Source organism: Haliotis asinina, chromosome 2, assembly GCF_037392515.1.
Source record: "Haliotis asinina isolate JCU_RB_2024 chromosome 2, JCU_Hal_asi_v2, whole genome shotgun sequence".
Taxonomy (NCBI): domain Eukaryota; kingdom Metazoa; phylum Mollusca; class Gastropoda; order Lepetellida; family Haliotidae; genus Haliotis; species Haliotis asinina.
In genome coordinates this window covers 74032984-74177162 of record NC_090281.1, presented here as the reverse complement: position 1 = coordinate 74177162, position 144179 = coordinate 74032984, and the positions used below count along the sequence as shown (strand labels likewise).

Here is a 144179-nt window from a genome sequence, read left to right as displayed (position 1 = left end):
ATTTATAGTATCATGTGATTATTCGTGTGTGATCTGAGTAATTGCCAATCTTGGCAAACCAATAATGAGTTGTGAAATGTAAATGTGCTTATGTCTAGTTTGTTCTGTCTCTCACTTTGTTCTGTCACTGTTTCACGTACGATCTGCAATTGAGCTTATCCTTCTGGTAACCTGTCTGAGTGTACAATGTACATGTCTAAAAATAAGAGAAATGGTGTAGAGTTGATAGGTGCGTGTAGAAAATTAGAGCTCTGTAATTGACGGTAAACGATTGGATACGGACCCAGTCATCTTTATAACAACAATGTTGGTACTACACTGTTTTAGAAATGTAGGTGGTATTCAGTAAAACCTAGTGATTCCTTCATTGAGATACCCAGTTCAACAGTGTTATTAGGAAATTTGACAAGTTTCCATTAGCCCTTGAACGTATAGTCCGTTTGGCTCAAAAGCAGACCGACTAATTGCAGTCTAGCTCGAAAACTAATAAACATACTCAATACTCAATGAAACGCTGATCATAATCAACACATCATACCAACTCTGTGAGGTTTTTGCGGAATATTTTTCCTTAAAATAGAAAAGTTGTTTGACAAATTATCATTACAATACTAACACAGTTCATAATTTGTGGACAGAAAGGGACAACCAGGTGTGCGAGAAAGCATGGATATAGCACAGCACATGTTAATGAATAAATTACTTCCTCGGCACTTGTGCACGTGCTTCTGTTTAGATTATGATCAGCGTTTCATTGAGTATATTATGTTTACATTGAAATTCATCGGTCCGCTGTTGAGCCAAACAGACTATAACAGATTTTGTGAGCCGCCGTTTTGTTTAGTGCGGCGTTATAGAACAAACAGCGAAACAGATTTTGTGAGGAAGAGAGTTTTTCATGGTGTTACGGTTAAGAATTTGCCATGACAAACGATGTAAGAAACCCCCTGTGAACCAGCAAAACAGAACAAAGACAAGTCTAAAACACTCATATATTGTATTATTAATAAGCAACGAGAGCAAGGTATACAAAGTCACGAGTCAGTTTCACAATACTGATCTCAAATACAATTCAAGTGAGACAAAAGCTAAGGCAATGGGTCACAAAATATAATATGGCAAACATGGTATTCGAGCACGTCGCCCCTACCGTGGTGTGCACGGCACTCTTCAACACCGACGTTGTCGACTGAGATGGGCTAAGCGAGTTTTACGATGGCAGATGCGTGATTGGCAGCGTGTGATCTTTACGGCTGAGAGAAGTTTTCTCTGTATATTAATGACGGCCGGGCTCGTATTTACAGACGTGTCGGTGAACGTTTAGCACCAAACTGTGTTCAGGAAGCCAGACCGTTTGGAGCCGGTAGTGTGAGGGTGTGGGGAGGGATCTGCGGTGATCTCAAAACGCCACTTGGGACGATTCATGGCAACCTGAGTGCACGAAGATACAGAGACGAGGTTTTGCAACCAGTTGTGATTCCATTTGTCCGGCAACAGCCACGTGGTATTGTCTTCCAGCACGACAATGCAAGACCCCATACAGCAAGACTCACAAACGACTACGGAATGCCAACGTCGTTGTGTTGACATGGCCAGCGATGTCCCCGGACATGAATCCGATCGAGCACCTATGGGACTACCTGGATCGGCTTGTCAGAAGACGCCCATTGCCACCTACCACCGCTCAAGAACTGGAACAATGTCTTGGCGAGGAATGGCAACATATCACGCTTAAAGTCATTCGACGTCTTACGTCACCAATGCGTCGACGTGTTGTGGCCTGCATTGATGCCAATGGTGGTCACACTCGATATTGATTTCCTTTATTTGATGACTTTTTGCAAGAAATCTTGCCTTGTGAATATGTGCAAAAGTGCAGACCATGACCTCTCGTGTTTTCAAGGTCAATTCAGTGGTAACTGCGACTTTCGATGGCATGACATTGTGGACATTTGCAGTAGAATTGAATATTCTATTGAAATTGAATAGATGTTCATTTATCTTTGCTTTTGTTTTCTTTTCCCATTTGGTCAAACCAAGTGGGACGTTTCTTTTGAGCATTAGTTTATATTCAGTCATTTCGGGCACATACGACCATCGCCAATACTGTAGAAATCTCTAGTCTCCTGGAAGTAACAAGTAGAAAACCAAGGCTAGATAATTTCCGGACAGCCTGCTACCAAAATCTTAAAAATGCTGACCATCTATTATACGAAATGTGACCCATCATAATTATTATTCAAAACACTAATCGTTGTGGCCCAATGATAATTATTACTTAATTAGTAACAGAAAATACACACTCGCAGTTTCGCTGAAACTATCTGTTACAGTCATAGTAATAACAACATAATAACACGACATGTAATAATATGGGCAATATGAAGACTTCCTGCAGAATTACTCTGTCAAAATGCAGATAAATACATACAGCATCATCAAGCCATCATACATTTATACCCTGGTAAGTGCATCAGCATAAACATTGTCTTTGCCTTTAATGTGTTTGATTACAAGATTAAACCCTTGCAAGGTCAAACTCCACCTCATAAGTCTCTGATTCTTGTTCTTCATTTTGTGAAGAAAAGTCAAGGGATCGTGGTCAGTAAAAACTTCAGTTGGCAAAGTGGTGGTACCAAGGTACACTGCAAAATGCTGTAAAGCTAAAAGGAGACCTAATGTCTCTTTCTCAATGGCTGAATAATGTCTTTGGTGCTTGTCATATTTCTTTGAAAAATAACAAACTGGATGTTCAATTTCTGAATCATCCTTTTGAACAAGGACAGTACCTGCACCAGCATCACTTGCATCTATTTGCAACTTAAATGCTTTCTCAAAATGTGGTGCCTGCAATACTGGAGAATACATGAGTATGGCTTTGACTTTTTCAAATGCAGTCTGACAACTGCTATCCCACTGAAATTTTACTTTTCCCCAAAAAAGGTTGGTAAGTGGAGACACAACATCTGAGAAGTTTGACAAAACTTTCTGTAATAGCCAGTCATACCCAAGAATCTCATGAGTTCTCTCTTAGACTGAGGTACTGGAAAATACACAATTGCTTCAACTTTAGCATGAACTGGTTGCTCCTTGCCGTGCCCTAAAACCTGCCCTAAAAATTCAACTTGTGCCTTCCCGAATTCAAACTTGGCGAAATTCACAATTAACTTTGCCTCAGACAGTCTTTATCAATGTCATAATTGATGACATCGTCCATGTAAGCCTCGACACGATCAATGCCTGATGTGACATTGTCTCTGGAACGTCGCTGGTTCATTTTTCAGACCAAACGGCATAACCTTGTATTGATACAGTCCATCTGGTGTAGGGAATGCCGATATTTTTTTTGCACGTTCTGTAAGTGGAATCTGCCAGAAGCCCTTCAGTAAGTCAAACTTACTTATATACTTGGCTTGACCAATGCAATCGTCCACTCTTGGAATAGGATATGAGTCAGAGTGCATTGACAGCTTTCATGACAGCACAGCAGCGCCAAACACCTCCACTCTTCGCCACAAGAACACATGGTGAACTCCACAGACTCTCACTGGGTTCAATAATGTCATTGTCCAGCATGTATATCCCCTGAGTGGAACGTTCAGATGTCAGATTTGATTTATGAGTTCTCTCACATATTTCCTGATGTGCCTGGCAGAACTGATGTTGTTAGCCATGATATACATGTAGGTGATGCTGTGCCTGTGAAAGAACACCCTTGTCAGATGAATCCAATGAAGTGTGAAATTCTACAGATGACATAGTCTGTATCACTAACCTTTTTGTGAACAACATATGGACTTTGATATCATGCTCTGGCTATGTGGTTGACCAGGAATGGGAAGCAAAACTAACACTTTCTCACCACAAGTAAAATTTCTCTCTTTTGACTTTCTGTCATACTTTAGGTTCATTTTTTCTTGTGAAACTTTCAAGTTGTTTCTGGCCAACTCACTAGCCCTTGATAGTTTGTCCCTAAATACAGACACATAGTGTAAGCGATTGACCTCAGAGCCATTGTTCTTTTAAGTGTTTTAGTGGCCCACGCACACTGTGACCAAACACAAGCTCAAAGGGGCTAAACCCTAAACTTTCCTGAACTGACTCTCTCACAGCAAACAACAACAAATGCACACCCTCATCGCAATCTTTCTCTGTCTCAAAACAATAAGTCTTGATCATATTCTTCAAAGTTTGATGAAATCTCTCTAAAGCTCCCTTTGACTCTCGACGATAAGCACTAGACTTTACTTGCTTAATACCTAACAGGTACATAGCTTGTTGAAACATCTTAGACATAAAGTTTGAGCCCTGATCAGACTGAACAACATCTGGCAAACCAACTAAGGTGAAAAACTTGATCAAAGCCTTGACAATCACAAGAGTAACAATCCTACGAAGTGGAATTGCCTCAGGAAATCTGGTAGAAGCACACATGATTGTGGGTAAATACTGATTACCAGGCCTAGTCTTAAGTAGTGGACTAACACAATCAATAATAACTCTACTGAAAGGTTCCTCAAAAGCCGGTATAGGTTTCAAGGGAGTGGAAAGAATATTTCATTTGGTTTTCCAACAATTTGGCATGCACGACAGGTCTTACAAAATTCAGCCACATCATGTCTCAAACTGGGCCAAAAGAAATGTGCCAAAATTTTCTCACAAGTTTTGTTTATACCCAGATGACCTGGCATGGGACTTTCATGTGCCATTGAAAGTACATGTTCTCAAAATAGCTTCAGTACCACAGTTTGATGACACAATTTTCCATTCATCCTCCGCAGGAACATCGGGCGACTTATATTTTCTCATCAGAACACCATCCTTGTAGTAATAACAAACTGGAACCTTCCTAACCTCCTCAAGAGAAACGGCCTTACTAGCCAACTTCTGCACTTCAACACATCCTCTCCCTGTGCACTAATAAGCTGCTCTCTGTTAAGAATGTGTTCACCACCTGACAAACTATCTGACTTATCAAGAAGTCCTGAAGAGCTACTACTCTCTGAAGATAAGTCATCCATCTCTACCTCACACAAAGAATGATCCATGAACATACCCGACAAACATAAATGGTATCATTCGGCAAAGAAGTCTTGGAAGAAATGCCTTTTGGCATTGAACGAGTCACTGCACAAGAAGGCAAAATACCCGGAAATTCATTCTCCAACTTTTCTGTACTAACTGAACTCTCCAGCAAAACATTGACAATTGGATCAGCACCAATTTTGGCCCCCATAAGATCATTACCGATCAACAAATCGACACCCGGAACTGGGAAAGAGCCAAGAACACCAACTTTCACCTCACATGAAATCAGATCTGAAGTCAAATTCACAAAATGGAGAGGAGCAGAAGAATTGCCATCTGAAGCAAAACATTTGAGTTAGCTGAGCACACATCAGAAAAAGGCAAAATTTCCTTCAAAATCAGAGATTGAAGAACTCCAGTATCCCTCAAGATAATAACGGGCCGTGGAGTAGAATTATCTCCCATCAGTGACACAGAGCCCTTAGACACAAAGGGCAAAAACTCCTTCTGAACCACAGAATCTGGGGACTCACTCTCACAAACAAAACTCTCCTCAGAACCACATGGAAAGAACGGCTTAGGTGCGATGGACACAAAAACGTTTGGGGAATCTGTAGCCTGATTTCTAAACTGTAACATGTTTGTAACATGCAGACATCAAATAACCTGGCTTCTTACAATATGCACAAACTTGGACTGCTTGCCACTAGAATTTGAATCTGTTCTAACACCACTGTAACCTGCATGTCCTGAAGTCTTAACCGGGGGAAAACCCTTTTGGCCAGAAAACTTTCTATTACCCGGAGACTTAAAAGAAATGTTCTGAGTCAAACAATAATCATCTGCCAACATTGCTGCCTTATGTAAGTCATCAACCTTTTGTTCATCCAAATAAGTCTTAAGGTCAGCGTGAACACTCTGCTTGAAAATCTTCAGACTAACTGTCTGAAACCATCAAAATGTGTGACTTCCTTAGACCCACATCACCTATCAAACAATGTTTCCTTTTCTCTAGCAAACTCTACAAAAGTCTCATTGTCCCTTTTGTGAGCATTTGTGAATTTCTGACGATAAACCTCAGGCACTCATAAGCTTTCAAAAGTACTCTTTACAAGATCATAATTTGAGCTTTGCTGTACTGACAAAGCTGAATAAGCATCCTTAGCTTTACCCTTCAGAACAGTTTGCAATAGCATAGTCCATGACTCCCTGGGCCACTTTTCAGCAACTTGTCCTCCTCTTTCTAATTAAAAGGGGGCACAAGCAGCCTAGCATGCCTTGCAATGTCAAATGATGAAGAATCTGAGGGTTGAGAAAGGTTTTCAAGTTTTTTTCAGAGCAATTTCTTTGCCAGTTACCAATTTCTTCAATTCTAATTCCCTTCTGTCTCTGTCCCTTTCCCCTTCTCTTTCTATTTCCTTCTCCATCACAAACATTTTCATTACTTTTTCTTTTGCTATTTGAAACTATTTCATTTCCATCTCTTTTTCCATTTCCAACCTTTCCAGTTCTGTGTTTTTCATTTCCAACTGGTCTGAACATTCCCCTGGCACCATTTCCAAAACATCATCTTCAAAAATTCCCTCATCAATATAATGATTCAACACAATTTTCAAAATCTGAAATTTCCTCATTGCAGTTTTGGCAACTGACTAATTGTCTCAGAGTCAGGGGACAATACAAACTTCTCAAGTTCAAACACCTTTTTGCTGGTTCCACAAATAACTTGTTGCAAAATTGCGAAAAAAAAGAAAAAAGAAATACATTTCACAAATGGTGTCAAATCTCAAATGAATTCTATCCCGCATGAGCCCACAAGTTTGTTATGGAATTTGCTGTGACAAACGATGTAAGAAACCCCCTGTGAACCACCAAAACAGAACAAAGACAAGTCTAAAACATTCATATATTGTATTATTAATAAGCAACGAGAGCAAGGTATACAAAGTCACGAGTCAGTTTCACAATACTGATTTCAAATACAATTCAAGTGAGACAAAAGCTAAGGCAGTGGGTCACCAAATTTAATATAGCAAATGCACCAAGGTCTTAGTGCGAGAGAGAAACAGTCATGCAGAATGTAACACGGCGAGCAGCCTTACAGCAGTTTCAGGCGTTGACCGATGCAAGAAGATATTACTCCATTAATGTGTGTCAGTCTCAACAAGGCAAGTAGCCTTTATAACTGATACTAGTATTTCTTTTTTGGATATAGAAAGTTTGTTTTCGTTTCTATCATATCAAGTGAACACCTTTTTACCATTTTTTTCGTCCTTAAAGACGCATTGTCCCCTACTGTAAGAGGCAGAGAGCCGTCAAAGTCACTTATGTTTCATTTGGGAATAAACTTTCTCAGTAAAGCACAGATTCCAGTACGTTTTGTTTTGGTTCAGTCTCATCTGGGATTCGATCGAACACCCTAAGAATCAGCTATCCCAGCGCCAGCACACAAAATCAGGGGTCTACGAAGTATGGCCAGTCTACGACCTACGTGTTCAAGTACAAGGTAAATGAGAATGTCATCCTGAGCATGGTTCATAAAAAGGAGGCATGGATTTATGTACTGGCGAACGCGTATTACGACCCCCTGTCTGGTTAAAGCATCTACTTGTCACAACGAAGGAGTGGGTTCGATTCCTCTCATGGGTGCAAAGTCTGAAGCCCATTTCTAGCGTCCCCGAAGGTGATATTACTGATATTACTTACTACTCTAATGATGTCATCACACCGGAAGTGCATATAATGCAGTATATAGGCGATTCGATGCACATCACTGTCTGTCTGTTCTCTTCACTTTGCCGAAGGGGGTTAAAGTACCGTACAAGTATTGCCCTCTTGAGAGGGTGCGTAAGTCCCAAAACAGTTGAAGTCAGATTTACTCTTCCTCTTTTTTAGCCGTAGAATATGTGTCATTTTGAATTGTGGCTAATCTTGCATACAATCGCCAGGGGATGGTGTAAATCCAGCTGGGGACCATTCTGTAGTTGGCGATCTATGGCCTGTTTCGATGTTGTACAGTCCAAATAGTGATACTATTGTCTTTTTATGTTTCTACGCTGGGTTTAATACTAACTGTGATAGTCTAGTGGTTTTACTGTCCTTCGTCCACAGGTTCTTCATAATATATTTCTTTTTTTATGTCACATATGTTCTCGTCATGATATGGCTGCAATATTGCCGATGTGACGTCACTCACTCACTCACTCACTCACTTCGCCGAAACGGGCATGTGTGTTTTTTTCTTAAAATCGACCGTCATTCGATGTTCTGATTTCTTGTAGCAGGGAGATGTCATACGGTGGAGGAGATTAGGATATTTGGCAAGAGTATAGGTTATAATACTAGTGGTAATAAAATACGACTCACGTATAAAAAGAGGAGGAGTAAATCACTGACTGATGTCCACCTGTTGTGTAGGAAATTGTAGCTTTCAGAATAACCTGAAATGGTCATTGTTTTTTTTCAGCTTTCGCCTTTCATATTATTTTGTTTATTTTATGCAATGCTTTAATGGCATCAACACGTCTCAAATATCGTTACATAATGAGTGAGTGAGTTAATATTTAACGTCACATCGGCAATATAGCAGCCATATCGTGACGAGAACATTCTTGAAAAAAGGAATTTATGTATATGGTAAAAACACCTGTCAGCGACGGACAGTAAAACAACTAGAGTATCACGATAAGAATTAAAACTAGCGTGAAAAGTTAAAACTAATATCACTATTCGGACAATACAATATAAAAACAGGCTATAGATCACCAACAACTAAAGGAAGAACACCATACTAGGGGCCATGGGGACTTACAGTACTTCTGCTACCTGCATGGTCCCTAGTTGGATTTACACCGTCCCCTCAGCTGCTGGCGATTGTATGCAAGATTAGCCACAAATTAATATGACAGAAATACTACGGGTAAAAAACATGGAAGACTAAATTTGACTTCAAATGTTTTGGGACTTACGTTCCCTCTCAGGAGGACAATAATTTTACGGTACTTCAACCTCTCTCGAGGATACAGCCACTAACAATCTCAGTTACTAATTCAACTTCCAAACATAAAATACATATTTATTTACATGTCAGTCAACAAATCTAATTCTTTTAAAAATGCAATAATTAAATGAGAACTGACGTTACTAAAAAGGTCCTTCATAGTTCTTGATTTGAAATAATTGTTCCTTGTGATGGAATATTCAACACAGTCAAGCAAGACATGCTTGACCGTGATTATTTCATCACAAGGGATGCAGAACGGAGGATCCTCACCTTTTAGTAGATATTCGTGCGTGTACCTTGTGTGGCCAATGCGACATCGTCGCATGATGACCTCTTCATATCTGGACCAACAACCCAAGTAGGTGTAACCAACATACGGTTTTATGTCATGTAATTTATTGATACCTACCTGGGTGTCCCACTTCTTCTGCATCAGATCACGGATGTAAGATTTAATGGTAGCTTTATAATCAGTATAGTGAATAAGAAGTGGTGTCACAGATTTGTTGAGTGCTGCTTTAGCAGCAAGATCAGCCAAAGTGTTACCAGAAATTCCAACATGGCTGGGTACCAACAGAAGACGATGTCGTATTGGCCAGTCGCAAGATCGTTATAAAGTTGAATAATTTCTATTAAAAGTGGATGGTTACAAGAAATATTTCTAATTGCCTGAAGGCACGAAAGAGAGTCCCAAAAGATTATGTATTGTTTATGTTTAGGGTGTCTTTGAATATGTTTAAGAGCTGTGCTTCTGCAGTAAAAATAGAGCTGTTATCTGGTATTCTAGAAGATATTGTTCTGGATCCAATGACAATGACACAAGCTACTGCACCACCGTCCTTGGATCCATCTGTAAATAAGGATTTATAATTGCTATATTTATGTTTTAATTGATTATATTCTGTAATTCATTAGTTTCTGATTTTTTAAGTGAAGTTAATGTTAGGTCGACTTGTGGCCTAACGAACTGCCAAGGAGGAGAAGAAAGAATGTTTTCTATGTTTTCCAGCTCAATGCCGGCCAAGGAAAGTAAGGGTTTAATTCTGTGCCCAAGAGGTTCGAACAAGAGAAGACTTCTTGTCGTACAAATCCTCATAAAAAGGACTGAACACACAGTTATGTGCAGGGTTAGATTCATTAGAGTATAATTTTGTAATGTAGTGTAAGGATAATTTTGTACGACGTTGTGTAAGAGATGGTTCGTGAGCCTCAACATAGAGACTGGCAACAGGTGAGGTTCTGAAGGACCCAAGACAAAATCTTAGGCCTCGGTGGTGGACAGAATAAAAAAGTTTAAGGTTGCTTTTACAGGCTCCACCATATACAATGGAGCCATAATCAAGTTTGGAACGGACGGGTGATCGATATAGTTGGAGGAGGGTAGCTTGATCAGCTCCCCATTTAGAATTTGAAACAACGAGTGCCTTCAGACATTTAGTTTTAACGGATTTAATATGAGGCAGAAACGTTAAGTGTGAGTAAAAAATTAATCCCAAGAAGTTGGCCTCCTTGGCGGCTTTGATCGGAGTGCCATCAAGAGATAGTTCAGGGTCTTTATGTGGTTTGTATTTACGGCAAAAATGTATACAATTAGTATTCGATTTAGAAATTTTAAAGCCGTTTTCAAGACACCATACGTTTATTTTGTTTAAGCATAACTGGAGTTGCCGTTTAATATGTATTTTTACCACGACAAGCAATATTAAAATCATCCACAAACAACGACCCATCTATTGAATCGTTTAAAACTTTTGATAAACTGTTGATCTTGATACTAAATAGAGTGACAGATAAAATACTGCCTTGCAGAACACCCTGATCCTGACTGTAATGATCAGACAGGGTACACCCCACTCGGACTTGAAATTGTCTATCAGTTAAAAAGTTTGCTATGAATTGAGGCAAACGGCCTCGCAGTCCGAAGCCATGTAAATCTCTTAAAATACCATATTTCCACGTCGTGTCATATGCCTTTTCAAGATCAAAAAAGATAGACACTGCAAGTTGTTTATTAATTAGAGAGTTTTTACGGGTGCCCCGTTACATAATTAATGTACATGTATGGTCGAAGTGTAATAACATATGCGTGTTTGGCATCTTTACAGCTATACCATATTAAAGATTTAGAATCTGAAATTAATTTAAGAAGGAAATAGAGCAGATTATTGTTTAACCTTCAAACAAAAGACCACTAAGAACCAACGCAGGCTTGTCATTGGACCATATTTTTATATATAGCAGTTTAAAAAATTTAAAGCAGTTTCAAAGTCAGTCAAAGATGTTTAATCAGTTCTACGTGATTGTGCATAAGAGAGAATTTCCTCTTACAAAGATTTATTTACTAGGGATATTGTCCCCTATGTGATGAATATATTCCCGTTGTTTTGACGAAAACAAGTCAAAAAGTGTGATGAAAACACAATTTTCCAAAACAGGTGGTTAGTAGGTTCCTGATTATCAGTGCCACACTCGTTATATGTAGGCGGTCATGGTGTGCTCCAAACCTCGGCGTGAGAGTGTCCGTCTGGAATCGTAGGCTGTTTAGTACTGAGGGCGGACAGATAAGATAGGAGGTGTTCTATATAAGCCATGCACCAATACTGCACGCCAGTTCCAAGCACAGGGTCAAGCCAGCTGCACAAAACACGACAACGTCAACGAAGAAGATAAGAGACAAGTTGAAGTTATACAGGACAAATTCCTACAGCAAATGGGTATACCTGGCACACAGGGGACGTTAAATGATTATGACGATACTTTCAGTAAACATTTTCGGCAGCTGGTTTTTAAACATCTTTTTCTATGGTTTGTTTTGATTATCGATGTTTCCGTATTCAATTTTTGTTGTGGTTATACTACGCCAATTACAAAATGTTATATTCTTGTCTGTTGCATTTTAATTTGTCATGTTCATGTTACCATGAATTTTGATTTTGCAATATGGTTTGGGTGTTTTTATGGAAATGTTCCTCTCTTTTTTCCACTAATTTTCTGTACTTTTGTGGATATAAACAGTGATGCATGATATGTTGCGATGATTCTCCATGTTCCAGCAAATTGGTCAGTGTTTGGTCCAGCAAACACCTACATGTGGAGACTACTTCTTCTCGCATCAATCAGCATTGTTAATGCTAAAAAGTACGTTCTTTGATGACTCAATAACCATTGGTGTCCCCAATGTTGGGGTTACATATTTACGCTGCAAAAATAACACCAAGAATCATAACATGTGATGTTCCAGCAGGAAAACTCATCCAGTTAAATTGATCACTAGTACAATGTATAACGTTTGCTCTTCATCAGAGCTTATTGCTCTTTTGCAAGCTGATCTTTCACTTAAATTTGTGTCAGTATATAAACTCAGTTGTTTCATAATAGGACTGTGTTACCCGTCTTCTACGTATACATACATTTATGAAAAACACAGTATATTTTATGAACTGCGTCATATTGTTGAGATCACGACGCACAATCTATTTTGGGTTCTCAAGGGACCAATCTTATAGAATGCCTGAAAATCGGTGAAGTGTTTATCTTTTAGTACGTTCATAATTGGCCAGTTTTTGTCTGAAAATGTTGTTAGGGACATTCATTTACAATCACATCTTTCAGTTTGAATCGTAATGTCAGTGCGCTACTTCCAGCAATAGTCACTATGTCATCTGGGCAGATGTATGTGCGTCGTGATTGGGTGACTGTCTACAGTTCTGTCTGGTTGTCCGAGGTGATTCACCTTGGTGATCAACGCTCATATTATCAACCAATGTTTTGTCAGGGTGTGTTCTGATGAAACACCTGCACTGCATCATTAAAGTGAATACTACTGGAATATAATCATCGGAAATGTATAGTTTCTTTATCTGTGCATCTTGCAGCACCTTCCTGATCCTTGCCCCTAAGACCATCAGCCCTTCGACAACCCTGCGTCTGGGGGTCAACTCCCTGAACGCCAGTCAGGACCTGACTGTAACAGCACGTGTACAGACCCAGGAGTGGAACAACTATCCCTATGAACACTATGAACGTATCTACGTGGACCATGCCAATAACACAAACACAATCCTCGGAGGTAGGCCACGCCATGAATCATCGATAAATATTTCATGATTGGCAGTTTAGATTAGAAACTTAGATCATTAGTGGCTGTAGCGTCAAAAGGAGGTACCGTACCGTAAAATATTGCCTACCTGATAGGGTACGTAAGTCCCAAACAGGTAAGTCTCAATTAAAGAATACCACTGTCTTCAACTATAAGATATATGTTATTTGCATTTGTGACTAGATTCTCTAAACTTTGTAACAGCTGAAAGGATATTAGTGTAAATCCAGCTAGGGTCAATGCAGCATATACTTCTATTTGAAATATCTAGCACAATAGGCAACGTATGTATCATGCAGTGGAACACACACACACACACACACACACACACACACACACACACACACACACACACACACACACATACATACATACATACATACATACATACATACATACACACATGTTTGAATGTTTGATGTTGAATTTATCGCTGAATGTACACATTCAAAATGTCATTTTGCTTGTCTAAAGGTCAATTCAAGGTCAATACCAAGTGTATTGTCCATGTGATTGTATAAGAGCCAGCATTTCCCTCCTCAAACCCCCGGTCAACCTCCTGATCCTCTGGTCTATTACTCATGTAAAGCAGCTTCCCAGGTTATGCTCATGAAGATCCCTGATATGTACCCGATATGTCCCAAAGCCATAATATAGTGCTTGTCTTGTGAAGCTGACCTTCAGGTCATAGCATTGACATTTCTTAAATGAGTGAGTGAGTTCAGTTTTACGCCGCACTCAGCAATATTCCAGCTATATGGCGGCGGTCTCTAAATAATCGAGTTTGGACCAGACAATCAAGTGATGAACATGAGCATCGATCTGCGCAATTGGGAACCGATGACATGTGTCAACCAAGTCAGCGAGCCTGATCACCCGATCCCGTTAGTCGACAAGCATGGTCGACTTTTATGGCAAGCATGGGTTGCTGAAGGCCTATTCTATCCCGCGACCTTCACGGGTCATTTCTTAAATGATAAGCCTCAAATGATACGAGAGGAAAAAAGGACAGGCATCTGCAATGTCGTCATTGTGATCATATTATACCACAATTCTTCAAAATGATAACTATTTGTAATACATTATTTGATAGCATGGCCTATGTCTTATCTTGACGTTGTGGTTATTTCTTATTTACAAGGACTAATGCAACATGTGATGTGCCTCGTCACTCTGATATAAAAAATAGTAATAAATTTCCGGACGTTATTTCAGTTATCGAATCTGTATCACTGTAATTGTAATTGAGTTTATTCAGGTGATTGGACTGGATATATGTTTGAGCCAATATTCCAGCAATATGACTCCGGAGGACGCCATAAACGGGCTTCAGTCGCTGTACACATGTGGGGACTCGAACCCGGGTCTTCGACGTGATGAGTAGAGACTTTAACCACTACCCCGACTGTTGTAATGAAGCATTCACTTTGTATACTTTCAGGAGATGCCGGCTTCGTCAATGTCAAAGTGAGTTATTTATGAGTTGTCCGATAAAGGTTCTATTGATTGATATTGAAAGGTTATGTGGAGGAAATCTCACTATTCGACAAATCTGTGAGAAAACACTGTCCGTTGCAATTGTCTATTGCAACATGCTACATACGTTTCCGGAACTCGTGCATATATTTTTGACACCGGTGGACAGGATACGCTCACCTTGTCGAGCAGAACTAATAATGGCTATTATGATAGTCATTTATCAACACATGATAATGATATAGCCAGATTTCTTGTAGACGTGAAAAGGGATTTATCGTTTTCATTAATGGAGTGGTGCATGGAATTATCTTTTGAGGTTTCATCTGTGACATAAGCATACACATAAGCATGGTGTTTGTACAATAATGAACTCTGAGGTTGCTTTCGGGTATAATTTTTTTGCAACAGAGGCATTTACATTGCGTTGTTGATTAGAAAAGATTTGTGACTACACCTTGGTAGTTCACTACGCTTTCTACACTAGCATGAGCTGACACTAACTCAAATGATTGTACCACAGACTCCCCAGGATCTGAAGTATGACAACTATATCCTCAAGGTCCAGGTAGAAACCAGCACTGGAGAGGAATACAAAAAAACGTACAACCTGAAGTACTATAGCAAGTACCTTTCAGCCTTTATCCAGACAGACAGGGCCATGTACAAGCCCGGATCCACGGGTAAGCAGTTCGCGCTTCACCTCCTTGCTTTGAAATTGCCAGCAGAACCAGTCATTACGTCAACATATTGATATTCAAAACATATTCATCTGTATGGCCTTACGTCCTTCGACAGTGACCATATACTGGATCTCTGTCTCGGCCTGCGCTGAAATATCATGTTCATGACACATTTGATGTTTTGATACGATATTGAATGCTATGTTACGACCTGCCCAGATTTCTGCACAGTTGTACCTACATAGAGTTTTATCCACCCAATTCTATTTTACAGTCAACTTCCGTGTATTTGCTGTGTACTCTGATCTTCTTTCATACACTGGAAACATGACAATCGAGATGTTTGTGAGTGTTCACCCTTACCCATCCTACAGTCACAGATTTTCATTTGCATTACCCATGGTGTGTGTTCTGGTGGTATGGATACTACACTTACCATCAATAGAAACACAAGCTTTTAGTCAAGTTTTTAAATAGAAGACATAAACACGAACGCTTACCTTCATGAGATTTCATTTTTTTTTCTAAAAATTGCGATTTTTCTGTTGTTCAGTATATTTAAGAAAACAGATAAATCATTACAAATATAACTTACAACTGTCAGTTGTATTTGTCACTTCCGTTGTTACGTGCTAAGACACAATGTACAATTGTTTCCAATATAAATCACTGAAGGTTGATTTTGACTTTGGTTGGCTGCTTGTACGATATTGGTGCTCAAAGTACAAAGGGAAGCAAATGTACATTCAATGTACAAATGTAATCAGAATTACTTCATTATTTACTCGTCACTATAACTAAGCATAGTGTTTTGTGCATGTGATGCGACATGTATCCTGTCAATGCAGGATCCCAACAACAACAAACTGATGCTGCAGAAGGATGTGAGAGATCCTACTGGTGTCGTCACAAAGTCCTTCAAACTGAGCGCCATGCCCATTCTCGGAGATTGGAAGATCAGGGTCACAGTACCCAACGTAATTATTGGATAAAAGGCTTCAATGTTTTTTTAAATTTACAAAACTTGCTTCGATCAGTTTTAGAAGTTGACATCTTATAAACAAATATACACATGCTTTCACTACTGTCTCGTCAAATCTGTGGTCCTATTATGCAAATCACTTCTCATTTGCAATGTGTGGGTGTATTCAAAGAAGTTATACCTGTGTACTTATGTGAAATAATATGAATGTCTCTCGTAAACACATTTGATATATGTAACCAAGATCATTTTATGTTAATGCTTTCCTCGTGGGTTAATATATCTTTAAGTGCTTAAATCAGGGATGGTTTAACATCAACTAATGTGAGTCATACCACATTATGAGATAGGCCATGTTTAACAGCGAATGAAAACTTGAAAACTTACTGTCAAACATCACCTTAACAGAGCCAGATGGAAGAAAAGAAATTTGAAGTGTCCAACTATAGTGAGTATATGACTTTGGTTGAAATCTAAATAACTTTGATGTATCCTAAAAGGTTTGGTAATTAGGACGTCAAATGGCTTGGGGTTAAACTCTGTTGATGTTCTAAGTGTTAGCAGTGACGGCATTCCCCTAAACAACAACATGCTTAGTGAGACTGTCAAGTGTAATCTCTTTGTACACAAATCGTTTTTACTTTACATTCTTTCTTTCTAGATCTTCCACTCTTTGAGGTCACAGTGGATGTTCCCAGTTTTGCTCTGGTAACAGATCGAGCCATTAAGGGCAAAGTTAATGCAAAGTATGTGAATTTAGACACTATTTCTTTCACAGTAAGATCCACAGAAACATTTCCAAAAACGCAAGAAACATCTATTAAAGCAGAGCAGAGTCCATGGTATGAATAACACTCAGTCATGGCATATGTTTATGAATCACTGAAAACATGATGATGCTAGATGTTCAAGCAAAGGTGAGGGGGGCACCACTGAAACACGTGTAACCTCATCTGCAGAACAAGTGTCAATTTTGTTATCAGGAAAGTAGAAGCGAAAAAACCCTTTCCACATCCATAGGAATGCATGTCTCTCCAGGTATACATTCGGAGAAGGGGTGTCTGGTGTCGCAGAGATTCAAGCTACCATACCTGGAGATTATTCTGGACCTTGTTCCTCTGAGCAACCGAAGATCCTCATGACATTCCCAGTTTGTAGTCCGATGTAGTTTCTTTTTCAACAATTTCAATACTTATTTGTTTGTCTCAAGTAAGAATGAAATTTATAGTGTGTTGCTGTGATAATACTGGAAGAAGGTCAGTTTTGTTCAAGGCGTTACAAAACATAAAATATCCTTAAACGTCTTCAAAATATGGTGCACACAGTTGTAAGGAAGAATGCATCTTGTCTGCAGTGACGCATCCATAATATATTTTTATTGTTATCCAATTATTTTTACTCAGCTTGATGGAGAAAGTAGGTTCACAATCCCAATGGTAGAGGTTCAGCACCTTGAATCTTATCTCAATGGTCGGAAACTGGAGATACAAGCAACTGTGACAGAGACGCTGACAGGCAAGAGACTAAGTGGTTCCTCGACTGTGACTTTCTACACCAACGCAGTCAAGTTAACTTACCTCGACAACAGTGATAAAAACTTCAAACCCGGCCTCGACTACACTGGCACGGTAAATTGTCTCTGAAAATAACTCTGTTCACGGCATAAGCTTTGCTTTGGTTTGGGGTTAGACAAAATAAGTGGCGTACATTAATGAAAGGTAAATGAAACTGATCAATTATTATTCTCACACATATAACAAAAACACCCGTTACAAACATATGCGTCAACTATTCTCCTTCTTACCGAAGAAACCAGGACTTTGCATCTAACATTAGTTTTGTCGCTGCAACTTTTGAAACAAACTGCTGATTTTTTGAACAAACTTGTCTTGAGCAAAGTGTTCGACAATCTTTGAAAAAGGCCGTTCCGATCGATCTCACATCTGTTGTGGACACCAAACGCTAGACTGGAATGTCTGGAATGTGTATGGTCTAAATGTCCAAAATTGGAGGGTAAATTAATCCTTGACCCACCTGACTTGACTTATAGAGAGCTCTGTGCATTCTTCGAAACAAAAAGTATTTGTACAGCCACCATTGGCAGCAACTACTGCTCAGCAGAGTCAAGGCACGAACTGAATTAGTCGACGGGTCGCTCTTGCGGAATTCTTCCCACTCTTCTTGCAATGCGATCACCAGTTGTGTCTGATGAGTGTTTTGAAGTTTCATAATACCTGATTTTGATAAATGCCCTTTGTATAACCTCAGGTATCAACTTAAACTTGTGTATCTTCAATTAATCTGAAACTATTACGTCTGGTGTACAGGAAAGAAAAATGGCACAGCTTCGATTTATTTATACACTTGTCTTATTATTTTTAGGTAAAAATCTCCCTTCAAAACGATCTCCCACTTCCGACCCCTCGGCAGAATGTGACCATTTACCCATGTGTAACCTACCGTGTTAAAGTCCCGAATCAGAGCCGCTATCACAGCTGCGACTCCAACTTCCAGGGGACGTATGGACTTGAAGAACAGACATTCCCAGTTCCTGAAGATGGCCTTGTGGACGTCACTCTTACAATTCCAGAGGATGCTGTCTCAGTGACAATAACGGTGAAGGATAAAATACTGTACATTGGGTTTTCTAGCATTCATTAAGAAATCTCAAATTATACTGCAGCCAACAAATGAGAGAACACATGAAACTAATATTTTAATATTTTCCAGGCCTTTTTTTATTGCACTTGACTAACATTTGTGGTTTCCTCAATTGTCTCCCTTCATATGTATAATTGTGTACATTTTCTTTAAAAGTCTTATTGAAACAAACAGTGATTGCTTTTGAACATGTAGCAAAGAAAACAGCCTTCAAGGATGATTTTGGCTAAATGAAGTCCATAACAAAACGAACACTCTTTATCTCCAGTGTTGAGACCTCTTTAAATGTGTAAATACCTATATATAACTCATGGTTGGACTATTGTTCTTATTGTTTTTGAATAGAATACATTGCATCCCAGTAGCAGGTCTTCAATGGTGTTTCCTCTTGTTAATCCACAGGCTTTTTATGGTGAAACGTCAACGTCATGGACGATAAAGAAAGCCTACTCCCCATCTGATTCCTTCCTTCAGATCTACCTCCACGACACCAGAGTCACGGTAAAACTTCACATTTTGGTTTGAGGGACCAGTGAATAACGATTCCAAAATAGTTCAGTTCATCTAAATGTGAAATGTGACGTCAAATAAAAATTGTGACTGTTTTAATGCCTTCAGTCCGGAGAAAACGCCAATATCATCATCAGGTCTACACAACCACTCGATACAGTCTGGTATGAGGTAAATATATCTAAAAACTTGAAGTCTAATATCATGGAACAGTAAGAATGATTTTTGCTAAAACTATAGTATCCAGCACACAGCTTATTGGTTTCAAGGTGAAAGGTGTAGCACAAAAGGCAATGTAACGAGGCCAACTCAGTCAATTCATATGACATGTACAGGTATAATAATCAATCAGTAGTGATTTTAAGATCGATTTTTTCTTGAACTTGAATTATAGTATTCCCAGAAATTATTGAGAATCATGTTGCGTCATGTAACTCATTACGTTTATTAACTTCTGGCGTTTTACTTACATAAACATGTTAAAACATCATCCTTTTACAGTCTCAGTCTTGTTTTAGTACTTTGTTAGACCTCCTTGCTCAGCAATGCATGCCTGAATACGCCTAGGCACACTACCCATCAAAGTTTGTAGGTAATCGTGTGACAGGGTATCCCAATATTGGACCACCTAGGCCTTCATATCTTCAATATTTGTCAGTCCCTTTTGGTTTATTCTGTCCTTCATGACTCCCCACACATTCTCAATTGGGTTTAGGTCTGGGCTGTAACTGGGCCAGTCTAAAACTTGAACATTATCGCCCGACAACCACTGTTTTGTGTAGCGCGCAGTGTGTTTTGGGTCATGCTGGAAAATCCAATCATCTTCATACAATGTTTGTGCTGTCGGAAGAAGGTGACCATTTAGAATGTCAACGTATCTTTCTTTTGTCAAGTTTCCCGTGAAAACACACAAGGGCGTCACTCCGCGAGCCGATATGCCACCCCACATGTGAAACTTCGTTCTATGTTTTGGTCGCTGGTAGATAGGTTTGACAGTATCTTTGGTCCAAATGTTCACACAATTAGGGAAAAGCCAAACAGAACTTTCATCCGAAAAGAAAACATTATCCCGATCTTGATTTTCATGAGCCCGACACCAGTTTAAACGTTTTTCCTTTTGTGCATCTTTCATCAACGGCGAGGGAATTCCACGTTTTTTCACCCAATTAAGTCTCTGTAATTCCTGCCTAACTGTTTCATTGCATACCTGAGGACTTCCTCTGCTAAACATTTCGTTTCTGATGTTCTCAACACTTTTCAATTTGCCCCTACTCACAATCTGCCCAAGTCTTCGGCGATCCACAACACTGAATTTCCTAGGCCGACCTGCCCCTGCTTTGTGCTCTATCCCGGTTCCTGTTTGAATATTCTTCAAAGTTCTGTATACTGTAGACAGAGGAATACCATGTCTACAAGCTAACACTTTAGCATCAGCCTCACCCCTTTCAAAATCATCTAGAATGAGCTTTCTTTTCTCTCTTGCTGTTTCACTTAGTGCATAGTGAAAGCCCTTTTTCCAATCTTAGCATCATTAGAAAAAAACAAAGATTTTCTCAATAATTTCTGGGAACACTGTACATTTGTAAAGTGCGTTTAATTAATTGACGGGAGCGTTTATCATATTTTCTATTCCAATAATCAGTTTGAAAGATTTTTGTTATTTACACCAAACATATGATCCATAACTTTTTTTATAAAAGATAGTGTCACGAAAATCAACATACCTGTTAGTTAATGTATGTGTTAATGTATATCATGTTGGGACATTGGTGGTGATATTTTATGCATGTCCACTTTTCGTGAAGGTTATCGCCCTTGGGTCCATTGTTACCGCGGGACATATCGATGGCGGTATGGAAAAGAGCTTCAACTTCACCCTTCCTGTTACTCCTCACATGGCACCTCATGCTCGTCTCCTTGTCTACTCCATCCTGGATGATGGCGAGGTCATTGCAGACAACATAAACTTTGATGTGCAGGGACTCTTTTCCAACAAGGTATTGCAACAAGACCATTCAATACAAGCCATTGAATTTCTGGCTCTCTTTCTTTCTTTCTTTCTCTCTCTCACTCTCTCTCTTGCACCGTCTCTTTAGTAGAATAGCGTAAGAGCTATTTCTATATCTGCTTTCAGATTTGATTATTGGTTTTATGTGGATATCTGTGATATACCAGTAGGTGTTTAATTTCCAATGTCGTTGATCCATAATACACTTCTTATTGTTGTTGTCACGATATGGCTCACTCGCTCTTTGGTGCATTGCCTTTGTAACGTTTAAGAACACGGGAGCCTGTTAGGCTATCTTTTTCCTAGCACATTTACAATTTGATAGATATTCATAAAGGCATGCTCATGATATTGATGTTGTGTTGACGTAGTTAAAATATCATGGTCAAACAAATAAGATACAAAACACCGAATTTTCTATTCAAAGGTGACACTCGGCTTTAGCAGGAACGAATCTCAGCCCCACGAGAGCGTTGATGTGAAAGTCTCTGCTGATCCACAGTCATTTGTCAGTTTACTTGTTGTTGACCAATCAGTGACCCTCCTCGCCAGTGGAAATGACGTCACAAGTGATATGGTTAGTTCAAGTTAGCTTTATCTCTTGTATGTAACATTACATATCAGTACAAAACATTATGTGGTTATCTATTGATATGCTTTCCTGACGAACATTAAACTCTCATAAGATATATTTTTTGATTTAGGTTGATTAGCTTGTATTAAATATTACACATCTTCAAGAATACAAAACTTTATGTAGTTATCTATTGGTATGCTTTCCTGATTTACAAGATATATTTTTTGATGTAGGTGGAGACAGAGTTAAAATACTTTGACAGTCGTGGTGTGGCCAACACTTATTCTGGAGAGACAGACGCCAGTCAAGTCTTCAAGGTAGTAACCCGTGTGTGTGTGTGTGTGTGTGTGTGTGTGTGTGTGTGTGTGTGTGTGTGTGTGTGTGTGTGTGTGTGTGTGTGTGTGTGTGTGTGTGTGTGTGTGTATGAAGGGGATGGGGTGGGAGCAGTGTATAGCGTGTGTGGTCAGGGTCATGCGTCGTGGGTATATACAAATATGGTTATACCAGAAACGTTTGGCGAAACTACCTCAAGATTAGTTTACAACGAAACAAATATAGAACTTGCCCACAATTATAAATGTCAAAAAGGAAAAATCCAGATCTAAAAAGCAGAGTTTCAAATTAAAAAACAGCATTTTTCATATTTAAATGATTTTCAGGATGTCAACTTTGATGTATTCACTGATGCAAATGTGCCAAAGAATCCCGGTGGAACTGCTTATGGACACATATCAGGTGCTGATTATCGGTCATATATCTTTGAACATAAGTTTACCTTGTTGTAGGGGTGGTGTGGTAGTCAAGTGGTTTAAGCGTCCGTTCGTCACGCCGAATTATTGGGTTCACTTCTCACAAGGGTACAATATGGCGGTGTCAAACCACACTCACTGAATACTTTGATGTACCTGAAATGAATTCACTTGGGGTACACCTTAAATACTTCTAATTGTATGCAGATCTAATAAGTAGCAGGGTCACAGGAAAGTATTACATAACATGGCAAACAGACACAGTCTATGACCTGAAAATAATGTTTAGCTTTTGATTTTCAGGTTTCTCAGCGTCCTCGCCTACTGTTGGACCAACATCGCCCACATACATTTATGCTGGGACAACTTACCTAGGCCCATCACGTTACCCAACAGGCTACCCGCCATTACCATTAGCAACACCAGGCCCAACAGCTTACCCGATGGGCTACGTGACTTTTCCAACAGCAATGCCTTACTCTGGACCATCGATAACACCCACACCCTCGGCAGAAACAGCCTTACAACAGGTAGAGCGAGTGAGGCAATTCTTCCCAGAGACGTGGCTCTGGACAAACACTACCATTGGGTGAGTTCATTAGTGAAAACAGAGTATTCATAATATATACAAACAATACAAGAATTAACCCTTGTTTTTTGAGTGAGTGAGTGAGTGAAAGACAGATTGGGATGGGTTAATCACTTTGAATATCAACTTGCATAGGTGCGATATAGAAAAAGAAATGATCTTAATCACTGCATGATAATCAACAATGACAACTTTATTGTTAAGTCAATACATTTAAAATGGTGTAGGTAGGAATTCGTCTTTGAGAATATATCCGGAAAGTGATATATTCGTTCATCTGCTTAACCGCTGCATATTATCTCTGCTTTCACAATTCTTTACCTGCTATTTATAAAAACTGCGATGTGATTATCCAGTCCCAGTGGCATTGCAAGCATATCTGCTACTGTTCCTGACACCATAACGTCATGGTTGGCTACAGCCTTCGCAGTTAATCCTGTGTCCGGGCTCGGAGTAACAGAATCAGCATCGAAGGTAAGGTAAAAAACAAAACAAAAAACATTCAATGCCTTCCAAGCAAAAGAATACTAGTTCTGTCACAAAAGAAGTATCATTTAATTTCAGACAGTGGTGTGCTGATCATTTACCCTTGGAATGATATATTTCAGATGAAGGGTTTTCGTCCATTTTTTGTGAGCGTTTCTGTTCCAATGTCCGTCATTCGTGGTGAGCAAGTTGTGGTTCAGGCCAACGTCTTCAACTATCTGCAGACTGATCTCGATGTAAGCAATCGGAAAATACAGAAAACTAATTTCCGATACCCTATAATGATGGCGGCAAAATAGGCCTAATTTGGAAAAAGAAAACCCGAATAAATCTTCATAATCTCGTTATGAACTATGAACTTCATCAGTGTCTGTAGATATGTCAGGAATAAGTATAGTTGGAAACGTACAATTTCCTACGAATACTATTTGGGTTGTACATATATTATTTACAATTCGTGTTGTGTTCTGTCCTTCCAAAATCTGCCATATATGTATGATAAACTATTATGATTAACGAAAGATCTCCAATAGAAAGAAAAACGAGAGATCTCTCACTGTGCTTAACAATTATATCAAATCAGCTACCTTCGACAGGTGGTGGTGACGATGAAAAAATCAAATGACTACGATAACATCCTATTTGACCCCGCAACTGAGAGTCTTAAGGCTTTGTCTGCAGACCAAGTTAAGACAGTTCGCGTAAGTATTAAAAGACATATTTATTACGTTTGACGTTTTTGTATAATATTGTTGTAATCCAGTGTTGCCTAGACCACTCTATGATTATCCCGATTCCGATTTACACTGCATACTGTCTAGCATTGCAGTATTGGAGCACGGTATCGTTGATGTTTCCCCAGGTTGCATCTGGAGAATCAAAGACTGTGAACTTTCCCATCGTCCCGACAACCCTGGGACAACTTGACATCCAGATATCTGCAAGATCAACTGCTGCAGCCGATGCTGTACAGAGAAAAATCACAGTTGAGGTTAGTAAAGGCAAGGTGGATTCTCCCACATGCTTCTCCCGCCCCTATGCCAAACTGAAATCCTCGCTGTCAGTTTGTCAGCAGCATGGTTGGGGATTTCGCCAAATCAGTAAATGGCACTTTCTCCTTTCAACCAGGTCAAGTCTGCTTGCCATGATATAACTGGAATGATGTTTGAAAAAAGCTTCTATAATCCAAACCCATTCCCATTCGCTTTGTTTCATAACGTGGTAGGAATTGGGAGTCATTTGTTTTCTTTCCATCTTCTTACGATTCATATACGTTTCATCACTCATTTTTTTTTCTGACAGAAGGGCTGGTGGTGTAGCCCAATAGTTAAAGCGCACGGTCATCAAAGCGAAGTCGATTCCCCACATGGGTGCAATGTGTGAAGCCCATTTCTGGTGTCCCCCACCTTGATATTGCTGAACAATGGCTTAAAGAGGCCTAAAGCCATATTCACTCAATGAATGAACTGATCGAAGGCATAAAAATTGGGATAACTGCATCAGTTTTCTATTTCTTACGATTTATGTATATATAAATATCGTTATTCATCATCGTTCAGTTTGCTGTAGTTACAACATGCAATGAAGAAGAAACGCTAAGGTAGTTTTTTGCGGTACGACATGATTGCAGTTGTTTAAGCTGTAATGGTATTAAGTATTGCTTCATCTTTCAGCCGGAAGGTATCAGAAAGGAGACTAACTTTCCCGTCACCATCGATCTCCTGTCTGGCAACACCTACAACAAAAATCTTTCCATTCCTCTGCCAAAGTACATCGTAACCGACTCACAAAAAGCCAGAGTCAGGGCATTTGGTACGTGGAAGTTAAGATGATTATGTACCCTTTTAATAAATACATATGGATAGCAGTGAACCGCTACCAGGGCATTATGAAAAGCGTTATCGTCCATTAGGGATAAGTCAAGTATATATTGTACTGTAAATGTCCCTGGTTTTCGTCATATCCACCTAACGTTTAAGCAAACAGAGTTAGGAAACAGCAAGTCACCTCGACTGTACACACACCTTGTAACATAAACATTACTGATATGTATATCTTTGGCGTAAATTATGAAACTTTGATTGCACGTTAATAGCACGTGAAGCGTGTTCTCAAATTTCCCGGACACCTTATATGTTCGATTGTCGTATTTTCAAATATAACGTAATGATCATTACGAACAAGCAAGGGTTGGAATGTTGACAATGAATTTATCCATGCACCAGTATATGTTCTCTTGAAGTCCAGTATGAACACGAATGCTTGTGTAAACAGGTGACGTGTTGAGCCCCAGCCTCGATGGCCTGGACAGCCTTCTGAAGATGCCCACTGGTTGTGGAGAACAGAACATGATGGGACTAGCTCCTGATGTTTACATCTCCAACTACCTTGTCAGTGCCAAGAAATTTGACGGGAAAATTGAACAGACAGTCATTCCATTCATGGAGGAAGGTAATCACGTTTCTGTACCTATGTTCAATTCTGTAATATGCCCCAACGGTTAGCTAGTATGCGTTTTGAAATAGCCTACATTCAGCCATTTAAATTAACTGCACATAATATTTTCGGAATTAACCTCAAAGATAAATCATTCTATTCCCAGACGAAATAAGTAAGCTTGCAATATTTTCCTCAAAGAATATAGATGTTTTAATGTTTTTTAAGCTTAACCTATTTTAACAACTGTTGTTTTGTTCAGGTTTCCAGCGTCAGTTGACCTACCAACACAATGACGGCTCCTACTCCATCTGGGGAAAAAGCGACTACTACGGAAGCACCTGGTAGGTAAAAGCATTAATAACAGCGGTAGTGATCTGAAAATGACTAGGATGTGTTAGATACAGGGTAGATGTTTATTTTAACTTAGAGTCCGTATATTTGTTCTATGTTTAATTTCAGGTTGACAGCATTTGTCGTGAAAACGTTTATTCAGGCTCGCAAGTACATCTACATAGATGACCGAATCATTGCCCGTGCTGCAACCTGGCTTATAGGCAAGCAAAACACCAATGGTGACTTCACCGAGAAAGGATATGTGCACAGTTCAAGCATACAGGTAGGTTCAGCATACTGTGGTGATACATTCGGAGCCCTGCACATGCAAGTGATTAATATTTAAATAATAAGACAAACCACTGATCACTAGCACATATCAACGCAGTTAATCTACGATAACGTGCATGATCCAGGTCAGCAAGTCTGGAATCGATCCCGATCCTGATCGTCCCTTTCGACAATCTTTGATTCCTGACGATCAGTTTCAATCCACATCGCAATTTTCTCTTCCCTTTTGACTTCTAGGGAGGATCTGGACATGGATACGCCCTGACAGCATTTGTTCTGGATGCTCTGCTTGAAGTCAGAGGACTGGAAGGGGTAAGTTTAATCGCACTTGTTTCCTTATGAACACATGATATTCACCATTGTAGTTGCATAGTGGCATTCAATTTTTCTTGCGTATTTATCCAACAAATCATTCCAGAAAATGTGAAGAAAAGAAAAACACAAAACATACAATTCAGTGAACTCTTAAAGAAAATAAATACGCCATATTATTACTGTGTAATACACTACTCTCCTCACAGGTGAACGCTTTCAACCTGAATGACTCTTTGATCCGCGCCAGCGCCTTCCTTGAGTTCAACATCGTGAGATATGACGACCCATACACTGTTGGCATCGTCACTCATGCCTTAACCAAAGCAGATAGCATCTTTGCCGACGATGCTTTCAAAAAACTTGAACATCTTTCAAAGACAAAAGGTATTTGTTAACGGAAACGTAAGGGTAAGAGAACTGCATTCTAACATGACAAGAAACATTTTTGGATCTGAAGCATTTGAAAAAAAACCCCATTCTTCAGCGTATTGTACGGTTACATCTACATCCGGGACTTGACTCGCCATTTAAATAAATTGATTACAGTGTTCTTGTACAAGTGGTTTTTGATGTACGCTATAATGGTATTTTACAAACAATTGTTGTCCACTGCAGACGACATGATGTTCTGGGAGAGATACAGCCACTCCGCGTCCAGCTACTGGAGACCGTATCACCAATACGCTGACGCCATCGACATTGAGACAACAGGCTACGCTCTGAAGACATATGCTCTCAGGAAGGACTTTGTCAAAGGCCTGTCTATCATGAAATGGCTCATATCCACCAGGAATCCCAATGGTGGCTTCGTTTCTACTCAGGTAAAGCAAGTATGATGTGATGAAAACTAAAAAGGAGAACACGACAAAAATGATTTTTCAAGAGCATATGAAATTAACACAAAAGGAAATATTTTGATAAACTGTGTTCTCTTTTGGAGAATTGTCATGAACAAAATGCTAAATCCAATTTTCAGGATACTGTTGTTGCTCTCGATGCCCTTTCTGCATTTGCCACCGTCATCAACTCAGATTCCTTCACAATCAGCGCCGACATCAGTTCTGGAAAATTCAGCAAACATTTTGAAATCAATGCCAAAAACGCCCTTGACCTTCAAGCTACTGATGTAAGTTTTCAAATTATTATAGCATTAACATATGATACATTATACAGTAACTTTGGTGTGTCATTGAAAATATTTGTTTGAAAAACTGTTATATATTTATCTTGCACAAACTCTATTTCAGGCCAATGATTTCACCGGTACCTTCAACGTAAGAGCCCAAGGCCATGGAGTTGGATACCTTGAGGTTGGTATCATTAGATATATTGACATTATTGTACAACGTTTGGTAGTGTTGCACAGCAACCTTCCTTGCATTACATCTGTTAGATTTATGTACAGAATCAAGCCACTTCATATATCCAAAGAAATATTGTTTGTTATTTGTTAGGGTAGTGGTCGAATGTGTATATATGAAAATGATGCTCTTATAAGTACATTGTGGCTGTTAGACAGTACATAGAATGGGAATGCTGGTTTTATATAGATTGCATCGTTCTTCAACGTGGAGAAGCCGGTTGAGGAGCAGTACTTCGATATCAGTGAGGATATTGAGATCGAGACGTTTAACATGTACACACTCAGGACCTGTGTGAGGTAAGACACTGTTTGTGTCTGTGGATGGTGTTACGGCTGAGAGGGCGTCCATTGCTCTTCCTTGTGTTGGTTCAAGAGCACACTCATTCTACAATCACTGAGTTGGGTGTTGTAGTAGATTCCCTTGGCATATTTAAAGTTTAGTCTCTTTAACTCTGACTGTTATCTCCTACAGATCTTTTTTTCTGTTCAGCTAGGTTATATTCCTATGAATTATATCCGTGACGGCTCAGTAACACATGATTTCTTGCAACAGTTACAGCAAGGCTAGAACCAGCAATATGGCGGTTGTCGAGGTCACAGTCCCATCAGGCTTTGAACCAGACATGGAGTCAGTCTATGTGACCCGTAAGCTACAGCGATCGGAACTGTTGGGAAAGACTCTTGTCTTCTACTTCAACGAGGTGCCTCGCAGTTATTCAACTTTCAGATTTCATGAAACATTAAACAAACAATTACACAAAAGAGAAACCGGCTTTGTCGCAAACGCTAAATTATAATTAGAAGTACTACGCAGAGAGTGGGGAAAGTATGGCCATAAACCTCAGCAGCCTGGAAACAGGACTGTCCAGAGAATAAACTAAAACTGCAAAACACCCATGAATCATTTGACTTGAAATGATATCACTTCAAATCATCGTATATAACTGTATCAACATGTATTATATATATCCATGTATGTTTCTGATGGCGAGATGGGCAGACATCTCTGATAAATATACACGTCTCCATGATTATATCATATTTTATACAGTTGGAAGCCAGTGAAACATGCATCAGATTCACTGCAAGAAGGAACGGTCTGGTTGCTAAGCTGCAGGCATCCCCAATCCATGTCTTTGACTACTATGAGCCTAGTAAGTTACCATATATAACCTTTACATTTCCCTTCTGCTTGAATAATTACTGACAACATCCTTATGTGATATGTTTCAGTCGATATGTTTGATATCTTTAGCGTGCTTCTTGGAAATAGAATTTATGGAGCCATGAGGTGATTTTTGTCAACGTCAAACAGGACTGATAGAGTGAAGATAATGAATGTGTGACTCTGACGTCTCTCCATCTTTCAGCACACCAGGGCGTCGCGTTCTACCGCTCAAAGACACTACATGACGCAACTGTGTGTGACATTTGCGCTAAGTGCTGCCAGAAGGTAGGAGAATTATTCACGGCCGTTTTTAGCTGTTGATATTGTCATATGGTCATATATTACTCGTTTTACTAAAAGAAACAGATTTTTGAAATTATAGAGGACTTGTGGCACAAACAATTAAAGAGACTGATAATAGAACCTTCCGCGAGATAACTAAAACAATATTTTATGTGTTAACCATGAATTATTATTTGATTATTTGCCATCATGTACATGTCGATATTTGTAATCGCTTAGTCATATCGTATACTAAAATTGTTCATATTGTCTTCCAGTCTTCATAAACAGGTTCACAACATCAGGAAAGAGCCGGCATTGAAGCAGTTATTCAACTCATTGTAGAATAAAAATGTCTTATCATCCTGACGTTATACTCTGATATCAGCATATACATGAAATGGATACCATTACCGATTAAATATCATAACACTGAAAATAAGAGAATAATAACGCCTTTAGTCGGACTAAGGAAAATTAAGTGAAATGTGACAATATGTTCCATTCATTTGGAAATATTTCCTCTCTATGAACATATACTATATTGTCCCATATAAATTAGAATTGGCTAGTAGTATGCTCTCAAAACGGAATAATGTAATATATGAACTCAGATGTATGTTTGCAAAGGTCCTGTAACAGGTAACATCACTTTGAAACAGAAAGACATCATGCCACGTGCCTGTGGCCTTTCATGTAAAAAGGTGCAAAGATACCGATGTGATGTATATTTTATTCTCAAGAGAGAAAGACCCACAAAACAAAGCCAAACATCAATTTTAAGAAAAGAACATATATTCCCTGGAACGAGGGATATGAACTTTTCATCCACAGCTGACTCCAGACTTCCAAGTCAGTGGACAGTCTGGAATACATGCAAACCAGTATATAAATAATTCAAATAGAAACGATCTCCGTTGAAAACATGCATACAATGGAGACTCACAGACTTGGTTGAACAAAGAGGACCTGAAATGTTTATTTTCTGTTGTGGTGCACAATCATCTAGAAAACTTATGAAAAATATACAAACACTTTGAACACTTACAGTTCAAAAACATATCATTAATACAATTTTGTTATAAAATGAAAGAAGATCTAACTGGGTTACCAGGGTTTATTACGTTCTTCAGCCATTAAGTTTATGTCTGGATCACAGTGACATCAAGCTTGTCAGCAAACATGCAGCCAATAGTTCCAGCAGTTCCAGCAGTTCCACAGTGGTGAAAATACTTGCCCCAAGAAACAGTCGAATCTGACCACCAACCGTGGCTGCAAATGTACACAAGGAACCGTCAGATTGATGTTTAGCAGTATAGTGAAACGACAATGTTTTCTTATGTGATCTTGTCATAGTCATGACATAGAATACACTGTGTCAATGACATTTCATTCACTTACAGCCATTTTCTGTACGTTTGTTCAGGACATCCAGTGTTGCATTTTTCACCTGAGGTGGGAACATCTTTTCAATTAATATGCTCATAAGCCTCACCCGAAAATGAAATAGCGGATTCTCTACCCACTGAAAATATGGAATATTTGAGGAACACTGAAAGTGATGACGTCGTGTAGCACTCAGAAGAAACCTGTCTGTCCAGTGGAAAAATGTCCACCACATGAGCGTTGATGAACAAATGATAAAAAAAAATCGTATCGATGTCTTCCAATAATGCTAAAGACGGTTGTAGCGTGTTGTGTTGACTACTATGTCCGATACTTCGATCGTCAAAGGACGTGTTTGACGTTGAATACACCTAGGCCTAAGTACATTCCTTTGTTGCAATCGTCAGAAGGAATATGTATTGATCCCACTGATCACGATGTACCATGGCATATATAGACATATGGTTTTAAGCACCTCCTGCACATGAAGACTCCATGGATTTATCACGGTATTCATTTCCCTATGTCGGTATAGTTCTGTCTATATTTATTGGATATTCTTTTATATAACATAAACCTGATCCTAAATAAACCTGAGTTTAAATACATACAGTTCATACAGACCGAATATATCATTCAGCTCCAAGTCTGGCTGGTGCTCCGCCTTGTCAACTACCATGTGGATAGCGTAGAATCAGGATATTTTGTCTGGATAAAATATAAAAAAATCTTGCATCTATGGAAACATACTGTTTCATGAATATCTAATATGCAATCAATTTTCGATGCACTGCGATTCTTAATTTCAGACATGAAATACTAATGTATTAAAGAGATTATTTAATTCATCGTAGATCTGTTCTCACCCCATCATGTCACGGGGATATTCTGCATGCAGCATGTTAGAGATGAACGTGACATTTGATGGCAGTGACATAGTTGACACTTGTATGTCATATGATGTTTCTTCACATGGGTATTGACATGCACAACTCTTCCCCATTCTGGCCTCCCATTGTACTTGATCTAAATATAGATTTGTGTTTTACATAAAATATATACACGGTGTTGTATGGTAAGCGTTACTTCACTATCACTATGTCATTTTGCATTGAACCAAGAGGCTATCAAATGTATTGTAGTGATGCGTTTGTAAATTGGACAAAGACAGCTCCTGGCACAGGTAAGCATGAAATTGCAATAAATTGCTAGCTCTGCTCAGAACAGACTTTACTATACTGGAGACATTCCTTTGGTACATTTCGAATATTTCCAACTAAAACCCTAAACAGAAGGTTTCTCAGTGTATTTCTGGACATTTTGGTCCTGTTTTGTATATTAGTGTCATAGAACTTACTGCTTTTGGGATGGTAACACGTGTGGACTTCCTTTACAGAGCAATGCCGCAGATCGACCCTGCCTGGAATAGATATCCTCAATTAACACTATACCCATCAAACGTTCACTAAAAAACTCACTTTCTGTTGTGTTTATATATGGTTACAATTCGAAGATGAATTTTTCCACTAACATGGTGGAACCATCTGCAAAATGTATCCTCCATCAAAATTGCTTAAAACGTGCAAATGTCGTGGATGTGAACAATTGCGTTTTTGGTGTAAAGTTTTGTTAAGAATTTGCTAATTTCATCATATTCATGACAATAATATTTTCTACTTTACGATTTCGTTTTACAATACATCAGTTCATGTGTAAACAACACCTTCAACAGTATGGAATATTTTGCAAAATCTAGTTCAGAAGAGTTGACTGAAGTAAGTGGCTACATTTACACTTGAAACGCTAAACGTTTGATGGGTAGAACATATACCTCTGCTCCAGTGAGTTTAAAGGTCCCAATTTCTGACAGAATTTTGCTGTCGTATTATATCATATTTGCAATTGGTATTATAGTTACTGATACTGTTTTGAAACAGGATAAGAAAACAGACTCCCCTATATCCACCCGTAAACTTGTTCCGGGATTTTTGAAAGTTCTTGAAAGGCATTTTGACGAACGTGAATACATGACAAGTGTTTATGGATAAGAATTTATTATTCATACGACGTTTCAGAGCTAATTCTTGCTCCTTCAACGTTTATCACCTGACTAAGGAGTAAGTTAACTATAAGGAGTAAGCTAGCTCTCAAACGGCATATTTAGATCAATCTGAAGTTGTTGTTCAGTAAAACATCATATATTCATGTTTTGAGATATGCTCAAAATGACTGAGACTTGTTTTATTTGTAATGCAAAAAGAATGAGAATAAATTGAAAAAGTCATAAGAAAAGCGATACCTGGTCGAAGCTCACACCCAACGCATAGCGAATAACTTATGGGTATCACTGGACGTGACGTGTCCATTGTTGTTAAAATGAAAAAAAGATACGCGTACCTTGACGAGGTTCCTATCCGGCGGTGCAGTTACAGGCGTCCATGGCTGCCTTAATGGAGCACTCTTCAAGACACCCTTCAAAACTGTACTCCTTGAACCATTCAAGGGGGATGACAAAGTCTGAGGCTTTAATGTTCACACATCCATCAAGCGGGTGTTATATGGGTGCGGAAGATCGCCCACACAATCCGTGCAGATAAGAGGTCTGTTAAAACACGTGAGACGATAAAGGACTCAGTAGTCGAAAAGCATAGGTTGCTAAAATTGGTTCAAACTTGAAATCCCCACACAACCAAAAATCTGCGATGACATGTAGTAGGACACCTGTTAATTTAGGGTTTTATGATATCTATAATATTACAGAGGTCTGAATATTCTTGACACACACGTACCTCTTTCTTTGTCATCTTAAAGCGTGTCGACGTCCCGACTGAGACACCAGTCATTGTATCATCCCTGTAGCTCGGGGCTGAGTTGGTATATAGATGACCGTGCATGTGAAACAAAGCAATTCCGACATATTCGGAATATATTTTGTCAAATACTCTGGATCCAATCATTACAGATCGCTGGAATATTGTTGAGTGCGGCCTAAAACTAAACTCACACAATCACTCACCCACTGGAGCTATTCGCTTCGACAAATTCGTTTTGCCTCGTTATCGAACTTTGGGAATGAACATAGCAATCAAGATGGAAGTTTCGAGGTAGTTATCTAACATCTATTTTCTGTCCATGGAAAATTGTCACATGCATCGACAGTTGAATGTGTAAACATATTTACCGTAACCCAAGCCCTTATACTCCTACATCGAAATAGGTCCCTTGCATGACGTCAGTAATTAAAACCAGTACTTTATTTTCTGACACGAAATCACCACCGTTGAATGTGAAACAGCGTTGATCTTGTTTCTGACTGTACTTCAGCCCCATAACGTTGAGAGGCTGGCCTTTGAAATATGCCGCTTTTAACATATCGACTGCATTGTATGCCCTCTCTCCCAGAATTTGACACAATCCATCTTGTTTAGTTTGGCCCCTTCCTTCCCACCCCAGTCAATAGGCGGGTATATGTCTTCCAGGTCCCCATTGTGTCGAAGATATTTGAGTTGTCTGTCATTAAGGTTACCTTGGCTCACGTCAAACTTGTTCCGGTTGCATATAGTGTTTAAGGAAACCTGATCTGTTGTTTGCGTTCCCTTGTAATCTTGGTGGTGAAGTTGTAGCTGTAGTACCTGCTGTAAAGACCAGCCAGCGTCCCCAGACACACTCTAGCCATTGCCAGAAGCAACACAGTCCACACTACCTAGAAACAGTTAACTCATTTGTCTCAAACACGGCTGTAAGAAGAAGTGGAAATATGACCAGCCCATCCAACAATGACCGTGAAGAATAGTATACTGATTTACACCATTCTCCTCCCTTTCCTATTATTACAACCTTATCACCACTGCTGTAGAACCTACGATCTTGACAAATCAACTGACGAATTCAGAATCTGCACTGCATGAAGTTGTATCAGGCTGTTGTAAGAAGGCTTATAGAATCTTAAATTTTTCACAGGCGAGTGAGTGAGTTAAAATTTAAAGTCACATCGGCAGTATTTCAGCCGTATCGTGACTGAAACATTCACCATAAGTACACGTAAAGTATATAAACCTGTCAACGAAAGACAGTAGAACCAAGTAGAATATCATAGTATGTTCGAAGTAAAACTAGCATCAAACTCTAAAACTGGATTTAAAATTCGGACAAGACAGTATGAAACTGGGCTATACATCGCCACCAACTGATTTATCACAGGTGTATGAGTCAAGTGGACCACTGAAGACAAAGTATGAATGCTGCATCACAGCACGATAGTGTTAATGACCGTATCAGCAAAAGAATACAGAATTATTAAAGCACCGTGTTAAATCTAAAGATTGTATTATTCAGAAAGCGCATGTTTAGAGTGAATATCCTTGTAGAAAATGAATTGTAAACATCATCTGGTCTGAAGCCACTCCACCAGTTAAATAGGTGTTTACGAAGATGCCAACACCCCAATTAGTTTAAGCTAAATGATAAATAACATACAGTCATTACAGATTCGGGTAAAAGTGCCAAAACTGACAATCGTTGTGAGTATACTCGTATGTTAGCACTGTGAACATCATCTCCTTTGACATTTCATGAATACTAATACAAGACCATTGCATGTATACATTGCCATTACCTTATAGGTTATTTGGAATGTGTTTTTTCCAGTGCATCTATATTTCTGTCAGTGTTACATGAACATCGAATGTCTCATATTTAATTCTTCATAATGCTTGAACTTTAGATATACTGGGCGGTATTAAAAACGCAGTACCGATTTCAAACAAAGATATTTAATACAATACTGAACACCGAATGATCTGCCCCATACCAAATCGGTCAACTTCAACAATGCTGTGTATCACTTTGGCGTCGATATTTGATGCAATACTGAACACCGCTTGATCTTCCCCATACCAAATCGGTCAATTTCAACAATGCTGTGTATCACTTTGGCGTCGATATTTGATGCAATACTGAACACCACTTGATCTTCCCCATACCAAATCGGTCAACTTCAACAATGCTGTGTATCACTTTGGCGTCGATATTTGATGCAATACTGAATACCGCATGATCTTCCCCATACCAAATCGGTCAACTTCAACAATGCTGTGTATCACTTTGGCGTCGATATTTGATGCAATACTGAACACCGCTTGATCTTCCCCATACCAAATCGGTCAACTTCAACAATGCTGTGTATCACTTTGGCGTCGATATTTGATGCAATACTGAACACCGCTTGATCTTCCCCATACCAAATCGGTCAACTTCAACAATGCTGTGTATCACTTTGGCGTCGATATTTGATGCAATACTGAACACCGCTTGATCTGCCCCATACCAAATCGGTCAACTTCAACAATGCTGTGTATCACTTTGGCGTCGATAGATGATGCAATACTGAACAACTCGTGATCTTCCCCATACCATGACGCTATCGTTCACAAATCGGGTACCCTCTGTTCTGGACCCAATTGAGTCTGTCGCGGCAGTGACGTGGCGTCAGGATCTGTCCGATGTATGGGCGCCGAGCGCGTAGACCGTGACCATCAAGACTCTACGAACGGAACGTGCGCTGATCCTTCTGTCCTGTCCCTACAGTTCGTGTTGTTGCTGCAGAAATCGATTCCGGAGATGCGGGAGGCGAATGTTCCGACCCTGACGTAACGTGGCGCACCTGAACGTGTTGTGTTGAATCAGTTTCGAATGCTTCGAATATGGCCCATTGATGGAGTGCCTGGCAACTGCTTCTCCTGTACTTCCAGCTTTCAGCATCCCAATAGCCTGGTTCCTTCTTGTTGTTAAGGTGTGGCAAGTGATGTGGAGCAAAGGGTGAATGATTTTTTAGGGACCAGGTATGGGGATTGCACATCCACTCCATGCATTTCAGGAATATGTTGCGTTCGGACGATTTTTTCATTTGGGGATTTCATGCATATGCAAAGACTGTATCTTTCAGCATTTGGATTCGAATTCAAAACACTGAAAGTTACGTTGGCAAGTTACGTGACAAACTTATGTGATTGTGTGAAATTACTGTCTATGACACTCTTTTATAGAAGTAAAACATAAAGGTATTGCGTTTTTAATGCTGCCAAGTATGACTCTATTGTCTGGTCCAAACTCGATTATTTACAGATCACCGCAATATAGTTGGAATATTGGCGCAGCGCAAACATTACATTTTCATCAGTATCTCTCGACATTTCTATACAAAATTTCCCACATGACGCGTCTTACCTGACAATTTTATCACGCTTGTGACAATGGATATTCCTACAGCCATGGAGACTGGTATTTTGCAGGAAGTCCCGCCATAAGTCCTGCCACTGAGATACGATTTCTTCCCCCAATGCCACTCTATCCTTGAGGGGGACAACTGGCTCCATCTTCATAATGCCATTGGAGAGAGCAAGATAAGAGCAGTGCCTGCTGTCTCGTCTGAAATAGGCTGGTATGGCATAAGTTCGGAGTATCATCGATGAAACCGCCGCAGACATTCTGTTGTTTGATGAAATAATTCAGTGTCATAATTGTTTAATGGTGAGCAGTACCAGAGCTGATATACCAGTCCCTGAGTAAATACATTGATAGAATAAAGTGTGTGAAGAATTGTGATATCCGTATAATATTCATCCGAGTCAAACAAATTAACAATTGAACCGCAAATGACAAACACAAGCTTTTGCGGTTTTTTGTTCCACCTGTCATATGTTCTATTTGATGTGATTTAAACAAATCATCCGATATTTAGATTTGTTTTTCTCGGATCTTGTCTATGTGTGTGCTATAGTCGCCAAATCGATGGATATTTTTACAGTTGATAGACATTTTGAAATCTTGGTCTCTCTTATCACCGGTACTTCATCTGCTGCTGACCTTCACAGTTTCGACAGGAAACACACTTTTATTGGTATTGGTGTATTATTTTACCTGAACCCTTAAACATGTATGAAGCTATGAACACCTTTCAGTGCAGGACTAATCTTTGGAATTATTTTGATTAGGATCGTTGCAAACGATTGGCGTGGTACGTTTGAGTAATGGCTACGCCAAACTCTCTCTAATACTATGTGATTTCATGATAGATGATATTTACGATCCACACTCGCATGATGACATCCGCAATTTTATGTTTAAATGAAAAATGTTGGTGCGCCAGCATCGGCTGGATAATAATATGTAGAGGCTATCTGAAAGTCTTCGTTTGATAACATTGTTTTTTTTTTATATTGAATGCAGCGTAGAACACTAAATACTCTCTCTTTTGGAAAACTATAGTTATTTTATGAAATGGTCATATCGTTTTACGAAAGCCTAATGCTGCCACTTTGTAGCATAAAATATTTTTTACAAAGACAATTCTCGTTACTTCGATTATTCCCTCGCTGCTTTCAGTAGTTTTCGTAATTTCAGATTTTTTTTCGTTCCTTCGATTACTTTCTCGTTACTTAGAGAATTTACTTCAAGTTTCTTTCAAAAACTTGACATTTCGAGTATTTTCATGTTATTTCAATTATTTTTTCGTTCCTTCGATTACTTTCTCCTCGCTTCGATTATTTTCTCGTTACTTCGAGTCAAAACTTGAAATTTCGAGTATTTACTCGTTGCTTCGATTTTATTGTCTTAATTTCTAAGATTGATCAATTTAGCATGCACAGTCAGGCTCGCTGACTTGGTTGACACATGTCACCGGTTCCCAATTGCGCAGATCGATGCTCATGTTGTTGATCACTGGATTGTCTGGTCCAGACTCGATTATTTACAGACCGCCGCCATATAGCTGGAATATTGCTGAGTGTGGCGTAAAACTAAACTCACTCACTCACTTTAAGGGTCAGGCCAATTTTGTTGCAGTTGCTACGTCATGTTTACAATTCAAACTGTGAGGACTTTCTCATAAATGCATTCCCATTCGCATCGCATTCCCATTTTGTGATAAAACATCTAGAAAAGAAATAATCATTGTCATGGCTATACAGTGTTCCCAGAAATTATTGAGAAAATCTTTGTTTTTTTCTAATGATGCTAAGATTGGAAAAAGGGCTTTCACTATGCACTAAGCATACTAAATAAGGGAGACAATTCTTGAAGGCTTAGAAGGCAGCTCATTACGTCAAGAGTTATTTCCCTTGTCTGAGCAGACGGCTTCCTGTGTTGACATGGCAGAATTTACAGCAAGAGAGAAAAGAAAGCTCATTCTAGATGATTTTGAAAGGGGTGAGGCTGATGCTAAAGTGTTAGCTTGTAGACATGGCATTCCTCTGTCTACAGTATACAGAACTTTGAAGAATATTCAAACAGGAACCGGGATAGAGCACAAAGCAGGGGCAGGTCGGCCTAGGAAATTCAGTGTTGTGGATCGCCGAAGACTTGGGCAGATTGTGAGTAGGGGCAAATTGAAAAGTGTTGAGAACATCTGAAATGAAATGATTAGCAGAGGAAGTCCTCAGGTATGCAATGAAACAGTTAGGCAGGAATTACAGAGACTTAATTGGGTGAAAAAACGTGGAATTCCCTCGCCGTTGATGAAAGATGCACAAAAGGCAAAATGTTTAAACTGGTGTCGGGCTCATGAAAATCAAGATTGGGATAATATTTTCTTTTCGGATGAAAGTTCTGTTTGGCTTTTCCCTAATTGTGTGAAAATTTGGACCAAAGATACTGTCAAACCTATCTACCAGCGACCAAAACATAGAACGAAGTTTCACATGTGGGGTGGCATATGGGCTCGCGGAGTGACGCCCTTGTGTGTTTTCACGGGAAACTTGACAAAAGAAAGATACGTTGACATTCTAAATGGTCACCTTCTTCCGACAGCACAAACATTGTATGAAGATGATTGGATTTTCCAGCATGATAATGACCCAAAACACACTGCGCGCTACACAAAACAGTGGTTGTCGGGCGAAAATGTTCAAGTTTTAGACTGGCCCAGTTACAGCCCAGACCTAAACCCAATTGAGAATGTGTGGGGAGTCATGAAGGACAGAATAAACCAAAAGGGACTGAGAAATATTGAAGATATGAAGGCCGAGGTGGTCCAATATTGGGATACCCTGTCAGACGATTACCTACAAACTTTGATGGGTAGTGTGCCTAGGCGTATTCAGGCATGCATTGCTGAGCGAGGAGGTCTAACAAAGTACTAAAACAAGACTGAGACTGCAAAAGGATGATGTTTTAACATGTTTATGTAAGTAAAACGCCAGAAGTTAATAAACGTAATGAGTTACATGACGCAACATGATTCTCAATAATTTCTGGGAATACTATACGTGTGCTCTCATCTGCTTGTGTTTTCGCATGTTTCGATGCTAATGAAAAAGGTAAGATGCGAGAATTAAGTTTCTAGCATATAACTATGATATATAATTACATACGGATGAAAATGCCGATTGGTTTGAATTGATCACCTACCCGGAATTAAAACAGAAAGTGATAAATATGATGTGTATAATTTAAAGAGATGCCAAACATGGGTTTCCGAAAGAATGGTCGACGTTCTGCCTGAACGTCATCGTTTTACAAAGAGTGATGTTCATTCTCCTGGTCTGAGCAATTAGCTATATCATTGCAATATCTCAGTCAAAGGTTACACTGGACTAGAGACTGATCAATGAGACACAGGGTCATCCCCACTCTGCATCATGGTAGTGCTGAAGCAGTGTTAGTATTTTGCCTTGGGTTCTGTATACGGTAATGCAATTCAAAAATTCAGTTTTTGTTAACCTTTTGAAACCTTTTCTAGTTGATATCGAATCATTTTGTCCAAATTAATGAATTTCTTTTTTGTGCATTCTGATCATCTTCATATCATATTCCGAACAGAACCGGACTGATCCGAATGACTTGTACCCCAATACGTAAGAGCGTATGGTTTCCCAACGATTTGTTCGTCTGACTTTAATTAAGACCTCACAAATCATTACCAACAGAATGGACATTATGATCTGTCTGACATGAGCAAATGGCGGTATCGCCAGCCATGACGACAATATACGGACAGAACCAATAGGTGGTGCTGTTCTATATATGGAGTCGGTAGAGTGAACTTCCATTAGTAGTGAGGATATCAACTGTCGATCACCATTCAAGACCGTCTACTTCAAAAGGGCGTACTAATAATTGCCTACAAAAAGTATGTGTATAGGATGTGCTATATAGATCAGAGAGTTGTCATAATAATCTACGCTCATATTGTACAAGGAAACATTGATTCTTTGAAGTCGGCGAGACTAGTGCAATGTTGTCACCCTATAGTGGTTGCACGGGATATTTCTATGTCTATATGTACACTTGTTCAATATTAAAGCTATATCATTTTAGGAGCCAGATTTGTATTACATTATCACGTGTAATACATGTGACCTTAATAATTTATGTAACATATACGCCACCGGCTCGGGGAATACAACCTTACTCGGGACTGATAAAACTCCGTATTTCCATCGACACGATGTGGTAACTTATGCTATGAAACGGGGAATGACTGAGAGAGTTAAACACGGGAAGTTATTATCATTCTAATAGTCAACATGGTGAATAATATTACCAGTGCCCCTGCCTTCACTGCCTTAAAAGTCGGATACTGTTAAGCCGATAAAGTGTTAAGTGTGCATTGCTCAGCACAGGATAACAACTTTTTGCACTTTCATCAGTCCTGAGGCCAAATTCAGGTACTGTGATATATCATATTTTCTGAATCAAGAAGTGACTTCTCTATATCTATCGGCTGTGGGTGCTTGGGAATAAGGTACATTATAACTAAAAGGGTCTGATCACAGAAGCGACAGAAGCAACTGTATATTAAAAAATTTAGTTAACCTTTATACTCCGGGTAAGAATTGATCTTCAGTAACCACATTGTCGTAAGAGAGGACTAACAGGATCGGTTGGTTAGACTCACTTACATGGTTCACACATGTCTTCGTATTCCAATCGCGTAAATCAATGCTAATTGTCTGGTCCAGACATTTACGGGCCACCTCAATATAGTTGGAAGATTGCAGCAATAATCTCAACTCACTCACTCACTCACAACGTTTACGCTGATCAAAGGGTATGGGCACAAGTCCCAGTTAATACATGTGCACTGTAACGAATATAATCAGGTACAAAATTTATGGATGCATAGAACTGTAAGCAGACACAAATCACAAGGGTTGGTAACGTATTACGAAAGCTGTCCCGGAACAATCTGATACAATGAATGAGTTTAGTTTCGGTCCGCTTTTAGCAATACTCCAGCAATATCACGATGGGGGACACCAGCAATGGCCTTCACACATTTAACCATGTGGGGAAACGAACCCAGGTCTTCAGCGTGACAAGCGAATGCTTTATCCTTTTGTCTACCCCACCATCCCTTTTTGTTACAAAGAAAACCACACTTGGAAATAGTCCTAATCAATACGATCAACACATTTCGTATGGTGCGTACTCGATCATATAAGTAGTAGCTCATTTCACAAATTTCTCTGTGCTATAGAACCCGATACATACATGGTTTGTGTAATCCATATAATAAGTAACATACTACTTCTATGTGACCGGGCATGAAGTTCCCCAAACCTCGTCGTAAGAGCGTCCGTCTGCAATCGTAGGCTGTGTAGTACTGAGGGCGGACAGATAAGATAGGAGGTATTCTATATAAGCCATGCCAGCTGCACAAAACACGGGAACGTCAACAAAGAGTGAGTGAGTTAAGATATAATCCTGCCAACGAAGGCAGTAAAAATACTAGATTTTCACTTATCGATCGATTTAAAACGAGTTAGCATATATCTTAAAAAGTAGAAAAATATTTTTGGAGACAAGCAGTAACCAGAACAGAACCAAGTCCTGCTCAGATTGGGTATTACTATCTATCTATGTCGTTTCTTAAATCACTGCAAGGATAAATGGTTCAGCACAAGACCCATTGTCTGTGTGATTTCGGTGGCTGATCAGTACTGATGTCGTACAGATAAGACTGGCCGTGTCCTATATAGGTCTAGTAATTTCTCTTACAGCTGTATATCTACCAGGAATAAAAGGCCGTGTTCCATATGGGTCTCGCAATTTCTCTTACAACTTTATGTCCTCTAAGGATATTGTCCTTTTTGTGATGAATATATTCCCATCGCTTTGACGCAATAAGTCCACAGAAAACGCACGGCTTTTCGCTACAAGCCCCCTTGTCGCTATGATAAAAACACAATATTTCAGAACAGGTGGTTAGTATGATCTTGATTATCAGTGCCACATTAGTTATATGTGGGCGGGCATGGTGGTCTCCAAACCTCGGCGTGAGAGTGTCCATCTGGAATCGTAGTAGTACTGACAGATAAAGTAGGAGGTGTTCTATATAAGTCAAGTACTGGACGCCAGTTCCAAACAAAGGGTCAAGCCAGCCGCCTTCTGCGAAAGCGATCTATTTACTCTTGATGATACTATCCGTAATCTTTCAGTATACTGAATCTTCCAGTATACTGAAATTATTGAATTATTCAGTGTGTGCAAGATCTTTCGAAGGAATACAGAGTAGTTTAGATTGCACTGACAACACAAACTCACCAATTATGAATAAGAAATTCAAGTCAAACATGATACCATGACAACGGAAACAAAGTACCTCTTTGTTGCCCAGAACGCCAAAACCATTAGCAGAATAAAGTAGACAATCACCAACAGAAGAACACATGTAATAACGTTGTTGAACTACCCCTATATTGTACAACTGAGGAAATTCTGTAATTTTAAGTGTGAAAAAACATCTCAGTAGGGGCAACTATAGTATCTCTGACTTTAGTGAGTGAGTATGCTGCGTACTTTTAGCAATATTTCAGCCATTTCGGCGGCGGTTTACACATTTCACACTTTATAGTACGTTCAGTTTACATATTATAATCATATCAATGCAGAAGTAAGCAGATATTTACAATGTACATTAAATATAGCAGCATACATTATGTGGTGAATATTCATTTACTTTGAACATAGTAGGTATTTACAATAAAAAAGCAGCATACTTTATCTGGTGAATATTCATTTACTGGTATCTTGGAACATAAAATAAGTATTCTAAGTGTGTTTCAAGACACAAAATGTCTTCCTCGGAACGAAAAAACAAAATGCATGAGATTGCTAACAACATATATGTTTCAGTATTCCCAGCAAAGTCTTATTGTATTTTGAGACTGTCCTTGTGACTGATTATTCTCTCAACGGTGTATAATTAATTCAAATGTTTCTGCTGCTACTAGTGTTAAGTTACCGAGATTCATCATAAGATTAGTAGTTTACATGTTATACTGAATTGCACATGCAAAGGCACATCCACAACCACGTACACACACACACACGTATGGGCCTTACACATTATACCTATGTGGGGAATCCGTCCCGGGTCTTCGGCGTGGCGAGCGAACGCTTTGACCACTAGGCTACCCTGCCGTTACTTTCATCATAGTAACTATGTGTATTGTGGGAAGAACTTGGCACAGACAGAATACTCTTACACTAATCAGACGGCTATGCTTTTAAAAGCTCACTGCAATCTATTTGGGAAGAATACAAAAAGAATACAATGGACCTGTACCATGAACATGTCTACATAATACATAAACACAACGTTCAATGAAACAGAAATGATCTTACCACTTTTGGGACAGTAACATAGCTGTACTTCCTTCACAGAACAGTGCTGCAGGCTGATATTGCTGAAAAATATCTCAGCAGTCATTATGAAATTCTAACATGCCACACTTTCAGAAATACCTCAAAATGATTTTTTTTTTGCATTGTAAGGATGTTATTTGTGGAATGTTATTGTTTAATGGAAGGCGAGAAGAAACCCAGGTACTGTTTTCTGGTCAAGTGACCAGATGTGGAATGTTAAATGTCCTGTTGAAAGAACAACGAAAAGGAACCTGGCTGGGGTTCCCATCCGGCGGTACCGTTACAGGCATCCATGGCAGCCTTATTGGAGCACTCCAGAAGACAACCGAGAAAGCTGTACACCTTGAACCATTCAGGGGGGGGGGGGGGGGTTGACAAAGTCCGATGCTTTAGTATCAACCCAACCCGCCCCGCGGGTATTACTATATGGATCAGGGAGGTACTTCATCTGAGGGAATGCATTTTAACAACGATGTAAGTAAATCAATGATATTTGTTAGCAAGGCGAGACACTCAATGCCTGTGTACCAGACATTTATGGCTGTGCTATTTGCTGTGCCAGAAATACATTATCTGGGTTCGAATCTTCGTTTGTCACGATTGACTTCTACTTCTACCGTTATCAGCTCCGTTTCCCCAAACGACCGCCACTGCATGCTCAATGTTGATAAGTTACTGATAATACAATCTCAGGAGGGAAGGTGTAAAATTTCGATATTGAATAAGGAAAAGGACCAGGACCAAAAATAAGGGTCTACAAATATGTTTATTTCTAGCTCTAGACATGTGTCAACCAAGACAGCGAGTCTGACCACCAAGCCCGTTAGTCGCCTCTTTGGACAAGTGTTACAAGAGTGTGTTTTCTGTAGTTTGCATCGTTATTCGTTAAGTGATAGTGATTATTGGGTCACAACGTTTAGGGTGATAGTTATTAAGGGTCATATTTCGTATCATCGGTAATAGTATTTTAGCGGCACACCTTTTAAGGTGGTAATTTAGAGTTGCCTTTCTTTAGGAACTCCTCTGTATATAAGCGTGTGTTGTGACTGTTGGTAAATACGAGGCCGATAGCGAAGGTTCCTTGGAATGCTCAAGAATCAGTGACTGTGCATATGTAAGGCTGGTTACTATGTTGACCACACACACACGGACTTACACTCGGAGTAATACTGGAGTTGGGTCATCATTCGACCTACCTACATCTGTCTGTCACTCCATCAACGCTTGACCTATATGCAAGAAAGCTCACTGTGAAATATTTAGTAGAAGTGTTTCTCACTGAAAACCAAGACGTTGGTAAGCTGATATTATATTTCTGACCAATTACTTTAGATCTGCATCGTACTGGAAACCTCTGTTGTGAATCGTTGTATCTTGATATTTGTCTGCTCAATACATAATACTGAATATTTTAGACTTGTCTCTGTTATAATTTTGATGGTTCAAAGGGGATTTCTTATACTTTTGTGATGGCACGTTATTAACCGGAACACCATCATAGTCGCCTTTAATGGCAAGCGTGGGTTGCTGAAGGCATGTTCATCCTAGATCTTCAAGGGTGTCACCAGTCTGTAACAATCTGAACCGTGGTTTTGGAAGTACCTGAAATTTTCATGGGAAGATCCAGGTTAAAATGGGTCTTCAGCAACCACTGACTGCTTTAAGAGGCGACTAACGTGATCGGATCACATGACACATGTCAACTTATTCCGATTGCGTTAATCATGCTCATGGTGTAGATCACTCGATTATTTACAGACTGCCTCCATATACCTGGGATATTGCTGAGAGTGGCGTTAAGCAATAAACATACATACTGTAAACATTCGAGACTTGGACAGACCAATCAGTGACTGAATTTATGAGAAAAGTTATCGGCACAAAGGTATATGGTTTACCGGAACCCAGCAGGTCTAATGTCTGGGAAATTGTTGCATTTGTCTACGTTCACGTGCAATATATTGTCGGGTTTTTTGTGAACCTCTTTGCCCATTTCTGTGTTTATTATGATATTTACCTGTAACACTGCCTCGTATGTAGTCCCCTCCATATAGGTGTTTTGCATGATGTTGAGAACCATTGTCAAACCTGCACGTTCAGATTCTTGAGCATTGATATCGACCACTGAGTTGAAGGTAAAGCAACGCTGATCTTGTTTCGGACTGTAAGTGAGGTTTTCGGGGAGCACTTGGTTGTTTTTGAAGTATATGATCTTGAATATGTCTTCTTTTTTGTACGCCCCACCGACCCAGAATTTGACATCGTCCGGTATATCTAACTCTCTCCCTTCCTCTCCGTCCCAGTCATTTGGACGTAACATAGATCTCGGGTACCCATAGCTTTGAAGATAGCTTAGCTCTGCGTTAGTTAGGTTCTGTTTGGTCTTGTCAAACATGTTCATGGTGCATATAGTGACAGCAGGGAACCTGATCTGTTGTTTGCGTTCCCCTGTAATCTTGGTGGTGACGCTGTAGCTGTAGTACTCCGTGTAAAGGTCAACCAACGTATACAGACAAACCCCGACCATTGTTAAAAGCAGCAAAGTCCATAATATTCTGAAACAGGCACATGAACCAGTTTCTGATTTGTTTCAAATCTCAGGGTAATAGTTGATTTATGGGTGGTTTCCTCGACAAAGGTTTAGCCACCTGGGTTCTACATTAATCATTATCTGTTACGAATGGTAAGTAGCATGAATAAACAAGTGAGAGAGTTTTACGTCGCTTTTAGCAATTTTACGTTGGGGCACACCAGAAATGGGTTTCACACAATGTACCCATGTCGGGAATCGAACCCTGACCTCTGACGTGATGACATTTAACAACTTCGCTACCCTACAAAAAACAAACTTGATAAACGAACATAAATCGTATGCAACATATGTCATATTTGGGATTTCACTTTCTTAGTAAAGTACAAATGCTAGTACTTTTTTCGGTTGAGTCCCATCCGGGATTCGAACCCGCACCCTCAGAGTCAGGCACCTAATCGCCAGCACACAAAGTCAGCCGCCTAGCCCACTCAGCCACCGCGACTTCCACAAAAATGAAAGTCGGACAACTGGTAGTCTAGACTGCGTACTTTGTGTACCCCTCTGATGAGTGTAAATTGGCACGGCTCCTACGGCCGAAAGCTATGATTACACGATGCCATTTAGAAAGTGGTCAAATGCAACATATGTCATATTTGGGATTTCACTTTCTTAGTAAAGTACAAATGCTAGTACTTTTTTCGGTTGAGTCCCATCCGGGATTCGAACCCGCACCCTCAGAGTCAGGCACCTAATCGCCAGCACACAAAGTCAGCCGCCTAGCCCGCTCAGCCACCGCGACTTCCACAAAAATGAAAGTCGGACAACTGGTAGTCTAGACTGCGTACTTTGTGTACCCCTCTGATGAGTGTAAATTGGCACGGCTCCTACGGCCGAAAGCTATGATTACACGATGCCATTTAGAAAGTGGTCAAATGCAACATATGTCATATTTGGGATTTCACTTTCTTAGTAAAGTACAAATGCTAGTGCTTTTTTCGGTTGAGTCCCATCCGGGATTCGAACCCGCACCCTCAGAGTCAGGCACCTAATCGCCAGCACACAAAGTCAGCCGCCTAGCCCGCTCAGCCAGCGCGACTTCCACAAAAATGAAAGTCGGACAACTGGTAGTCTAGACTGCGTACTTTGTGTACCCCTCTGATGAGTGTAAATTGGCACGGCTCCCACGGCCGAAAGCTATGATTACACGATGCCATTTAGAAAGTGGTCAAATGCAACATATGTCATATTTGGGATTTCACTTTCTTAGTAAAGTACAAATGCTAGTACTTTTTTCGGTTGAGTCCCATCCGGGATTCGAACCCGCACCCTCAGAGTCAGGCACCTAATCGCCAGCACACAAAGTCAGCCGCCTAGCCCGCTCAGCCACCGCGACTTCCACAAAAATGAAAGTCGGACAACTGGTAGTCTAGACTGCGTACTTTGTGTACCCCTCTGATGAGTGTAAATTGGCACGGCTCCTACGGCCGAAAGCTATGATTACACGATGCCATTTAGAAAGTGGTCAAATGCAACATATGTCATATTTGGGATTTCACTTTCTTAGTAAAGTACAAATGCTAGTGCTTTTTTCGGTTGAGTCCCATCCGGGATTCGAACCCGCACCCTCAGAGTCAGGCACCTAATCGCCAGCACACAAAGTCAGCCGCCTAGCCCGCTCAGCCAGCGCGACTTCCACAAAAATGAAAGTCGGACAACTGGTAGTCTAGACTGCGTACTTTGTGTACCCCTCTGATGAGTGTAAATTGGCACGGCTCCCACGGCCGAAAGCTATGATTACACGATGCCATTTAGAAAGTGGTCAAATGCAACATATGTCATATTTGGGATTTCACTTTCTTAGTAAAGTACAAATGCTAGTACTTTTTTCGGTTGAGTCCCATCCGGGATTCGAACCCGCACCCTCAGAGTCAGGCACCTAATCGCCAGCACACAAAGTCAGCCGCCTAGCCCGCTCAGCCACCGCGACTTCCACAAAAATGAAAGTCGGACCACTGGTAGTCTAGACTGCGTACTTTGTGTACCCCTCTGATGAGTGTAAATTGGCACGGCTCCCACGGCCGAAAGCTATGATTACACGATGCCATTTAGAAAGTGGTCAAATGCAACATATGTCATATTTGGGATTTCACTTTCTTAGTAAAGTACAAATGCTAGTACTTTTTTCGGTTGAGTCCCATCTGGGATTCGAACCCGCACCCTCAGAGTCAGGCACCTAATCGCCAGCACACAAAGTCAGCCGCCTAGCCCGCTCAGCCACCGCGACTTCCACAAAAATGAAAGTCGGACAACTGGTAGTCTAGACTGCGTACTTTGTGTACCCCTCTGATGAGTGTAAATTGGCACGGCTCCCACGGCCGAAAGCTATGATTACACGATGCCATTTAGAAAGTGGTCAAATGCAACATATGTCATATTTGGGATTTCACTTTCTTAGTAAAGTACAAATGCTAGTACTTTTTTCGGTTGAGTCCCATCCGGGATTCGAACCCGCACCCTCAGAGTCAGGCACCTAATCGCCAGCACACAAAGTCAGCCGCCTAGCCCGCTCAGCCACCGCGACTTCCACAAAAATGAAAGTCGGACCACTGGTAGTCTAGACTGCGTACTTTGTGTACCCCTCTGATGAGTGTAAATTGGCACGGCTCCCACGGCCGAAAGCTATGATTACACGATGCCATTTAGAAAGTGGTCAAATGCAACATATGTCATATTTGGGATTTCACTTTCTTAGTAAAGTACAAATGCTAGTACTTTTTTCGGTTGAGTCCCATCCGGGATTCGAACCCGCACCCTCAGAGTCAGGCACCTAATCGCCAGCACACAAAGTCAGCCGCCTAGCCCGCTCAGCCACCGCGACTTCCACAAAAATGAAAGTCGGACAACTGGTAGTCTAGACTGCGTACTTTGTGTACCCCTCTGATGAGTGTAAATTGGCACGGCTCCCACGGCCGAAAGCTATGATTACACGATGCCATTTAGAAAGTGGTCAAATGCAACATATGTCATATTTGGGATTTCACTTTCTTAGTAAAGTACAAATGCTAGTACTTTTTTCGGTTGAGTCCCATCCGGGATTCGAACCCGCACCCTCAGAGTCAGGCACCTAATCGCCAGCACACAAAGTCAGCCGCCTAGCCCGCTCAGCCACCGCGACTTCCACAAAAATGAAAGTCGGACAACTGGTAGTCTAGACTGCGTACTTTGTGTACCCCTCTGATGAGTGTAAATTGGCACGGCTCCCACGGCCGAAAGCTATGATTACACGATGCCATTTAGAAAGTGGTCAAATGCAACATATGTCATATTTGGGATTTCACTTTCTTAGTAAAGTACAAATGCTAGTACTTTTTTCGGTTGAGTCCCATCCGGGATTCGAACCCGCACCCTCAGAGTCAGGCACCTAATCGCCAGCACACAAAGTCAGCCGCCTAGCCCGCTCAGCCAGCGCGACTTCCACAAAAATGAAAGTCGGACAACTGGTAGTCTAGACTGCGTACTTTGTGTACCCCTCTGATGAGTGTAAATTGGCACGGCTCCCACGGCCGAAAGCTATGATTACACGATGCCATTTAGAAAGTGGTCAAATGCAACATATGTCATATTTGGGATTTCACTTTCTTAGTAAAGTACAAATGCTAGTACTTTTTTCGGTTGAGTCCCATCTGGGATTCGAACCCGCACCCTCAGAGTCAGGCACCTAATCGCCAGCACACAAAGTCAGCCGCCTAGCCCGCTCAGCCACCGCGACTTCCACAAAAATGAAAGTCGGACAACTGGTAGTCTAGACTGCGTACTTTGTGTACCCCTCTGATGAGTGTAAATTGGCACGGCTCCCACGGCCGAAAGCTATGATTACACGATGCCATTTAGAAAGTGGTCAAATGCAACATATGTCATATTTGGGATTTCACTTTCTTAGTAAAGTACAAATGCTAGTACTTTTTTCGGTTGAGTCCCATCCGGGATTCGAACCCGCACCCTCAGAGTCAGGCACCTAATCGCCAGCACACAAAGTCAGCCGCCTAGCCCGCTCAGCCAGCGCGACTTCCACAAAAATGAAAGTCGGACAACTGGTAGTCTAGACTGCGTACTTTGTGTACCCCTCTGATGAGTGTAAATTGGCACGGCTCCCACGGCCGAAAGCTATGATTACACGATGCCATTTAGAAAGTGGTCAAATGCAACATATGTCATATTTGGGATTTCACTTTCTTAGTAAAGTACAAATGCTAGTACTTTTTTCGGTTGAGTCCCATCTGGGATTCGAACCCGCACCCTCAGAGTCAGGCACCTAATCGCCAGCACACAAAGTCAGCCGCCTAGCCCGCTCAGCCACCGCGACTTCCACAAAAATGAAAGTCGGACAACTGGTAGTCTAGACTGCGTACTTTGTGTACCCCTCTGATGAGTGTAAATTGGCACGGCTCCCACGGCCGAAAGCTATGATTACACGGCCCTGTGGGAGCCGGGCTAGGCGGCTGACTTTGTGTGCTGGCGATTAGGTGCCTGACTCTGAGGGTGCGGGTTCGAATCCCGGATGGGACTCAACCGAAAAAAGTACTAGCATTTGTACTTTACTAAGAAAGTGAAATCCCAAATATGACATATGTTGCATTTGACCACTTTCTAAATGGCATCGTGTAATCATAGCTTTCGGCCGTGGGAGCCGTGCCAATTTACACTCATCAGAGGGGTACACAAAGTACGCAGTCTAGACTACCAGTTGTCCGACTTTCATTTTTGTGGAAGTCGCGCTGGCTGAGCGGGCTAGGCGGCTGACTTTGTGTGCTGGCGATTAGGTGCCTGACTCTGAGGGTGCGGGTTCGAATCCCGGATGGGACTCAACCGAAAAAAGTACTAGCATTTGTACTTTACTAAGAAAGTGAAATCCCAAATATGACATATGTTGCATTTGACCACTTTCTAAATGGCATCGTGTAATCATAGCTTTCGGCCGTGGGAGCCGTGCCAATTTACACTCATCAGAGGGGTACACAAAGTACGCAGTCTAGACTACCAGTTGTCCGCCTTTCATTTTTGTGGAAGTCGCGGTGGCTGAGCGGGCTAGGCGGCTGACTTTGTGTGCTGGCGATTAGGTGCCTGACTCTGAGGGTGCGGGTTCGAATCCCAGATGGGACTCAACCGAAAAAAGTACTAGCATTTGTACTTTACTAAGAAAGTGAAATCCCAAATATGACATATGTTGCATTTGACCACTTTCTAAATGGCATCGTGTAATCATAAATCGTATGTTTTTAAATTCTTAAATCCCGTTCTCTCTGACGGTTCCCAGATACAGCACTTTGGGGCAAAACGCCAGTGCTCTTCATTGACCACAGATCAGAAAACTCCACCTGAACCCGTCATGAAAGTTCAGCACGATGACGTCATCTGATCTGGCCGGCATCATGATGTTGGGATGCAGCAGTGTTGTCTGTTAAACACTGACTCTCAAACTGTGTGTTGTCTGAGGACGACAGCCCATGACTCGGGCAAATGCTGCAACGGATTGTCCACCATTGACCCTACCAATGGAACCAAATGCAAATGCACGTGCAGTCTCTGAGGTGATCATGTAACTTGTAACAGATGATGTAAATCCATGCCGGTGACAGTTGTACTTAAGTCCCCGTGGTCCCTAGTGTGGCGATTTACCCTAATATGTTGACGAACTATGTACGTTTTTTAAATATTGTATTCAATTTGTCCTTCATAGTTAAGATATTTCCGATTTCCATACTACTTCTACAATTACATCTCTTATATTCTAGTTATCTTTACTGTAATCAGTTTTTTATGATTTAGCATGATCTATTACGACATTAGAACTTGTTTTTAGTCACGACGTGGTTGCATTATTGCCGTTATGACATTAAATGTTATCTCCCTCACTCACTTTACTAAGTGAGTAAGTGAGTTCAGTTTTACGCCGCACTCAGCAATATTCCAGCTATATGGAGGCGGTCTGTAAGTAATCGAGTCTGGACCAGACAATCCAATGATCAACCACTTTACTAAGAAACATGAATACTGATTCACACTACCAGTAACGATAACAAACTTTGAAACAGATGGAAATGTCGTGACCGAAAGTGACCGAACCCCTTTGTGTTGAAACTGACAAAGGACCAATCGTTTTTGCTCAGGTTGGTTTGCCCTTTCGAGCAAGAAATACAAAGTCCACCAGGTGAGTCGTCTTACCTGACTATTTTATGTCGTTTCTGAGAACGAATATGTTTCCAACCATGGAGACTGGTATCATGCAGGAAGGCACAACCTAAGTTCACCCATTGGTATTCAATAAACCCTAGTGATTCCATCATTGAGATACCCAGTTCAACAGTGTTATTATGAAATCTGATAAGTTTCCATTAGCCGTTGAACGTATAGTCCGTTTGGCTCAAAAGCAGACCGACGAATTGCAGTCTAGCCCGAAAACTAATAAACATAACATACTCAGTGAAACTGTGATCATAATCAACACATCAATACTCTGTGAGGTTTTTGCAGAATATTTTTCCTTAAAATAAAAAGTTTTTTTTAACAAACCCTCATAACAATATTGACAGTGTTCACTATTTGTGGAGAGAAAGGGACAGCCAAGTGTGCGATAAAGCATGGAGATAGCACAGCACAGGTTAATGAATAAATGACTTTCTCGGCACTTGTGCACGTGATTCTGTTTAGATTATGATCAGCGTTTCAATGAGTATATTATGTTTACTAGTTTTCGAGTAACATTGAAATTTATCGGTCTGCTGTTGAGCCAAACGGACTATAACAGATTTTGTGAACCGCCATTTTGTTTAGTGCGGCGTTATAGAACAAACAGCCAAGCAGATTTTGTGAGGAAGAGAGTTTTCCATGGATGTACACTTCTTACTGTAAAGAACACAATATTTCGGATGATATGCTTACTCCTTCATCAGAAGAATATTTTGTATGAGGCAGAGAGTGCATACATGACTGTCTGGTGTCTGCTGATGTCAATGGTTTCTTGCAGTTTTCTTTGTCGTCAGTTGCTGTTGGTAGTCAGGACATTGGGGACTTCCCACATGATGCGATTATCTTGGTTGTTGAGGATGTCTTTAGTGATGGCGGATTTCAAGTCTAGTTTATAAGTGACGTGTTCTTTCTTTTCAGCATTGTTGTTAAGGGGTGTGAGGCACTCTCCGATCTGTTGTAGACTAAAGTTGCAGAGGATCTGGTACATACATCCTCTAAGAGAAAGAGTATTGGGGAGTGGGGTGGGTGGGGTGGGGGGTGGGATGTGTGTCGCGACACGTCTGTTTGCATAGACGCCAAAACGTTCGTTTGGAACCAGCCTCTCCTTGATACATGCGTATTATTAGTGTTGTCCCGTTAGATATGTTTGCGATGACATTCCAACAAACACTGTTTCTATCAACACCATGTCGGTAAACACATGTGTCTTGACTGATGTCTACTACTCCTCAGCGTACGAGAAACATCGCGTAATGCACTTTCTCAGTAATGCACAGATTTTAGTACGTTCTGTTTTGGTTCAGTCCTATCTGGGATCCGATCCCACACCCTAAGAATCAGCTACCTCAGCGCAAGCACACAAAGTCAGGGGTCTAACCCTCGAAGCCTCCGCAGCTGTGATGGTTACATATATTCCATATTGCGCTAGTGAACAAAAGTTGTTGTTTTTGAAATCGTTGTTCTAAAGACGACTATTCAAGGGGCTAAAATGCAAAAGGACTTCAAAATTAATTGTATCGCTGCCATGGTGAAGAATATCTGCTTATTGGCTGCCTGGTTGTACCTGTCTTCGGTTGAGAAGGGTGGCCAATCTACGACCTACGTGTTCAAATACAAGGTAAATGAGAATGTCATCCTTAATAAAAAGGAGACATGAATTTATGTACTGGCGAACGCGCATTACGGCCCCCTTGGGAATGGGTAGCCTTCTGGTTAAAGCATCTACTTGTCACAACGAAGGACTGGTTCGATTCCTCTCGTGGGTGCAAAGTCTGAAGCCCATTCCTAGCGTCTCCGAGGTGATATTACTGGAATATTGCTGAAAGCGACGTAAACTTAAATTCACTCACTTACTACTCTAATGATGTCATCACACCGGAAGTGCATATAGTGCTGGAAATTGGCGATTGGCTGCACAGTACTGTCTGTCTGTACTCTTCACTTTGCCGAAGGGGGCTGAAGTACCGTGAAAGTATTGTCCTCCTGAGAGGGTACGTAAGTCCCCAGACAGTTGAAGTCAGATTTACTCTTCCTCTTTTTTAGCCGTGTCATTTTAAATTGTGGATAATCTTGCATACAGTCGTCAGCAGGTGAGGGGATGGTGTAATTCCAGCTAGGGACCATGCAGGTAGCAAAGGTACTTTAAGTCCCCATGGTCCTTAGTATGGTGCTCTACCTTCTGTTGTTGGCGATCTATGGCCTGTTTCTGTATTGTACTGTCCAAATAGTGATACTATTGTTTTTTTTTAATTTTCCACGCTCGTTTTAATACTAACTGTGATAGTCTAGTGGTTTTACTGTCCTTCATAATATCCCAGGTTCTTCATAATATACGTAATTTTATACTATATATTTCTTTTTTGATGTCACGTATGTTCTCGTCTAATTTCCTGTAGCAGAGTGATGCCATCTGGTGGATGAGATTAGGATATTTGGCAAGAATAAAGGTTATGATACGAGTGGTAATAAAATACGACTCACGTATAATTGTAACGTGGAATATTTATTCTACTATTCTACAGTATACGAACACCTTCCAGCGAACAGCTTTCATCACTAATTGATGTCCACCTGTTGTGTAGGGAAATTGTCGCTTTCATTGTCTTTTCAGCTTTCGCCTTTCGTATTATTTTGTTTATTTTATGCAATGGCATCAATACGCCTCAATTATCCTTACATAATTAATGTACATGTATGGTCGAAGTGTAGTAACATATGTCTGTTTGGCATCTTTACACCTATACCATATTAAAGATTTAGAATCTTAAATTAATTTAAGAAGGAAATAGAGCAGGTTATTGTTTAACCTTCAAACAAAAGAACCAACGCAGGCTTGTCATTGGACCACATTTATATATATATAGCAGTGTTAAAAAAATTAAACCAGTTTAAAAGTCAGTCAAAGATATTTAATCAGTTCTATGTGATTGTTCATCAGTGAGAATTTCCTCATACAAAGATATATTTACCAGGGATATTGTCCCGTTTGTGATGAATATATTTCCATTGTTTTGACGAAAAGAAGTAAAAAAGTGTTATAAAAACACAATTTTCCAAAACAGGTGGTTAGTATGATCCTGATTATCAGTGCCACATTCGTTATATGTGGGCGGGCATGGCGTGCTCCAAACCTCGGCGTGAGAGTGTCCGTCTGGAATCGTAGGCTGTTTAGTACTGAGGGCGGACAGATAAGATAGGAGGTGTTCTATATAAGCCAATTACCAACACTGGACGCCAGTTCCAAGCACAGGGTCAAGCCAGCTGCACAAAACACGACAACGTCAACGAAGAAGATAAGGGACAAGTTGAAGTTATCCAGGACAAAGTCCTACAGCAACTGGGTATACCTGGCACAGCAGGGCACGTTAAATCATTACGACGATATTTTTAGTAAAACATTTTCGGCAGCTGGTTTTTAAACATTTTTTCTATTGTTTGTTTTGATTGTCGATATTTCTGCATTCAATTTTTGTTGTGGTCATACTACACGAATTAGAACATGTTATATACTTTTCTGTTGTAGTTTAGTTTGTCATGTGCATAATACTATGAATTTTGATTTTGCAATATGGTTTAGGTGTGTTTACGGAACTGTTCCGCTCTTTTCTCCCACTGAATTACTGTAATTTCGTGGATGTCAACGGTGATGCATGACACGTTGCGATGATTCTCCATATGTTCCAGCAAACTGGTCAGTGTTTGGTCCAGCAAACACCGACATGTGGAGACTACTTCTTCTCGCATCAATCAGCATTGTTAATGCTAAAAAGTACGTTCTTTGCTGACTCAATAATGATTAATGTCCCCAATCTTGGGGTTACATATTTACATTGCACAAATACCACCAAGAATCATAACATGTAATACTGTGATGTTCCAGCAGGAAGACTCATCCAGTTAATTGATCACTAGTACAATGTATGTAAGCATAACGCTTGCTCTTCATCAGAGGTTATTACTCTTTTGCAAGCCGATCTTGAATTTGTGTCAATATATAAACTCAGTTGTTTCAAAATAGGACGGTGTTACTTGTTTCCTATTTATAATATATATCCGAAGGAACCGATCTTATGGAATACTTGAAACTCGATGAAGTGTTTATCTTTTAGTAAGTTCATTATTGGCCACTTTGTGTCTGAAAATGTTGTTAGGGAGAGTAATTTACAATCACATCTTTCAGTCTGAATCGTAATGTCAGTGCGCTACTTCCAGCAATAGTCACTATGTCATCTGGGCAGATGTATGTGCGTCGTGATTGGGTGAAGGTCTGCAGTTCTATCTGGTTGTCCGAAGTGATTCACCTTGATGATCAACGCTCATATTATCAAGCAGTGTTTTGTCAGGGTGTGTTCTGATGAAACACCTGCACTGCATCATTAAAGTGAATAATACTGGAATATAATCATCGGAAATGTATAGTTTCTTTATCTGTGCATCTTGCAGCACCTTCCTGATCCTTGCCCCTAAGACCATCAGCCCTTCGACAACCCTGCGTCTGGGGGTCAACTCCCTGAACGCCAGTCAGGACCTGACTGTAACAGCACGTGTACAGACCCAGGAGTGGAACAACTATCCCTATGAACACTATGAACGTATCTACGTGGACCATGCCAATAACACAAACACAATCCTCGGAGGTAGGCCACGCCATGAATCATCCATAAATATTTCATGAGTGGCAGTTTAAATTAAAAGCTCAGATCGTTAGTGGCTGTATTGTCAAAATGGGGGTTAAGGTAACGTTACAATATTGAATACCTGATAGGGTCCCCAAGACTCAATGTCAATTAAAGTATACCACTGTCTTTAACTATAAGATATATGTTATTTGAATTTGTGACTAGATTGTCTAAACTTCGTGACGGCTGAAAGGATGGTGTAAATCCAGCTAGGGACAATGCAGCATATACTTCTATTTGAAATATCAAGCACGACAGGCAATGTAGGCATCGTGCAGTGGAACATCCATGCATCCATGCATTTCTTAAACGAGTTAGTGAGTTTAGTTTACGCCGCACTCAGCAATATTCCAGCTATATGGCAGCGGTCTGTAAATAATCAAGTCTGGACCAGGCAATCCAGTGATGAACAACATGAGCATCGATCTGCGCAATTGGGAACCGATGACATGTGTCAACCAAGTCAGCGAGCCTGACCACTCGATCCCTTTAGTCGACAAGCATGATCGCCTTTTATGTCAAACATGGGTTGCTGAAGGCCTATTCTACCCCGGGGCCTTCACGGGTCATTTCTTAAATCATTATGATAAGTCCCAAATGGTACTAGAGAAAAAAAGGACAGACATCTGCAATGTCGTCACTGTAAACATATTATACCACAATTCTTGAAAATGATAACTATTTGTAATACATTATTTGCAGCATGGCCTATGTCTTATCTTGACGTTGCGGTTATTTCTTATTTACAAGGACTAATGCAATATCTGATGTGCCTCGTCACTCTGATATAAATACAGTAATAGATTTATAGACGTTATTTCTGTTATCGAATCTGTATCAGTGTAATTCTAACTGAGTTTATTCAGTTGATTGAAGTGGGTATGTGTTTGAGCCACTTGAGCAATATTCCAGCAATATCAGGGCGGAGGACGCCATAAATGGGCTTCAGTCACATGTGGGGAATCGAATCCGTGTCTTCGACGTGATGAGCAGAGACTTTAACCACTACCCCGACTGTTTTCAAACTATTGTAATTAAGCATTCACTTTTTGTACTTTCAGGAGATGCCGGCTTCGTCAATGTCAAAGTGAGTTATTTATGAGTTGTCCGATAAAGGTTATATTCAAAGCCTCAGAAAAACTGTCAAAAGGTTTTGTGGTAGACATGTGGAGGAAATCTCACAATTCGACAAATCTGTGAGAAGACACTATCCGTTGCAAGTGTCTATTGTAACATGGTACATACGTTTCCGGATGTATTTTTGACACCGGTGGGCAGGATACGCCCACCCTGTCGAGCAGGACTAATAATAGCTATTATGATGGCCATTTATCAACACATGATAATGATGTAGCCAGATTTCTTGTAGACGTGAAAATGGATTTATCGTTTTCATTATGCTAACTTTATGGAGTGGTGCATGGAATAATTTTTTGAGGTTTCATCTGCGGCATAAGCATACACATAAGCATGGTGTTCACATAATGAACTCTGAGGTTGCTTTCGGGTATAATTTTTTTTGCAACAAAGGTATTCACATTGTGTTGTTGTTTAGAAAAGATTTGTAACTACACCTTGATAGTTCATTACGCTTTCTATACCAGCATGAGCTGACACTAACTCAAATGATTGTACCACAGACTCCCCAGGATCTGAAGTATGACGACTATATCCTAAAGGTCCAGGTAGAAACTAGCACTGGGGAGGAATACACAAGAATGTACAACCTGAAGTACTACAGCAAGTACCTTTCAGCCTTTATCCAGACAGACAAGGCCATGTACAAGCCCGGATCCACGGGTAAGGAGTTTGCGCTTCACCTGCCTGCTTTGAAACTGTTTACAGAACCAGTCCTTACGTCAGTGTTCGTGTGACAAAGTTATGTACACATGTCAAAGCGATTAAGTGACAGCAGTCAGAAACAGGTAGGCGCTTGTATGTTCACTGACACTGAGCAGAGCGTCAAACACCAGTAACCTGTTTTTCCCTACCTGGACAACTGGGACAATTTTCCCTGTCATATTTTATTATCTCCTTTACCCTGTTTCCGCGGTGTTGGTTTTAATTCACCTGCGTGGTATTCGATGGTAATGTTGTTTTTTCCCTACACCCAAAATGTTGCTGCTAATTGTCAAAACATCTTCATCTATACATAGAAGCCTTACTTCCTTCGACAGTGACCATATACTGGATCTCTGTCTCGACCTACGCTGAAATATCATGTTCATCACACTTTTCATGTTTTGATACGATATTTGAATACTATGATACGATCTCTTCAGATTTCTGCGCAGTTGTACCTACATAGACTTTTATCCACCCACTTCTTTTTTACAGTCAACTTCCGTGTATTTGCTGTGTACTCTGATCTTCTTTCATACACTGGAAACATGACAATCGAGATTTTTGTGAGTTTTCACCCTTATCCATCCTACAGTCTTACATCCTGCATCAACAGAAACGCCAGCTTTTAATGACTTTTTAAATAGAAGACATAAACATGAACGCTTACTTTCATTTTTTTTCGAAAATTGCGATTCTTCTGTTGTTCAATATAATTATTTAAAAAAACAAATAAATCATTAGAAATAAAACTTACAATGGTCAGTTGAATTTGTCACTTCCGTTGTTATGTGGAAAGAAACAAAGTACAATTGTTTCCAGTATAAATCATTAAAGGTAGATTTGGACTTTGATAGGCTGCTTGTACGGTATTGGTGCTCAAAGTACATAGGGAAGCAAATGTACAGATGTGACTAGAATTAGTTTTTTGTCAAAGTATTATTCAGCTGAATGCCTGACGTACTGTTTTAAAGGATTCTAATTCTAATTCTGTTTTTTTAAATAATACATCAACACCAATTTGGCTATATTTACTGGTCACAAGAACACTATAATTATGTGTCGTGTTTTGTGCATGTGATGCGACATGGATGTTGTCAATGCAGGATCCCAACAACAACAAACTGATGCTGCAGAAGGATGTGAGAGATCCTACTGGTGTCGTCACAAAGTCCTTCAAACTGAGCGCCATGCCCATCCTCGGAGACTGGAAAATCAGGGTCACAGTACCCAACGTAAGTATTAGAGAAGACTTCAATGTATTTTATATTTAGAAAACTTGCGTCGATCAGGTTTAGAAGTTAACATCCTATAAACAAATATAACCATGCTTTCACTTTCTCTTTCACTTTCAATAGACAGGTCCTATTATGCAAATCACATGTCATTTGCAATGTGGGGGTGCATTCTGCGTTATAACTGTGTACTTAAATGAAATAATATGAATAAATGTCTCTCATATACACATTTAAGACATGTAATCAAAATCAGCTGATGTTAATGCTTTCCTTGTGGGACAATATATCTTTAAGTGCTTAAATCAGGGATGGTTTAACATCAACTAACATTTTCTGAGTCATACCACATTATGAGCTAGGCCATGTTTAGCACGTGTGTGAAAACTTAAAAACTTACCGTCACACCTCACCTTAACAGAGCCAGATGGAGGAAAAGAAATTTGAAGTGTCCAACTATAGTGAGTATAACTTCGGTTAAAATCTAAATAACTTTGATGTATCCTAAAAGGTTGGTAATTAGGACGTCAAATGGCTTGGGGTTAAACTCTGTTGATGTTCTAAGTGTTAGCAGTGACGGCATTCCCCTAAACAACAACATGCTTAGTGAGACTGTCAAGTGTAATCTCTTTGTACACAAATGGGTTTTTTTTACTTTACATTCTTTCTTTCCTAGATCTTCCACTCTTTGAGGTTACAGTGGATGTTCCAAGTTTTGCCCTGGTAACAGATCGAGACATTAAGGGCAAAGTTAATGCAAAGTATGTGCATTTAAATACTATTTCGTTAGAAACATTTCCAAAACCGTAAGAAACATCTAATGAAGCAGAGTCCATGGTTTGACTCACACTCAATAATAGCATATGTTTATGAATCAGTTTGACCCGTGAAGGTCCCGGGGTAGAATAGGCCTTGAGCAACCCATGCTTGACATAAAAGGCGACTGTGCTTGTCGTAAGAGGCGACTAACGGGATCGGGTGGTCAGGCTCGCTGACTTGGTTGACACATGTCATCGGTTCCCAATTACGCAGATCGATGCTCATGCCGTTGATCACTGGATTGTCTGGTCCAGACTCGATTATTTACAGACCGCTGCCATATGGCTGGAACATTGCTGAGTGCGGCGTAAAACTAAACTCACTCACTCACTCACTCATTATGAATGAGTTTGAAAAAATAACGATGATACCATATGTTTAAACAAAGATGAGGGGGCATAACTGAAACATATGTAACCTCATGTGCAAAACAAGAGTCAAATTTGTTATCAGGAAAGTAGAGGCGAAAAAACCCTTTCCACATCCATAGGAATGCACATTTTTATCCAGGTATACATTCGGAGAAGGGGTGTCTGGTGTCGCAGAGATTCACGCGACGATACCTGGAGATTATTCTGGATCTTGTTCCTCTGAGCAACCGAAGATTCTCATGACATTCCCAGTATGTAGACCGATGTAGTTTCTTTTCCAACAATTTCAATACTTGTTTGCTTGTCTCAAGTAAGAATGAAATTTATAGTGTGTTGCTGTGATAACACTGGAAGATGGTCAGTTTTGTTCAAGGCTTTACAAAAACCTTAAAAACATTCACTGAAAACAGAAACACACAATATCCTTAAACGTCCTCAAAGTATGGAACACACTGTAGTAAGGAAGAGTGCATCGTGTCTGCAGTGATTATTTTGGATCCATATTTGAAGCAAAAGCTTTCCTTGCTTCGTAATGTCACATATGGGACATATTTTCCCTCTTAATATCATACTCATCCATACTAAATTTTTACTTTTATCGAATTACCTTTACTCAGCTTGATGGAGAAAGTAAGTTCACAATCCCAATGGTGGAGGTTCAGCACCTCGAATCTTATCTCAATGGTCGGAAACTGGAGATACAAGCCACTGTCACAGAGACGCTGACAGGCAAGAAACTAAGTGGTTCCTCGACTGTGACTTTCTACACCAACGCAGTCAAGTTAACCTACCTCGACAACAGTGATAAAAACTTCAAACCCGGTCTCGACTACACTGGCACGGTAAATTGTCTCTGAAAATAACTCAGTTCACAGTATAACCTTTGGTTTGGTTTGGGGTTGACATTCTTCGAAACAAGTATTCGTCAAGTATTTGTGCCGCCACAGCAACTACTGCTCACAAATGAAGCACAAACTCAATTAGTCGACTGGTCGCTCTTGCAGAATTCTTCCCACTCTTCTTGTTATGCAATCATCAGTTGTGGAAGTGTCTGATGAGTGTTTTGAAGTTTCTTAATGCCATTTTTTTGACTAATGCCCTTTGTATAACCTCAGATTTCACTTTGAACTTGTGTATCTTCAATTAATATAAAACTCTTACGCCTGGCATAAAGGAAAGCAAATGCCACAGCTTCGATCAATTTAAATATACACTTGATTGTCTGATTCCTTTCAGGTAAAAATCTCCCTTCAAAACGATCTGCCACTTCCGACTCCCCGGCAGAATGTGACCATTTACCCGTGTGTAACCTACCGTGTTAGAGTCCCGAATCAGATTCGCTACCACAGCTGCGACTCCAACTTCCAGGGGACGTATGGACTTGAAGAACAGACATTCCCAGTTCCTGAAGATGGTCTTGTGGACGTCACACTTACAATTCCAGAGGATGCTGTCTCAGTGACAATAACGGTGAAGGATAAAATACTGTACATTATGTTTTTGTTGGTCCTTTTTGCATTTATTAAGAAATCTCAAATTATACTGAAGCAAATAAATGAGAGCATATGAAAGTATACGTTTTCCTTTCATATTTTCCAGGCCTTTTTTATTGCATTGGATTAAAATTTCTGCTGTTTCGCCAATTCTTTCTCTTCATACTGAAAATAAATTGATTTCTTTTAAACATGTAGTAAAGAAAACACCCTCGAAGTCCACAACGAAACGCACACTCCAGCGTTCTCTCCAGAGTTGAGATCCCCTTCAAATGTGTAAATATTTATATATAACTCATGATTGGACTATTGTTCTTATTGTTTTTGAATCGAAAACATTGCAGTAGCAGGTTTTCAATGTTTCATTCCTCTTGTTAATCCACAGGCTTTTTATGGTGAAACGTCAACGTCATGGACGATAAAGAAAGCCTACTCCCCATCTGATTCCTTCCTTCAGCTATATCTCCACGACACCAATGTGACGGTAAAAAAACACAGCTATAAAAGCAGCTATCAAAAGGAGCTAACTTCACAGTTTGGTTTGAGAGATCAGTAAGTAACGATTCCAAAATAACGATTCCAGTCAGTTCATCTAAATGTGAAATGTGACGTCAAATAAAAATTGCAATTTTTGTAATGCCTTCAGTCCGGAGAAAACGCCAATATCATCATCAGGTCTACACAGCCACTCGATACAGTCTGGTATGAGGTAAATATATCTAAAAACTTGAAGTATAATATCATGGAACAGTAAGAATGATTATTGTTAAAACTATATTATCCGGCATACAGCATATTGGTTTCAAGAAATGGAGGGGTGTAGCACAAAAAGCACTGTAACGAGGCGAACTCAATGTACATGTATAATAGTCATTCATCAGTGATTTTAAAGATCCTTTTTTCTTAAATTACATTTGTAAAGTGCTTTCGATTTCTTAACAGGAGCTTTTATTGTAATCTTATTTTCCATTCCAACACGCACTTGAAACATTTTTGTTATTTACACCAAACATATAATTCATTACTCTTTTTCACAAAAGATAGTGTCATGAAAATCATCATACCTGTTAGTTAATGTATGTGCTAATGTATGTCATGTTGGTAATTGGTGGTGATATCGTATGCATGTCCACTTTTCGTGAAGGTTATCTCCCTTGGGTCCATTGTTACTGCCGGACATCTCGATGGCGGTATGGAAAAGAGCGTCAACTTCACCCTTCCTGTTACTCCTCACATGGCACCTCATGCTCGTCTCCTTGTCTACTCCATTCTGGATGATGGCGAGGTCATTGCAGACAGCATAAACTTTGATGTGCAGGGACTCTTTTCCAACAAGGTATTCAATAACAGCCATTGGGGCGATCTCTAATTTCATTGATACATAATGCACTTATTATTGTTGTCACCATATGGCTCACTCACTCACGCTTCAGTGCATTGCCTTTGTAACGTTTATGAACATGGCAACCTGCTACTGTTAGGCTATCTTTTTCCTAGCACATTTACAATTTCATAGTTATTCATAAAGGCACGTTCATGATACTGATGTTGTGTTGACGTAATTAAAATATCAAGGTAAAAAAAATACGATACAAAACATTGACTTTTCCATTTAAAGGTGACACTCGGCTTTAGCAGGAACGAATCTCAGCCCCACGAGAGCGTTGATGTGAAAGTCTCCGCTGATCCACAGTCATTTGTCAGTTTACTTGTTGTTGACCAATCAGTGACCCTTCTCGCCAGTGGAAATGACGTCACAAGTGATATGGTTAGTTCAAGTTAGCTTTATCTCTTGTATGTAACATTACATATCAATGCAAAACATTATGTGGTTATCTATTGATATGCTTTCCTGACGAACATTAAACTCTCATAAGATATATTTTTTTATTTAGGTTGAGACTGAGTTAAAATACTTTGACAGTCGTGGTGTGGCCAACACTTATTCTGGAGAGACAGACGCCAGTCAAGTCTTCAAGGTAGTAACCCGGAAAGTTTGATATGTGTGTGTGTGTGTGTGTGTGTGTGTGTGTGTGTGTGTGTGTGTGTGTGTGTAGGAGAGGAGGGAGGAGGATGGGGATGGAGATGGTGTGTGTGTGTGTGTGTGTGTTGTGGGTGGGTTGGGTGTGTGTGGGTGTTGGTGTGTGGGTGGTGGGTGCAGTTTGGGTCTTGTGTGGTCAGGGTCGTATGTGTTATGGGTATATACAAATATGGTTATACCAGAAAATTCTGGTGAAACTCAGAATTAAAGTACCAGATTTAAAAAGACAGAGTTTTAAATTAAACCACATAAAATTTTATATTTTATGATTTCCAGGATGTCAACGTTGATGTATTCACTGATGCAAATGTGCCAAAGAATCCCGGTGGAACTGCTTATGGACACATACCAGGTACTGATTATAGGTCATGCATTTTTGAGCATGAGTTTACTTTGTTGTAGGGGTGTTGTGTTAGCCAAGTGGTTTAAGCGTTCGTTCACTTTTCGCAAGGGTACGATGTGACGGTGTAAAACCACTCACTGAATACTTTGTTGTACCTGAAATGAATTCATTTGGGGGTACACCTTAGATACTTCTGACTGTATGCAGATCTAATAGGTAGCAGGGTGACATGAAAGTCATGCATAACATGGCAAGCAGACACAGTCTATGACATGGTTTCAAAAAAATAATGTTTAGCTTTTGATTTTCAGGTTTCTCAGCGTCCACGCCTACTGTTGGACCAACATCGCCCACATACATTTATGCTGGAACACCTTACCCTGGCCCGTCACGTTACCCAATAGGCTACACGCCATTTTCAGGAGCAACACCTTATCTAGGCCCAACACCTTACCCGATAGGCTACTTGCCTTACCCTGGAGCAACACCTTATCCAGGGCCATCGAAATACCCCATAGGTTACACAGCCTCACCAGGAGCAACACCTTACACTGGAACAGCCTTACAGCAGGTAGAACGAGTGAGGAAATTCTTTCCAGAGACGTGGCTCTGGACAAACACTACCATTGGGTGAGCTGACACTTTAAATATTCTTCATTAGTGAAAACGGAGTATTCATAATATTTACAAACAATACAAGAAGTAACCCTTGTTTTTTGAGTGCCTGAAGGCTTGAGATGGGTTATTCACTTTGAATATCCACTTGCATAGTTGCGATATAGAAAAAGAAATAATCATAATCACGGGATGATAATCAACAATGACAACTATATTGTTAAACCAGTCCATTTAGAAGAATGTATGTAGGAATTCGTCTTTGAGAATAAATCTGGGAAGCGACAACATGGTGGTTTCGTATATTTGCTTAACCGCTGCACATTATCTCTGCTTTCACAATTCTTTGCCTGCTCTTTTCCAGTTCTAGTGGCATTGCAAGCATATCTGCTACGGTTCCTGACACCATAACGTCATGGTTGGCTACAGCCTTCGCAGTTAACCCCGTATCCGGGCTCGGAGTTACAGAATCAGCATCGAAGGTAATGTAAAATACAAAACAACCTGGACCTTAATTAGTTAAACATGCAAAGCCGTTCGAGCAAAAGAATACTAGTTCTGTCATAAAAGAAGTATCATTTAATTTCAGACAGTGGTGTACTGATCATTTATCCTTGGAATTATATATTTCAGATGAAGGTTTTCCGTCCATTTTTTGTGAGCGTTTCTGTTCCAATGTCAGTCATCCGTGGTGAGCAAGTTGTTGTTCAGGCCAACGTCTTCAACTATCTGCAGACTGATCTCGATGTAAGCGATCGGAAAATACAGAAAACTAATTTCTGATTCCCTGTAATGATGGTGACAAAATAGTTCTAATTTTGAAAAAGAAAACCTGAATAAATCTTTATAATCGCGTTATAAGCCATAAACTTGAGGTTCATAAAAGTAAAAAATTATCTTCATCAGTGTCTCTAGGTGTGTCAGGAATAAGCATAGCTATAAAAGTACAATTTTCTACGAATGCTGAAAAGGTTTAACATATATTATTTACAATTTGTGTTGTGTTCTGTCCTTCCAAAATCTGCCATTTATTTATGATAAACTATTAGGGTTAACGAAAGATCCCCAATAGAAAAAAACGAGAGATCTCTCACTGTGTTTAACAATTATATCAAATCAGCTACCTTCGCCAGGTGGTGGTGACGATGAAAAAATCCAATGACTACGATAACATCCTATTTGACCCCACAACTGAGAGTCTTAAGGCTTTGTCTGCAGACCAAGTTAAGACAGTTCGCGTAAGTATTAAAAGACATATTTATTACGTTTGACGTTTTTGTATAACATTGTTGTACTCCAATGTTGCCTAGACCACTCTATCATTATCCCATTTCTAATTTACACTGCATTCTGTCTAGCACTGCAGTATTGGAGCACGGTATTGTTGATATTTTCCCAGGTTGCATCTGGAGAATCAAAGACTGTGAACTTTCCCATCGTCCCTACAACCCTGGGACAACTTGACATCCAGATATCTGCAAGATCAACTGCTGCAGCCGATGCTGTACAGAGAAAAATCACAGTTGAGGTTAGTGAAAGAAATGTTATTTCTCCCACATGCTTCTCCCGCCCCTATGCCAATCTAAAATCCTCGCTGTCTGTAAGCACCATGGTTGGGGATTTCGCACAATCAGTAAATGGCACTTTCACCTTTCAGCCAGGTCAAGACTGCTGACCATGATATAACTGGGATGATGTTTGAAAAAAAGCTTCTTTAATCCAAACCCACTCCCATTCGCTTTGTTTCATAACTTGTTAGGAATTCTCTCTCCTTCCGATTCATATGCGTTTCATCACACATTTTTTTACAGAAGGGCTGGTGGTGTAGCCCAATAGTTAAAGCGCACGGTCATCAGAGCGAAGTCGATTTCCCACAAGGGTACAATGTGTGAAGCCCATTTCTGGTGCCCCCCCCCCGCCTTGATATTGGTGGACAATTGCTTAAAGAGGCGTAAAGTCATATTCACTCAATGAATGAACTCTCCGAAGGCATAAAATCTGGGATACCTGTATCAGTTTTCTGTATCTTTCGATTTATGTATATACATATCTTTATTCATCATCGTTCAGTTTGACGTAGCCACAACATGCAACGGAGAAGAAACACTTAAAACACTTAGGTATTTTTGTGGTACGGCATGATTACAGTTGTTTAAGTTGTAATGGTATTAAGTATTGCTTCATCTTTCAGCCGGAAGGTATCAGAAAGGAGACTAACTTTCCCGTCACCATCGATCTCCTGTCTGGCAACACCTACAACAAAAATCTTTCCATTCCTCTGCCAAAGTACATCGTAAAAGACTCACAGAAAGCAAGAGTCAGGGCATTTGGTACGTGGAAGCTAAGATGATTATGTACCCTTTAATAAATACATATGGATAGCAGTGAACCGCTACCAGGGCATTATGAAAAGCGTTATCATACATTAGGGGTAAGTCAAGTATGTATTGTACTGTAAATGTCCCTGGTTTTCGTCTTAACTAACTTCTAAGCAGACAGAGTTAGGAAACAGCAAGTCACCTCGATATACATCTATAATATTTATACATAGTCCATTTGTAATTGTAGCTCGATCAGGGGTTTTCCTTGCCATGCGTGTATCATTTATGGTATTCATTTTGGTGGAAACAAATGTATGAAGTTTACTAGTTCAGTTTCTGAAGTTGCCATGTTCACTTTCGTACAAAACAGACATGAGTTTGACTTTGGCGAATTCATAGGATTAACCCACACAATACGATGACAGACGCGTTAGGACTATACACACATCTTGTGACATAAATATTACTGATGTGTATATCTTTGGTGTAAATTATGAAACTTTGATTGCACGTTAATAGTACGTGAAGCGTGTTCTCAAAGTCCCCTGATACCCTATATATAACGTAATGATCATTACGAACAAGCAAGGGTTGGAATGTTGACAATGTATTATCCATGCACCAGTATATGTTTTCCTGAAGTCCAATATCAACACGAATACTTGTGTAAACAGGTGACGTGGTGAGCCCCAGCCTCGATGGCCTGGACAGCCTTCTGAAGATGCCCACTGGCTGTGGAGAACAGAACATGATGGGACTAGCTCCTGATGTCTACATCTCCAACTACCTTGTCAGTGCCAAGAAATTTGACGGGAAAGTTGAACAGACAGTCATTCCATTCATGGAGGAAGGTAATCACGTTTCTGTACCTATGTTCAATTCCGTAATATGCCCCAACGGTTAGCCTAGTATGCGTTTTGAAATAGCCTACATTCAGCCATTTAAATTAACTACACATATTTTCGGAATTAACCTCAAAGATAAATCACTCAATTCCTAGACGAAATAAGTAAGCATGCATTTTTTTTCTCAAACAATACAGATGTTTTAATGTTTCTTAAGCTTAACCTATTTTAACAACTCTGTAATCATCTGTTGTTTTGCTAAGGTTTCCAGCGTGAGTTGACATACCAACACAATGACGGCTCCTACTCCATCTGGGGAAGCAGCGACTACTACGGAAGCACCTGGTAGGTAAACACATTAATAACAGCGGTAATGATGTGAAATTGACTAGGATGTGTTAGATATAAGGTAGTTGTTTATTTTAACTTACGGTTCTTATATTTGTTCAGTGTTCAATTTCAGGTTGACAGCATTTGTCGTGAAAACGTTTATTCAGGCTCGCAAGTACATCTACATAGATGACCGAATCATTGCCCGTGCTGCAACCTGGCTTATGGGCAAGCAAAACACCAATGGTGACTTCACCGAGAAGGGATATGTGCACAGTTCCAGCATACAGGTACGTACAGCATACTGTAGTGGTACATTAAGGACCCTGCCCATGCAAGTGATTACTGTGTAATAATCAGATAGACCAGTGATCGTCAGCATGAATATCTATCAACGCAATTAAGATACGATAACGTGCATGATACAGGTCAGCAAGTCTGACCACTCAATCCCGATCGTCCCTTTCCACAATCTTGGATTCCGGAAGATCAATTTCAATCCATATCGCAATTTCCATTTGCGTTGAAGGAAAGCTGATCATTTGCCTCTTCCCTTTTGACTTCTAGGGAGGATCTGGACATGGATACGCCCTGACAGCATTTGTTCTGGATGCTCTGCTTGAAGTCAGAGGACTGGAAGGGGTAAGTTTAATCACACTTGTTTCCTTATGAACACATGATGTTCACCGCTGTAGTTGCACAGTGGCATTCAATTTTTCTTGCATATTTATCCAACAAATCATTCAAGAAAATTTGAAAAAAAGAAAATAAAAAAACCCGTACCATTCAGTGACCTCTTAAAGAAAATAAATACGCCATATAATTAGTGTGTAATACATTACCCTCCTCACAGGTGAACGCTTTCAACCTGAATGACTCTTTGATCCGCGCCAGCGCTTTCCTTGAGTTCAACATCGTGAGATATGACGACCCATACACTGTTGCTATCGTCACCCATGCCTTAACCAAAGCGGATAGCATCTTTGCCGAAGATGCTTTCAAAAAACTTGAACATATTTCCAAGACAAAAGGTATTTATTAAGAGAAAAGTAAGAGTAAGAGAACTGTATTGTAACATGACACAAGAAACATTTTTGGATCTCAAGCATTTAAAAACATTCTTCAGCGTATTGTACGACTACACCTACATCAAGGACTAGACTCGCTATTTAAATAAGATAATTACAGTGTTCTTGTACAAGCGGTTTTTGATGTACGCTATAATGGTATTTTACAAATAATTGTTGTCCACTGCAGACGACATGATGTTCTGGGAGAGATACAGCCACTCTACGTCCAGCTACTGGAGACCGTATCACCAATACGCTGACGCCATCGACATTGAGACAACAGGCTACGCTCTGAAGACATATGCTCTCAGGAAGGACTTTGTCAAAGGCCTGTCTATCATGAAATGGCTCATATCCACCAGGAATCCCAATGGTGGCTTCGTTTCTACTCAGGTATAGCAAGTATGATATGGTGAAAACTAAAAAGGAGAACACGACAAATATGATTTTTCAAGAGCATATGAAATTAACACAAAAGGAAATATTTTGATAAACTGTGTTGTCTTTTGGAGAATTGTCATGAACAAAATGCTAAATCCGATTTTCAGGATACTGTTGTTGCTCTCGATGCCCTTTCTGCATTTGCCACCGTCATCAACTCAGATTCCTTCACAATCAGTGCAGACATCAGCTCTGGGAAATTCAGCAAACATTTTGAAATCAATGCCAAAAACGCCCTTGACCTTCAAGCTGCTGATGTAAGTTTCCAAATTGTTATAGCATTAACATATGATACATTATACAGTAACTTTGGTGTGTTATTTGAAATATTTTTTTGAAAACAGTTATATGTTTATCTTGTACAAATTCACATTTCAGGCCAATGATTTCACCGGTACCTTCAACGTAAGAGCCCAAGGCCATGGAGTTGGATACCTTGAGGTTGGTATCATTAGAAATATTGACATTATTGTACAAGATTTGCTAGTGCTGCGCGGCAACCTTCCTTGCATTACATCTGTTTGTTTTATGAACAGAATCAAGCCACCTCATATTTCCAAAGAAGTATTGTTTGTTATTTGTTAGGGCAGTGAATGTGTATGTATGAAAATGATGCTCTTATAAGTTCATTGTGGCTATTAGACAGTACATAGAATGGGAATGCTGGTTTTATATAGATTGCATCGTTCTTCAACGTGGAGAAACCGGTAGAGGAGCAGTACTTCGATATCAGTGAGGACATTGAGATCGAGACGTTTAACATGTACACACTCAGGACCTGTGTGAGGTAAGACGCTGCATGTGTCTGTTGATGGTGTTACGGCTCAGAGGGCGTCTGTTGCTCTTCGTTGTGTTGGTTCATCTTCTAAAGAGCACACTCATTCTACAATCACTGAGTTGGGTGTTGCAGTGGATTCCCTTGGCATATTTAAAGTTTAGTCTCTTTAACTCTGACTGTTATCTCCTACAGATCTTTTTTCTGTTCAGCTAGGTTATATTCCTATGAATTATTATCTGTGACGGCTCAGTAACACACGATTTCTTGATCTCCAACAGTTACAGCAAGTCTAGAACCAGCAATATGGCGGTTGTCGAGGTCACAGTCCCATCAGGCTTTGAACCAGACATGGAGTCAGTCTATGTGACCCGTAAACTACAGCGATCGGAACTGTTGGGAAAGACTCTTGTCTTCTACTTCAACGAGGTGCATCGCAGTTATTCAACTTTCAGATTTCATGAAACATTAAACAAACAATTACACAAAAGAGAAACATACTTTTTCGCAAACGCTAAATTATATTTAGAAGTACAACACAGACAGTAGGGAACGTATGGCTATGAACTTCAGCAGCGTGGAAACAGGACTCTCCACAGTATAAGCACAAGCTGCAGCTCCATGAATCATTTGACTTGAAATTACTTCACTTCACGTTATTGTATATAACTGTATGATTACAACATGAATATGTCTATTCATGTAGGTTTCTGAAAGCGAGATGGGCAGATAAATATACATGTCTCCATGACTATATCATTTTTAACAGTTGGAAGCCAGTGAAACATGCATCAGATTCACTGCAAGAAGGAATGGTCTGGTTGCTAAGCTGCAGGCATCCCCAATCCATGTCTTTGACTACTATGAGCCAAGTAAGTTACCATAACCTTTATATTTCCCTTCTGCTTGAATAATTACTGACAACATCCTTATGTGATATGTAAACAGTCGATATGTTTGATATCTTTAGCGTGCTTCTTGGAAATAGAATTTATGGAGCGTCAACGTCAAACAGGACTGATAGAGTTAACATAATGACTGTGTGACTCTAACGTCTGTCCATCTTTCAGCACATCAGGGCGTCGCGTTCTACCGCTCAAAGACACTACATGACGCAACTGTTTGTGACATTTGCGCTAAGTGCTGCCAGAAGGTAAGAGAATTATTCATGGCCGTTTACAGCTGTTGGTGTTCTCATATTGTCAAAATATATCATTCGTTTTACTAAAAGACACAGATTTTTGACATTATGGAAGAAATAATTAAAGAGACCGATAATAGAACCTTCCGGGGGGATAACTAAAACAATATTTCATGTGTTAACCATGAATTATTATTTGATTATTTGCCATCATGTACATGTCGACATTGTAATCACTTAGTCATATCGTATACTAAAATTGTTCACATTATCTTCCAGTCTTCATAAACAGGTTCGCAACATCAGGAAAGAGTCGGCATTGAAGCAGTTATTCAACTTATTGTAGAATAAAAATGTCTTATCATCCTGACGTATTTTTGGGTTATACTCTGATATCAGCATATACATGAAATGGACACCATTCCTGATTAAATATCATAACACTGAAAATAAGAGTATAATAACACCTTTGGTCGGACTAAGGAAAATTAAGGAAAATGTGACAATATGTTCCATTCATTTGGAAATATTTCCTCTGTATGGACATGTACTATTTTGTCCAATATGAATTAGCATTAGCTAGTAGTATGCTATCAAAACGGAATATCCTCTACTTTTACTAATGAAATATATGAACTCAGATGTGTGGTTGCAAATGTCCTGTAACAGATAACATTACTTTGAAACAGAAAGATATCATGTCATGTGCTTCTGGGCTGTCATATAAAAAGGTGCAAAGGTACCGATGTGGTGTATATTTTATTCTCAAGAGAGGAACACCCACAAAACAAAGCCAAATGTCAATTTTAAGAAAGGAACATATATTCCCTGGAACGAGGGATATGAACTTTTATTCCACAGCTGACTCCAGACTTTCGGGAGCAAGTCAGTGGGCAGTCTGGAATACATGCAAACCAGTATATAAATAATTCAAATAGAAACGATCTCCGTTGAAAACACGTATACAAAGGAGACTCACAGACTTGGTTGATTCACCGTGTCCCAAGCGCGTAGATTGATAGTCACGCTGCTGCTCTCTGGGTTATCTGGTCCAGACACGATTATTCACAGACATCTTCCAAATAGCTGGCATATTGCTTAGTGCGGCGTTAAACAAAGACCGAACAAAGGGAACCTGAAATGTTTTTCTGTTGTGGTGCACAATCATCTAGAAAACATACAAACACTTTGAACACTTACAGTTCAAAAGCATATCATTGATACATTTTTTTATAAAATGAAAGGAGATCTAACTGGGTTACCAGGCTTCATTACGTTCTTGAACCTTTAAGTTTATGTCTGGTCCACAGTGACACGAAGCTTGTCAGCAAACATGCGGCCAATAGTTCCAGCAATTCCACGATGGTGAGAATACTTGCCCCAAGAAACAGTCCAATCTGGCCACCAATCCTGGCTGCAAAGATACAAAAGGAACCGTCATATTGATGCTTAGCAGTACAGTGAAACGACAATGTTTTCTTATATGATCTTGTTAAAGTCATGACATAGAATACAAGGTGTCAATAACATCTCATTCACTTACAGCCAAAGAAGCAAACTTTGAAGCAAACCTGAGAACATCATCTTCCTGAAATTACCATTTTCTGCACGTTTCTTTAGGACATCCAGTGTTGCATGTTTCATTTGAGGTGGGGACATCTTTTCAGTTAATATGCCCATAGTCCTCACCCGAAAATGAAAGAGCGGATTCTCTACCCACTGGAAATATTTCCAGCATCGCTTTTATTGTTTTAATGAGCTTATTGAGGAACCCTCAAAGTGATGACGTCGTGTAGCACTCTGAAGAAATCTGTCTGTCCAGTGGAATAAAGTCGACCACATGAGCGTTGATGAACAAATGATCCAAAAAGCTGGTATCGATGTCTTCCACTAATGCTAAAGACGTTTGCAACGTGTTGTGTTGACTACTAAGCCCGATACTTCGATCGTGAAATATACGTGTTTGACACTGAATCTAGCTAGGCTTAAGTACATTCATTTGTTGCAATTGTCAAAAGGAATATGCAGGGATCTCACCGATCACGATGTACCATGGCATATATAGACATAGGGTTCTAAGCACCTCCTGCACACGAAGACTCCATGGATCTATCACGGTATTCATTTCTCAGTATCAGGATAGTTCTGTGTCTATATTTATTGGATATTCTTTTATATAACATAAACCTGATCCTACGTAAACCTGAGTTTAAATACATAAAGTTCATACAGACCAAATATATCGTTCAGCTCCAAGTCTGGTTGGTGCTCCGCCTTGTCGACAACCATGTTGGATAGCGTAATTTGTAGAATCAGGATATTTTCTCTGGATAAAATACAAAATATCTTGCATCTTTGGAAACAAACTGTCTCATGAAAATCTACAATGCAGTCAGTTTTCGATGCACTGCGATTCTTAATATTAATGTATTAAAGAGATTATTCAATTCACTATAAATCTGTTCTCACCTCATCATGTCACGGGGATATTCTGCATGCAGCATGTTAGAGATGAACGTGACATTTGATGGCAGTGACATAGTTGACACTTGTATGTCATATGATGTTTCTTCACATGGGTATTGACATGCACAACTCTTCCCCATTCTGGCCTCCCATTGTACTTGATCTAAATATATAGTGCTTTACATGAAATAAATACACAGTGTTGTATAGTAAGCGGTATCTCACTATCACTATGTCATTTTGCATTGAACCAAGAGGCTATCAAATGTATTGTAGTGATGCGTTTGCAAATTGGACAAAGACAGCTCCTGACACAAGTAAGCGTGTAATCGCAATAAACTGCTAGCTCTGCTCAGAACAGACTGTACAATACTAGAGGCACTCCTTTGGTACATTTCGAACATTTCCAACTAAAACCCTAAACAGAAGGTTTCTAAATGTGTTTCTGGACATGAGGTGATTTTACAAGAACAATAAATACAATGCAAAATTTGTAATAAAGACACGGACATTTGAAAACAAAAGGTATGATTATTTGTTGGTCCTGTTTTGTATATTAGTCTTATAGAACTTACTGCTTCTGGGACGGTAACACGTGTGGACTTCCCTTAAAGAGCAATGCCGCAGATTGACCCTGCCTGGAATAGATATCGCCAATTAACACGATACCCATCATACGTTCACTAATGAAATCACTTAGTGTTGTGTTTATATATGGTTACAATTTGAAGATGAATTTCTCCACTAACATGGGGGAATCATCTGTAAAATGTATGCAGAACGAATTGTAGGAGTATCCTCTATCAAATTGTGCAAAAACATGTGCAAATATCATGCATGTGAACAATCGCGATTTCGTTTTACAATACATTAGTTCCTGTGTAAACAGCACCTTCAAACTGTATAGAATATACCTCTGCTCCAATGAGTTTATAGGTCACAATTTCTGAGACAATTTTGCTGTCGTATTATGTCATATTTGCAATTGTTATTAAAGTTACTGATACTGTTATGAAACAGGATAGGGAAACAGAACCCCTTATATCCACCCGTTAACTTGTTCCGGGATTTTCGAAAGTTCTTGAAAGGCATTGAGGAACATGAATACATGACAAGTGTTTATGGATAAGAATTTCGTATTATCCATATGACGTTTCAGAGCTAATTCTTGCTCCTTAAACGTTTATCTCCTGACTAAGGAGTAAGAATTAGCTCTCAAACGGCATATTCAGATCCATCTGAAGTTGTTATTCAGTAAAACATCATATATTCAGGTTTTGAGATATGCTCAAAATGACCGAGACTTCTTTATTTGTTTCGCAAAAAGAATGAGAATAAATTGAAAAAGTCATAGTCATAGTCACCTGGTCGAAGTTCCCACCCCACGCATAGCGAATAACTTATTGGTATCACTGGACGAGACGTGTCCATTGTTGTTAAAATGAAAAATAAATAGGAATACCTTGATGAGGTTCCCATCCGGCGGTGCAGTTACAGGCGTCCATGGCAGCCTTATTTGAGCACTCTTGAAGACACCCTTCAATACTGTACTCCTTGAACCATTCAAGGGGGTTGACAAAGTCTGAGGCTTTAGTGTTCACACAATCCATCCCGCGGGTGTTATATGGGTGCGGAAGATACGTAATCTGCAGGCACATGATAAACACATACATATCATTTGTTGGCAAACGTGGACACGAGATGCACGGGGATGCGTGTTATGCGACACTTGTCCGAGGTTTTAACGCCCACACAATCTTTGCAAATAAGAGTCTGTTAAAACACGTGAGGCCATAGAGGACTCAGCAGTCGAAAAACATAGGTTGCTAAAATGGTTCAAACTTGAAATCGCCATGCAACTAAAAATCTACAATGACATGTAGGAGGACACCTGTTAATTTAGGGTTTTATGATATCTATAATATAACAGAGGTCTAAATATTCTTGACACTCACGTACCTCTTTCTTTGTCATCTTAAAGCGTGTCGACGTCCCGACTGAGACACCAGTCATTGTATCATCCCTGTAGCTCGGGGCTGTGTCTGCTTCATCGATAAAGACCTGAGTTGGTATATAGATGACCGTGCATGTGAAACAAAGCAATTCCAACATATTCGGAATATATTTTGTCAAATACTCTGGATCCAGTCATTAAAGACCGCTGGAATATTGCTGAGGGCGGCCTTAAATTAAACTCACGCAATCACTCACTCATTGGAGCTATTCGCTTCGACTAATTCGTTTTGCCCCGTAATCGAATTTGGGAATGAAAATTGCAATCAAGATGGAAGTTACGTGAAATGCTTCCTATAATGTTTCAGGCCACATTCAGCAAAAATAGACATTTTCATAAATGTGAGTGCGTTTAGTTTTACGCCGCACTCAGCAATATTCCAGCTATACGGTGGTGGTCTGTAAATATCGAGTCTGGACCAGACAATCCAGTAATCAACAACATGAACATCAATCTGCGCATTTGGGAACCGATGAGATGTGTTAACCAAATCAGCAAGTCTGACCACCCAATCCCGTTAGTCGCCTCTTACAACAAACACAGTCGCCTCTTATGGCAAGCATGGGTTGCTGAAGGCCTTTTCCACTCAGGGACCTTTACGGGTTATTCATAAATGTAAACAACTAAACTCTTGAAAGCTTTATGACACACAACCTCAATTATATGATACGTTCAGCTGGCTGTTATCAAATGATGTTATTTAATACGAACGAGCCAAATGTCTGCAATGTATGTTCCACCAAAAATCCTCTCAAGAAGACTGTAAATGATTTAATGCATTAATTTTAACTTACTAGTTTTACTGCCCTTGTATTGTTGCTGGATATGTACGTAAGTATTTATGTGAGCATGTAAGTATATATATATATATATATATATATATATATATATATATATATATATATATATATATATGTATGTGTGTGTGTGTGTGTGTGTGTGTGTGTGTGTATGTGTGTGTGTGTATGTATGTATGTGTGTGTGTGTGTATGTATGTATGTATGTGTGTGTGTGTGTGTGTGTGTGTGTGTGTGTGTGTGTGTATGTATGTGTGTATGTATGTATGTATGTATGTAGGTATCGAAGTATGTATGCATGTATGTATGCATGCATGCATGCATGCATGCATGCATGCATGCATGTATGTATGTATGTATGTATGTATGTATGTATGTATGTATGTATGTATGTATGTATGTATGTATGTATGTATGTGTAGGTATCGAAGTATGTATCAAAGTATGCATACACATAGGCAATGCTTACATATTCTTAAGCGTAATATTGGAAGGTGTCATCTCGACCTTTGGAACCCTGGTGTTTATATTTATATACTGTACTCTGCAGTCATTTATAACATGCTGGACCTATAATAAACTATAAACTTTGAAACACAATATGATAACACAAGGTTACGAAACATATATATGATGACAAATGATTTCCCTGATGTACAAAATGTAGTAGTTTGAAATGGTTACAGATGAGGATACGATATCATATTATACATACAAACATTTTCTTATATAGAATTAGACTAAAGGACACACCTATGCGTACATTTTGTTTGCAAGAACTAGAAACAATCATCCATCTGTTTTTATGATCGTTGTCATGTTAAAAACATTTGGGACAACCTGCACAGCTAGCTTAAGACTGGAGGAACTGACGGCAAAATTAATTTTACTCTACGCGGGAAAAAATAATAACCCTTTAAATGCAATGTGTCTTGTAGTGAAACAGGTAATATATACACACACAAAAGAAAACAACAAGTTCCATATTTTAACAATGTAGTAAGAGAGATAGCAAAATACTATGAAATCACAAAATACAATGCATATTCTACATGCAGCAACAGCGAGTTCTTCACCTTCTGGTCATCGTTTCATAATTCATTCATGTGCAATAACCCAGAGAATATATTATAAGTGCATTTAGCTATAACCATTGCAGTTTCAAAGACGGAGTGCTTATCTATTTCATGACTGGGGTTTGTGAAAGTGTGTTAAAGGCGTATCGAGCAAATATCTTTGTAACTAACTCTACTTTGTGCAACTGCTTCCACCATCCTTGATACTTATCTGAATGTACTACATATGTATCATGTAAATTGTGGAAATAAAGATGATATAAAAAAATAACTATTATAAACTATTACATCAAGAATATTACAGCAATTTAGGTACTGAAACGATAGTACTGACCACGCTATGCAGTGACTGATGTTATGAGCAATGAACAATGTCGTTTCGTCACAACCACACGCCATCAGCCAATCGCAGTCTGGCCACACGACTTATCTCAAATGGGGCAAGCGTAGATCGTTGCAGATCTGTTTGATTAGGGATCTTCACAGGTCCAAACGTTGAATAACACAAAGGAGCAATGAAGGTGGCAAATGGGTACTGGATACACTTTCAAATAGAATGCAGAAAATATAACCTGGATAATCGTGGATTGAAACCAATTTAAAGAGGATATTGGAAGAAGAAGGCTTTTCCATCAATATGCTATTTGCCTCCTCAGTTCATGTTCATTTTAATTTGTGGAATCGCAAGTGAAAGCCAAGGAACATCTTCACAAATTTTCAGATTTGTAATTTGAAGAAGACAGTACAAAAAATAATGTTGTTATATTTAATGAGGCAATAGTCTTATGTTGTTCAGATGGAAGTTTCAGAGGTCGTTATCTAACAACTATTTTCTGCCCATGGACAATTTTCATATGCATCGACAGATGAAATGTGTAAAAATATTTACCGTAACCCCAGCCTCGTATACTCCTCCATCTAAATAGGTTCCTTGCATGACGTCAATAGCTAAAATCAGTCCTATATTTTCGGACACAAAATCACCACCGTTGAATGTGAAACAGCGTTGATCTTGTTTCTGACTGTACTTCAGCCCCATCACGTTGAAAGGTTGACCTTTGAAATATGCTCCTTTGAACATGTCGACTGCTTTGTATGCTCCTCTTTCCCAGAATTTGACATAATCCATCTTGTTTAGTTCGGCCCCTTCCTTCCCATCCCAGTCAATGGGCGGGTATATGTCTTCCAGGTCCCCATTGTGTCGAAGATATTTGAGTTCTGCGGCATTAAGGTTACCTTGGCTCACGTCAAACTTGTTCCGGTTGCATATAGTGGTAGAAGGAAACCTGATCTGTTGTTTGCGTTCCCTTGTAATCTTGGTGGTGAAGTTGTAGCTGTAGTATCTGCTGTAAAGACTAGCCAGCGTCCCAAGACACACTATAGCCATTGCCAGAAGCAACACAGTCCACACTACCCTGAAACAGTTCACCCATTTGTCTCAAACACGGCTGTAAGAAGATGTGGAGATATTGCAAGCTGTAGAACCTACGATCTTGACAAATGAAGTGACGAATTCAGAATCAGTACCTATAGAATCTGTACTTATAAGTAGAATCTGTACGCACAGATGTTTTTTCACAGGCGAGTGAGTGAGTAAAAATTTAAAGTCACATCGGCAGTATTTCAGCCGTATCGTGACTGAAACAAGTAAATTCACCACAAGTACACGTAAAGTATACAAACCTGTCAACGAAAGACAGTAGAACCAAGTAGAATATCACAGTATGTTCGAAGTAAAACTAGCATCTAACTCTAAAACTGGATTTAAAATTCGGACAAGGCAGTATGAAACTGGGCTATACATCGCCACCAACTGATTTATCACAGGTGTATGAGTCAGGTTGACCACTGAAGACAAAGTATGAATGGTGCATCACAGCACAACAGTGTGAATGACAGCATCAGCAAAAGAATACAAAATTATTAAAGCACCGTCTTAAATCTAAAGATTCTGTTATTCAGAAAGCGCATGTTTGGAGTGAATATCCTTGTAGAAAATGAATTGTAAACATCATCTGGTCTGAAGCCACTCCACCAGTCAAAGAGATGTTCCCACAGATGCCAACACCCCAAATAGTTTAAGTTAATGATAAATACCATACAGCCATTACCTTATTTGGGTGAAAGTGTTAAAACTGACAATCGTTGTTAGCATGCTGGTATGTTAGCTCTGTGTACATAATCTCCTTTGATATTTCATGAATACTAATACAAGACTATTGCATGTATATGTTGCCATTACCTAATAGGTTATTTGGAATGTGTTTTTTTCAGTGCATCTATATTTCTGCCAGTATTACATGAACATCGAATGTCTCATATTTAATTCTTGAACTTTAGATATACTTGGCGGTATTAAAAACGCAGTACCGATTTCAAACAAAGATATTTGAAACAATACTGAACACCGCATGATCTTTCCCATACCAAATCGGTCAATTTCAACAATGCGGTCTCTCTTAGCGTCGATAGATTCGATGTCTTCCATCGTTTAAGCATTAGTTGAATCCGGATTCGTCTGAGAAAATGACATTCCTTCATAGGGTGTTGTCCAAGTACCCTCTGTTCTGGACGCTATTAAGTCTGTCTCGGCAGTGTCGTGGCGTCAGGATCTGTACGATGTATGGGCGCCGAGATCGTCTACGGACGGAACGTGCGCTGATCCTTCTGTCCTGTCCCTACAGTTCGTGTTGTTGCTGCAGTTGTCGGAAATCGATTCCGGAGATGCGGGAGGCGAATGTTCCGACCCTGACGTAACGTGCGCACCTGAACGTGTTGTGTTGAATCGGTTTCGAATCCCGGATATGGTCGAAGGATGGAGTGCCTGGCAACTGCTTCTCCTGTACTTGCTGCTTTCAGGATCCAAATAGCCTGGTTCCTTCGATTATTGTTAAGGTGTGGCAAGTGATGTGGATCAAAGAGTGAAAGCTTTTATAAGGCCCAGGTATGGGGGTTGTACATCCACTCCATGCATTTCAGGAATATGTTGCGTTCGGACGATTGTTTTTCATTTGGGGATTTCATGCATATGCAAAGACAGTATCTTTCAGCATTTGGATTCGAATTCAAAACACTGAAAGTTACGTTACAAATGTGACAAAGTTGTGTGATTGTATGAAATTACTGTCTAAGACACTCTTTTATATAACAAAAACATATCGGTATTGCGTTTTTAATGCTGCCAAGTATGACTCTATTGTCTGGTCCAAACTCGATTATTTACAGATCACCGCAATATAGTTGGAATATTGGCGCAGCGTAAACATTACATTTTCATCAGTATCTCTCGACATTTCTGTACAAAATCCTCCAAATGACGTCTTACCTTACAGTTTTATGACGCTTGTGACAATGGATATTCTTACAGCCATGGAGACTGGTATTTTGCAGGAAGTCTCGCCATAAATCCTGCCACTGAGATACGATTTCTTCCCCCAATGTCACTCTATCCTTGAGAGGGACCACTGACTCCATCTTCATAATGCCAGTGGAGAGAGCGCCGCGTACAAAGATAAGAGAAGTGCCTGCTGTCTCGTCTGAAATAGGCTTGCATGGCATAAGTTCGGAGTATCATCGATGAACCGCCGTAGACATTCTGTTGGTTGATGAAGTAATTCAGTGTCATAATTGTTTAATGGTGAGCAGTGCCAGAGCTGATATACCAGTCCCCGAGTTAATACACTGATTGAATAAAGTGTGTGACGAATTGTGATATCTGTGTAATATTCATCCTAGGCAAACAAATTAACAATTGAACCGTAAATGACAAACACGAGCTTTTGGGTTTTTTTTGTTCCACCTGTCATATGTTCTATTTGTTGTGATTTAAACAAATCATCCGATATTTCAATTTGTTTTTCTCGTATCTTGTCTCTGTGTGTGCTATGGTCCCCAAATCGATGGATATTTTTACAGTTGCTAAGCATTTTGAAATCCTGGTCTCTGTTATCACCGGTACTTCATATGCTGCAGATCCTTACAGTTTGGACAGGAAGCATACTTTTATTGGTAGTAGTGTATTATTTTACCTGAACCCTTAAACATGTATGAAACTATGAACACCTTTCAGTACAGGACAAATCTTTGGAATTATTTTGATTAGGATCGTTGCCAACGATCAGTAATAGATGCCCCAAAGGCTCGCAAATACTGTGTGATTTCATGTTACATGATATTTGCGATCCACACTCGCATGATGACATCCATAATTTTATGTTTAAATATGAAAAATGTTGGTGCGCCAGCATAGGCTGGATAATAATATGCAGAGACTATATGAAAGTCCTCGTTTGATAACATTGGTTTTTTTTGTATTCAATGCAGCGTATAACACTTACATACTCTCTCTTTTGGAAAGTTATAGTTATATATATATAGTTATGAAATGGTCAAATCGTTCTTAAGTTATCAATCATTAATTTTTAACATGATATCAATTCAGTTGTTGACATTTGCCTTTGGTGAGGTAATATACTGAGTCAAAAAAGAAACTTCACATACTTTCATCGGGGCACTATAAAAGAACAAGGGATGGTAAGATGTTAAATTGTTATTATTTCATTGCTGAGATCTGTGTGATGTACTCGATACACCGGCAATGCCACAATCAGTTCTATTAGGATACACCGCCGTTCCAAAACATGGGTATACAGAATGTCAAGTCACAAGAATGTTACGAGAGTGTAGTTTCCGTGATTTGAGTTGTTATGAATTAGTGGCAATGGGAAATGACTTAATGTATAATGTAAAATTAATGCTAGTTGCCGTGTTGTCGACGGACACGGACATACAGAGTTAAAGTGCAGTAATATCAAGCTGATTCTTCAACGCCTGATCTACATAACCGCTGCATGACTGCTCGCTGTGTTACATTCTGCGTAACTGTTTCTCACTCTCTGTATAAATCAAGACTTTGAGGAGTTTGCTATATATTTTGTGACCCATTGCATTAGATTTCTCATTTGTATTGCATTTGAAATCGGTATTGTGAAATTGACTTGTGACTTTGTATAACTTGCTCTCTTTGCTTAATAATACAATATCAATTACTGTTTTAATTATGATTTTATTAAACTTAACAATGTGATATAAAGTTATGCAATCCTGGTCCCGATCTAGGATGACTAGGGAACATGTACATGGGAGTTAATGAATTGCCATTCGCGATACCAATTTAAAATTGGGAGTATTTTTAAGAAACACACACACACACACACACACACACACACACACACACACACACACACACACACACCAAAAAGAGACATATTGAAAGTATCAACGCGGGCAATTGTAGGATTTATTGGTTATTTTATGTTCCAAGATACCAGTATATGAATATTCACCACATAAAGTATGCTGCTTTTCATTGTTAACACCTAGTATGTTCAAAGTAAATGAATATTCACCACATACTGTATGCTGCTATATTTAATGTACATTGTAAATATCTGCTTACTTCTGCATTGATATGATTATAATATGTAAACTGAACGTACTATAAAGTGTGAAATGTGTAAACCGCCGCCGAAATTGCTGAAATATTTCTAAAAGTACGCAGCATATACTCACTCACTAAAGTCAGAGATATTATAGTTGCCCCTACTGTGAAGGTCCCGGGGTAGAATAGGCCTTCAGCAACCCATGCTTGCCATAAAAGGCGACTCAGCTTGTCGTAAGAGGCGACTAACGGGATCGGGTGGTCAGGCTCGCTGACTTGGTTGACACATGTCATCGGTTCCCAATTACGCAGATCGATGCTCATGTTGTTGATCACTGGATTGTCTGGTCCAGACTCGATTTTTTACAGACCGCTGCCATATAGCTGTAATATTGCTGAGTGCGGCGTAAAACTAAACTCACTCACCCTACTGAGATGTTTTTTCACACTTAAAATTACAGAATTTCCTCAGTTGTACAATATAGGGGTAGTTCAACAACGTTATTACATGTGTTCTTCTGTTGGTGATTGTCTACTTTATTCTGCTAATGGTTTTGGCGTTCTGGGCAACAAAGAGGTACTTTGTTTCCGTTGTCATGGTATCATGTTTGACTTGAATTTCTTATTCATAATTGGTGAGTTTGTGTAGTCAGTGCAATCTAAACTACTCTGTATTCCTTCGAAAAGATCTTGCACACACTGAGTAATTCAGTAATTTCAGCATACTGGAAGATTACGGATAATATCATCAAGAGTAAATAGATCGCTTTCGCAGAAGGCAGCTGGCTTGACCGTTTGTTTGGAACTGGCGTCCAGTATTGGTGCTTGACTTACACAGAACACATCCTACTTTATCTGTCAGTACTACTACGATTCCAGATGGACACTCTCACGTCGAGGTTTGGAACTCACCATGTCCGCCCACATATGACTAATGTGGCACTAATCTTTAATGATAACGTATACAAACGAATGGCACTGGTAGATTTCATTGAATGGTTCATTAAAATAACACTAACTAACCCTTACATCGTTTTTAATCAGAATGATCTCGTGTCCAAAATTACTAATTATCCTTAAATCCCTTAAAAGATATTTCTATGCAAGTGTTACGAATACCAGGTCACACTGGCAACAGTCGACTGGAATGCCAGTTTAGTCATTCATAGTATATACGATTACCAATTCATATGATATGAAACCAAACACAACACTAATTATAGACGTATATCTCACAAAACATTCCAAGCCAAGAATACTTTCAGATGGTCTTAGAATATTTTGTTTTAAAAGACATGAGAATAAACGCCGTCCAATCATGATAAGACAAGGCTATAAGCAATCAATAAGCCTCGATGGTGTTCGTATTATGGATGAAAACACACTTATTAATATCTCACCCATTTACAGTTGGATTGTTGAGAACATTCGCAGCCACAACGGTGGTGTTAGGACTTGAATTAGCAGCTGTAGTGACGGGAAAGGTTGCGTCGGTGTTTAAATATATATCCCGCAAATTGAATCGTAAAGCAAAGAAACACGATGGAATTAGTATTCTTGCTGTATCAAAGTTACACACGATAGAAGATCATGTTTCCACTGCACTCACTGACAACAAAATCTCAGAAGAGGAGTTTTGTTCGATCCTAGCTAAACTAGAGAAATACAACTAAATGAAGAAGGAGATTCGATCGAAGGTTCATGAAACATCTTCTATAAGCGAGGACGAGTAAAAAATACATAAAACAAGGGATACAACAAGCCCAACAGGCATTTATTACGAAAACCAACGGTATAATAGAAGATACACGTTAAACTGTTTCACTGAAGTCAATACCCCAAAACCACCTGATTATAAAGAGTAGTATAGGGGATACATAAAAGGAGTTTTTAGACCCCAAAGTCACCCTCCTCAGAAATCACCCAATTAGATATTTGTTCAAACCTATGTATAATAATGGATTTGTGGAAACTGTCTGAGTGTGTAATGGACATGCCTAAAAATAAGAGAAGCGGAGTAGTGTTGATAGGTGAAAATTAGAATAGAATTAGAAATTTAAAAGCTAATCCTGTAATTCACTGTAAATGATTGGATACGGACGCAGTCATCTTTATAACAACAATGTTGGAACTACACTATTTTAAAAAAAATAGGTGGTATTCATTAAAAACTAGTGATTCCTACACTGAGATACACAGTTTCGATTAGCCGTTTAACGTACAGTCCGCTAGGCTAGCAGACCGATGAATTGCAGTCTAGCTCGAAAACTAATAAACATAACATACTCAATGAAACGCTGATCATAATCTACACATCTGACCGACTCTGTGAGGTTTTTGCAGAATATTTTTCCTTAAAATAGAAAAGTTGTTTAACAAACTACCATTACAATATTGACGCAGTTCACTATTTGTGGAGAGAATGGGACAACCAGGTGTCCGAGAAAGCATAGATATAGCACAGCACAGGTTAATGAATAAATGACTTTCTCGGCACTTGTGCACGTGATTCTGTTTAGATTATAATCAGCGTTTCAATGAGTATATTATGTTAACTAGTTTTCGAGTTACATTGAAATTCATTAGTCCACTTTTGAGCCAAATGGACTATAACAGATCTTCTACCCGCCATTTTGTTTAGTGATGCGTTATAGAACAAACAGTCAAACAGAATTTATGAGGAAGAGAGTTTTCCATGGATGTACACTTCTTACTGTGAAGAACACAACATTTCGGATGACATGCTTACTCCTTCATCAGAAGAATATATTGTATGAGGGAGAGAGCGCATACATGGCTGTCTGATGTCTGCTGACGTCAATGGCTTCTTGAAGCATGATGCGATGATCTTGGTTGTTGAGGATGTTGTTCAGTCATGGCGGATTTCAAGTCAAGTTTATAGGTGACGTGTTCTTTCATTTCAGCATTGCTGTTAAGGGGTGTGAGAAACTCTCCGATTTGTTGTAGACTAAAATTGCAGGGGATCTGGTTCATGCATCCTCTAGTATTGGGAGATCGCGAAACGCCTGTTTGCAGAGGCGCACAGCCAAAACGTTTGTTTGAAACCCGCGAAAGACTGTCCATTATACATGCGTATTATTAGTGTTGTCCCGTTAGATATGTTTCCAATGGCATTCCAACAAACAACGTTTCTCTCAACACCATATCGGTAACCATATGTGTCTTGACTGATGTCTACTACTCCACAGCACACGAGAAACATCAAGTACATTCATTTTCACCAGCTCCTGTATCAGTAACAGACTTTGTGGCTTACATACCGCACGGTACACCTGTAGTGCTGCTGAATGCGCCGTAAAACATACACATGCTCGTGATATAGTCAGAATTGTTTATTCGAAACTGCTTTTAACTGATAATAGTATTTCTTTTGGATACAGAGAGGTTTGTTTTCGTTTCTATCATATCAGGTGAACACTCGTTTACCAATATTGCGTCCTTAAAGACACATTGTCCCCCACTGTAAGAGGCAGAGAGGCCGTCAAAGTCACATATATTTCATAAGAATCAGCTACCTCAGCGCCAGCACACAAAGGCAGGGGTCTGACCTTCGAAGCGTCCGCAGCTGTGACGGTTACATTTTAGACGCTTTATTCCACATTGCGCTAGAGAATAAAAGTTGTTTTTGATATCGCTGTTCTAACGGTGACATTTCAGGGGGCTAAAATGCAAAAAAACTTCAAAATCAATAGTATCGTTGCCACGGTGAAGAATATCTGCTCATTGGCTGCCTGGTTGTACCTACTTTCGGTTGAGAAGGATGGCCAATCTACGACCTACGTGTTCAAGTACAAGGTAAATGAGAATGTCATCCTGAGATTGGTGAATAAAAAGGAGGCATGGAGTTATGTACTGGCGAACGCGCATTACGACCCCCTCGGGGAGGGATAGCCTTCTTGTTAAAGCATTTAATTGTCACAACGAAGGACTTGGTTCAATTCCTCTCATGGGTGTAAAGTCTGAAGCCCATTTCTAGCGTCCCCGAGGTGATATTACTGGAATATTGCTGAAAGCGACGTAAACTTAAACTCACACCGGAAGTGTCATCACACCGGAAGTGCATATAATGCTGTAAATTGGCGATTGACTGCACATTACTGTCTGTCTGTACTCTTCACTTTGCCGAAACGGGCATGTGCTTTTTTCTGAAAATCGACCGTCATGCGATGTTCTGATTAGGATATTTGGCAAGAGTATAGATTACGATACGAGTGGTAATAAAATACAAGTATAATTGTGACGTGTATTCTACAGTATACGAACCCCTTTCAGCGAATAGCTGTCATCACTAATTGATGTCCACCTCTTGTGTAGGAAATTGTAGCGTTCAGAATAACCTGGGTTTTTTTTTTCAGCTTTCGCCTTTCGTATTATTTTGCATATTTTATGAAATGCGTTAATGGCATCAGCACTTCTCAATTATCGTTACATAATCAATGTACATATATGGTTGAAGTTTAGTAACATATGCGTGTTTGGCATCTTTACACCTATACCATATTAAAGATTTATAATTTTGAATTAATTTAAGAAGGAAATGTAGCAGATTATTGTTTAACCTTCAAACTAAAGACTCATAAGAACCAACACAGACTTGTCATTGGACCATATGTTTATATATAGCAGTTTAGAAAATTGAAAGCAGTTTAAAAGTCAGTCAAAGATGTTTAATCAGTTCTGCTTGATTGTTCATTAGAGAGAATTTCCTCTTACAAAGATTTATTTACTAGGTGTATTGCCCCGTTTGTGACGAATATATTTCCATTGTTTTCACGAAAGGAAGTAAAAAAATGTGATGAAAACACAGTTTTCCAAAACAGGTGGTTAGTATGATCTTGATTATCAGTGCCACATTCGTTATATGTAGGCGGTCATGGTGTGCTCCAAACCTCGGCGTGAGAGTGTCCGTCTGGAATCGTAGGCTGTTTAGTACTGAGGGCGGACAGATAAGATAGGAGGTGTTCTATATAAACCAAGCACCAATACTGCACGCCAGTTCCAAGCACAGGGTCAAGCCAGCTGCACAAAACACGACAACGTCAACGAAGAAGATAAGAGACAAGTTGAAATTCTACAGGACAAAGTCCTACAGCAACTGGGTATACCTGGCACAGCAGGGGACGTTAAATCATTATGATGATACCCTTAGTAAAACATTTTCGGCAGCTGGTTTTTAAACATTTTTTCTATTGTGTGATTGTCGATATTTCTGTATTGAATTTTTGTTGTGGTTATACTACACCAATTAGAACATGTTATATTCTTTTCTGTTGCATCTTAGTTTGTCACGTTCATATCACTATGAATTTTGATTTTGCAATATTGTTTGGGTGCGTTTACGGAAATATTCCACCCTCTGATCCCCCTGAATCACTGTAATCTGTGTTTTTATGTAGAATAAATGTTACGAAAATTCTAACAATAGCGACGACAGATCAGACAAATTAACTCCAACAGGTGCATGATTAAATTAGGCAATATGGTATTTCTATTTAATGTTTTGCTTATTCTTGTTCCGTCACTCTGTTCAACCGGAAGCTGGCAAGGGTAATGGAGGCAAAGAACGATCTGAATACCACGAGTGGCGTTCACAATGTTGCATAAAACATATTTCACGTGAGTAATTATTATACATGGAGCAGGAAATGTGAGAGCACAACCAATTGAGGAAATAGGAGTGTACCCTTGATGGTGGCGATATTTTATTTTGATATGAACAATTATTTTTGATCCGAAGCGAGGAAAGTACGCTTGCTCTTCATCATTATTTTTCTTTTGCAAGCTGATCTTTCACTTGAATTTGTGTTAATATATAAACTCATTTGTTTCATAATAGGACAGTGTTACCTGTTTTCCACTTAAACACACGCACACACACACGCACACACACACACATGTTCCAAACATGAAAAACACAGTATATTAAATGAACTGCGTCATATTGTTGAGATCACGACGCACAATATATTTTTCCAATTTTTCCGATCTTATTGAATACCTGAAAAAATCGGTCAAGTGTTTATCTTTTAGTAAGTTCATTATTGGCCAGTTTGTGTCTGAAAATGTTGTTAGGGAGAGTAATTTACAATCACATCTTTCAGTCTGAATCGTAATGTCAGTGCGCTACTTCCAGCAATAGTCACTATGTCCTCTGGGCAGATGTATGTGCGTCGTGATTGGGTGAAGGTCTACAGTTCTATCTGGCTGTCCGAAGTGGTTCACCGATGATGATCAACGCTCATATTATCAACCAGTGTTTTGTCAGGATGTGTTCTGATGAAACACCTGCGCTGCGTCATTGAAGTGAATAATACTGGAATATAATCATCGGAAATGTACAGTTTCTTTATCTGTGCACCTTGCAGCACCTTCCTGATCCTTGCCCCTAAGACCATCAGCCCTTCGACAACCCTGCGTCTGGAGGTCAACGCCCTGAATGCCAGTCAGGACCTCACTGTAACAGCACGTGTACAGACCCAAGAGTGGAACAACTATCCCTATGAACACTATGAACGTATCTACGTGGACCATGCCAATAACACAAACACAATCCTCGGAGGTAGGCCACGCCATGAATCATCCATAAATATTTCATGATTGGCAGTTTAGATTAGAAACTTAGATCGTTAGTGGCTGTAGCGTCAAAAGGAGGTACCGTACCGTAAAATATTGCCTACTTGATAGGCTACGTAAGTCCCAACACAGGCAAACTTTCGCGCAAGTGGGTTGCGCAGCATGAAGAAAATGACCAGTCTTATTACATGCGAGCGAAGCGACCAAAGGTTGACAACGATATTCCTCGCTTTGGTTCGGAGAATATTTCTTCACTTGGTTATGCTCTCACATTACCAACCCCATGTTGAACAATTACTCACGTGAAATATTCATTATTCAACATTTTATGCGCAGTTCGTGGCGTATCAGCCCGTTCCTCGCCTCCATTACCCCTGCCAGCTTCCGTTTCAAGGAAGGAACAGGAGGGTATTATTCCATATGGAATACTTACATTTACCTCCCCTGCTTCATTCGCCCACTACGTCAGAAGTGTTTTTATGTAGAATAAATTATTTTTGATCCGAAGCGAGGAAAGTACGTTGCCAACCTTTGCTCGCTTCGCTCGCACATACGAAGACTTGTCATATTCTCTACGCTACGCAACCCTATCTGCGCTACAGTTATCCTGTGGTCCCAAACACTCATTGTCAATTAAAGGATACCACTCTAGTCTTAAACTATAAGATATATGTTATTTGAATTTGTGACTAGATTGTCTAAACTTCGTAACGGCTGAAAGGATGGTGTAAATCCAGCTAGGGGCAATGCAATATGAAATGAAATATCAAGTACGCCAGGCAATGTATGCATCGTGCAGTGGAACATACATACACACACACACACACACACACACACACACACACACACACACACACACACACACACACACATACATACATACATACATACATACATACATACATACATACATACATACAAAAAGTAATAAATTGATAGACGTTTCATTTATCGAATCTGTAGCAGTGTAATTCTCGGAGTGTATTCAGATGATTGGAGTGGGTATGTGTTTGAGCCACTTGCGATATATTCCAGCAATATCAAATGGAGGACGCAATAAATGGGCTTCAGTCACTGTACAATGGAACCCGGGTCTTCGGCGTGATGACCGGAGACTTTATAACCACTACCCCGACTGTTTACAAACTGTTGTAATAAAGCATTCACTTTTGGTACTTTTAGGAGATGCCGGTTTCGTCAATGTCAAAGTGAGTTATTTGTGAGTTGTCCGATAAAGGTTATATTCAAGTCCTCAGTAAAACTTTCAAAAGGTTTTGTGGTAGACATGTGGAGGAAATCTCACAATTCGACAAATCAGTGAGAAAACACTGTTCGTTGCAATTATCTACTATAACATGTTACATACGTTTCCGGTCTTTTTCGGGAGCTTGTGCATGTATTTTTGACACCGGTGGGCAGGATACGCTCACGTTGTCTAACAACTAATAATAATTATTTTGATAGTCATGTATCAACACATGATAATGATATAGCCCGATTTCATGTAGATGTGAAAAGAGGTTTAGGCTTCATCTGTAACATAAGATTACACATAAGCATGGTGTTTGTTCACATAATGAACTCTGAGGTTGCTTTCGGGTATAAACATTTTGCAACAAAGGCATTCACATTGCGTAGTTGTTTGCAAAAGATTTGTAACTACACCTTGAAAGTTCACTACGCTGTCTACACCAGCATGAGCTGATAGTAACTCAAATGATTGTACCACAGACTCCCCAGGATCTGAAGTATGACGACTACATCCTAAAGGTCGAAGTAGAAACCAGCACTGGAGAGGAACACACAAGAGAGTACTACCTGAAGTACTACAGCAAGTACCTTTCAGCCTTTATCCAGACAGACAAGGCGATATACAAGCCCGGATCCACGGGTAAGGAGTTCGCGCTTCACCTGCCTGCTTTGAAATTGTTTACAGAACCAGTCATTACGTCAGTGTTCGTGTGACAAAGTTAAAGCGATTAAATGACAGCAGGCAGAAACAGGCAGGCGCTTGTATGTTCACTGACACTGATCAGCGTGTCAAACATCAGTAACCTGTTTTTCCCTACCTGGACAACTGGGACAATTTTCCCTGTCATATTTTATTATCTCCTTTACCCTATTTCCATGGTGTTGGTTCTGATTCACCTGCGTGGTATTCGATGGTAATGTTGTCAGTCCCTATACCCAAAATGTTGCTGCTATTTCGACAGTGACCATATACTGGATCTCTGTCTCGGCCTACGCTGAAATATCATATTCATGACATATTTCATGTTTTGATACGATATTTGAAGACAATGTTACGATCTGTCCAGATTTCTGAAAAGTTGTATCCATCCACTTCTATTTTACAGTCAACTTCCGTGTATTTGCTGTGTACTCTGATCTTCTTTCATACACTGGAAACATGACAATCGAGATCTTTGTGAGTGTTCACCCTTACTCATCCTACAGTCATAGATTTTCATTTGTATTACCCATTGGGTATGTTGTGGTGGTATGGATACTACACTGACAATGAAAAGAAATGCAACTCTAGGTTTAGTCGAGATTTTATATAGAAGACATAAATGTGAACGCTAACTTTAATGAGATGTAATGTTTTTCAAAAATTGCGATTCTTCTGCTGTTCAGTGTATTTAAGAAAACAAATATATCATTGGAAATAAATCTTGCAATTGTTAGTTGAATTTGGCATGGTCTTTATTATGTACAAAGAATTATTTCCAATATAAATCATTGAAGGTAGATTTTGACTTTGATAGGCTGCTTGTACGGTGTTGGTGCTCAAAGTACAAAGGGAAGCAAATGTACATTCAATGAACAAATGTAATCAAAATTAGTTTTTTGCCAAAGTATTATTCAGCTGAATACCTGATGTACTATTTTGAAGGATTCTACATCTACTTGGTTTGTGAAATAATACACCAACACCAATTTGGCTGTATTGACTAGTCACAAGAATACGATAATTAAGTATCATGTTGATGCGATATGCATGTATCCTGTCAATGCAGGATCCCTTCAACAACAAACTGATGCTGCAGAAGGATGTGAAAGATCCAACTGGTGTCCTTCAAAGTCCTTCAAACTGAGCGCCATGCCCATCCTTGGAGATTGGAAGATCAGGGTCACAGTACCCAACGTAATTATTGGACAAGGCTTCAATGTTTTAGAAAACTTGCTTCGATCAGTTTCAGAAGTTAACATTTTATAATCAAATATACACATGCTTTCACTCTGCTGTTTCGTCAAGTCTGTGATCCTGTTATGCAAATCACATGTCATTTGCAATGTGGGGGTGTATTCAAAGACGTTATACCTGTGTATGAATAAATGTCTCTCATATACACATTTGAGATATGTAACCAAAATCATTTCTCTGTGGGGTAATGAATCTTTCCGTGTTTAAATCAGGGATAGTCTAACATTTTCTGAGTCATACCACATTATGAGCGAGGCCATGTTTGACAAGTGTGAGAAAACTTGAAAACTTACTTTCAAACCTCACCTTAACAGAGCCAGATGGAAGAAAAGAAATTTGAAGTGTCCACCTATAGTGAGTATGACTTTGATTAAAAGCTAAATAACTTTGATGTTGATGTTCTAAGTGTTAACAGTGACGGCATTCCCCTAACAACAACATGCTTGGTGAGACTGTCAATTGTAATATCTTTGTACACAAATGTTTTTTTTACTTTATATTCTTTCTTTCCTAGATCTTCCACTCTTTGAGGTTACACTGGATGTTCCCAGTTTTGCCCTGGTAACAGATCGAGACATTAAGGGCAAAGTTAATGCAAAGTATGTGAATTTAAATACTATTAGTTTCATAGTAAGATTCTCAGAAACATTTCCAAAGACGTAAAAAAACCCCATCTAATAAAGCAGAGTCCATGGTATGACTCACACCCAGTCATAGCTTATGTTTATGAATTACTTTGAAAAATAATGATGTTGCTAGATGTTCAAGCAAAGGTGAGGGGGGCACCACTGAAACACGTGTAACCTCATCTGCAGAACAAGAGTCAAATTCGTTATCAAGAAAGTAGAAGAGAAAAACACCTTTCCACATCCATAGGATGCATGTCTCTCCAGGTATACATTCGGAGAAGGGGTGTCTGGTGTCGCAGAGATTCAAGCTACGATACCTGGAGATTATTCTGGATCTTGTTCCTCTGAGCAACCGAAGATCCTCATGACTTTCCCAGTATGTAGATCGAAGTATTTTCTTTTCCAACAATGTCAATACATGTGTTTGTCTCAAATAAGAATGAAATTTAGAGAGTGTTGCTGTGATAATACTGGACGATGGTCACTTTTGTTCAAGACTTTACAAAATCACTGGAAACAAAAACATAGAATATCCTAAGACGTCTTATAAAATATGGTGCACAAAGTTGTAAGGAAGAATGCATCTTGTCTGCAGTGACGCATCCATACTAAATTTGTATTTTTATCGAATTATTTTTACTCAGCTTGATGGAGAAAGTAAGTTTACAATCCCAATGGTGGAAGTTCAGCACCTCGAATCTTATCTCAATGGTCGGAAACTGGAGATACAAGCCACTGTCACAGAGACGCTGACAGGCAAGAAACTAAGTGGTTCCTCGACTGTGACTTTCTACACCAACGCAGTCACGTTAACCTACCACGACAACAGTGATAAAAACTTCAAACCCGGCCTCGACTACACTGGCACGGTACATTGCCTCTAAAATAACTCTGTTCACAGTATAACCTTTGGTTTGGTTTTGGATTGGACAAAATAAGTAGTGCAGATTACAGAAAGGTAAATGAAACTGATCAATTATCATTTCCACACATATAGCAATGACACCGTCACAAACATATGCGTCAGCTATTCTCCTTGTTACAAAAGAAACCAGGGCTTTGCGTCTAACATTAGTTTTGTCGCTGCAACTTTTGAAACAAACTGCTGATTTTTTAAAACATTGAACAAGGTTGTCTTGTGCATAGCCCTCTTTGAAAGAGGCCTTTCCGGTCGATCTCACAATTGGTGTGGACACCAATAGACTGGAACGTCTGGAATGTGTATGGTCCAAATGTCCAAAATTGGAGGGTAAATTGATCTTTGGTACGTTCAAACCACTTCAGATGACTTATAGAGAGCTGTGTGCATTCTTCGAAACAAGTAGTCTTCAAGTATTTGCGCAGCCACTACAACTGTAGGAAGTACTGCTCAGCGGAGTCGAGGCACAAACTGAATTAGTCGGCGGGTCGCGCTTGCGGAATTCTTCCTTGCAATGCGATCGTTAGTTATGGAAGTGTCTGATGAGTGTTTTGAAGTTTCTTAATACCTTCTTTTGACAAATGTATAACCTAAGATCCCACTTGAAACCTGTGTATCTTCAATTAATATAAAACCCTAACGTCTGGTGTAACAGGACAGAAAATGGCACAGCTTCGATTAATTTATACACTTGATTGTCTGATTCCTTTCAGGTAAAAGTCTCCCTTCAAAACGGTCTGCCACTTCCGACACACCGGCAGAATGTGACCATTTACCCGTGTGTAACGTACCATGTTGCGACTCCAACTTCCAGGGGACGTATGGACTTGAAGAACAGACATTCCCAGTTCCTGAAGATGGTCTTTTGGACGTCACACTTACAATTCCAGAGGATGCTGTCTCGGTGACAATAACGATGAAGGATAAAATACTGTACATTATGTTTTTATTTGTTTTGGGTTTTTTTGTTTTTTGCATTTATTAAAAAATCTCAAATTATACTGAAGCAAACAAGTGAGACAACACATGGAAGTATACGTTTTCCTTTAATATTTTCCAGGCCTTTTTAGTGCACTGGCTTAACATTTGTGGTGTTTCCTCAGTTCTCTCCCTTCATATGTATAATTGTGGAATTTTTCTGTAAAAGTCATATTCAGAAAAAAAAAAACACCGATTGCTTTTGCACATGTAGCAAAGAAAACACCCTTCAAGGATGATTTTGGCTTAATGAAGTCCACAACAAAACACACTCATGTTTGGACTATTGGTCTTGTTGATTTTGAATAGAAAACATTGCATCCCAGTAGCAGGTCTTCAATGGTGTTTCCTCTTGTTAATCCACAGGCCTTTTATAGTGAAACGTCAACGTCATGGACGATAAAGAAAGCCTACTCCCCATCTGATTCCTTCCTTCAGCTCTACCTCCATGACACCAATGTCACGGTAAAAAAGCAGCTATAAAAGCAGCTATACGTTATCAAAAGGAGCTAACTTCACATTTTGGTTTGAGGGACCAGTAAATAACGATTCCAAAATATGTCAGTTCATCTAAATGTGAAATGTGACGTCAAATAAACATTGTGACTTTTTTCAATGCCTTCAGTCCTGTGAAAACGCCAATATCGTCATCAGGTCTACACAACCACTCGATACAGTCTGGTACGAGGTAAATATATATACTTGAAGTCTACTATCAGGGAACAGTAAAAATGATTATTGCTAAAACTAAAAATAATGATGATGCTATATATAATAATAAACTATATCCATCATACAGTATATTGTTTCCAAGAAATGGAGGGGTGGAGAACAAAAAGCAGTGTAACTTGGCCAACTCAGTGAATTCATACATGTATAATAGTCAATCATGAATCATTTTTAAGATCCTTTTTTCTTGAATTATATTCGTAAACTGCTTTTGATTTCTTAACGCGAGCGGTTATCATATTTTCCACTACAATAATCAGTTTGAAACATTTTTGTTATTTACACCAGACATATGATGCATTACTCTTTTTCACAAAAGATAGTGTCACGAAAATCAACGTACCTGTTAGTTAATGTATGTGCTAATGTATGTCATGTTGGTAATTGGTGGTGATATTGTATGCATGTCCTCTTTCCGTGAAGGTTACCTCCCTTGGGTCCATTGTTACTGCCGGACATCTCGATGGCGGTATGGAAAAGAGCGTCAACTTCATCCTTCCTGTTACTCCCCACGTGGCACCTCATGCTCGTCTCCCTGTCTACTCCATCCTGGATGATGGCGAGGTCATTGCAGACAACATAAACTTTGATGTGCAGGGACTCTTTTCCAACAAGACCATTCAATACCAGACATTGGATCTCTCTTTGGATCTCTCTCTCTCTCTCTCTCTCTCTCTCTCTCTCTCTCTCTCTCTCTCTCCTCGCACATTTACAATTCCATAGTTATTCATAAAGACATGCTCATGGTATTGATGTTGTGTTGACGTAATATCAAGGTAGGTCAAAAACTACGATACAAAACATTGACTTTTCTATTTAAAGGTAACACTCGGCTTTAGCAGGAACGAATCTCAGCCACATGAGAGCGTTGATGTGAAAGTCTCTGCTGATCCACAGTCATTTGTCAGTTTACTTGTAGTTGACCAATCAGCGATCCTCCTTTCCGGTGGAAATGACGTCACAAGTGATATGGTTAGTGCAGGTTAGCTTTATGTCTTGTATGTAACATTACATATCTCCAAGAATACAAAACATTTTGTAGTTATCTATTGGTATGCTTTCCCGATGAACATCAAACTTTCACAAGATATATTTGTTTATTTAGGTTGAGACTGATTTAAAATACTTTGACAGTCGTGGTGTGGCCAACACTTATTCGAGAGAGACAGACGCCAGTCAAGTCTTCCAGGTAGTAACCCGGAAAGATTGGTGCGTGCGTCCGTCTGTGCGTGTGTGTGTAGGAGGATGGGGGTGTATGTGTTATGGGTATATACAAATATGATTATACCAGAAAAGTCTGGTGAAACTTCCTCAAACAAATATAGAATTTGCCAACAATGGTAATGTCAAATTAAATCACAGCAATTTTTATATTTTATGATTTCAGGATGTCGAAGTTGATGTATTCACCGATGCAAATGTGCCAAAGAATCCCGGTGGAACTGCTTATGGACATATACCAGGTGCTGATTATAGTTCATATATTTTTATCTACGAGTTTACTTTGTTTTAGGGGTGGTGTGGTAGCCAAGTAGTTTAAGCGTTCGTTCGTCACGCCGAATCACTGGGTACAAAACCACACTCACTGAATACTTTGTTGTACGTGAAATGAATTTACTTTGGGTACATCTTAAATGTTTCTAATTGCATGCAGATCAAATAGGGAGCAGGGTGACAGGAAAGTCAACATAACATGGCAAACAGACACAGTCTATGAATGGTTTCATTTTCATGAAAATGTTTTGATTTTCAGCGTTCTCGCCTATCGTTGGACCAACATCGCCCACATACATTTATGCTGGAACAACTTACCCTGGCCCAACAGCTTACCCGATAGGCTACATGCCTTTTCCATCAGCAATACCGTACCCGCTACCATGGAAAGGTACCCCCCCTAGGTTACACACCCTCACCAGGAGCAACACCTCACACTGGAACAGCCTTACAACAAGAAGAGCGAGTGAGGAAATTCTTCCCAGAGACGTGGCTCTGGACAAACACTACCATTGGGTGAGCTGACACTTTAGATATTATTTAGTCATGAAAACAGAGTATTCAAAATATTTACAAACAAAACAGGAAGGAGTGAAGTGAGTGAAGGATTGACATGGGTTAATCACTTTGAATATACACTAGCATAGGTGCGATATAGAAAAAGAAATGATCATAATCACGGGATGATAATCAACATTGTAAACCAAATGTTCCTGTGTTCTGTAATCTGATTGGCGGAAAAACATGATCAAATGGTATTAGATTCCCGGAAACTGCAAGACTATTCACTGTGTATTGACACAATTGTTTTGTTGTGTCATCAACACTGGTGACGTCATTCAAATCATATCGTGACGTAAAGTTAGAATGACGCCGTCGGTTCCAAATGCATGCTTCATAACACCCGGAAATTGGCCAACACATGATGTATATCTCCTAAATGACAACTTTACTGTTATGTCAATCCATTTAGAAGGGTGTAGGTTGGAATTCGTCTTTGAGAATAAATATGGAAAACGACAACACTGTGGTTTCGTTTATCTGCTCAACCGCCTCAACCGCATTATCTCTGCTTTCGCAATTCGTTGTCTGCACTTTTTAAAAAACTGCGGTGTCATTATCCAGTTCCAATGGCATTGCAAGTATATCTGCAACAGTAGTTCCTGACACCATAACGTCATGGCTGGCTACAGCCTTCGCAGTCAACCCTGTATCCGGGCTTGGAGTTACAGAATCTGCATCAAAGGTATGTAAAAAACAGAACCACACGGACCTTAGTTAAACATGCAATGCCATTCGCACAAAAGAATACTAGTTCTGCCATAAGAGAAGCATCATTTAATTTCAGACAATGGTGCACTGATCAGTTTACCCGTGGAATTATATATTTCAGATGAAGGTTTTCCGTCCATTTTTTGTGAGCGTTTCTGTTCCAATGTCATTCGTGGTGAGCAAGTTGTTGTTCAGGCCAACGTCTTCAGCTATCTGCAGACTGATCTTGATGTAAGCGATCGGAAAATATAGAAAACTAATTCCTGATTCCCTGTAATTATGATGACAAAAAAGTACTAATTTGGAAAAAGCACATCTTCATAATCCCGTTATAAGCCATAAACTTGATGTTCATAAAAGTCAAAAAATATCTTCATCAGTGTCTGTAGGTGTCTGTAGGAATAAGTATAGTTGGAAAAGTACAATTTCCTACGAATACTGAAATGGTTTTACATATACTATTTACAATTCGTGTTGTGTTCTGTCCTTCCAAAATCTGCCATTTATTTATGATAAACAATAATGATTAACGAAAGGTCTCCAATAGGGAAAAAACCGAGAGATCTCTCACAATTATATCAAATCAGCTACCTTCGCCAGGTGGTGGTGACGATGAAAAAATCCAATGACTACGATAACATCCTATTTGATCCCACAACTCAAGGCTTTGTCTGCAGACCAAGTTAAGACGGTTCGCGTAAGTATTAAAAGACATATTTATTACGTTTGGCGTTTTTGTATAATATTGTTGTAATCCAGTGTTGACTAAATCACTCTATGATTATCCCGATTCTGATTTCTGTCTAGCATTGCAGTATTGGAGCACGGTATCGTTCATGTTTCCCCAGGTTGCATCTGGAGAATCAAAGACTGTAAACTTTCCCATCGTCCCTACAACCCTGGGACAACTTGACATCCAGATATCTGCCCGATCAACTGCTGCAGCCGATGCTGTACAGTTAAAAATCACAGTTGATGTTAGTAAAGGCAAGGTGGTTCTCCCACATGCTTCTCCCGCCCCTATGCCAAACTGAAATCCTCGCTGTCTGGTTGGGGATTTCGCCAAATCAGTAAATGGCACTTTCACCTTTCAGCCATGGTCAAGTCAGCTGGCCATGATGTAACTGGAATGATGTTTGAAAAAAACTTCTCTAATCCAAACCCACTTCCATTCGCTTTGTTTCATAACGTGTTAGGCATTGTTTTCTTTCTCTCTCCTTCCGATTCATATACGTTTCATCACACATTTTGTCGTTGACAGAAAAGCTGGTGGTGTATCCCAATAGGTACAATGTGTTAGGCCCATTTCTGGTGTCCCCCGCCTTGATATTGGTGGACAATTGCTTAAAGAGGCGTAAAACCATATTCACTCAATGAATGAACTCGCCGAAGGCATAAAATCTGGAATAACTGTATCAGTTTTCTATATCTTTCGATTTATGTATATACATATCGTTATTCATCATCGTTCAGTTTGTTGCAGTTACAACATACAATGGAGAAGAAACACTAAGGTATGTTTTGTGGTACGGCATGATTACAGTTGTTTAAGTTTTTTGTATTGCTTTATCTTTCAGCCGGAAGGTATCAGAAAGGAGACTAACTTTCCCGTCACCATCGATCTCCTGTCTGGCAACACCTACAACAAAAATCTTTCCATTCCTCTGCCAAAGTATATCGTAAGAGACTCACAAAAAGCCAGAGTCAGGGCATTTGGTACGTTGAAGCTAAGATGGTTATGCACCCTTTAATAAATACATATGGACAGCAGTGAACCGCTACCAGGGCATTATGAAAAGCGTTATCATACATTAGGGATAAGTCAAGTATATATTGTACTGTAAATGTCCCTGGTCTTCGTCTTAACTAACTTCTAAGCAGAGTTAGGAAACTACAAGTCACCTCGATATGCATCTTTGATATTCATACATAGCGCATTTGTAATTGTAGCTCGATCAGGGGTTTTACTTGCCATGCATGTATCATTTATGATATTAATTTTGGTGGAAACAAATGTATGCCACGTTCACTTTCGTACAAAACAGACTTGAGTTTGACTTTGGCGAATTCATAGGATTAACCCACCCAATACGATGACAGACGCGTTAGGACTATACACACATCTTGTGACATAAATATTACTGATGCGTATATCTTTGGCGTAAAATTATGAAACTTTGATTGTACGTTAATAGTACGTGAAGCGTGTTGTCAAAGTCCCCTGATACCCTATATGTTCAATTGTCGTATTTCCAATTATAATGTAATGATCATTACGAACAAACAAGGGTTGGAATGTTGACAATGAATTTATCCATGCACCAGTATATGTTCTCCTGAAGTCCAGTGTGAACACTAATACTTGTGTACACAGGTGACGTGGTGAGCCCCAGCCTCGATGGCCTGGACAGCCTTCTGAAGATGCCCACTGGCTGTGGAGAACAGAACATGATGGGACTAGCTCCTGATGTCTACATCTCCAACTACCTTGCCAGTGCCAAGAAATTTGACGGGAAATTTGACGGTCATTCCATTCATGGAGGAAGGTAATCGTGTTTCTGTACCTATGTTCAATTCCGTAATATGCCCCAATGGTTGCATAAGCTTGCATTATTTTGTTCAAACTATATACATATATATATATATATATATATATATATATATATATATAGATATATATAGATAGATAGATATATATATGTGTGTGTGCGTGTGTGTGTGTGTGTGTGTGTGTGTGTGTGTGTGTGTGTGTTTTAATGTTTTTAAGCTTAACCTTTTTTAAGAGATCTGTAATCAGCTGTGGTTTTGCTCAGATTTCCAGCGTGAGTTGACCTACCAACACAATGATGGCTCCTACTCCATCTGGGGAAACAGCGACTATTACGGAAGCAACAGCGGAAGGGATGTGAAATTGACGAGGATGTGTTAGATATAGGGTAGTAATTCATTTTAACTTATGGTTCTCATACTTGTTCAGTGTTTGATTTCAGGTTGACGGCATTTGTCGTGAAAACGTTTATTCAGGTTCGCAAGTACATCTACATAGATGACCGAATCATTGCCCGTGCTGCAACCTGGCTTATAGGCAAACAAAACACCAATGGTGACTTCACCGAGAAGGGATATGTGCACAGTTCAAGCATACAGGTAGGTTCAGCATACTGTAGTGGTACAATAGGGACCCTGCCCATGCAAGTGATTGATATGTAAATAATCAAACCAGTGATCGTCAGCATGAATATCTATCAATCCACTTAAGATACGATAACGTGCGTGATCCAGGTCAGCAAGTCTGACCACTCGAACCCGACCGTCTCTTTCGACAATTTTGGATGCTGAAGATCATTCTCAATCCATATCGTAATTTGCATTTGAGTTGAAGGAAAGCTGATCATGTGTCTCTTCCCTTTTGACTTCTAGGGACCCGTGAAGGTCCCGGGGTATAATAGGCCTTCAGCAACCCATGCTTGCCATAAAAGGTGACTATGCTTGTCGTAAGAGGCGACTAACGGGATCGGGTGGTCAGACTAGCTGACTTGGTTCACACATGTCATCGGTTCCCCATTGCGCATATCGATGCTCATGTTGTTGATCACTGGATTGTCTGGTCCAGACTCGATTATTTACAGACCGTCGCCATATAGCTGGAATATTGCTAAGTGCGACGTAAAACTAAACTCACTCACTTGACTTCTAGGGAGGATCTGGACATGGATGCGCCCTGACAGCATTTGTTCTGGATGCTCTGCTTGAAGTCAGAGGACTGGAAGGGGTAAATTTAATCACACTTGTTTCCTTACGAACACATGATGTTCACCATTATAGTTGCACAGTGACATTCAATTTTTCTTGCATATTTATCCAACAAATCATTCAAAGAAAATTTGAAAAAAGAAAAACAAAACAACGTACTACTTAGTACGTACTGACCTCTTAAAGAAAATAAATACTTCATTTTATTACTTTGTAATACATTACCCTCCTCACAGGTGAACGCTTTCAACCTGAATGACTCTTTGATCCGCGCCAGAGCTTTCCTTGAGTTCAACATCGTGAGATATGACGACCCATACACTGTTGCTATCGTCACCCATGCCTTAACCAAAGCAGATAGCATCTTTGCCGAAGATGCTTTCAAAAAACTTGAACATTTTTCCAATACAAAAGGTATTTGTTAACGGAAAAGTAAGGGTAAGAGAACTGCATTGTAACATGACAAGAAACGTTTTTGGATCTCAAGCATTTTAAGAAAAAAAATTCTTCAGCGTATGGTACGGCTACATCTACATTCCGAACTAGACTCGCTATTTAAATAAAATGATTACAGTGTTCTTGCACAAGCGGTTGTACGCTGTAATGGTATTTTACAAACAACTGTTTACACTGCAGACGACATGATGTTCTGGGAGAGATTCAGTCACTCTACGTCCAGCTACCGTATCACCAACACGCTGACACCATCGACATTGAGACAACAGGCTACGCTCTGAAGACATATGCTCTCAGGAAGGCCTGTCTATCATGAAATGGCTCATTTCCACCAGGAATCCCAATGGTGGCTTCGTTTCTACTCAGGTCAAGCAAGTATGATATGATGAAAGCTAAAAAAGAGACCACGACAAAAATGATTTTTCAAGAGCATATGAAATTAACACAAAAGAAAATATCTCGATTAACTTTGTTCTCTACTGGAGAATTGTCATGAATAATGCTAAATCCGATTTCCAGGATACTGTTGTTGCTCTCGACGCCCTTTCTGCATTTGCCACCGTCATCAACTCAGATTCCTTCACAATCAGCGCCGACATCAGTTCAAGGAAATTCAGCAAACATTTTGAAATCAATGCCCAAAACGCCCTTGACCTTCAAGCTACTGATGTAAGTTTCCAAATTGTTATAGCATTAACATATGATACATTATACAGTAACTTTGGTGTGTCATTGAAAATATTTTTTTGAAAAACTGTTATATATTTATCTTGCACAAACTCTATTTCAGGCCAATGATTTCACAGGTACCTTCAACGTAAGAGCCCAAGGCCATGGAGTTGGATACCTTGAGGTTGGTATCATTAGATACATTGACATTATTGTACATCATTTGCTAGCGCTGCACAGCAACCTTCCTTGCATTACGTCTGTTTGTTTTATGTACAGAATCAAGCCATCTCATATTTCCAAAGAAATATTGTTAGGGTACTGAATGTGTTTATATAAAAATGATGCTCTTATAAGTACATTGTGGCTATTAGACAGTACATAGAACGGGAATGCTGGTTTTCTACAGATTGCATCGTTCTTCAACGTGGAGAAGCCGGTAGAGGAGCAGTACTTCGATATCAGTGAGGACATTGAGATCGAGACGTTTAACATGTACACACTCAGGACCTGTGTGAGGTAACACACTGCGTGTGTCTGTGGATGATGTTACGGCTGAGAGGGCGTCCATTGCTCTACCTTGTGTTGGTTGATCTTCTTATGAGCACACTCATTCTATAATCACTGAGTTGGGTGTTGTAGTTGATTCCTTGGCATATTTAAAGTTTAGCCTCTTTATATATGACTGTTATATCCTACAGATCATTTTTTCTGTTTAGGTAGGTACATTCCTATGTATTATATCTGTGACGGCTCACTAACACATGATTCCTTGACCTCCAACAGTTACAGCAAGGCTATAACCAGCAATATGGCCGTGGTCGAGATTACAATCCCATCAGGCTTCGAACCGGACATGGAGTCAATCTATGTCACCCGCAAACTACAGCGATGTTAACTGTTGGGAAAGACTCTTGTCTTCTACTTCAACGACGTGCCTAGCAGTTATTCAACTTTCACATTTAATGAAACATTAAACAAACAATTACACAAAAGAGAAACCTGCTTTGTCGGAAACGCTACATTATAATTAGAAGTACTACGCAGAGAGTGGGGAACGTATGGCCATGAACTTCAGCAGCCTGGAAACAGAACTCTCCAGAATATAAACTAAAACTGCGAAACACCCATGAATTATTTGACTTGAAATGATATCACTTCAAATCTTCGTGTGTTTATGCATGCATGTTTTTGATGGCGAGATGGGCAGACATCTCTGATAAATATACACGTCTCCATGATTTATATCATATTTTTTACAGTTGGAAGCTAATGAAACATGCTTCAGGTTCACTGCAAGAAGAAATGGTCTGGTTGCTAAGCTGCAGGAATCCCCAATCCATGCCTTTGACTACTATGAGCCAAGTAAGTTACCATAATCTTTACATTCCCCTTCTGCTTGAATAATTACTGACAACATCCCTATGTGACATTTAAACAGAAGAAGAAGAAGAAGAAGAAGAAGAAGTGTTTATTTGTATAAAGGCCATACGACCCATAGAACAAGATGGTACAATAGTGATTTTGGTTACCAGTTTCATGAAACAACGCTAACAGGAGCAGAATAAACATGTTCTAAGTACTTGACAAAGTTATTTATGATATTAATGTCTGATGATGTACATATGCTATGGAGGGAATAATAGTATCCATGGACCGTTTTTGGAATGTAACGGCGACGCATATCCTCATAGCGTTTAGAAATATAAACAATATGAATTTCATCTTCGATACTTTTACAGTGTTTACATAACACAATGTCGTCATTGGAAGAGGCAATACTTCGTCTAGTATATTTGATACCAAGTGCACTAGATCCTGATCTGAATAACGTGAAAAGACGTTTAGATTTATTACTTATGTTCAATGATAGATATTTTTCACAGGTCAGCAGCGATTTATGTGATTTGTAAAACGACAGCGAAGGAGCATCTAGGGAAAGATGCCACTCTTGCATGGAGCAGTTGTTAATTCTTTCGGTAAACATATATAGAAACATTTTTGTATCGCCAACATCTTGGGAAATCCAAGCAGTACCAAAACCATAATGAAATAACAAATCACTGACGTGACGCGCCCATGTTGCACGTTTCCTGAATTCAACAGATAATAGGAATTGATAACATTTATATGGATATCTACTTGGATGCATTCTTAATAATCTCAGCCAGTATTTAATACATTTGACATAATAAACATTGCTTAAGGGTGTCCTCCCACATTCCCCATATGCAACAACATTAGATGATCTGTAACTAATCTGAAGTAAGAATTTGCAAAATTTTCGATGGATAATTTCAATACTTTCTCTCTTTTTAAAACCCCATATCTCGGCACCATATGTTAGAATTGGTACAATTTTTTTATCAAAGATGTACAATCCTTCTGAGGGTGACATGTCGTATCGTCTTATAAATGACTTGATCGGCCACAGTGCCTTATTAGCTTGATCGGATAATGTTTTACATGCCCTAGTCCAAATCAGTTTTGGAGTTATCATAAGTCCTAAATACTTATAAATATTGACAGTTTCCATCTGGGTACCATTATAAAACCATTTTTCATGTTTGGACAATGGGCCACCCATTTTAAAGACAATAATTTTACTTTTATCAGTATTAATATCCATGCCCCATTGGTGTGAATATATATGTAAGACGTCAAGGCGACGCTGTAATCTTACGACAGTATCGGCAATCAGAACCAGATCATCTGCAAATAAGAGAGCAATGATATTCAACATATTTTCAGAGATAAATATACCATCATCAAACTTGGTTTCTAATATCGATACAAGTTCATTGATATATAAAGAGAATAGTACAGGACTAAGAACACAGCCTTGCCGAACCCCACAGGCGCTACAAAAATATTCAGTTAATTTCTTACCGTACTCACAGATTACAGTGGCCCTGACATTAATATACATATTTTCAATCAACTTGAAAAATTTACCGTGGATCCCATTGTGCAAAAGAACATACAATAGTTTAAACCTATTCACCATATCAAAGGCCTTACGAAAATCTATGAATGCAACGTATATCTTCCCATTTTTGCGTGTTAAATATTTCTGAATGATTGTCTGGAGAATAAAGATACTGTCCACAGTCGAATGGTCAGTCTTAAATCCACCCTGATATTCTCCAATTATCTCATGAAGTTCCAAGAAGTACTCCAACCGTTTGTTTAGAACCGAAACAAAAATTTTGCTCATTACATTTAGACGAGAGATTCCCCTATAGTTATTCGGGTCAGATCTACTACCTTTCTTATATAGTGGGATGATAATACCAGCTGACCAGGAATTTGGCCAAACACCGGATGAAAGAATTTTGTTGAACAGTAATACTAAGTAAGGAACAATTATATGTTCAGAATATTTGAAAAACTCTGCGGGTATACCATCATCGCCTGGGGATTTGTTATCTTTCAGATGTCTGATAGCATCTAGTACATCCTGAACTGTAAAGTCACATGATAGAATATCATCGTCATTAATACAGTCAACACATGTATTGAAGTCATGTTTATCAATGTATGATTTGACATCTTCTGAAAAGTTGCCATCTTCTGGCAACGTCGGGTTCAGCAAGTCCTTAAAGTATGCAGCCCATGTTGATGGCGTTACACGTTCTTCCATAGCACGATTTGTGATTTCACAAGTCTCCAAAATGCTGAGCAGTCTCTAGAACAAGCTGCATCATGTATTCTTTTTGTAATCGAACGATTATAGCTATCTTTTTTGGTTTTACAGGTCTGTTTGAACTTGGATCTAATGTCTTTGTATCTATTCAAATTGTCAAATGTTGTTGTTTTTCTAAACATATTAAGTAATTTGTACTTTTCACGTTTAAGAGTCTGACACTGTTGATCAAACCATTCTGGCTGTTGATTAGAGTCAATGGTTTTGGCATGTCTACATTCCATATCTTGCCCACAGCTTTGCAGAATGCGCTGCAATATGTTTACTGCTTTATCAGTGTTGACATGTGGACTGTTCATAAAGTCCTGGAACAAATTACTTATATCAGCATTTTGCAGGTTATCAAGATATGATTGTGATTTTTCATTATTCCATTTAAATTTACATCTGTTACTACAAAGAAAATACTTATCATCGGCTGGCCTGCCAACATCGAACAGGGATGAGATTATAGTTGTGAGTGGGAGATGATCCGACTCCGTGCGAGAGACACTCTTGAAGTCCTCCACATAACGGTACAACGATGCTGACACTGCAATGTAGTCTGGTGTGCTACAACCAGTGGGGCCAACATATGTATAGTCCCCCTCGTCTGAAAATCTGCCATTCAACAGGTACCATCCAAACGTTTTGCATAAGTCTAGCAATTCTCTACCATAGTTATTTCCAACCAGATCTTTGTTTTTACGATTTGGGTACACAGGTGGGGCATCAAATTCCTCGTATGTGTCTTCGTCAAAGGGTAAAAAGTCCACACTATCATCAACGATATAGTCTAGTTCAGTGCCAGTTCTGCTATTAAAGTCGCCACAAATAATGAGGTCAGTGTCTGGGAATTCGTTTTGTATTACCGCAACATAACTTTCCAATCGCTCAACCCCATCGCTACTGTTGGGTTTTTCAGGAGTTATGTAGACACAGCCTAGTATAAGCTTTTTGCCTGACCTTATACACCGACTAGATACAAGAAACACGGCGTCTACCCACTCCTCGTGTACACGATGGAAAAAGGATGAAATATTGTCACGTATAAATATAGCGACACCACCGCTGAACCGACCGATGTTGTTTACCTTGGGGCGAACTGATTGAAATGCACAGTGACAGGCGATTAAGTTACTGAAGTCATTAGAACATTTAGCCCAAGTTTCGGTCAAACATATGATGTCATATTTAGAGATAAATTTACAAAAGTCTGGATGAATGACTTTACTATACAAGCCGTTTACGTTCCAACACAACAAGCTTATTAGTTGCAGAGAATGTGATGCATCTGGGGTGCACGTGGAGCACGAGCTTTCTGATCGGGTGTCAATATCAATGTCGATATCAGTCACAGGGTCAAGGCCACTCTGCTATAAAGCACTGTGATTTAGGTCATCATGACCTGGTGAATGTAATCCGTGTATATCTCCGGCAACTCGGACTAGAGCCCCGGAACTATCTGGCATGAACTTGACAGCATCTATAACTAGAAGTTCGCCTTTGATATAGGCTGTTTTGCCCTGGTCCCTGGCTTGTTTAAGGTGGGGTATGAGTTGTTTTCTTCTGAGTCTCGTTTTTGGAGAGAAGTCTTCAGATACTCTGAAAGTGGTGTTACCTTTCAGTTCTGCCTTAGCTTTGGTAAGGACACTGAGTTTGTCGTCTCTGGAGACGAACTTCATCATGATAGGCGGATTTCCCCCCTGTTCACGCTTTGGGCCCAACCTATGAACAGTGTCGAAAAGAATATCATCCCCGTTTTGTAGACACAATGTATCCTTCAAAAATGAATAAACTTTTCTTTTAGATTCACTCGATTCTTCATACCGTCCTTCCATTTCCATTCCAAACAAAATCAAATTATTTCTTCTGGAGTAGTTTTCACTTTTATCAAGTTTAGCCTCTAAAGCAGTGATAGTGTTTGCCTGACACATTACAATCTTCCTAAGATCTTTATTTTCGTTTTGAATTTGTTCCAACTGATTATTAAGTTTTGCACTGTTTTGGTCCACTGTATTTTTCAGGGTCGTTAGCATTTCACTCATGGACGCTATTGTCTTATTCAATGCATCAAATTGGCCAGTTAGTGTTTTCATAGACTCACTCATACTGGTCTCCGCCTCGGTGTCCGGCTGGGATCCCCTCCACCTAGTGCTGGGTCCGGGTCCCGGGTTGGGCTCGATGTCACCCGACAACAGGAGCTGCCATCTTGCGTCAAATGTAAACATTGTAGAATCCGTGCAACTCCTGTCACACGTGCGCACGTTTGAAATTTCTTGACAATAATTAAAATTGTTTGTGCTGAGCAAATGAGAGAAAATATGTCTGAGATTCACACTATGTATCATTATACTGTGACTCATCAACATAATGACAGTTAAAGTGACACCAACTGCGTACAGCCTGTAGGCGACGTCCATACCTGGGGTCCATGTTGTCTCCGCCATGTACTTGCTAACATGTTCAATTTGTCTTTGACCCATGGGCATCTTAAAACACCCAATTCTGCATCTCCAACTGTCCACGTCGATCCCCATTCTTCATTTAACGTGTTGTGCCCAAGAAAAAGGCACTACAAAGACTTGACTAAGAAAGAAGAGCGTATTTTCCTCTCCCGCGATGTCGTCGCCGTGTCTACCTTCTCAGGGGCAGGTAACCATTGAACATTTAAACAGTTGATACGTTTCATATATTTAGCGTGCTTCTTGGAAATAGAAGTTATGGAGCCCTGAGGTGATTTTTGTCAACGTCAAACAGGACTGATAGAGTGAACATAATGACTGTGTGACTCTAATGTCACTCCATCTTACAGCACACCAGGGCGTCGCGTTCTACAGTTCAAAGACACTACCTGACGCAACTGTGTGTGACATTTGCGCTAAGTGCTGCCAGATGGTAGGAGAATTAATCATGGCCGTTTATAGCTGTTGGTGTTGTCATATGGTCAGAATATAGTACTCGTTTTACTAACAGAACCAGATTTTTGAAATTATAGAAGATTTGTGGCACAAATAATTAAAGAGACTGATAATTGAAACCTCCTGGGGGATAAATAAAACATTATTTTATGTGTTAACCATGAATAACCTTGATTATTTGCCATTGCCATCATGTACATGTCGATATTTGTAATCACTTAGTCATATCGTATGCTAAAATTGTTCATATTGTCTTCCAGTCTTCATAAACAGGTTCGCATCATCAGGAAAGAGCCGGCATTGAAGCAGTTATTCAACTTATTGTAGAAATAAAAATGCAAATGTCTCCTCATCCTGACGTATTTTGGGTTGTACTCTGATATCAGCATATACATGATATATCCCATTCTCTATTAAATATCATAACACTGAAAATATACGCATAATAACACCTTCCAGCCTGTTGTTTTACGAGACAGTTCATTAAAAGGTAGGACATACTTGATTTTCAAGATCAATTATATACAAATGATGAAGCCAGGGAGGAAACAGATGGCGAAGAGAAAGTAAGGGAAAATGTGACAATATGTTCCATTCACTTGGAAATGTTTCATCTGTATGAACATATACTATTTTATCCGATATGAATTAGCATTGGTTAGTGGTATGCTCTCAAAACTCAAAACGGAATATCCTCTACTTTTACTAATGTAATATATGAACTCAGATGTATTGTTGGAAATCTCCTGTAACAGATAACATCACTTTGAAACAGAAACATCATGCCACGTGCCTCTGGGCATTCATATAAAAAGGTGCACAGATACCGATGTGATGTACATTTTATGGAACATGGAACATGAATACATAACAAATGTTTATGGATAAGAATTTCGTATTATTCATACGACGTTTCAGAGCTAATTCTTGCTCCTTCAACGTTTATCACCTGACTAAGGAGTAACAATTAGCTCTCACACGGCATATTTAGATCAATTTGAAGTAAAAGATCATATACTCAGGTTTTCAGATATGCTCAAAATGGCCGGCACGTTTTTGTTTGTATCGCAAAAAGAATGAGAATAAATTGAAAAAGTCATTAGAAAAACGATACCTGGTCGAAGTTCCCACCCAACGCATAGCGAATAACTGGACGTGACGTGTTCATTGTTGTTAAAATGAAAAAAAAATAGAAGTACCTTGACGAGGTTCCCATCCAGCGATGCAGTTACATGGCTGCCTTATTGGAGCACTCCTGAGGACACCCTTCAAAATTGTACTCCTTGAACCATTCAAAGTCTGAGGCTTTAGTGTTCACACAATCCGTCCCGCGGGTGTTACATGAGTGCGGAAGGTACATCATCTACAGGTACATGAAATCGCCACGCAACCAAAGGAAAGCAATTCCGACATATTCGGAATATACTTTGTCAGATACTCTGGCTCCAGTCATTACAGACCGCTGGAATATTGCTGAGTGCGGACTAAAACTAAACTCAAGCAATCACTCACTCACTGGAGCTATTCGCTTCGACAAATTCGTTTTGCCCGTAATCTAATTTGGGAATGAACTTGGCAATAAAGACGGAAGTTACAGGCAATGCTTCCTGTAATGTTTCAGGCCACATTCAGCAAAAATAGACTTTTTCATAAATGTTAGTGAGTGAGTTTAGTTTTACGCCCCACTCAGCAATATTCCAGCTATATGGCGGCGGTCTGTAAATAATCGAGTCTGGACCAGACAGTCCTGTGATCAACAACATGAGCATCGATCTGCGCAAATGGGAACCGATGACATGTGTGAACCAAGTCAGCGAGTCTGACCACCCAATCCCGTTAGTCGCCTCTCACGACAAACACAAGCATATGGATGACAAGCATGGGATGCTGAAGGTCTATTCCACCCTGGGACCTTCACGGGTTTTTTCATAAATGTAAACAACAAAACTCTTGAAAGCTTTATGGGCCTCCAGTTATATGATACGTTTAGCTGGCTGTTGTCCAATGATGATATCCAATACGAATTAGACAAAAGTCTGCAATGTATGTTGTACTAAAATCCTCTCAAGAAAGCTGATAATGATTTTAATGCATTAATTTCAACTTGCTAGTTTTACTGTTCTTGTATTGCTGCCATATATATAATATATAATGAATCATCGATTGAATCATTTAAAAACTTAGATAAACTGTTTATCTTGACAGATACTAAAGACAAAATACTGCCATGTGGAACACCCTGATCCTGATTATAATGGTCAGACAGGGTTGAACCCACTCGGACTTGAAATTGTCTGTCTTCTTAAAACTGTGATATAAAAAGAACTAAATGACCCCTTAAACAGTCAAGTCATGTAAATCCTTCAAAATGTCATGTTTCCAGGTGGTATCGTATGCTTTCTCGAGATCAACGAAAATAGATACTGTAACTTGTTTATTTACCAGAGCATTGTAAACAAAAGATTCTAGTCGTACCAGAGGATCAATGGTACTACGTTTTTTTCTGAAACCACATTGAATATTTGCGATAAGGCTATTGGTTTCAAGATACCAAACTAATCTATTATTCACCATACGTCCCATGGTTTTTGTAGACACAACTAGTGAGAGATATTGGTCTGTAATTAGACGGATCTGTATGATCCCTGCCAGGCTTTGGTATTGGGACTACAATGGCATTACGCCACGAAGGAGGAAAATTTCCAGACGTCCATATTTTGTCAAATATATCTAAAATTGGCATCAGACATGGTTCAGGCAAGTGTTTCGGGAGCTGATAACGAATATTGTCTTCACCCGATGCAGTGTCGTGAGCTTGCTCAAGAGCTGTATATAACTCGTGTAATGAAAAGACTTCATTATAATCTTCACCATTATTGCAATCAAAAATAAGTATTTTCTTTTCCTCTTGTTTCTGATATTTCTGAAACTCTGGGACATAATACGCAGATGATGAATTTTTTTGCAACAGGTTTTATACATGTAGAGTTGTAGAGGACTTAGGTATACACTCATCAGCAATTTCATTTAGAATGTCAGAAAATGTCTGAATGGATTCAGGTGCATCATTGAAACATTCTGGTCGTAGTTTCGAGTTACAGATAGTTTGATACAAGGACCAGTTAGCCTTTGAAAAGGTATATTTTGTAAATGATGGAGAATCAGATGGAGTTGTTTCTGAAAGTATTGCCACTTCCGCAAAGATCATTGTGAACTTTCCATTCAAATTCATTAAATAGGTTAGGATCTGAAACCGACAGATCGAAAGAAAAATATCTGCCAGTGGCTGGATGCAGGTACGTGCTTGAATCGTCATTAAATATGCACAGGTCGTTGTTAGAGATGAACTCCCCAGAGTGGGATGTGGTTGTTTAAGTCACCCATGATAACACAGGACTTCAGTAGAGAGACTGAATATCAGTCTGCTGAAGTGCTGACGAAGGTGGAATATACAGAGAACATAAGGTAAACGCAACACATAGCAAATGAGTCGTATTGCTACAGCTTGAAGATTAGTTTTGAGTGTAAAAGGACTGTGTATAATATCCTGTCGCACAAGGATAGAAGATCCTCCAGTGGCCCGATTACCTGGGGGAGAAAAACAATGATAACCTTTGAATTGGCGTCATGTAAAACTGTCTGTCTGTTTCAGATACGTTTCCTGCAAACAGAATGCTGATGGTGTTAAATCTTGGACTAATAGCTGTACCTCATTGACCTCTACAGTTCCACTGCACAATGTTTTTGGAATAAACTATCTTTTTGGTGGGTTAAGAGGGGATCTACCCCTCACCTTTTTCGAGGGCGACAAGCTATGTGTCCTGGGATCGAAGTTTTCTGACACTTCCATTTCCTCAAGCGATCCGTATTTATTGAATAGGTTTACAGGATTTTCTGAACCCTTCTAGGGACTGCCAATCTTTTTTGAAGATTCTGTTCTTGAGTCAGTTTTACTTTGAACAATATCCTTTGAGTTTGTTTTTGATCGTGATTTGTGAGTTAACTGAGACAAAGACTGTTCTCCAGATACAGACGAAGTCTGACTACAGGACTGTGACGGGACTTAAGATACCAACTGAGTGTTGACAGAAGATGTCATGGTTTGAGTAGACTGTTCGGGTACAACAAACGGAGCATTATTTTTTAAACGATTTTAACATAAATCACTCCCTGATCTTTTATCTCAGAAAGAATATCTAACTCTGACATACCAGCAAACAATCCATCTCTGTCTCTGATTATGCCTTTACTAGTATTCAGAGTCCTGTGGACAGTGATAGACACGGGAATTCCAGCAAATACTTCAGTTGACATCAGGTTGCTTGCTGTATTCTGCTGCATTCAACCAACAGAGAGCCAGAACGCAAGCATCTAATGTTTTTAACCTCACCTGCAATGCCATGTATACCCTTGGAAATGGCAAAAGGGTTAAGTTTCAGTGGTATCTTGTCAACAGTTTCCATAACTAAAAATCGTGGCCAATAGTCGATTGATTTGGAAGGTCGTTGGCGCGTCATCATCGTTGTCAAGTTGACGTTTGTTTCGTTTTGGGGGGATTTGGTATTCCATAGGTAGTATATATGTTTCATCATCCGAGCTGCCCACCCACCACGGAGTATGACAAAGGACAATACTAAACACAAGCGGGTCTCCGACTTGCAGCACCAAGGATACTCGGATGATATACTCCAGCAGAAAAAACATAAGAATAATTCTTCCACCAGATTGGCGCATTGGGAACCGCCTTCTGGGCTTAACACTCTGGCACAATTCATGTGAACAAAATTCAAAATGTATGTATGTATGTATGTATGTATGTATGTGTGTGTGTGTGTGTGTGTGTGTGTGTGTGTGTGTGTGTGTGTGTGTGTGTGTGTGTGTGTGTGTGTGTGTGTGTGTGTGTGTGTGTATGTATGTATGTAGGTAGGTAGATAGGTAGACAGGTAGGTAGGTAGGTAGGTACGTTTGCATGTATGTATCCACGTATGTATACACGTAAGCAATGCTTACATATTCTTAAGCGTATGTTATATGTTGGAAGCATTCTTTTTAAGGTGTCTCTCGGCCTTTTAACGCCTGGTGTTTATATTTATTATACTGTACTCTGCAGTCTATTCATTTATAACATGCGGCACTATAATAAACTATGAAAGGGTCTCTGAAACACAATATGATAACACAATGTTACGAAACATATATATGATGACAAATCGATGTACAAAATGTAACTCTTTAAAATGGTTACAGATGAGGATACTGTATTATATTATACCTACAAACATTTTCTTAAATAGAATTAGACTAAAGGACACACCTATATGTACATTTTGTTCGAAAGAACTAGAAGCAAGCATCCATATGTTTTATGATTGTTGTCATGTTAAAATGATTTGGGGGAACCTGCACAGCTGCTTAAGACTGGAACTGGCGGCAGAATTAATTTTACACCAGAAAATACTCTACTCGGGTTTAAAGGAAAAAAATAATAACCCTTTAAACGCAATATGTCTTGTAGTGAAACGGGTAATATATACACACAAAACAAAACAACAAGTTCCATATTTTAACCGCATAGTGAGGGAGATAGCAAAATACTATCATGAAATCACAAAATACAATGCATATTCTACATGCAGCAACATCGTGTTCTTCACCTTGTGGTCATCTTTTCATAATCTATTCACGTGCAATAACCCAGAGAACATATTATAAGTGCATTTAGCTATGATCATTGCAATCTCGAAGATAGAATGTTTATCTATTTCATGACTGGGGTTTGTGAAAGTGTGTTAAAGGTGTATCAAGCAAATATCTTTGTAACTAACGCTACTACTTATACCATCCTTGATACTTACCTGAATGTACTACACATGTATCATGTAAATTGTGGAAATAAAGATAATATTTATAAAAATAACTATAATAAACTATCACATCAACAATATTACAGCTGAAAACGATAGTCCTAACCACGATATGCAGTGACTGATGTTATGAGCAATGAACAATGTCGTTTCGTCACAACGACACGCCAACAGCCAATCACCGAGTCTGGTCACACGACTTATCTCACAAGCATAGATCGTTACAGATCTGTTTGATTAGGGATCTCCATGGGTCCAAACACTGAATAACACATAGGAGCAATGAAGGTGACAAATGGGTACTGGATACTCTTTCAAATAGACTGCAGAAAATATGACCTGGATAATCGGGGATTGAAACCCAACTAAGAGGATATTAAAAAAGAGGGTTTTTCCATCAACATGCTATTTGCCTCCTCAGTTCATGTTCATTCTAATTTGTGGAATCGCTAGTGAAAGCCAAGGTACGTCATCACAAATTTTCAACTTTATAATGCTCGGATTGTCACACGTACAAGAAAGTATGAACGTATCAGGCCTGTTCTCCAATCACTCCACTGGCTACCAGTTGAACAACGAATTCTCTTCAAAGTCTTATGCATTTTGTTTCGTTGTCTCTCTGGCTCTGCTCCGGTCTACCTATCCAATATCATTACTCCATATTTGCTTTCTAGATCACTGTGGTCTCAGAGTAAAAAAGTGCCTCAAAGTCCCCAAAGTACGATCAATCTTACATGGTCACCTAACCTTCTCCTACTCTGCTGCTGTAGAATGGAACATTCTTCCTAAACATCAGCTTTTCATCACTGATCCCAAACAATCTCTCTTCTTTACTTGTATACAGTGACTGTTTCATTTTTTTGCGCTTTGAACATGCCAGGGACATGGATATATGCGCTATATAAATAGCCTATTATCATTTTTCCAGGACGCCTTGGACATGTTCAGGGTCGTACCATAGGTGGACCTCGGGGACAAAGCCACAGGCATAGCGGCAGCGAGCCATGCCATCATGTCTTTTAAGATATGCTGTTTGTGCCAAAGAAGGACATCCACTGACAAGATGTTGGACAGTCTCTGTAAATTTATTGCAAAGACGACATTTCATGTTCACATTTTGATTAGGAATCACATTCTGGCGATTGCGAGTGGGAAGTGACTGGTCCTGAGCAGCAAAAAGGAAGCCCTCAGTTTCACAGTTGAGACCAGTCGGCTTCATCCATTATGTTTTACAGATTAGGATAGAATGCAGCAGAGAGGGTTCGGGTGATCCTGGCACAGTCAGGCTGGTAGAGCTGATCATCAGCTCGGGGCCCTCGCCCCCTCTACACGCATCCCAGACAGCGAATGGGACTTCTCCCAGGAAACACTGCCTAGTCGAACCCACCAAGAATATGAAGGCTCCCCAACACTGCAGCCTTCTGCATTACCCAGATTGTCAGAAGGGCTGTGCTCCCGGTGGAGAACCCGGACACTCTCCTGAACTGCGCCAAGAGATCAGGAGGTACCAAACCAAGGGCACCGAGAACAATGGGGAGCTTGACGACTGTGTACTTGTAATGCAAGCGAGGCATTTCAAGGGCGAGGTTCTCATATTTGTCATGCTTTTCCTGAATCTTGCCTATCACATTGCTCTCAAAAGGGACAAAAAATTCAATGTTATAAATAATTTCATTGGCATCATCAAAATGAACAAGATCGGGTTTGTTGGCTGGAATTCGTCTCAGCCTGTATTTTGACCTATTCCAGAGAAGTTTAAAAGCATCATTTTTCAGGACGCCTTGGGCATGTTCAGGGTCGTATCATGAATGAACCTCGGGGACAAAGCCACAGGCATAGCGGAGACGATAGTAAAAGCAACGAGCCATGCCATCATGTCTTTTAAGGTATGCTGTTTGTGCCAAAGAAGGACATCCACTAACATGGTGTTGGACAGTCTCTGTAAATTCATTGCAAAGACGACATTTCATGTTCACATTTTCATTAAGAATCACATTTTGACGATTGCAAGTGGGAAGTGACTGGTCCTGAGCAGCAAAAAGGAAGCCCTCAGTTTCATAGTTGAGACCCAACAAGTTCATCCAGGCAAAGGAGTCGGTTGGATTGCTGTTCTGTTCCACACACTGCATGCACCCACGATGCAATGGCTTCTCAGACATACTCTCCACAAAGGACCGACTCTGGGCAGACTTAGTGAAGGACTTCACCTGGATTACTCCCATCGCTGTACCATCCAACAATACATTACCATGAGCAAAATCAACTTCAAATTTCAGATTGTGTCCAATAACCTTGATGTTATTATACTAGAGACCAATGGGACATACTGTGCCTTTCCTATCTGCATGGACCCTCATTCAACGTATCCAATCCCTCGGCCGCTGGCGAAAATAGGAACAGTTGAGCCGAAAATTGAAAGAACAAAAATGCTGCATTAAAAAAAATTGGTAAGCTTAAATTTGAAACTTTGGAACATTTTGGATCTAGTCACAATATGCCTAGAATTATCCTCATGGGGTAGACCACTGATTTTCAGGTTGTTATTGACAGATCAAAATATGGAAGAGAGGTGTTTATGTCATTGGTTCACGTCTCGTTTTCAAAGCGTGTTTTAGTCTACTTTTGGAGTATGTTTTCAACTTTGATACAGGCGTCACTCAACTGGAGTATGAAGCAGTTCCCATCTCTCTAGATTATCGCTATATGAATATCTGTTATTTCAACATGACATTACCTTGAATGTGATTTTGTGTTCTCGCAAGCATTTGACGCAGATGAAAGTGATCATTCGACGGCGGTGGTGTTTCTCTAACATTGCACAAATGTGTCAACAGGGTTTCCCTATAACATTAGAGGATGACGCAAATGTATTTTTCAGGTAGTTGAGGTTTGTGTTGTATGTGGGTGTGGATTGTATGACATGAACAGGATACGATGTTCTACGTCTCAGATATGCTTGACACGGCGATTAATTTACATATTTTATGTCAGCGATGTGTTCCAGGCTTATCTCCCATAACATACACCAGGCAATATTCCTCACGTGTGTGTTGGAAAACTATATTTTACAATGTTTAGATAATGGACGCCATGAAGCATTAAACTTTGAATTCCACAGGGAAAGTAACCACAAACACAAGTCCTTGTTGTTATTTTAAAAAATCCAACATATTTATTCAATGGAACAGGAATATCCACAATTCAACTGACCATGGTTCAGCTTCCTAGAGACTGGAGCAATCTGGAACATGGCAACAAGCAAATGATGCTGCATCTAAATGTACGACAATGTATGCAAAATGCTAACTGTTTCGTTGAGGGGCATTTTGGAGGTTTGGGAAGTAAAATATTGACCAGCTTTATGGATAACAACTTATTTTATTTTGTACTACGAGGTTAAGATACAGATTTCTGTTCCGTTGACGATCTACACTCACGATGATTTGCTAACAACTGTCACACATTATGAAGGAATCTGAGCTGTCCTGGTTGTTGCGGTCTAAATGATTGTTAGAGGATTGTCAACATTTTTTGGCAACAATCAGTAATGCTATTTTTGCATATTCCAACAAAACTGTTTGCTGTATTCTCGAGTTTCCACGAGTTCTGAATATAGTGTTTAACAAGTTGATTTATTACTGCTTTCAAACGCATTACCTTAACAATGAAATATGTATTGAAATACTGGCCATACACATTATCACTAACATAAACATTTGTCACCTCTATAGGCAGTTAAGAATATATACTTTGTCAGAAACATGTCTTTATGATAAAGAGGAAACTTTAATGTTGTGAGTACTCAAGATTCCCTTATTTCTCAGTTTATCGCTGTGAGTCTACAGCGAGAAAACTTGTATCGAACTGACCTTACCAAAGAGCTATAAACATTGACGTTTTACCCAAAATGAGTACTAGCCTTTGTAAGAAGTTAAATCTTGTTGAAGAACAAATTGATTCTCTGAGTGATACACTCATATTACATTCTAGCTGCATTCTTCAGAGCGTGGCTTCTGAAGACTTTGTCAGAAACCTATCTTTTGTGATGAAGTTGAAAACTGTAATGTTTTTATGATTATGTATTTATACATTTATATGAAACTCCAGATCCGTTATTCCAATAACGACTAAACCTGTACTGACTTCAAACAAAACAAATGAGGGCACGAAATAATTTGCTATGAAGAATAGAATTATCAAAGATCATTTGGATTACCGAGGTCCATCTTGTTCCTCAACCATGACGTTTATGTCTGGCCCAAAGGGTCTTCAGGCTTGTCAGCAAACATGCGGCCACTAGTTCCAGTACTTCTACAATGGTGAGTATACTGGCCCCGAGGAACAGTCCAATCTGGCCACCAATATTGGCTGCAGACGTAGACGACAGGTTGTCAGGTTGACATTAACTATCAGTAGTAAGTATTTCTATGTGAACAGAGCGTCAGTGACGTTCATATCTATCCCAAGCATATACAAGTTTGTTCACATCTTAATCCTCGATTATACAAAGCCCGCAGATGTGTATGTTTTTACATGCAGATCAATTCTGAGAGTCTTAAATACATTTTTCTTCGTCAGAAGAGGACACTAAACACAGAACAACAAGAACAACATCATCATCATCATCATCATCATCATCAACAAAAACACATGTTTAAGTCTTTCAAGTAAACAATTATACATAAATTGTATTTCGCAAAACATGAGACCAATAAATTACTTTGAGGTATCTAATAGCCACGAATTTAAGTAGTTCGGTCAATACAAACAGATAGTATGTTTGATAGGTGCACTTACTGAGGCAGGTATTAAACTGAGTTGTTTTAAACGCTTTGGAACAGTTCTGTACAAAGAGTGGGTAGCACATAAATTCTGGCACGGGTTCCGTAAGTCAGTACAACAACGTAGAACAATATTAATGTCCTTGTAGGGATAAATGAATCGATCCACATGAGCAGTGATGACTTAGGCAATTCCGTTAGAACATGTGCCTTATTATTAATGTTAGGAAACTGTGAGAGCAATGTTGAAAGTGATGATTTAGGTAAACCCTAGAGCAAGACTTCGAATCCGTTGCTATGAAATCAAGGATCACTAACAAGTCGGGGCATGGATTGAACAATTTGAAAACATCATATATATTATTCATAGCTGAAGAACAAAGTTGCCAACTAATCGCAAAATACTTTCCCAAAGAAAGATATTGAAATGCATCACAAATATAGAGTTTGATACAAACCAAATATGTCATTGCGCTCCAGTTCAGGTATGTGCTCGGTCCTTTCTACTACCATGCTGGAAAGTCTGATTTGTAGAACCAGGTAATCATGTCTGGATGATAAAAGGAAAGAATTATTAAAGAACTATTCCGCAGAACCTGCTCAGATGATAAATTCAATGAGAAAACCTAAAGGTGCATGCTTTGTTTAAAAGAGTGAAGGTGTAATTGTTGAAACAATTCTAAATTCTCATTTTTATCTTCTTACTAATAGTATCAATTTTCTATGCATCTTGTTGAGTAAATTCAAAGAAATTAAAAGATATCAAATCAGTACAGTCCCAAGGAGCTATGGATGTTTTGCATCCTTTTGATACTCGGCACCAAAGTGTGCTGAAAGCACTACCAATCTTATTTCTATTACCACGGATAACCCAAGCAGCCTGTGAGGCGCCAGAAAGTTAATAGTCGTTTTTTGCTAGGTGAGCAGAGACAAATTTCAACAAACTGGCTTGCCTAAGGTCAAACTACATGTGCTGCGTTGTGGATCTGGACTCAGGTCCTAGAAACTCTCAGGAATTAGGCAGCCAAACACGGCCACCTGTCCAAGGACTCTCCGCATTCAATGTTGCTTCAACTGATGTGCGACCTGGTCTCCGTGCTTCGGACCACATGCCACCACTGTTTCTTGCATATTGTCTGTACAATCACTTACCGTCGCGATTAGTAATTGTAAAGATGGAATATTAATTTATTAAAGAGATGCTTCACCACAGATCTGTTCTCACCTTATCTTGTCAGGGCTAGTTGTCGCATTCAGAGACGTTGTTGGGAAAGTTGCATTTATTGGCAGTACCATGGATGATACTTGTATGTCATACGACGTCTCATCACATGGATACTGACATGCACAACCACTCCCCATCCTGGCCTCCGACTGTATTTGACCTAAACATATAGAGTTTAACATGATTATATGTGTAGTTTCACATGGTAAACGGCATCTCTCTATCTCTATCATCATGTAATTTTGCACGGACTCAAGTGGTGATCAAGTGAATTGTAGGTATAGGGTCTGCAACATTGGACCAGTCACATCCTGACACAGGTTAGCCTGATATTCCGGTTAACGTCAGGGACAGCAATGTTCAGAACAAACCTAAACACAATGAGTCTTGCATAAGCAAATCCAAATGATACTCATTCAAACGGTTTAAGTAAGTTGTATTTCACAAGTTGTATTTAGTCTGAAATTGTAACATTAAGTGGAAATAAAAGCCATTTATCTTCACTGGTCATCACAGTATACACAGACACCGGCGTGATTCTGTTACTGTTCTTCTTACACTGATCATCCTGCTTCGCAGCATATGACAAAAGGGGTACACTTTATAACGATCCTCCCTGCATGTTCCCATCCCTTTTAACCAAAAACGTTTCATGAGAAAAAACGTATATATTTCGAAATTTCACAAACTTGAAACAAGAAACGTTTGCATTTTTATTGCAACGATTTAAGGATACTCTTACCCTAGCGCGAACTCATTGTATCCAGTATTTTACATTAAGTACTAGACACGAACTTTTGACATAGCTGTAGTGAGTGATTGAGTTAATATTTAACGTCACATCGGCAATATTTCAGCCGGGAACAGACCACTGAAAACGAATATGTGTGTGTTATAAAACCTGTCGACAAAGGACAGTAAAACAACTACAGTATCACAATTTGAATTAAAACTAGCTTGGAAAGTTAAAACTAATATCAATATTCAGACAATACAATATAAAAACAGACTATAGATCGCCAGCAACAGAAGGTAGGTCACCATACTAGGGACCATGGGGACTTACAGTACCTTTGCTACCTGCATGGACCCTAGTTGGATTTACACCATCCCTTCAGCCGCTGGCGAGTGTACAATATGCTAGCCACAATTAAAACAACAGGAATACTACGATTAAAAGCCTGGTAGAATTAAATTTACTATGAATGTTTTTGGACTTACGTACCCTCTCAGGAGGACAATATTTTTACAATACTTCAACCCCCTTTGAGGGTACAGCCACTAACAATTCTAGTTACGAATCCAAACTACCAATTATTAAAATATATCTTTTTACAGAAACATATTGCTCACAATTCAATCAAAAAATCAATTTCTTTTAAAAAACCAATAATTAAATGAAAACTAACGCTGGTAAAAAGATCCTTCATCGTTTTAACTGTAAACTACATATCCCATGTGATGGAGAATTCGACACAGTCAAGCAGAATATGCTTGACCGTGACTCTCTCATCACAAGGGATACAAAATGGAGGATCCTCACCCTTTAACAGGTATGCATGAGTATATCTAGTGTGGCCAATACGACATCGTCGTAGTATGACCTCTTCAAATCTGGACTGACAACCCAAGTGGGTATAACCAATGTAAGGTTTTATCTCATGTAATTTATTTATACCAACTTGGGTGTCCCACTTCTTCTGCATCAGATCATGGATATAAGATCTAATGATAGCTTTATAATCAGTGTAGGGAATAAGAAGTGGTGTCACAGATTTGTTGAGTGCTGCCTTGGCAGCAAGATCGGCCATTGCGTTACCAGAAATGCCTACATGGCTGGGTAACCAACAGAAGACGATGTCGTATTGGCCAGTAGCAAGATTATTATACAGTTCAATAATTTCAATTAAAAGTGGATGTTTACAAGAAAGATTTTTAATAGCCTGAAGGCAAGAAAGAGAGTCTGAATAGATTATATACTGTTTACGTTTCGGGTGTCTTTGAATATATACTGAACATCATTGAAAACGCACCACCCGTAAAATTGTGGATTTCTAAGAGCAGAAGTGAGCAATCTATGTAAATTTTACATATTTGTGTAGACCAATGTTTGATAAAGAAAAGAAGCAAAAAACAATCAAGCAAAACAGTGAAGATTTAATGCAGCTGACAATGAAATAAAGATGGGGTCAAAATGGAAAGTCAGTAGCGTGTATGACCCCCGTTAGCAGCAACACAAGCTGTGCAACGCCTCCTCATTGAACGGATAAGTCTCTGAATAAAGTCCTGAGGCACTGCATTCCACTCTTGCTGCAAGGCATTGTCGAGTTCCCCAAGGTTTTTGATCTGCGGACGACGTGCGAGGCGTTGGCCGATGTAATCCCACAAGTGTTCGATGGGTGACAAATCTGGTGACAATGCAGGCCAATGAAGTAGAGGAATGTTGTTGTTAGCCAGATACTGTATCTAAACACGTGCAGTGTGGGCTCGTGCATTGTCATGTTGAAATGTGTGCAGATCTTGATGCTGGTGAAAGAAGGGAACGACGTTGTTCTGAAGAATGTTGTCACGGTAGTAAACGGCATTCACTCTGCCACGACAAACAATCAGAGCGGTTCTGTGGTGATAACTTATCCCTCCCCACACCATAATGCTGCCTCCACCCCACCGATCGGTTTGCACAACACAATCCTGATGATAACGTTCACCCCGTCGACGCCATACCCGTAGACGCTCGTCAGCATTTCGCAAGTGAAAACGCGACTCGTCGGAGAACACCACACCATGCCAACGTCGTAACAACCACACACGATGCTGTTCAGCCCATTGTCAGCGTTCACGGCGATGCCTGTCAGTCAGGATGGGTCCAACGTAAGGACGTCGACAACGTAACCCTGCCGCACGGAGACGGCGTCGGACGGTGGAAGCGCTGATCAAACCACGTCGACCCTGGACAGCGTTGGCGGTTCTGGCAGCGGGCAAGGTTCGATCCCGAATATGGCGCCGTACAATGTCTCGATCTTGACGAGGGGTGGTAACACGTGCCTGACCTGGGCGTTGCCGGTCCCTGCTGGTTCCTGTTTGTTGGTATCTGTTAGCAAGCCTCAGAATGGGCGAATGATGACACTCAAATCGTCGTGCAATGTTTCTGCTTGAAGCGCCGACCTGCAACATACCCAAGGCCTGTTCTCGTTCCTCTGGTGACAATCTTGGCGAAAAAACTTTACTTACGAAAGTACTGCGAAAATGAGAACGGTTTTGTGCCGAAGGTCATTTATACCCCTGAACAGCATGCTTTCTGCATGCAATTTGTGCCCTTCGTGTGTGATGTGCCTGAATTTTGTTGTTTTCATGTGATGTGTTCGATGATGTGTTCGAACGATCCGTTTTTTACTGTAGAGCGTTATTTACGATCTAGTGTGTTATTATCAAAATTCCCACCATTACTTTTCCATTTCCAAAAGATTCTATTGCCTTATTTCAAAATTTACAGGTGGTGCGTTTTCAATGATGTTCAGTATATTTAAGAGCTGTTAATATGGCGTTAGCTTCTGCTGTAAAAATAGAACTATTATCTGGTAATCTAGAAGATATTGTTCTGGATCCAATGACAGTGGCACAAGCCACTGCGCCACCGTCCTTGGATCCATCTGTAAATAAGGGTTTGTAATTGCTATATTGATGTTTCAGTTGATTATATTCTTGTTTATACTGTAATTATTCGTTTCTGATTTTTTAAAAGTCGCTAATGTTAGGTCAACTTGTGGCCTAACCAACTGCCAAGGAGGAGAAGAAAGAAGACGGGAAGGAGCTATGTTTTCCAGCTCAATGCCGGCCGAAGAAAGAAAGGGTTTAATTCTGTGCCCGAGAGGTGGAACAAGAGAAGACTTTTTGTTGTACAAGTCCTCGTAGAGAGGATTGAAAACACAGTTATATGCAGGGTTAGATTCGTTAGAGTATAGCTTTGTGATATATTGTAAAGATAATTTTATACGACGTTGTGTAAGAGATGGTTCATCGGCTTCAACATATAGACTGTCAACAGGAGAGGTTCTAAAGGACCCAAGACAAAGTCTTAGACCTTGATGATGAACAGAATCTAATACTTTTAAGTTGCTGCTGCAGGCTCCACCATATACGATGGAGCCATAATCAAGTTTAGAACGGACAAGTGATCGATATAGATGGAGAAGGGTAGCTTGATCACCTCCCCATTTAGAATTTGATACCACTTTCAACAAATCAAGTGCTTTCAGGCATTTAGTTTTCAGAGATTTAATATGAGGCAGAAACGTAAGGTGTGAGTCAAAAATTAATCCCAAGAACTTGGCTTCCTTGACAACTTTAATGGGAGTGCCATCTAGAGATAGTTCAGGGTCTTTATGTGGTTTGTACTTACGACAAAAATGTATGCAATTAGTTTTCGATTTAGAAAATTTAAAGCCGTTTTCAAGACACCATTTATTTATTTTGTTTAAACATAACTGCAACTGCCGCTCTATGGTATGCATATTTTTACCACGACATGAAATATTAAAATCATCCACAAATAAGGATCCATCAATGGAATCGTTTAAAACTTTAGATAAACTGTTGATCTTTATACTAAAAACTGTGACTGACAAAATACTGCCTTGTGGAACACCCTGATCCTGATTGTAATGATCAGACAGGGTAGAACCTACGCGGACTTGAAATTGTCGGTTATTTAAAAATTTGCCTATGAATTGAGGCAAACGACCACGCAAACCGAATCATGTAGATCTCTCAGAATGCCATACCTCCAGGTTGTGTCATATGCCTTCTCAAGATCAAAAAAGATAGACACAGCATGTTGCTTATTAATCAGCGCGTTTTTCACAAATGATTCTAAACGCACTAAGTGATCGACGGTACTTCTGTTTTTACGGAAACCACATTGTATATCTGTGATAAGGTTATTTGTTTCCAAGTACCAAACAAGTCGATTATTTATCATGCGTTCCATGGTCTTGCAAACACAGCTAGTTAATGAAATCGGACGATAACTGGATGGATCCGTATGATCACGTCCAGGTTTAGGTATTGGTACCACTATAGCATCACGCCACGAAGAAGGAAATTTCCCGGATGTCCAAATATCATCAAATATTGATAAGAGCGTCTCTAAACAGAATTCTGGTAAATGCTTCAGGAGTTGATAATGTATGTTATCAGCTCCTGTAGCAGTGTCATGAGCTTGATCAAGAGCAGTATGGAGTTCATGAATAGAAAATGTTTCATTATAATCTTCCCCATTATCTGAATTGAAATTAATAGTTTTCTTTTCTTCTTGTTTTTGATACTGCTGGAATTTAGGTAAATAATTAGAAGAGGAAGAGTGTTTAGCGAGGGTTTCACCCAGTTTATTCGCAATATCTGATTTATCCGTAAGTAACTGATCTCCATGTTTAAGATGATGGACTGTAGATTTAGTACCCTTACCTTTAATTTTCTGGACCATGTTCCATACCTTTGACATGGGTGTCCGTGAATTTATTTTGGATACATAATTTTGCCAAGATTGGCGTTTATTCTGTTTAAAAGTACGCCGTGCTTTAGCATTTAAAATTTTAAATTTATTTAAATTATGCACCATAGGATGGCGACGGAAATAATGTTCTGCTTTTTTCCTTGCCTTCCTAGCTTGTTTGCATTCATCGCTGAACCATGGTTTTCGAATATGTGGAACTGCAGAGGACTTTGGTATACACTCATCAGCTATGGAATTCAGTTCCTCAGAAAAACATTTAATAGCATCAGGAACGTCAATAAAACGTTCGGGTTTAAGTTTTTCAGCACACAGTGTTTCATATAATGCCCAGTTAGCCTTTTTAAAACTCCGTCTTGATGATGGAGGAACATCAGATGGAGTTACAGCTTTTAATATAGTAGGAAAATGGTCACTTCCACACAGGTCATCGTGGACTGACCATTCGAATTCATTTAATAATTCTGAATTTGTAATTGACAAGTCGAGAGCAGAATAAGTCCCTGTACCAGGATGTAAATATGTGTTGGAACCATCATTATAAATACACAAATCATTGTCAGAACAAAAGTCCTCCAACAATTTCCCTTTAGTGTTTATATTTACACTACCCCAGAGTGGGTTGTGCCCATTTAAGTCTCCCATTATAATACAGGGCTTCGGGAGTTGGTCATATAGAGCTTGAAGATCAGTTTTGGCAAATGTCGAAGATGGCGAAATATAGAGGGAGCATAGCGTAAATGCTACATGTAAAGTAATTCTCACAGCAACAGCCTGCATATTAGTATTAAGTGAAACGGGGCTTTGAATAACGTTTTGTCTGACTAGAACGGATGCTCCGCCAGTGGCTCTATCACCCGGAGGTGAAAAACAATGATATGTATTAAAGTGACGAAGGTCAAATGTATCTGTTTGTTTTAAATATGTCTCTTGGAGACATAACGCTGAAGGTGTAAAATCTTGGACTAATAGCTGTAATTCGTGTAAATTAGTCCTCAATCCTCTGCAGTTCCACTGTACAATATTATTGGAATAAACTATCTTTTGGGGGGATTTATTGGGGATCTACCCCGCACTCTTTTAGAGGGCGACAAGCTATGTGCCCTAGAATGGACGTTTTCAGAAACGTCCATGTCTTCAAGAGATCCGTATTTATTGAACAATTGAATTTTGTTCTGTGACCCTTTAGGAGTTCTACCACTTTGATGTTTTGAAGCATCAGGCTTTGGCTTCGGTTTACTTTTCACCGTTTGCTGACTATCAGATGTCGATTGAGACTTTGAGTGTGACTGAGATGACGATTTGTGATCAGAAGACCTTGAGGTACTAGGAAGTGATTCCTCAGTCTGTGATGATATAGCAGGGTACAAATGCTGTGGAGAATAGCAATTTACCCAAGTCAAGGTAGTTTGGCAGCCTGTGGTTGATGTTGTTTTAGAGCTAGAAACCGATGATGTTTTTGCTACTGTTGCATAACTTTCTGTAAGATCAGATGTCTTTACCAGTTTTTTGGCCTCCGCAAAAGAGATATTTTGAGTGAATTTTATTTTATTGATCTCCATTTGCTCTTTCCAAATAGGACACTGTTTAGAAAAGGACGAATGGTCGCCTGAGCAATTGGTGCATTTTTTATAATCGCTGTCACAATCTTCTGTTGTGTGTGTCTTCTCACCACAGTGAGCACACACAACAGACAATGTGCAGGTAGATACACCGTGTCCATATTTCTGGCATTTAAAACACCTGAGCGGGTTGGGGATGTAGGTATCAACTCGTATGTTGCAGTAGCCTGCCTTCACTGATTTTGGAGCATTTGGACATGAGAAAGTAAACAGATACGTATTTGTTTTGACGGTTTCGTTGTTTCTGCGAGTTGAAAAGCGCTTGACATATAGTACACCTTGATCCTTCATTTCAGATCCTATATCAAGTTCCGACATGTCATCAAACAATCGATCTCTATCTCTCACGATACCTTTACTTGTATTCAAGGTTTTGTGTGCAGAAACCGAGACGGGAATGCCCACGAAAGATTTAATATTCATCAGATTTGTTGCTTGCTGCTTTTTCCCGCACTCGACTAGCAGGGCACCCGAACGTAAGCGTCTGATGTTCTTCACATCCCCAGCAATGCCTTGAATACCTTTGGATACAGCAAAGGGGTTCAACTTCAAAGGTGTCTTATCAGGAGTCTCAATCACAATGAAACGTGGCCAATACTCAATCGATGTAGACGGTCTATGGTCAGTATCAACGGGGTCAATATCAAGTGGACGTTTTGTTTTTTTGGTTGGAGTTTCATAAGCCATGGTTAGTGTAATACGGTTCATCATCCGAGCTCCCCACCCACCACGGAGTATCACAAGGATAATGCTAAAGTAAGCGGGACTCCAGCTTACAGCACCAAGGATACCCGGATGATATACTCCAGCAGAAGAATTAGAAATAATTAGTCTACCAGATTGGCCCATGAGCCACCGCCTTCTGGGCATAAGACTCTAGGCAAAAATTTAGAACTTCAAAAATGCATTTTAAAATTCGAAAAGCTCAATGAACAAATAGGCCAAGACCGAAAGTAAAAAACCAAATAAAATTTGTGCAGTGATATATATACTCCATGCACAGGGCTTGGCATGACCAGCCGATTGGTCGAACCGGGCCCATTCGACCACCCGTCTAGGTGAAGTAAGGGTGACATAGCTGTACATGCAGAGACGGTCGAAAGTTGTTTTGGAAGCTTTTCAAAGAAACAGTTATTCTGTATCACGGAATGTCAATGCTGTATATACACGTGTTTGTAATTTCAGTGTTGGATATACAGGATCTATGTGTTTGTAATTATAGTGTTGGATATACAGGATCTATGTGTTTGTAATTATAGTGTTGGATATACAGGATCTATGTGTTTGTAATTTCAGTGTTGGATATACAGGATCTATGTGTTTGTAATTTCAGTGTTGGATATACAAGATCTATGTATTTGTAATTTCAGTGTTGGATATACAGGATCTATGTGTTTGTAATTTCAGTGTTGGATATACAGGATCTATGTGTTTGTAATTTCAGTGCAAAAGAAATACTCTTACGGTAACATGTTTTCACTTCCTTCACTGAGCAGTGCCGCAGACTGACTCTTGCTGAAAAATATACCACCAGTCAACGTAAAACAAAGCACGTGTGAAACTAGAAGTACAGAAAATACTATTGTGTTATTTGTTAAATAAGGATAAAGAAAGAATAGAACCTTCGCCTCATAGCTTAGGGAGATCCTATCCAGCTGTTTAAAGAAATTAAATACCACTACGGTCGTACTATATCATTTTGAATGTTCATTGCCTTTTTTCAGGCAATGAAAATGTAACAGGACATCAGTGTAACAACACCTTTTTTAGGTTACCGAACATGGTTTTGAGACGTACATCAAAATGGCAGAATCTGTGTTATTGCTTTCCTGCGATGTAAAGTGTTGTTGTTTTTTTTTGCTTTTGAAAGGTACCTTGCTGGGGTTCCCATCCGGCAGTGCATTTACAGGCATCCATGGCAGCCTTATTAGAGCACTCGAGAAGACACCCGTCAAAGCTGTACACCTTGAACCACTCAAGGCGGTTGACAAAGTCCAAAGCATTAGTATCAACACAATCCGTCCCGCGGGTATTGTATGGATCTGGAAGGTACTTCATCTGAAGGCATGGATCAACAGACACATTTTAGCAACATCGCAAGCACATACACATCTCTGCTTGGCACAGCAGGACTCGAGACGCACGAAATTGCATGCTCTAATGTGACTCGCGTGCTATGTTTGTGGCAGTGCACTTCAGGTTGCCACTGTGGGTTGTGTAGCATAGGAGTGCCAGAGGCATATGCACATTTGTTCGCATCCTAGTTCGACATCACTGTGCTTCATGCATTTTGTCACCACTTTGCTTGGACATTACCAAATCCTCGATATTTATACAGCAATTATGCGGTGTGTACCTAATTGATGCATCTTTTTCTTGACACAAACTTACCTTCTTCTTTGTCAGCCCTATGCGTGTCGACGTCCCAACTGATACACCAATCAACAAATGATCACTGTAGCTCGGCGCTGTATCTGGTTCATCGATATATACCTGATTGAACAAACAGAAGATGACATTGAGGCATCGAATTGAAAGTTTCCGAGTGCATTCATCATAAGAAATATATATTCTTTGTCCAGAGATAATATTCCTTCTTAGTTGTTTACCAATGGATCAGACAAGCCAGTGACACTTAATATATAAAAAAGTGTCCACACGTTTAGAATGTGTTGTGCAAGAAATCAGTAAAATCATGCAGTCTGGCAGTCTGATACGTTCAGTCTGTTTGCAAGGCAGATTTGTCAGACGTAACGTCATATGTGATAATGATACTTACCTGTACTCCTGCCTCGTATGCAGCTCCCGCCAGATAGGTATCTTGCATGATGTCAATAGACATTGTCAATTTGGTTTCTTCATTCTCAAGAGCATTGATATCAGCGTTAGAGTTGAAAGTAAAGCAGCGATGATCTTGTTTCTGGCTGTAGTTCAGGCTTTCCGGGAAGAATCGCTTGTTTTTGAAGAATATGAATTTGAATATATCTTCCTTTTTGTATGCCCCATCAGCCCAGAATTTGACATTATCCAGTTTATCTAGCTCTCTCCCTTCATCTCCATCCCAGTCGACTTGCGGTGACACTTGTGCAAGGTACCCAGTGCTGCGGAGATAGGACAGCTCTGCTTTAGTCAGGTTCTGTTTACTCATGTCAAACTTGTTCAGGGTGCAAATAGTAATAGCAGGAAACCTGATCTTTTGGTTCCGTTCTCTTGTAATCTTGGTGGTGAAGCTGTAGCTGTAGTACTTCCTGTAAAGATCGGTCAGCGTACTCAGACTCACCCCAATCATTGATAGAAGCAGGAATGCCCATAACGTTCTGAAACAGGAACATACACGCGTTCATTGATACTGTAAGAGACAGCAGTTGGAGAATCATTATTTCTAATTCATCCTCGCGTGCACTTTGGGTAGGAATTTTCATTAAGCACAGTGGACCAGCTGGGCAATGGTTTTGCCGACTGGGTTCCAAACAACAAGCAGTGTAAAGGGGCAATGATTAGTGTGTGTTTCGGATGGTTAAAAGCAAGCTCTAAAGAATTATGAACGAATGTTGTGTTTGATACTATTTCAGGCTGCCCCCTCTTTATCATGCAAGTTCTAAAACTCCCTTATCACAAAACAATACATTAGATGTTTTCTTGAATGATGCAACATTCTACCTTAAAGTGTTCAGTGGTTACAACTGAAAACTTGTGTTACGAAGTTTAATGAGAAAGGAATGTGTATCAAACCTACTTCTATTCAACCAATCGGCTGGTCTTGCCGAGCCCTGAGCATTAAATTTCATTGCATAATAACACTTTGGCTTGGTCTTACTGGACACAATATTGACATAATTGGTTTTGAGTACATATTGTATGATATATGATATTTTTTTAATCTGATAAAATTTGCCTAGATGTTTAAGCCAGAAGGCGATGGCTCATGGGCCAGTCTGGTAGACTGATTACTTGTTTAATCGTTCTGCTGGAGTATATCATCCCAGTATCCTTGGTGCTGCAAGTCGGAGACCCACTTGTATATAGCATTGTCTTTGTGATACCCTGTATTGGACGGGGAGCTGGGGTGATGAATCTATAATACTTCAACATGACTCTGGAAACTCCAATGAAAAAGAAGCGTCAACTTGACAATGATCATGATGCTAATGAAGGCTGTCAACCGCTTAATCAAGTTGAATATTGGCCAAGATGTCTGGTTTTAGAATCTCCGGACAAACAGGCTATCAAACTGAATCCATTTGCGATTTCAAAAGGAGTGTATGGTATAGCAGGAGATGTTAAGAATGTCCAGCGTATGAGATCTGGATAACTTCTAAGTGAATGTGTCAAAAGACAGTAAGCCACTAACTTACTATCTGTTGATACCTTGGCTGGACTCAATGTTTCAGTGTCAGTCCACAGGTCACTAGTACTAAATTCAAGCAAAGGCATTGTAAAGGACCGTGATCAACAACTAAATGATATGTCTGAGCTGGACATTGTTTGTGAATTAAAAGACCAAGGTGTAACACATCGGCGTCAGTACTCAGAAGTAATTCAATACTTGTTTGTTTTCTTTCGTCTCTCCGTCTCCACCAAGAACTATCAAAGCAGGATATTGTAGCCTTGTTGTTGAACAATATATCCCAAACCTACTGAGGTGTTTTAAATGCCAAATGTTTGGCCATTGGGTAAATTCTTGCAAAAATACTATTACTTGTGCCCACTGTAGTGAGAAAACGCATGTTACCGATGATTGCGATAGCAGCTTTAAGAAATGTGTCTGGTTAACATTCATCCTCGTCAAAAGATTGTCACATATGGAAAAGAGAGACGCAGATAAATAATATCAAAACTATTCAGAACATTAGTAACAATGAGGCTATGAAACTCGTACCTTCCTGCGATCCAAATGGTTCATATGCTTCTGTAACTAGAAGAGCAGCTGTGATAACATCTTCTATTGGCTGTCAAACAGATTTGACATGGATAAATTCATAAAACTGCGTTATCCAGATGTAAAACTGAATCTTCTCGAAACAAGGAAACGGGCACAGCAGCTAAAGGTTCTATATGATCCCATCAACCTTTATAACAAGTTTTGATCACTTGAAGGGGTGGATGTTTCAGAGAGCGTCCCTCGGAGAAGTAGTGGGCGAGCAAGATTTCCAGTTAACCCACCAAAGAAATGAACAATTATCAGCCCAAATGATTCAATGGAATTACAGAGGACTGAAGACTAACGTCAACGAAATACAGCTACTCACTCAGGATCTTAAACCGTCAGCACTATGTCTTCAAGAGACATACCTGAAAAATACAGATAACTACAAGAGACAGTATAATGATTATCATCTTTTTCTCCTACAGGAGATAAAGCTACTTGAGGCACTTTTAGTATGGTTCATCACAGCGTAATACATAGCCCTGTCTCTCTAAATACTCAGTTGCAAACCGTTGCTGTTCGTGTTACTCTGCACATGGCGCTGACACTGTGCAGCTTGTATACTAGTATACCTCCCTCTTCAAATTTTCAACAATCAGATCTTCAAAATCTATATGGTCAAATTCCGAAGCCATGTCTCATCATGGGCGATCTTTGGGGCAACACAAACACTAAAGGTAAAAATCATCGAGGATGATAATAATTTATGTATTTTTAATGATGATTCAGTCACTTATTTAGATCCAGCTACGGGAACATATTCTTCCCTGGATATATCATTTGTTCATTCAAATTATGTCATGAGTTTGAATGGGAGGTCCATGATGACCTATGTGGGAGTGATCACTTCCCAAACCATTCTCAAAATCATTATGATCCACCTTTATCCAGACGAAACTTCACCAAGGCCGACTGGTCATTTCATAAAACACTTTGCACTGATCATTTAAAACCTGACGTTTTTTTTGTGAATATCGAAGATCCTATACAGCTGTTTTCAGACATACTCAATGACATTACTGAACAAACTATGCCCAAGTCCTCTACAGCTCCACGTATTCGTAAACCATGGTTTACTAATGAGTGAGTGAGTTATCATTTAACGTCACGTCGGCAATATTGCAGCCATATTGTGACGAGAACATACGTGACATAAAAAGGAATATATAGGCATATTTTGAAGAACCTGTCGACGAAGGACAGTAAAACCACTAGACTATCACAGTTAGTATTTAAAACTAGCGTAGAAACTTAAAAGCTAATATTATCACTATTTGGACAGTACAATATAAAAACAGGCCATAGATCACCAACAACCGAAGGTAGATCACCATACTAGGGACCATGGGGACTTACAGTACCTCAGCTACCTGCATGGTCCCTAGTTGGATTTACACCATCCCCTCAGCTGCTGGCGACTGTATGCAAGATTAGCCACAATTTAAAATTACACATATTCTACGACTAAAAAAGTGGAAGATTAAATCTGACTTCAACTGTTTTTTCTGGACTTACTTACCCTCTCAGGAGGACAATAATTTTACGGTACTTCAACCCCCTTCAAGGATACAGCCACTAACAATCTTAGTTGCTAATTCAACTTCCAATCATAAAATATTTATCTATTTACAAGTCATGTAACAGGTCTAATTCCTTTACAAACAACGCAATGATTAAACGATAACTAACATTACTAAAAAGATCCTTCATAGTTCTTGATTTAAAAAAGTTATCCCTTGTGATGGAATATTCAACGCAGTCAAGCAAAACATGCTTGACTGTGATTCTTTCATCACAAGGGATACAAAACGGAGGATCTTCACCTTTTAGCAAATATTCATGTGTATATCGTGTGTGGCCAATACGACATCGTCGCATAATGACCTCCTCAAATTTGGACTGACAACCCAAGTAGGTGTAACCAATGTAGGGTTTTATTTCATGTAATTTGTTGATACCTACTTGAGTGTCCCACCTCTTCTGCATCAGATCACGGATGTAAGACCTAATGATAGCTTTATAGTCAGTGTATGGAATAAGAAGTGGCGTCACAGATTTTTTGAGTGCTGCTTTAGCAGCAAGGTCTGCCATTGTGTTACCAGAAATGCCAACGTGGCTGGGTAACCAACAAAAGACGATGTCGTATTGGCCAGTAGCAAGATTACTATACAATTCAATAATATCAATTAAAAGTGGATGTGTACAAGAAATATTTTCAATAGCCTGAAGACAAGAAAGAGAGTCGGAATAGATTATATACTGTTTATGTTTAGGGTGTCTTTGAATATATTCAAGAGCTGCCAATATGGCGTTAGCTTCTGTTGTACAAATAGAACTATTATCTGGTAATCTAGAAGATATTGTTCTGGATCCAATGACAGTGGCACAAACCACTGCGCCACCACCCTTGGACCCATCTGTAAATAAGGATTTATAATTGCTATATCTATGTTTCAATTGATTATATTCTTGTTTATATTGTAATTCATTTGTTTCTGATTTTTTAAGTGTAGTTAATGTTAGGTCGACCTGTGGCCTAACCAATTGCCAAGGAGGAGAAGAAAGAAGACGGGAGGGAGCTATATGATCCAGCTCAATGCCGGCAGCAAAAATAAGTGGTTTTATTCTTAAACCAAGAGGCGGAACAAGGGAAGATTTCTTATTGTATAAATCCTCATAGAGAGGACTGAAGACACAGTCATATGCAGGGTTTGACTCATGGGAACATAGTTTTGTGATATACTGTAAAGCTGATTTTATACGTCGCTGCTCAAGAGGTGGTTCATCAGCCTCGACATAAAGGCTGTCAACAGGTGAAGTTCTGAAAGATCCAAGACAAAGTCTTAGACCTTGGTGGTGGAATCTAAAAGTTTTAGGTTGCTTTTGCAGGCTCCGCCATAAACGATGGAGCCATAATGAAGTTTAGACCGTATCAATATATAAGTGAAGGAGGGTAGTCTGATCCCCTCCCCACTTTGAGTTTGAAACAACCTTTAACAAATCCAGTGCTTTCAGGCATTCAGCTTTAAGAGATTTAATATGAGGCAAAAAGGTTAAGTGAGAATCAAATATTACACCCAGGAATTTTGCCTCCTTTACGACTTTGATAGGAGTGCCATTTAAATATAGTTCAGGGTCCTTATGCGTTTTATATTTCCTACAAAAGTGTACCCAATTAGTTTTCGACTTTGAGAATTTACAACCATTCTCAAGACACCATTTATTTATTTTATTTAAATACAACTGCAGTTGTCGTTCAATAGTATTCATATTTTTACCACGACAGGAAATATTAAAATCATCCACAAAAAGTGATCCATCAATCGAATCATTTAAAACCTTGGGTAAACTGTTGATTTTAATACTAAATAAAGTGACGGACAAAATACTGCCTTGTGGGACGCCCTGATCCTGATTGTAATGATCTGACAGGGTAGAACCCACTCGGACTTGAAATTGCCTGTCTTTTAAAAAACTCTGATATAAAAAGAGGCAAATGGCCTCTCAAATCAAACTCATGTAAATCCTTCAAAATGCCATGCTTCCAGGTTGTAACATAAGCTTTCTCAAGATCAACGAAAATTGATACAGCATGTTGTTTATTGACTATAGCATTTTTAACGAAGGATTCCAAACGGACCAAATGATCAATGGTACTACGATTTTTCCTGAAACCACATTGAATATTTGTTATTAGGTTATTGGTTTCAAGATACCAAACCAATCTGTTATTCACCATACGCTCCATGGTTTTGCAGACACAGCTAGTAAGCGATATCGGTCTGTAATTTGATGGATCTGTATGATCCTTACCAGGTTTTGGTACTGGAACTACAATGGCATTACGACATGAAGGAGGAAATTCTCCAGACGTCCATATTTTGTCAAATATATCTAAAAGTGTCAATAGGCATGGTTCAGGTAAGTGTTTCAGTAGCTGGTAATGAATATTATCATCACCCGCTGCTGTGTCATGAGCTTGCTCAAGAGCTGTATGTAGCTCATGTAAGGAAAACACTTCATTGTAATCTTCACCATTATTTGATTCAAAATTAAGGTTTTTCTTTTCCTGTAACTTCTGGTATCTCTGAAATTCAGGAACATAATTTTCTGATGAAAATTTTTGGCAAGCGTTTCGCCAAGTTTATTGGCAATTTGAGATGTGTCAGTAATCAAACTATCACGATCTTTAAGATGGTGAACAGCAGATTTCGAACCTTTGCCTTTTATTCTCTTAACCATATCCATGTTCCATACCTTGGACACTGGCGTGCGTGAATTAATCCTGGAGACATAGTTCCTCCAGGACTGCCGTTTGTTTTGTTTGAACGTCCGACGTGCCTTCGCATTTAGTACTTTAAACTTATTTAAGTTATGGACAGTTGGATGATTTCGAAAATAATTCTCTGCTCTTTTCCTCGCTTTTCTAGCCTGTTTACAGTCTGTATTAAACCACGGCTTCCGTACATGTGGATTTGTAGAGGATCGTGGTATACATACTGCAGCTATCTCATTTAAAACGTCAGAAAAACGCTGAATTTTATCACGTATTTGACTCAAACATGAAGGTTGGAGTTTAGATGAGCACAATGTTTTACATAAGGACCAATCTGCCTTAGAACAATTCCATCTCGTGTAAGATGGAGCTTCAGATGGGGAAATTTCTGATAAAATAGTTGGAAAGTGGTCACTTCCACAGAGGTCATTGTGGACTGTCCAATCAAATTCATGAAGTAGATTAGAGTCTGCAAGAGACAAATCCAGAGAAGAGTAGGTGCCGGTTGCAGGATGCAGATATGTATTTGAGTCATCATTGTATATACAGAGTTCATTATTGGATATAAAATCTTCAAGTATTTTACCTTTACTGTTTGTATTTCTACCACCCCAGAGTGGGTTGTGGCCATTCAAATCACCCATTATAAGGCACGGTTTCGGAAGTTGATCATAGAGAGATTGTAGATCAGATAGTTGGAGTGCTGAAGAAGGCGGAATATACAAAGAGCATAATGTGAGTGCAACGTGAAGAGGAAGTCGCACTGCAACGGCTTGGAGATTAGTTGTAAGAGTTACAGGGCTATGAATAACGTCTTGTTTGACAAGTATTGACGATCCCCCAGTGGCTCTGTCACCCGGAGGTGAAAAATAATGATACGCATCATATTGACGTAACTTAAAAAGATCTGTTTGTTTCAAATGCGTTTCCTGCAGACATATTGCTCGTGGTGCAAAATCTTGGACCAATAGCTGCAATTCATTAAAATTGGTCCTTACCCCTCTACAATTCCACTGCACTATATTTGGTGAATGATTCATCACTTTGGTGCATTTATTGGTGATCTACCACGCCTTGATCTAGAAGGCGATAAACTCCCTGTCCGGTGATGGATAAGTTCAGACGTATCCATATCTTCGAGGGACCCAAACTTATTAAAACGCTGAGTCTTATCCTTTGAACCCTTAGCGACTCTATCGCTTTGGTTGATTCTAGTAAGTTTTTGTTTTCCTTTCACAGTTTGTGCGACTTGATGTCCAGGTACAGCTTTTGACTGACACGAATCTGATTAGGATTTGGAATGAACATTTCGACCAGAGGACTTTCTATTATCTAGTCTTTGGACTTGCGGAATCATGTGACAAAGGCATAGGCTGAGGCTGAGATGGCGTCATGGCTACAGTCTGAGTAGCAGAGTCTCCTCGTGGTAATAATTCTTGATATGTGATGGGTTCAGGAGAAGTAGATTTTACCCATGTCAGCTCTGTCTGACATTCAACTGAGAGTGTGGTCGTGGGTGGTCTTTTACTAACAGAAGCATAAGAGTCATTTGGGTAAACAGAGGGAACAAGCTTCTTAGCTTCAGCATAGCTGATATTTTGAGAATGTTTTATTTTATTGACTTCCATTTCCCTCTTCCATATCGGACAATCTTTTGATGAGGAGGAATGCTTTCCTGAACAGTTGACACAATTTTTAAAGTTATTTGTGCAGTCTTCTGTAACATGAGATTGCTCCCCACAATGAGCACAAGTAATACGGTTGGAGCAAGAATTTATCCCATGACCAAATTTCTGACATTTAAAGCACCTCAGTGGATTTGGTATATACACTTCAACTGGAAGATTGCAATACCCAGCTTTGATTGACTTTGGTGCCGTTGGAGAGACAAATGACAATAAATATGTGTTTGTGAGAACTACTTCAGAATTGTGACGCCTCGTAAAACGTTTCACGTGCGTGACACCTTGATCTTTCAGTTCAACCATGATGTCAAGCTCCGTCATGTCCTCTAAAAGATGATCTCGATCCCTGACAATGCCTTTACTGGAATTCAGTGTACGATGGGTTGACACTAAAACAGGGCATCCGGCCAAGGTATCAATTGACAGCAGGTTGGTTGCTTGTTGTCGTTTACTACATTCTATGAGTAACGACCCAGATCTCTATCTCCTGATATTTTTCACGTCTCCTGCAATACCATACACTGCTTTGGAAACAGCAAACGGATTGAGTTTAATTGTTTTTTTATCCACAGATTCTATCACTAGAAATCTCGGCCAATAGTCTACCTGTTTCAATGGTCGATAACTGTCATTTGTGCTTTGGTCATTATCAAGCTGACGGAAGGCGGAAAAGTATTTTCATCCTACAGTTCATAATTTAGATAAAGTGAACATTTTAAGTGCCAAGGCTCGACGCACTTTTAAACAGAACAAGTGTCAGTCTTGGAGGAATTATGTTTCCAAAATTAACTCCCGTTAAAGGTGTGGAATATGATACAAAGAATTAAGGGCAAAGCTTCCAAATATACTGTCCGCCATCTTATGGATGGTAATAATGTATTAATTAATTGATACGTCTGACATTGCCAATAAGCTTGGTAAAACTCTCGCTAAACATTATTCTTTGTCAAATTACTTCCCAGAATTTCAACAATA

General features: G+C 39.5%; 3 protein-coding genes and 1 pseudogene across 3 annotated transcripts; 3 read left to right on the top strand and 1 right to left on the bottom strand.

Annotated features, from left to right (window-relative positions):
* The first annotated feature begins 11643 nt into the window (after positions 1–11643).
* LOC137274295 (CD109 antigen-like) lies at positions 11644–30481 on the top strand. The gene is made up of 37 exons (XM_067807427.1): positions 11644–11745; positions 12085–12169; positions 12907–13100; positions 14572–14597; positions 15130–15289; positions 15564–15634; positions 16138–16266; positions 16680–16719; positions 16933–17017; positions 17310–17421; positions 17675–17899; positions 18654–18887; positions 19335–19433; positions 19551–19613; positions 21248–21439; positions 21878–22027; positions 22261–22344; positions 22687–22762; positions 23080–23365; positions 23722–23839; positions 23974–24087; positions 24448–24552; positions 24714–24842; positions 25525–25663; positions 26126–26302; positions 26550–26631; positions 26750–26906; positions 27152–27226; positions 27436–27613; positions 27845–28050; positions 28206–28355; positions 28477–28539; positions 28780–28889; positions 29146–29293; positions 29644–29746; positions 29963–30045; positions 30321–30481. The coding sequence occupies exons 1-37, from the start codon at positions 11742–11744 to the stop codon at positions 30327–30329; spliced, it is 4461 nt and encodes a 1486-aa protein (XP_067663528.1). The 5' UTR covers positions 11644–11741; the 3' UTR covers positions 30330–30481.
* A 26612-nt stretch (positions 30482–57093) lies between these two features.
* Positions 57094–74589, top strand: LOC137274294 (CD109 antigen-like). Its single transcript, XM_067807426.1, has 37 exons — positions 57094–57195; positions 57539–57623; positions 58298–58491; positions 59595–59620; positions 60174–60333; positions 60871–60941; positions 61482–61610; positions 62032–62071; positions 62287–62371; positions 62940–63051; positions 63418–63642; positions 64037–64270; positions 64679–64777; positions 64940–65002; positions 65438–65629; positions 65912–66061; positions 66189–66272; positions 66611–66686; positions 66989–67307; positions 67657–67774; positions 67926–68039; positions 68426–68530; positions 68692–68820; positions 69484–69622; positions 70288–70464; positions 70722–70803; positions 70922–71078; positions 71356–71430; positions 71642–71819; positions 72046–72251; positions 72407–72556; positions 72678–72740; positions 72977–73086; positions 73356–73503; positions 73844–73946; positions 74145–74227; positions 74495–74589. The coding sequence occupies exons 2-37, from the start codon at positions 57574–57576 to the stop codon at positions 74501–74503; spliced, it is 4455 nt and encodes a 1484-aa protein (XP_067663527.1). The 5' UTR covers positions 57094–57195; positions 57539–57573; the 3' UTR covers positions 74504–74589.
* An 897-nt stretch (positions 74590–75486) lies between these two features.
* LOC137272016 (acid-sensing ion channel 1-like) lies at positions 75487–81955 on the bottom strand. The gene is made up of 3 exons (XM_067804391.1): positions 81458–81955; positions 78144–78327; positions 75487–75629 (listed from the first exon to the last, which is right to left on the bottom strand). The coding sequence occupies exons 1-3, from the start codon at positions 81953–81955 to the stop codon at positions 75487–75489; spliced, it is 825 nt and encodes a 274-aa protein (XP_067660492.1).
* Positions 81956–90902: 8947 nt separating this feature from the next.
* Positions 90903–120739, top strand: LOC137272015 (CD109 antigen-like; annotated as a pseudogene).
* Positions 120740–144179: the final 23440 nt, after the last annotated feature.

Excerpts from the sequence above, each read along its gene's own strand:
- LOC137274294 (XM_067807426.1), top strand. The coding sequence starts at position 57,574 with ATGTGGAGACTACTTCTTCTCGCATCAATCAGCATTGTTAATGCTAAA. Across the intron at positions 59,621-60,173 it reads CCGGCTTCGTCAATGTCAAA|ACTCCCCAGGATCTGAAGTA; the intron begins GTGAGTTATTTA and ends ATTGTACCACAG. Across the intron at positions 69,623-70,287 it reads AGCAAGAGTCAGGGCATTTG|GTGACGTGGTGAGCCCCAGC; the intron begins GTACGTGGAAGC and ends TTGTGTAAACAG.
- LOC137274295 (XM_067807427.1), top strand. Across the intron at positions 27,227-27,435 it reads AAGTCAGAGGACTGGAAGGG|GTGAACGCTTTCAACCTGAA; the intron begins GTAAGTTTAATC and ends CTCTCCTCACAG. Across the intron at positions 29,747-29,962 it reads CTTTGACTACTATGAGCCTA|CACACCAGGGCGTCGCGTTC; the intron begins GTAAGTTACCAT and ends TCCATCTTTCAG.
- LOC137272016 (XM_067804391.1), bottom strand. The coding sequence starts at position 81,955 with ATGGCTATAGTGTGTCTTGGGACGCTGGCTAGTCTTTACAGCAGATAC. Across the intron at positions 78,328-81,457 it reads TATACGAGGCTGGGGTTACG|ATTACGTATCTTCCGCACCC; the intron begins GTAAATATTTTT and ends ATGTGCCTGCAG. Across the intron at positions 75,630-78,143 it reads CGGATGGGAACCTCATCAAG|CCAGGATTGGTGGCCAGATT; the intron begins GTATTCCTATTT and ends GTATCTTTGCAG.